Consider the following 144,179-nt stretch of genomic DNA (forward strand, 5'->3'; position numbering starts at 1 on the left):
ATTAATGACGTAACGTTACATCTCAAAGGCCTAGAAAAAGAAGAACAAATCAACACCAAAAGCAGTAGAAGACAGGAAATAATTAAAATCAGAGCTGAAATCAAATAAAATTGGTTCTTTGAATAAATAAATAAAATTGATAGACCCTTAGCCATGCTAGTGAAGAGAAGGAGAGCGAAAACTCAAATCACTAACATATGTGATGAAAAAGGAAATATCACAACAGACACTACAGAAATACAGAAGATAATTAGAAATTATTTTGAAAACTTGTACTCCAATAAAATAGAAGATATCAAAGGTATTGACAAATTTCTAGAGTCTTATAATTTGGCCAAATTAAATTAGGATGATATACACAATTTAAACAGATCAATTTCAAGTAACGAAATAGAAGACACCATAAAAAGTCTACCAACCAAGAAAAGCCCAGGACTGGATGGATACACAGCCAAGTTCTATCAGACATTTAAAAAAGAACTAATACCAATACTCCAGTTTATTTCAGGAAATAGAAAAAGAGGGAGCACTTTCAAACACATTCTATGAGGCCAATATCACCCTGATTCCAAAACCAGGCAAAGACACATCAAAAAAGGAAAACTCCAGACCAATATCTCTAATGAACATAGATGCAAAATTCTCAATAAAATTTTGGCAAATTGAATACAAAAACATCAAAAAGATGGCACCACAATCAAGTGGGATTCATCCCAGGGATGCAAGGTTGGTTCAACATATGGAAATCAATAAATGTAATTTATCACATCAATAGACTTAAAGATAAGAATCATATGTTCATCTCAATAAATGCAAAATACAAGTTTTGACAAAATACAGCATCTCTTTATGTTCAAAACACTAGAAAAATTAGGGATAATAGGAACATATTTCAACATCATAAAGGCTATCTATGCTAAGCCCCAGGCCAACATCATTCTAAATGGAGAAAAATTGAAGGCATTCCCTCTAAAATCTGGAACAAGACAGGGATGCCCTCTTTCACCACTTCTATTTAACATAGCTCTTGAAACACTGGCCAGAGCAATTAGACAGATGAAAGAAATTAAAGGGATATACATAGGAAAAGAAGAACTCATTGGCACTATTTGCTGATTATATGATTCTATATCTAGAAGACTCTAAAAGTTCCACCAGAAAACTTCTGGAACTAGTAAATTAATTCAGCAAAGTAGCAGAATATAAAATCAACACCCATAAATCAAAGGAATTTCTGTATATCAGTGGCAAATCCTCAGAAAGGGAAATGAGGAAAACTACCCCATTTACAATAGCCTCAAAAAAAAAAAACCCTTGGGTATCAACTTCACAAAAGAGGTGAAAGATCTATATAATGAAAATTACAGAACTCTAAAGAAAGAAGACCTTAGAAGATGGAAAGATCTACCTTGTTCTTGGATAGGCAGAATTAATATTATCAAAATAAGCATATTCCAAAAGCACTCTACAGATTTAATGTAATTCTGATTAAAATTCCAATGGCATTCCTCATAGAAATAGAAAAAACAGTCATGAAATTCATCTGGAAAAATAAGAGACCCAGGCTAGCCAAAGCAATTCTTAGCAAGAAGAGAGAAGCAGGTGGCATCATTATACCAGAACTTAAACTATACTACAGAGCAATAGTAACAAAACCAGCATGGTATTGGCACCAAAACAGACTGGTAGACTAATGGTACAGAATAGAGGACACAGACACTAACCCACAAAATTATAATTATCTTATATTAGACAAAGGCACCAAAACTGTGCATTGGAGAAAAGATAGCCTCTTCAACAAATGGTGCTGAGAAAACTGGAAATCCATATGCAACAAAATGAAATTAAACCCATATCTGTCACCATGCACAAAACTCAAATCAAAATGGATCAAAGACTTAGGAATAAAACAGAGATCCTGTGTCTAATAGAAGAAAAAGTAGGCCCTAATCTCCGTCAGGTGGGATAGGCCCCAACTTCCTTAATAAGACTCCTGTGGTGCAAGAATTAAAATCAAGAATCAATAAATGAAATGGATTCAAACTAAAGTTTCTTCTCAGCAAAAGAAACAATCTGCGAGGTGAATAGAGAGCCTACATCTTGGGAGCAAATCTTTACCCCTCACACATCTAGGGTATATAAAGAACTCAAAAAGTTAAATACTAAAAACAAATAACCCAATCAATAAATGGGCCAAGGACATGAACAGATACTTCTCAGAAGAGGATATACAATCAATCAACAAATACATGAAAAAATGCTCATCGTCACTAGCAATCAGAGCAATACAACTCAAAATCACTCTAAGATTTCATGTCACTCCAGTCAGAATGGCAGCTATTATGAAGACAAACAACAATAAGTGTAGGCAAGGATGTGGGTGAAAAGGTACACTGATATATTGCTGGTGGGACTGCAAATTGGTACAGCCAATATGGAAAGCAGTATGGAGATTTCTTGGAAAATTGGGAATGGAACCACCATTTGACCCAGCTATTCCTCTCCTTGGTCTATACCCAAAGGACTTTAAAACAGCATACTACAGGGACACAGCCACATCAATGTTTATAGCAGCACAATTCACAGTAGCTAAACTGTGGAACCAACTTAGATGCCCTTCAATAGTTGAATGGATACAGAAACTGTGGCATAGATACATAATGGAATATTACTCAGCAATAAAAGAGAATAAAATCATGGCATTTGCAGGTAAATGGGTGGAGTTATAGAAGATAATGCTAAGTGAAGTTAGCCAATCCCCCAAAAGCAAATGCCAAATTTTTTTGTGATATAAGAAGAAGGCTGATTCATAGTGGGTTAGGGAGAGGGAGCATGGGAGGAATAGATGAACTGTTGATAGGGCAGAGGGGTGGGAGGGACAGGGAGAGGGCATAGGGTTAGAAATGATGGTGGAATGTGATGGACATCTTTATCCAAAGTACATGTATGAAGACATAAATTGGTGTGAATATACTCTGTATACAACCAGAGATATGAAAAATTGTATTCTATATGTATAATAAGAATTGTAATGCATTCTGCTGTCATATATATAATCAATTAAAAAATACAAAGAACTAAAAAAACTTAACATCAAAAAAGCAAATAACCCCAATCATTAAATGGGCAAGAGAACTAAACAGAAACTTCTCAAAAGAAGAAACAAAAAAGACCAACAAATATAAGAAGTGTTCAATATCCATAGCAACCAGGGAAATGCAAAGCAAAATTATGCCAGATTTCATCTAACTCCAGTCAGAATGGCAATGATCAAGAGAACAAATAACAATAAATTCTCGCAAGGTTGTGGGGGAAAGGTACATTTTTACTTTGTTGGTAGAACTGCAGGGTAGTACAACCACTCTGGAAAGCAGTATGGAGATTCCTCAAAAACTAAAAATGGAACCACCCTAGGACACAGCTCTTCTGCTCCTTGCTATTTTCTCCGAAGATCTATAATTGCCATACTACAGCAATATAGCCACTTCAGTGTTTACAGTAGCACGATTAACAATAGCTAAATTATGTAATCAACCCAGATGCTTGTCAACAGGTGAATGAATTAAGAAATTGTAAGATACACACACACACACACACACACACACACACACACAGTGGAGTTCTACTTGGTCATTAAAAAAGATGAGCAAAAGGAAGTCTAGTATATTTGAGAAAGGAGAAGGAGAGAGGGGAGGGAGGACAGAGGGAAAAGGAGTAGGGAAAAGGAGAGGGATCATGAACTGAGGTCAATTTCCATGCATGTATAAACTTTTCAGGATGAATCAAACTAATATGTATAACCATAAAGCTTTAAAAAAAAGGTTTAAGAGAGTGAAGAGCCTATCAAATGGGAAAAAATCTTTGCCAGCTCCTCCCCTGACAGGGTATTAATATCCAGAATATATAAATAACTCAAAAAAGTTAACACCAAAAATAAAAAAGGAAAATAACCCAATCAATAAATGGGCAAGTGAACTAAACACACATTTCTCAAAAGAGTAAACACAAATGGCCAACAAATATAAGAAAAAGTTTCCAACATCCCTAGCAATTAGGGAAATGAAGATCAAAACTATATTGAGATTTCATCTCATTCCAGGCAGAATGGCAATTATAAAGAATGCAAATAATAATAAATGCTTGCGAAGATGTGGGGGAATATGTACAATTACATACTGTTGTTGGGATGTGAATTAGTACAATCAGTCTGGAAAGCATTATGGAGATTCATCAAAAAACTCAAAATGGAACCACCATTTGACACACCATATGGAATTTGCCAGTAAATGAATAGAACTGGAGGACATCATGCTAAGTGAAAGAAGCCAGGCTCAGAAAATCAAGGGCCTAATGTTTTCTCCCATATGTGGAAACTGGAACAAAATAACGGGGGAACATGGGGGCATTGGATATCATAAAGATATGGGGAAGATCAGTGGAGGAGAAGGAGATTGAGAGGGAAGGAGGAGGGACAAAAAAGGGGAGGAAATGCTGAATGAATTTAACAAAGTCACAGGATGTTCATATAAAAATATACTACAGTGTATTCATAATTGAAATGGCAAATGTATGCAAATATTTTTGATTACTTCTTTTTGTCTTGTTTATGAAAAAAGCTTCAATGTTTTGTACACATTTAGCTTTTTTATTTGTTTTTTAAAACATACTTGGCAGGGCTGGGGATGTGGCTCAAGCAGTAGCGTGCTCGCCTGGCATGCGTGCGGCCTGGGTTCAATCCTCAGCACCACATACAAAGATGTTGTGTCTGCCGAAAACTAAGAAATAAATATTAAAAAATTCTCTCTCTCTCTCTCTCTCTCTCTCTCTCTCTCTCTCTCTCTCTCTCTTTAAAAAAAACATACATGGCAGTAGAGTGTATTTTGACACATTATACATACATGGAGTATAACTTATTGTAATTAGTATACCAGTCTTTGGCTGTACATGATGTGGAGTTTCACTGGTCATGTATTTATATCACATTCAGTTTTATAATCCACCAATGTTTGTATAAATGTGTAAGATAGGAATCCAGGTTTTTAACCTCTTTGGAGCAGCCAAATCTCATATGGGCATTGGTCTTTTATTATCTCTCCCTAGCTCTGATCAAGGGCCTCACCCAAGCATCTTGCTCTTCTCTCTCCTCCTGAATTATTGTTAAATCAACTTAATTCAGAGCTTGACTTTCAGTTGGCATGGAGATTTTTTTCTGCCTCACCAAATGATCCTTATAACAATACCATCACTCACCTATTCCTAAAATTCAGAATTTGTTGTATTATCCCTTTTTCCATTTGTACCTATGGTTCCCATGATCTTAAAGATAGAATTTTAGCACACCAATTTTAACTCTTGACGACCTGTGTTCCTTCCACATTTCTTGCCTTATCTTCTCCTCCATCCCCTTGCAAATCTTGTGTTCTGACCTTTCTATTTAGTGCAATAGTGTTGACCTTCTTTCTGTCATATTAATCTTTGTATTCCTGGTGCTTACATTCAGTAGGTACTCAACAAATATCTGTTAAGATAAAATTAAATCCAACCCACACAAAACACAAGTTCTGATTAGTAGCACATCATAAATGCGTGTTGAATGAATGAATGACATCTGCATTCAGTATTTATACCATTTGTTTTGGTATCTAACATGCCAAAGTCAAGTGTCCTTTAGTATAACTTATATGCATCATGTATATATTGGATCCAGTCCTCAGAGGAATGAAGCAGTAAGTTATTGACACTCATATGACACAGCAAAATGTTTTGAAGAGACAGTGAATAAGATCATGAACATAGGGCTTCTTGTATAATCTGGATAATAAATATAAAAGTGCTTAACAAGAGACTATTGTGGGGGCTGGGGTTGTGGCTCAGTGATACAACACTTGCCTAGCATGCATGAAGCACTGGGTTCCATTCCAAGCACCACATAAAAAACTAGACAAAATAAATGTATTGTGTCCATCTACAACTATATATATATTAAAAAGACACTATTGTGGGCAAACATCAACAGTAAAGGCCCTTAGAAGATAGGTTTCAGTTGGATTTAGAAGAACTCATAGGTCTAGAAAATTCCAACAAGGGAAAGTGGAAAGTGGGCTTGATCATGGGGTCTGGAGGGACATTCAAGTTAGTGGCCACTGTCCCTGCAATCTCATCTTGTGACTAGACACATAAGGATTTTCTTGGGTTGTTCTGAGCTGGGGATGGGACAAGAGAATGGACAAAGGTGCTGATACCATTAAAGTGCATAGTTTGGTGGGTACATGCACGAACTCTAGAGTCAGACATAGGCTCAAATCTCAGGTCCACTATTTATTAGCTATGTGTCAACAGGCAAGTTACTGCTATGGACCAAATTATGCACACCCAAATTCATATATTGAAACCCTAATACTAATGTGATGGTATTTGGAGATGGGACCTTTGGAAATAATTACATTTAGATTAAATCATGAGGGTAGAGCACCCATAAATGGGATTAGTGCCTCTATACGAAGAGAGAGAGAGATTGCTTATTCTCTTTCTCTACCCTGTGAAAACAGAATAAGAAGGTGGTCCTCTACAAGCCAGAAAGAGGGTCCTCACTAGAACCCAACCATGCTGGCATCCTGATCTTTGACATTCAGCCTCTAACACTGTCAGAAAATAAATTTCTGTTGTATAAACCAGTCTATGGTGTATTGTTATTGTAGCCCGATCTAAAACACTTCTCTAAGTGTTAACTTCCTCACTACAAAAAGAATATAATATTTGCTTTCAAGGGCTTATGTGCTGAGTAAATGGAGGCAAAAGAGAAAATAATCAAATGCCAGAACAGTTCCTGGTGGTGCTCAATAAATCTGTTAGGGGAGGTGAGGAAGAGTTCCAAGGACTAGAAATGAAAAGGCAGGGCAAATACCCAGGCACCACTATGACTGAAGGTACCCTCTTCAGCAACACAGATTCTGCAAAGTAGATCATTGCTCTCCTTAGTTTCCATGGTATAGGGAGTAATCCGTTGTCCTTACTCCATACCCATCACAAAGACCCCACCTCAGGGCAGCTGAGAGATGAATGGATAAGGCAAAGTCATCCATGAAGGGGTTGGTTCAAATCCCACAGATGAAGTCCAAGTCATTCACACTAGACTTGTCAAGTGAGGGCCTGAACAATTTAAGGCAAAAACAAAGTTTTTAAAATAAAACTTAAACCCAATTGAAGCTCCCATTATCATTGAATTTCACTGCCATCTAATTTCATTGTGGGGGGTGGTGCTGGGGTTGTGGCTCAGTGGCAGAGCACTTGCCTAGCACATGTGAGACCGTGGGTTCAATCCTTACCACCACATAACAATAAACAAATAAAATAAAGCTATTGTGTCCAACTACAATGAAAAAAATAGATATTTAAAACAAAATTTCCTTGTCATTGGACACAGCTACCTCTGGACTGTTAAAAGTATTGGATAGCTTACTTTATTGGGGCAAAGCAAAGCAGCTTCTATCTATGAGCTGGGCCTCTGGAGATAAGGCCATTTCCCCAAAGTCCTGGTGCTCTTGAGGAAAGTCTTAGACTCAAAATTAACTGCCTCAGTCTCCCCCAGGAGAAATGGAGTTTTCAGTAAAATAAGGTGTGCTTATTTCACACCAAGACCTGTACAAGAGCATTTGTAACAGCTTTATTCATTATAGTTCCAAACTGACAACAACCCAAAAGTCCCTCAGTGGATGACTGGATAGATGATCTCTCCATACATCGGAATTTTACTCAGCAATAGAAATGAAGTACAGATACACACAACTGGGATAAACCTAAAAAACATGCTAAATGAAAGAAGCAAGATCCCAAAGAGTAAACAATGTATGATGCCATTTTATGTGAAGTCAAGAACAGGCAAAACTAATCTGTGGTAGGACAATCCAGAATTACAGGTTACAGGTTGTTGCAGGTGGGACGAGGCATGACATTCACTAGGAAGTTGCACAGAGAGCACTCCTTGAGGAATAAAATGTTCTATATCATGATGGTGCCCATGTGTATACATACATACATGTATTATATATACATACACATATATCTTTGAAAAATTCATCAGACGGTACACTGAGGATGTGTGCCTTGTATGCTAAATTATATGACAATTAAAGAAGAATAAAAGAAAGAACAGGAGTAAGAAGTGGGGAATGAAGTCATCAACGAACCCAACAAAGCACAAAATGAGGCCAGCAGGATCTGCCATGCAGGCATGTCCTTTGCAGAGGGGAGGTGGGCAGCTGCAGCATGGTACCCCTGTGAATGAAGCCAGTGTTCTGGCCCAGAGGCCCTGCCTGGCTGCAGTCTGCTGATGCAAGCTATGGAGTTCGTCCAATGTTGGGGGAGGGAGGTTTGACTTGATCTTAGGGCGGTGATTGGCTCTACCCAGCCACAGGCTCCTCATCCTCCAGAAATGCTTATTACACAGCCTTTCTGGGAAGACAGATAATTTTGTGAAAATGACATGAGCTTTTGCCAACTCCATTTCAGCCTCTTAACCTCTTGGCAGCTGCTTCAGGAGCATCACAGAGTTGGCTGAAACAGTTTCCAGAGCATAAGAGAGTGGGCATTGATCCCACAAATTGGCTGCCAAACAGGAAAGAAAATGGCAGCTTCAATAAAGGCAAAGACATAGTAGGTGGAGGCTGAGACTGCTTTAATGATAGGCCAAAGTGTCTTCCAAAGCTGGGGCTGAGTTCCATGTTGGGTACAGTGTCCTCCTATCTCCAGAGGACTGGTTTCTTCTGGCATTCTAAACCACAGAGTGAAGAAAAACTGATTGTGAACACAGTTCCTGCTCTTTCTCCACTCACCCATCCCTCCACATTCCTAACTCTCACCAACTATGGCTTTACTTGGTTGTTCTGTCTACACTGAGCTGCATTTGCAATAAGCACAGGTCATTAGTTCTCTTTCCCTCAGCTTAGAATTATCCCAGTTTCTTTTGACTCATTCTGTTGGTCCTAACAGAGTCATGGCAAGCTGGATTTCTCTTTCCCTCTTCCTCTTTCTTTCCCTCCCCTCCCATTTCATGCTTTCAATATGTTTTTCTATCCATGAAATCTATTTTGGGCATCTGGACAGACAATTACTCTTAATATAACAGTAAATCAATATTAAGCATGTGTAACCTAGACAAAAATTATCTTTAAAAATTTTTTTAGATTGTCACAATATCTTTGTGTATTTATTTTTATGTGGTGCTGAGGATTGAACCCAGTGCCTCACATGTGCGAGGCAAGTGCTCTTCTACTGAGCCACAATCCCAGCCCCTAGATAAAAATTATTTCTGAAGAAGTATTGTCAGTCTTTCCCACCCCCCCCATTTAAAAAAAATAATTTTTAGTTGTCAATGGACCTTTATTTATCTATATGTTGTGCTGAGAATCGAACTCAGTGCTCCACACGTGCTAGGTAAGGGCTTACCACTGAGCCACAACCCCAGCCCTCCCCCTCCCTATTTTTATATGTGTACATGAAGGCAATATAAGTTGTGGTTCCCCAAACAAATTATGAGCCTGAGAAGCCATATACTATCAAATAGAAACCCAAGCAAAACAGGCTGCAGATTTAGAACTGAAGCAAAAATAAAAAGAAATAATAAATGTGCAAATCATTATTTCCAACATTCAGTGTTTAGCCACCCAGCTTCTGAAATTTTGTGTTGGTTTTCTTAGTTCCTACCACTTAACTTGAATATAAATGATGACACCGGTGCATATTTTTAAAAACATATGTAGCCATCATGAAGGCATGCAAAACCATTCTATTGAGTTTTATTAGTTGAAAAAAATGATGCAGACTGTCTCAAACTCAAAACTAGGGATCAGGAGTCTTGGCCAAGGTTCCAGTTGGCCACACTATCACAGTGATGCTCACTCCCAGGCTGCTGGGCATGCATAAGAGAGACATTCCCACATGTGGAAAATGCCTGCATTTTTTTCGTAATAAAATCAATACATCCATATGACTTTTATTTTCTTCTTAGTTCATGTTAAAAGATTCAATTTTTCTATAATGAACACAATATTATAAAAATATTTTTATTTTTATTATTTATTGGTACTGGGGATTTGAACCCAGAGGTGCTTTACCACTGAGCTACATAATCAGTCTTTTTATTTTTTATTTTGAGACAGGGTCTCTCTAAGTTGCTGAGGTTGGCCTTGAACTTGTGATCCTCCTGCCTCAGCCTCCTGAGTCACTGGTATTACAGGCATTCATCACCTCACTGGGCTCAAAAATATTTTTAAAGTTCCAAAAGAATACTTATTAAATATAGAAAAGTAAAAACTTAAATTTTTTTTAAATTTATATATGACAGCAGAATGCATTACAATTCTTATTACACATATAGAGCACAATTTTTCATATGTCTGGTTGTATACAAAGTATATTCACACCAATTTGTGTCTTCATACATGTACTTTGGATAATAATGTCCATCTCATTCCACCATCATTAATAACCCCATGCTCCCTCCCTTCCCCTCCAACCCTCTGCCCTATCTAGAGTTTGTCTATTCCTCCCTTGCTCCTTCTCCCCATCCCACTATGAATCAGCCTCTTTATATCAAAGAAAACATTCAGCATTTGGTTTTGGGGGATTGGCTAATTTCACTTTGCATTATCTTCTCCAACTCCATCCATTTACCTGCAAATGCCATGATTTAATTCTCTTTTATATAATATTCCATTATGTATATATGCCACAGTTTCTGTATCCATTCAACTATTGAAGGGCATCTAAGTTGGTTCCACAGTTTAGCTATTGTGAATTGTGCTGCTATAAACATTGATGTGGCTGTGTCCCTGTAGTATGCTGTTTGTAAGTCCTTTGGGTATACACCGAGGAGAGGGATAGCTAGGTCAAATGGTGGCTCCATTCCCAATTTTCCAAGAAATCTCCATACTGCTTTCCATATTGGCTGTACCAGTTTGCAGTCCCACCAGCAGTGTATGAGTGTACCTTTTCCTCCACATCCTCACCAACACTTATTGTTGTTTGTCTTCATAATAGCTGCCATTCTGACTGGAGTGAGATGATATCTTAGAGTAGTTTTGATTTGCATTTCTCTAATTGTTAGCGATGATGAGCATTTTTTCATGTATTTGTTGATTGATTGTATATCCTCTTCTGAGAAGTATCTGTTCATGTCCTTGGCCCATTTATTGATTGGGTTATTTGTTTTTTTAGTATTTAACTTTTTAAGTTCTTTATATACCCTAGGTGTGTGAGGGATAAAGATTTGCTCCCAGGATGTAGGATCTCTGTTCACCTCACAGATTGTTTCTTTTGCTGAGAAGAAACTTTTTAGTTTGAGTCCATCCCATTTATTGATTCTTGATTTTAATTCTTGTACCACGGGAATCTTATTAAGGAAATTGGCACCTAATGCCACATGATGGAGATTAAGGCCTACTTTAGAAAGGTAAAGATATTTTTAAAGAATCTGAATCTGCTCTTTCTGACATCTTTCAGTGTCGCCAGGATGGTGCACGTGAATATCCTGGCTGATGTTCTCAAGAGCATCAACAATGCTGAAAATAGGCAAACACCAGGTCCTTATTAGACCATGCTCCAAAATTATTGACCAGTTTCTAACTGTGATGATGAAGCATAGTTACATTGGCAAATTTTAAATCATTGATGATCACAGAGCTGGATAAATAGTTGTGAACCTCACAGGCAGGTTAAAAAGTGTGGAGTGATCAACCCCAGATTGGATGTGCAGCTCAAAGACCTAGGAAAATGGCAGAATACTCTGCTCCCATCCCAGGGTCAGTTTGGTTTCATTGTATTGACAATCTCAGCTGGCATCATGGACCATGAAGAAGCAAGTCGAAAACATATGGGGGGTGGGGGGGGGGCAGAATCCTGCGATTCTTTTTCTAGGAATGTAAAACATACATACAAAGAATACCTCAATGGGGGAAAACAATCTGAAACTGCATGATCTTAATCTGACTGTTAATATTTTATTCTTTACAGTTTTATTTCTATGCAAAACTTTATTAAAAAAGAAAAATAGCCAAACACAAGAAACAAAACAAAGTTCAACAAATATAGAATCTTTTGTGACCTGTTAGTTTCCCTTAGCATTGGATCATGTTTTCTTATTGCCTTATAACTTCTAAACAGAATTTTGATTTTAGTTGCATATATAATCATGTGGGTATGAACCAAATTACTTAGCCATTTCTCTTGTGTATTTAAACAATTCTGTGCTATTTAGAAGAATGTTGTGATTATCATTTCAATGAATAAACCTTATGTTTCTTTCAGTTAAATTTTTAGCATTGCATTTTTAGAAACAAAATTATAGAATATATGTATATACATATATGTAAATATACATGAATATGCATATATGCAAATATATGTATATGCATATTTGCAAATATATATGTATATACATATATACAAATATATGTGTAATTGTTTTTTTTTTAATCACTCTTTTTTTTATTGGTTGTTCACAACATTACAAAGCTCTTGACATATCATATTTCATACATTAGAATCAAGTGGGTTATGAACTCCCATTTTTACCCCAAATACAGATTGCAGAATCACATCGGTTGCACATCACATTTTTACATACTGCCATATTAGTGACTGTTGTATTCTGCTACCTTTCCTAACCTCTACTATCCCCCTTCCCCTCCCCTCCCATCTTCTCTCTCTACCCCAGCTACTGTAATTCATTACCCTCCATGTTTGTTATCCCATCCCCCCCATAACCTCTTATATGTAATTTTGTATAACAATGAGGGGCTCCCTCCATTTCCATGTGATTTCCCTTTTTTTCTCCCTTTCCCTCCCACCTCATGACTCTGTTTAATGTTAATCTTTTCTTCCTGCTCTTCCTCCCTGTTCTGTTCTTAGTTGCTCTCATTATATCAAAGAAGACATTTGGTATTTGTTTTTTAGGGATTGGCTAGCTTCACTAAGCATAATCTGCTCTAGTGCCATCCATTTCCCTGCAAATTCCGTGATTTTGTCATTTTTTAGTGCTGCGTAATACTCCATGGTGTATAAATGCCACATTTTTTTATCCATTCATCTATTGAAGGGCATCTGGGTTGATTTCACAGTCTAGCAATTGTGAATTGTGCTGCTATGAACATCGATGTGGCAGTATCCCTGTAGTGTGCTCTTTTAAGGTCTTCAGGAAATAGTCCGAGAAGGGCAATAGCTGGGTCAAATGGTGGTTCCATTTCCAGCTTTCCCAGGAATCTCCAAACTGCTTTCCAAATTGGCCGCACCCGTTTGCAGTCCCACCAGCAGCGTACAAGAGTACCCTTTTCTCCACATCCTCGCCAGCACTTGTTGTTGTTTGACTTCATAGTGGCTGCCAATCTTACTGGAGTGGTTTATCTTAGGGTGGTTTTGATTTGCATTTCCCTGACTGCTAGAGATGGTGAGCATTTTTTCATGTACTTGTTGACTGATTGTATATCCTCCTCTGAGAAGTGTCTGTTCAGGTCCTTGGCCCATTTGTTGATTGGGTTATTTGTTATCTTATTGTCTAATTTTTTGAGTTCTTTGTATACTCTGGATATTGGGGCTCTATCTGAAGTGTGAGGAGTAAAATTTGTTCCCAGGATGTAGGCTCCCTATTTACCTCTCTTATTGTTTCTTTTGCTGAGAAAAAACTTTTTAGTTTAAGTAAGTCCCATTTGTTGATTCTTGTTATTAACTCTTGTGCTATGGGTGTCCTATTAAGCCAAACACAAGAAACAAAACAAAGTTCAACAAATATAGAATCTTTTGTGACCTGTTAGTTTCCCTTAGCATTGGATCATGTTTTCTTATTGCCTTATAACTTCTAAACAGAATTTTGATTTTAGTTGCATATATAATCATGTGTGTATGAACCAAATTACTTAGCCATTTCTCTTGTGTATTTAAACAATTCTGTGCTATTTAGAAGAATGTTGTGATTATCATTTCAATGAATAAACCTTATGTTTCTTTCAGTTAAATTTTTAGCATTGCATTTTTAAAAACAAAATTATAGAATATATGTATATACATATATGTAAATATACATGAATATGCATATATGCAAATATATGTATATGCATATTTGCAAATATATGTATATGCATATATGTAAATATATATGTATATACATATATACAAATATATGTGTAATTGTATATGAATATACATATATGTAACTATATATGTAATTGTATATGTATATACATATATGTAACTATAATGTATATACATGTATGTATATGTACATATAATCTGGAAAGTCTTATAGCTCTTCAGGGTTTGTTATAAGAATCAGCCTCCTCCCTCTCTTTCCCTCCATTTGCTTTGCTACACAGGCAATGACATCATTTAACTAATTCTTTTGCCTACTTACTGCCACTTCTTTAAACAACACGTTCAAATGGAAACTTGTTGATTTTCTTTGTTTAGGCATTACGTATTGAATCTTCACCAAAATGATGATTCATTTTGCTATTCTTCTCCCCAGCTCACTCTTCCCAATAAAGATATATAGTTATTTTGGTTAAATCAATATTTTGTGTTTCAATTATGATGGCTTTGTAATTGCCATTCAAAGTCATGAGGTATACAATGCCCACTTTTCTTCCTCTGCATAACTTTTTGTTTTCTCTGAAGTGAATTGTGTTAATGCCTTTGCTTGGTTTTCTATGTATTTATATTTAATTCAAATCCAAATTATTCACCAGTTTTCTAAATCTTCTCCCAAAACATTCAGACACATCAGGTTTGTGTTTCATATTCTGAAGGAATAGCTTCTGAAACCTTCTGACTTGTCCTCCTGTAGACTGGGTGAGTCTATTGGTGCCACTTGGAACCACTTCTACTAGCATCTTGGGATTTCTTTCCCCTTCCTGTTGTGCCCTTAAGAAGAAGATATCCTCCAAGAACTTTCTACCACAGGGTGCTTGGAAAAAAAATGAGAACTTGAATAGCTGAAGTTATTTTGCTTGGTTTGAATAGAAACAAAATTGACTGATTATTTGGGTAATGAATTCAAGGTTGGAAGTAATTTCCCTTCAGAATTTGGAAGTCACCACCACCTCTGAAAAATTGTGAGCTTTTCCCCTTTATCCCTAGGATTCTGAACTTTCATCTATTTGCAATGAGCACTGCAAAAGTCCTAATTGAAACATGGATGGACTTTAATTCTTGGAATGTTAATCTTTGTGTTGATGATTGCCTCCTGTGTGCAAGCATATGTTTATTTGCATGTTTGTGTCTCTGTCTGGCTATGTGTCTTTGAACAGCATATGTCTTTGTGTGTGCTCCTATGTTACTATATGGTGCCTGCATTTATGTACCTTATCTGGGTCTCTGTGTGTCTGTCAACCTGTGTGTATGTACTCTTTGGAACTCTTATTTTTGGGTATTGGAGCTGCTGGACTAATTCTGTAATTCACTTTTTATTTCATAGTTTTTAATCTGACTTTTTGCTCTACTTCCTGGGAGTTTTCCCACTGGCCAAACATGGGAAAATTCAAAGCATCAAAATAAATATTAAATTATAACCCATTGAATGAGATAAGACTAACTCATACTTACACAAACATATTAATAAAACAGTAATTGGGGGAAAGAAAAAGTTCTTTTTTATAATAGGCTGGCAACTAATAAATGTAGAAGGAACAACAGAATTAGAAAATCATCATTTAGCAACCATCAGAGTAAAAGTTGATTCAGGCAAGAACCATCAATTGAAGTTAAATCGAGTAGGTAGAAGCTCGATGAATAGAGAATATTTACGTTGTCTAAAAGTATTTCCTCTTCAATTTTGTCTTAACTTTTAAATTGGAGGTTTATTAATAGACCCTATCTTAACCAAATGAATATCACTAGTAAGGGAACAAACTGACCTCATATGTCTTCAGATAGTCTATAGTGAAGAAGGTACAGCATCACCCAAAGTGAAAAGCCTAAATCACATCATAAGGAAACATCAGACAAACCCAGATTGAAGAACATTCTACAGAATAACTGGCTGTTCCACTTTGAAGACATCAAATTGATAAAATACATGCACATACACATATACATGCAAGGACTGAGAAACTATTCCAAATTGAAAAAGACCAGAGAGATACAACAGTTCAATGCAATATGTAGTCTTGGATTGGGTCCTGAGATGGGTAAAAAAAAGTTTCTTTGAAGGATATTTTTGGAGAAATTGACAAAATTTGAATAAGGGCTATAGTTAGACAATAGTGCTGTATCAATATTAGTCTCCTGGTTTTGAGCATCATACTGTGGTTATGTAAGCCTTTATTTGTTTTTAGGATATAAATTCAAGTATTTAGAGGCACATCTGTAACTTTTTAAAAATGGCTCAGAAAAAAAGGGGGATGGAGAAGTGGGGAGAACAAGAGGCATTGGAGCAATAGAAGGAGGGAGGGAAAAAATGATATAGCAAATGTGAGAAAAAAGGCAAACAAGTGGGAATACAGATGCAGGGCATATGGAAATTATTTGTACTTTTCTTTCAGCTTTTCTGAAGGCCTGAAATAATTTCAAAATAATGTAATGGGGAAAAATGAAAATAAAATGAGTAGGGAACTCAAACAGATGGATGAGTTCTCTGGAGAGCCAGTGGGGTTGGCCCAATGTGACCTTCACTCTGAACATGGCTGGGTTGGGGTGGCTGAGGAGCTTCTGATGTCAAGTCTTTTGGTCTTTTCCCATGGGGGTTCCCTCATCATTCTTCTGCCTGGAGGTGAAGGCCAGACTGCCAGTGCAGCAAAGGGTGGGGAGCTCACAACTACGGTGACCTTGATCCTTTGGTTTTCAGTGTGACCTACCACCCTAGTCTCTGCATGCTGCCCCTGAAGAACCTTTAATGGATTTTTCAGGGAAGGGGCCTCTGATATTTGTTGGTCTTGGAGGGCCATTATTTGGCTGTACAGAGTGGGGGAGACCAGAGATCCGACTGCTTCTGAAAATAATCCTTCAAACCTTATCCATGTTTTAGCCACCTTGTCCCGCCTCACTTCCTGAACAATCTAAGGCCTCCAATTCCTCAACCTTTTGAGGGAGTTTATGGTATAAATTGGGTTGGTTCTCAGCATTCTCTGCTGCCAGTTTAGGATTCAGTTCTTTTGGTCCTAAGTTATTTGCTTTCCAGCTTTCAAAACTGTTTCTATTTTTCTCCTCTCTCATTTCCCCCTGTCTTGTAGTTTATGCCTATTAAAAATTCCACTTACTCTTGTTCAGTGGGGGGTTACAAATGTTCAATCCATGATTTTTAACAACCAGTCTGTGCATAAATCTCTCTGCATTCTTGATTACTTCCTTTGGATACTGTCCCAGAAGTGGAATTACTGGGTAGAGTGTGCCATCCTTTCAGAGGCTCTTGATGAACTTTGCCAAATTGCTTTGCAATAGGATTATATTCTCACCAAGTTTCCATGACTTGTCTCTTTTCCTGAAATTTTTCCTGCTTTGGGTAGGATCATTAAAAAGATAAAATATTAAAATATTTGCTATTTTGACAAGTGAAATATGAACTCACTTTTGGCACGATTCCCTTAAAGAGTGATTTTTCGCAAGGAAGCTTCAGATATGAGCAGGAGGCAGAAAGATTAATTTGGCTCAATGGTGGCAGGTGGGGATAGCAAGGTAGGGAGGTGGGGAGTGGTGGGTTTCCACTGGTGCTCCATGCCCCCTCTGTAAGAGGCACCATGGTTTGTGTGAGGAAGGAGGAAATCACAGGTAAGTATGAGGAAACTCTGGGTCTCTGCTGCTTTCCTGTGTAGATAAGGGCAGCCTTGGTCCAAGCATGGGCACATTCACCTAAGCAAATTAAATAAAAGAAAGGGAGAGAAAACATGGGAATAATGGAAATGGTACTGTGATGCTTCTACTCAATGAACAGGACCCTAAAGTGCACCTCAAATGGGAGACCTGGATCTTCCTTTGAACCCAACTTAGTTTCCTTGTGTTTTTAGTTGGGACTGTCTTGTCACATAGGCAATATTTTGGTGTTTTGAGATACTTATTTTGTTTTATACAATATATTCCCAATATGCAGGCCAACCCCTGCAAATTAGTGCTGAACTAATTTTTGAGTTTTTTTCTTTGTTTTAAAACTTTTTATTTTGGAATAATTTTATACTTACCAAAAAGTTCCAAAATTGTATACAGATTTCCTCTATACCCTCCACCCAACTTCCTCTCATGTTAACACTGTACATAACCATAACACAATTATTGACACTAAGGAATTAACATTGATAAAATGCTATTTGCTAATCTATAGACCTTACTTGAATTTTACCCACAGAGTTGCCCAACTGAGAAAGAGAACAGCACCTACAATATCTGGAAACTGGCATGGCATTATCAGTTAGGACTTGTCCCCAGTGTTGCTCATAGCTGACCTGGCCCTCACAGCTCAGCCTTCATGTTCTCTTATAAACAATTTCTGAGATTTCCAGCATCAAACAAGGCCACTCTGTGACCAAGAAGGATCAAGATTAAATAAGAGCACTCATATCTGAACACAAACAAAAACATGAACATCAAACAAAAATGACCGAACATTTCAAAATATGGGATGTTCGCTGTCTTGCGAATTGTAGCTTTAGCCATGCCTCATTCCTTCTGAAATACCTTTAAGATTTCTTGAGATATGCAATCATAAAATTATCCCCACTTCCTGAAAGCATCTAATTCAGAACATCAGAAGTGAACAGGAAAATAAATGTGTTTTTTTTTTAATCCCTTTCTTTCCTACATGAAAGGCAACATCCTGGAAATACTGTTTTGTTCTTTGCTTCTTTCCTATTTAGCACTGTATCCTGTGAATAACTCCATATCAGTTCATAGAGTGCTTCTTCATTCATTTGTACAGCTGCATCACACTCCATAGTGTGCATGGACTAGTTCACTCAAACCTATATCCTATGTACAGAGATTTAGATTTTTCCAATTTTTTAATTACAATGAATAACTTTGCATATCCATTGCAAATTATTTGCTTATTCATTACTCAACTGCAGTGAACACCATTGCTGCAATGAATAACTTGGATGCACTGACTTTTTTTTTTTGAATTTTTTTTTAAAGAGAGAGTGAAAGAGGAGAGAGAGAGAGATAGAGAGAGAGAGAGAATTTTTCAATATTTATTATTTTTTTTAGTTCTTGGCGGACACAACATCTTTGTTGGTATGTGGTGCTGAGGATCGAACCCGGGCCGCACGCATGTCAGGCGAGCGCGCTACCGCTTGAGCCACATCCCCAGCCCTGGATGCACTGACTTTTGCCAGAGGGGCTGGTGCAGTATCCAAAGATGGACACATCTCCCTCTGTGATGCCACACTGGCCCTAGGGTCAAAGTCTAGGTTTGAGGCAATTCTCTGGTCACTCAAGTAGGTCAGGAGTGCTCTAGTCTCCTTGTCTGTCTCTCTAAAGAGCTCTAGTTGGTGGGGGGCATACACAGGTTGCCTAGGTCACCTTTGCTGGCTAGTTTCTCTGAGCTGCTTTCTTGGAGGGCCATTATATCTGCAAATACAAGGGTTCTTGCCTAGGTGTTGGCCCTCCCACATGGCCTAAAACTAATCTTAATATGCTGAAGAGCTGCAGACAGATCAGTGAGTATCCTTGTGTACATGCAAGCTCATACATGCCAATATATGTGATGACAGGCTCAAAGTGGGGAAAAAAACCATATCACCATGAACCAGCAGTGAGGCCAGAGCTTTCAATGGGCCAAGATGTGTTCCTCATTTCTCTTCCTACAGTAAGCATGGATAGACTTCTTCAGGCTCCCATTATTATCTGATGGAGGAGAATTCCCTTCTGAGCCTGGTGGAGGGCCAGGTTGGGGAGGTATGTATAATGGCTACCCACCTGCCTTTGATGATTGATGTGGGAAATGAGAAAATGCAGTCTGATTATTGAGCATCCTGAGGCATCCTGGGGGCTTCTGGGGGCTGGAGTAAAGGGTTGGGGCAGGGTTCAGGGTCCTTTTCTTTTGCTTCTGTGTTTGTGTTGGCTGCATAAGGAACCCTTCTGCTGGGAGACCCTTGGCTTTTGAGCTACATTTGCCTTCAAATATAGGGTCTTGAGAGACATCACACTATTTAAACAGGGCAATGTCCCTGGAGTAAATATTTTTCTCCTCATTTTATAGATGTAGAAAGTAAGGCTCAGAAAGGTTCAGTAACCTTCCAAAGGTTACACAGTAACTAGCATAGTCATGGGTTGATACCAGGTCTGTCTGATTCCAGAGCTCTAGATCTTCCCCAAAAGAACACAAATCCAACAAAATATTTATTTTAATTCTAGAGGAAATGTTCAGGTTTGTGAAATTGTTTATAGGCAGAAGTCAGATGCTATAGGAGAGGACTGGGAAAGCAAGAGACCTAAAAATTGTCACTTTTAGCAAATCACTGAAACTAGTTTCCTCCTGTGGAAAGAAGGACTTGCCCCTGGGCCTGTAGTTAAACCTTCCTGATGGTGGCAGCCAGTAGAGTCTGTTCTCATAGGTCTTTGCCATGGCAGTTGTTACATATTTATACATCATCCCTAGTCCCACCCCTGCTCCCCTTGGGTGTAGAAATCAAATGAGCTCCCAGAAAATGCCAAGAGCATTCAATGCCAAGTGTAATCCTGCAAACTGTACAGTTGTAGAGGGTCTGAGTTTAACTTCATGCTCTATTGTCTCATTTTGCAATTCTTATTTTTGAATAGGAGACCTTGCATTTTCATTTTCCTCTGGGTCCAACAAATCATGTAACCCATTCTGTAGGCTAAAAGGTATTGACTGATCTAACTCAAAAATATACACTAATGCCTCCAGTAAAATTCCAGGGGACTGAGAATACATGATGATATTTTTGTTCTGGCTGAAGTCACTTGAGTGTTGACTCACCTGTCTCCTAGCTGTTGAGGGGAAGGCACTGTTCCTGGGGAAGGGGCTCTGTCCTATATATAGCCAGTATGATGTATGAACACCACCAAGAAAATAGGGCAGAAGAACACATTCATTGTCCTCAGTAGGAACATTTTCCCAGCATCTGCTGTGTCTAGCCTTGTGTTGCTATGGGGAATATGAAGTGCCCCACATTACCACCATGCTCAGGAAGTTTCCAGGTGGATGGGAGGGTAAGACACGGATCTTTCTTGTATACTCTTGGGATTAGTCCCAAGTGGGACACAGAACTGTGGTCTAGGAGTTGAGATAAGGTTCAGAAAGTGACCTATCAGGGCTGGTATGTAAGAGAAAGATTTGGGTCAAGATAGCACCCACACAGGGTCTTCAGTGAACATCAGAACTTTGTAAGTTGGAGAAGGTCACCATCAACCCTGAGTATGAAGGCATCACATACTTCTCCAGAATTTCCTTATGCTTGACATTGAGTGTTCCTGGCTTGCTTTTGAATCAATTACACTAGATTGGAGTTGATGTGTGTCATAAGATGGGTTCTCTAGGAGCAGATACTAAGATGGATTTAGGGGTTTATGTTGGTTTCCTGTGGGTGCTATAACAAATTACTGCAAAATGGGTAGCTCAAAAAAATTTATTCTCTCACAATTCTAGAGGCCAGAAATCTGAAGTCAGTTTCACTGATCTGAAATCAAGATGTCAGCAGGACCTCACTCTCTCTGGAGACTCTGAAGGTGAATCTATTCCTTGCCTTTTCTAGCTTCTGGTGGCTGCCAGAGTTCCTTGGCTTGTGGTCACATTGCCCTAGACTTGGCCTCAATTTTCACATTGCCCCTCTTCTTCTGTCTCAAAATTCTCTTTGCCTTTCTCTTATAAGGTTACATGGGATGGTGTTTAGGGTCTAACTGGATAATCCTAGATAATCCCCTACATTCAAGATCCTTTACTTAATCATGTCTTTTCCATGTAGTCACCATCACAGGTTCTCAGGATTAGGAACGTGGACATATTTTTCTGGGGCCACCATTCAGCCCACTACAGGGTGCAAGATGTTTAAGAGGGACAGATATCTGTAAAAAGAATACAGGAGAAGCAGGATGGGTAGAGGGAAGATAGACTGTGATATAGGCCCAGTAGAGTCCTGACCAGCTCAGTGGGGAGTTCTGGAATGAGAATTGCTTGTCAGAGTTGTTACTCAGTGAACCAATATGGCTGGGCTATCACACCTCACCAAACCCAGTCACTGGATATGACTATGCCCTAGGAAGGGTGTAACTCTGAAGCTGCAGGGTAGCTGAGGCAGAGTCAAAAGGGGTCAACAGCTAGGCAGACAGTTGTTCCTTAAAGTAGGGAGGGGATCCAGACAACTCTGCTCTGTTTCTGCCACAGGAAGGGAGTGGCAGAGATGGTCTGTAGATTGTATGGGGTGTGGGTGGGACACATCTCCTGAAGGCAATGCCTGAGTGGGGCCTGTGATTTTTAGGCCTGTTGACAAGAGCGACACATCTGCTCTGTCCTGAAAGGATATGAGAAAAGGGACTCTGTGACTTCCTGAACCTGCAAAAATTCACTTGTTGGAGAATCATTTCTAGGCCATTCCAAAGCATACATAGCTTCTGCCTAACATCTATCTGTCCTGCCTTCATTAGCTCTTGGCCTGTACTGCGGATGTGAGCACAGCTGTACAAATACAGAATTTGATTATAATTTGCACTAAAAACAATCTCTCAATAGCCCCCTGAGGGTGCTTGGGCAGTTTGGTTCTTTGCTCTCTCCTGGGACTCAGTCAAGTAGGGCACCAAGATCTCTTTCTCCTAATTCAGGAGGGATCTGAGTCTGTATTTCCTGCCTAACACTCAGCAGCTCCAGGGGTTATGTGATGGTTTTGAAGGAACATTCCTCAGAGTCTCAAGAGACTGGTCTGAAGGAAGGGTCTGGAGGTCTGTGCAGGTGGGCAGAATTGTGATAGAGGGGTTAGAGGAAGGTTTCTTCATCCCCCATGAAAGGGTCCATTTCTGTACTCCCTGGGGACCTCACTCAAAGTCACTCATCATATGGAACAATTTTGCAATGGAAAAACACCTGCAACAAGAGAGATGGGCTGAGTGTTGGAGGGTCTCTGTGATTACCCTTATTCTTCAGTGGAATTCTGGAAAGTCTAGAGGCTGTGACTCTTCTCTGGACTCTGGACAGGATAATGTCCAGGCTAGGAGGACACAGTGCATTCAGATCAGCAGGGAGAAGGGTGGCTGTGCAGGTGGGAAGGGTGGTCAGACTTCACCTTCCAGAACAAGCTGGAAGGCAGTTTCAGATTCTCAAGCAACTGAAGCTTGCTGTTCCACAAGCTTGGCCTGTCATCCTCACTATCATGGTTGCCATGTGGCTGTGTCTGGAGCAGTCAAAAGCAAACCCAAAGGGCAACATAGCACATGATAAAAAATAAGACTTTTGGGGCCCCATCTTTAAATGTAAGTGAAAGGACTAGATTTGAATAGCACAGGGCGAGAGTCAGAAGCTGATGGGGAAGACAAGAGGAGCATGGGTTGGTAGCATGGGTTCTGGAACTATCCCAGCAAATCATTCTTCATCCCTGGGCCTCAATTTCTCCATTTTCATAGTGAGTCATGTTAAGCCAAGTGTTCTGACCTTAAAGGTGCTGATTTAGAGGTAGAAAAGAGGAGGTAGACTGAAAGGTCCCTGGGGAAAGAGGGTTGGCAGGAGACTGGGAGAAGGTCTAGAAGAACCCCACTACTGTTGCATACATGGAAGTCCACATCTCATGTGGCTAAATGTTTGATTTAAAAGGTATAAAGCAGACTGACTATTAACTAAACTGTGTTCTAATGGCTGACTTTGAAAAAAATGATTTTGTAATGGCCTGTGAAGCCAAGTTTGAATGAAAACTCTGACTCCTTAGAGTTGTACTCTGGAGCACATGGTATGGAAAGAGCCCACCCTGGTTCCCAGTTGTGGCTACATTAAAAATGTTCTAGAAAGTAGTAGCTACTTGGTACCCCAGCTACTGTGCTGTGAAGTCCATCTTTGTGATTGGACTGAGGTTACACTTTCATAGCCTGCTTTTGCCAATGACTGAGTACAGCAGAGATAATAAGAGAGGTCCATCGTGGGAGACATGGGATTTGTCTGGTGGCTGGCTTTATTTTTGCTCTCAGCTCTTTGCTTCCTCCTTTTTGCCCTTCCCACAGGCACTTTCCCTAAGAAAATTCTCACCCATAGAATCCTGTCCCGACACCCACTTCTTAGAGGAATGAAACTAACACACTGGCTCTGGCTGTCCCCTTCTCTTCTTAGATCTAGTTTCTCCCCACACTATGAGGTGCCTCCTATGTAGAAGTAGGGAGTTCCAGGTACCTGAAGTGTGGCTCAGGAGCAGACAATGGTGGGTATGTCCCCTTGGCCTGCAGTCTGCTCCCCCACAGTGGTGTGAGAAGCATGGCAGGAAGAACAGGGAACAGGAAGTTGGTCTCTTTGTCTGAATCTAAAATTCCAGTAGTCCAGAGACTCACCTTCACCCTGCCTTCCCTCTACACCACCCTTGTGACCTGCATGGCTCTTTCTCAGCCCACCTGTGTGTGCTTCTGGAACATGCTTTGTCACCACCTGGACTGGGGGTAGTGAGCATGTGTCCCAGATCTCTTACATCTCTGTCTTCTTTCACCTTTATGAAACTCTAGTGGAGAAGAGAAGAAACCAAGGCTCAAACACATTGAGTGAGTGTCCATACCTAGGTTCGCTGATGCCCATCCCTGGGCTCTGCCATGACATCTCAGTTCTGCAATGACATTGCCAGGAGGGGCAATCACATGATTTTTCACAACTGTCCTCCTTAGTTTGAGTGTTCTTTAGCCCCTGGGAAGTGAATATGCATTTCTATTAATGTTTGACATAGAGATGCTTTGTTTGACCTGGCAGCCAGGTGTGTCGTCCCCTCTAGATCTGCCTGGGATCCAGCTCCTCAGAACTTATCATTGTACTTGCAGTCTGGGTAGCGGTAGGCAAATCTGGGGTCACAGGTTCTCAGGGGCCTCAAGATGTCCTTCAGCCGGGTGGCAGCCCCAAGGACTTCTGGATCTGGGCTGGCCTCCTCGCCACACTGAGCAAGAGCAGTGTCTATCTCCTCCTGTACTGGGGAGGGGAACCTCCCCTGGAGAAGTCGAGGCAGCAACTGCTGACAGACCAGTACAAGGCTCTGCTTCTCAGGAACCATATTGCAGGAGGGCAGCTGGGCCTGGCAGCCAGAAACCAGGCAGCTAAAAATGTCTTGATCTTCTCCTGCCCTGGTGGCTACTTGGCTACCTAGAAAAGAGAAGGAGAAGATCACACACTCTACAACCTGTTCTCCTTGATGGAGGACACCACTAATTATAATTTCTGGGTGAAGTGGTTTACTCTCCCAGCATTTCCCTGTCACCAGGAATTTAAAGCTCAGGGACACAATGGCCTCTTCTGAAAACAACATTGGAGGAACTCTCTCAGTTACAATAGGTTGAGACCTGAACATGGAAAACCCACTTATCCCTACCAGAAGTTGGGATAAGCTCTATTTCTGGTAGGGATAAGGGGTCACATCCATATTGTTATTTTTCCATTACTACTGAACTAGGGAACTCAAGAAATTATTAGGACTGCTTTCACTTGCCTTTTTAAGATACAAAGTTAGGATAAAAAACAGGTAATCCAAAATATGCATTCAACAGGTTGTAATGGGGTGGATACCAGTCCAGTGATTTATGTATCTTGAATATTCTAGAATCAGCCTTGTTTCGATTTTTACTAATAAAGGCACATCAGAAAATGAGTAAGTGCTGTTTAAATTTTTCTATCTTTGTAGACTTCCTGATATAAACAAAATCAGAAGTGGGAAAAGAAAATTTTTGTTCTATTATTGGATTCAAAAAATGTGCTCACCATGGGAAATTGGGATGTTTAAAGGGCTCTAGACTGCTGGATGAGCCTTTGCACATAGTGAAGAACATGAGTCACTCATACACCTCATTCAGTTCCATGCTTTTTAATTTGAAAACTTTATAAAAAGCAGATGTGCCAATATAGATTGCCAAATGCGCCAGTGAACCAGCCAGATATTTAAGTTTTAGATAAAGGCTAAAAGCATCTGCTAAAAAAAGGCTTTGAGAGGAAGATGAGCCCTGGAAGTCTATGTGTGAGGAGGGCCAGGGCAGGTTGCTGGGCTTCATAAACCCAACTGGACAATAGCACTGCCCTTGGAAGGGTGCAGTTGGGGCTGAGCTACTGTGGACAATGCCCCTTGTGGACAAGGTCAAATTCGTTTCCGCTTTGGAGCTGGAACTAGAGGCAAAATCTGAACGGGGTTAAGGGACATTTTACACAACATCTAATATGCCCCAAATTTGGCTTGCTCTCACTGTGACACATGGACACTGGAAAGGCCCAATTGTGTGACCCCAGGTCACCCCTCCTTAGCTTCTGTCACCCTGACATCCCCCTTGACAGCTGCTCAGCCAGGCCCATGCTGGGTACCTTCCTGCTTGTCGATGACGCCCAGTGCTCTGGCATCCCGGATGAACAGATGCCCGTTGTTAAAGATGCCAAACATGCCTGCATCAACATGGGTGAAGTAGAAGAAATAGTTCAAATCATTGCTTCTCAGGGACTCCAGGACACCAAGGAGCTGGTAGGCGAGGTCAGCTGCCTGGTCTGGGGGTGCACCATAGAATTCCTGCAGTGGCCTGGTGCTGGTGCTGACAAGGAATCTGCCACAGGAGCCCAGGTACTTGGGCAGCGGCCATCCCTCCACCCCAGGGAAGATCTGCCAAGCCGGAAGGAACAGACATTAGAGAATGAGAGAAAAATCTCATGGAGACAGCTCTCTCTCTACCTCTCACTGAGAGAACACAGAAAAATCAGCCTCACACAGGCATCCCTGGTCTCAAAATACACCAGCAAAGTGTTTCTTCATCATTTCTATACTTCTTGGAACATGGCAATACCCCTACACTCCCCCACCCCACCGGCCACCCCTTTTACATTCTGTCATTGAAGGGAAGACTTTAGAAGGAGGCTCTTCTCATTTCTGTGCAGTGGATTGTATTTTAACTGTTTCTTCCGAGCAGGGTATGAGAATGCTAATGGACCTGCAAAATTTTTTGATGGTATCCAGGATTCAGAGAAATATGTCTAACAGTTGTATTGTTGGAAAAATATAAGTAGGACTTGAGATTTCACAAGGACTTGAGATATCACTACTTACGAAGAGACTGTGGGAAAAACAATGGAGGGTCAACTTAAAGCTGATTCAAAGAAAAATATTTTTAAAAATAACAGTGCAAGCTGGATGTGACAACAGTTTAGAACCTGTCATCCCAGCTACTTGGGAGGCTGAGGCAGGAGGATCACGTGAGCTTAAGAGTTTGAGGCCAGCCTGGCAAGAGTGAGATATCTAAAAAATAAATAAAAATAACAGTGCAGGACAAAAATCATGATTGTAGCCCTTGGGAAACTCAGATTTGGGGAATCCCTGCACTGACCTTAACTTTCTTTCCAGACAGCCCTGGGTGAATCTGCCTAGCTGAAGTAATTACATACTCACAGATGCTTCTCAACTAAATGGACCCTTCTAGATATCCTAACACTGGCCTAAGGAAGCATAGCATAGCCTGACTCCTGTTAAGAACTCCCAACTTGCACATTTGTAAGGTGAAAAAGCGGGAGGGAGTCCTAGCTGGTTTTTTTCTTGACAGTTTATTAAAGCAGCTATATCTAAAAGGGTGTTTCTTTAAACTATGGAATAAATAACAAAAAACCCTTTTCCTTCTTAAAAAAAAAAACAAAGTTGGGCTGGGGGTGCAGCTCAGTTGGTAGAGTGCTTGCCTAGCATGCACAAGGCCCTGGGTTTGATCCCCAGCTCTAAACAAAACAAAACAAAAAACCCAAACAACAGTCATCCCCAATGTCATAATTTTATGTCCCTTTTGCTCATTTTATTTCATGTTATGAAAATCCCATGCCCATTTACTCTTTGAGTTTCACCTGACTGGAGGGGACCTTTCTCACTATGTGCTTTTTTTAAAGAATTTTTTTTTTTAGTGGTGCTGAGAATCAAACCCAGTGCCTCACACATGCCTGGCAAGTGTTCTACGCTGAGCCACAACCCCAGCCTTCACTATGTGCTTTTGTAGGAGGTCCTGGGCCTACTGTCATTGTTTAAAAGTGCAGCCACAAATGCACTATTAGTTCCATGCTCTGCTCTTTCTTGGAGGAGCTCAGGGTTGAGTGGAAAGTCCTAGCCCCCATGGTCATAGCCAGGCCTCTCAGAAGCCAAACCCAGGTATAGACAGGGTCTACTGCTATCACCAACCAAAGTTAGAACAATGGGATAAAAGAGTGCAGGAAAACCAGCAATTCCTTCTCTGCCCCTAATATTTCAAATGCCAATGTTACCAGGCAGGTTTTAGCAGAAAAGGCATGGCCTCTGACATCAGAGAGTTCTGGTTTTGGATTCCATTGATGACACTGTCTAAGTGACTTTGCCAAATCACTTCATATCTCTGGGACTCACTTAACCTCATCTAGAAAAGGAGACAATAATGAAATTCTTGGAAGGTTGGTGTGAGCATCAACTGACATAATTATTTCAAACATTCAACATGATGCCTGGCAAAGTTGGGCTGGGGGTGCAGCTCAGTGATAGAGTAGTGATCAGTAAAGCAGGTGCTTAATAAAGGAGAGTCATTATTAGGTATTCAGATATCCATCATTCCTCTAGCCAATATTTATGAACTGTCTTTGCTGTAGTGCCTTTCTCCTCTACCTGTACTTTCTCCCCCTCCTCTTCCTTCCTGTCTTCTCTCTCTTCCTTTCTTCTTTCTCTGTCTTTTATTCTTCTTCCTTCTTCTCCTACTCCTTATCCTTCCTAGTTTCCTCTCTGTTCATTATGCAACTTCCATATCCTGACTTTTGGGGTCAGGGAGATTGGGCTCCACATGTTCTGTGGGTGTTTGTTTACAGTTAAGTGTCTGTCTCTGCCATTAGATTAGAAGTTCCCAAAGGCAAGAGCCACCATATCTGTCTCTTTAACCAGTGTATCCTCAAACCGTAATGCATCCTTATTTATTTGAGTATCCTCCTAATTGATGGACAGTTAGGTTACTTTCATTTATCTCTCCTTTCTAAGCTTTCCCGACCCTCTGTGTTTGCTCAAATTTTACTGATATTTGAGGCACAGGTCAAAGTTGCTCTCTTTCACAAAACCCTTCATGGCTGCCTCAAGCAGCAAAGATGCCTACAATCACCTCCTCCTCACAATGCCAGGCTTGCACTCCCACACCTCTTTCCTCTACAGCAGCTGCAGCACTTTTACACTGCAGAAGCCAAACAGTAATTACCAAATGTCACAAAAGGACTAACATGGGATGGTGGCCCCAGAGCAGGCTATAAAGGGGGTTGAACATTCAACCTAGCATACCTGTAGGAGGATGGGGTGAGCATTGACAGAGAGTGTGTAGAGCAGACGCAGCTTGTCACGGTCGGTAAAGTGGTCCATGAAGATGCTGCCAGCATCAGCTACCTCAGCATAGCGCCGGACCACACGGTCTAGGAGTCTCTGTGAAGGGCAGCGCAGGAAGGGGCTGGGTAGTCCCTGCAGGTATGTGGGAGAGAGAAGTGAAAGGATTCTGAATGCTTCTAGGGCACAGGCAGGTTCTGCTGGTCCAGGAGACCTTGGGGTTGATGGGCTGGGCTGATGGTGGGGTAGAGATCCCTAGGACATAGGAGAGGGTGCTGAGCAGAAGGAGGACAGGGTGACCTCTGGGATGGGGGTTAAGGTACAGGGGAAAGAGTACTCCTGGGGGAGCTGGTGGGAGAGGGATGAGCAGGCTACACAGGATTGTGGAGGCTTGGAGTCCAGGAGTAAAAGATGGCATATATAGAAGCCAGAATGTGACAGAAAAAGTCCAGACTTTGGAGTTGACCACTTGTTGTTGCAGCATATTGTACAAAGGTTTCTCACTGCCAGTAGTCCTGTATGTTGGTGAGTCTGTAGAGTAGTATTGGAACTGTGTGTAGAGGGCTGGTGCAGAAGCTTCTTATTATGGTTTGGATCTGAAAATGCCCTCCAAAGAGATCAATACAGGAAAGTTCAGAATGTTCAGATTAGATTATGAGAAACTGTAACCTCATCAGTGGCTTAATCCATTTGATGGATTAATAATTTGAATGGACTATTGGGTGGTAACTGTAGGCATGTGGGGTGGGGCATGGCTAGAGGAAGAAGATCACTGGGCGTGTGGCAGAGTGACCTGACTATATCTGTCCATGGCCCCTTTCTCTCTCTCTCTCTTTCTCTCTCTCTCTCTCCCTTCCTCCCTCCCTCCCTCCCTCCCTCCCTCCCTCCTGGATGCTACAAGCTGAGCAGTGTTCCTCTGCCATGATGTTCTGCCTCATCTTGGGCCCACAGCAATGGATCTGGCCTTCTATGGACTGAACCTCCAAAACTGTGAACTCAAGTAAATTTTTTCTTCTCTAAGTTATTCTTGTCAGGTATTTTGGTCACAGGGATGCGTAGAAGAATAGCACAACTCTGTAGGGATTGCCATTTGAAAACATGGTTGGCATGACACAGTTGGGAGAAGAATGTTAATACTTTCTGGAAGTTCTCAGTATTAGGCCCTGTGCTAGGCCTCTTCACAGGTGTTATCTCAGTAAACACAAGAACTCAAGAGCCTTTTGTGCTCTCTTGCCCTGGTGACTCTCCTGGAAGTTTACAGTGGTTGACTGGAAAAAGGCTTCAAAAAAGGTGTTGAAAACATTGTGACATTAATTTTCATAGTGCATACTGACAAATGCAAATGGTAGACTCCATTATCAAGTGATCTAGTAGAACACTCCCATTTTCCAGATGAGAATAAAGACCAGGAAAGGGACGTGGCTTAGTAAAGATTATGCTCCTTATTGGTGCCCAGGCTTCCTTTCATACCCAAACCCTGGTAGGCAAAGAGAGGGAAAAAAAATCAGTGATTTTGGAATGGGCAGTATATCCCAAAGCTAACCAATGGTTGAAGCCTTCAGAGTATATAAAAAACAAAGATTGTGGGGCTGGGGAAGTGGCTCAGTGGTAGAGCATTTGTCTAGCAAATTTGAGGCCCTGGATTCAATCTGTAGCACGATATAAAACAATAAATAAATAAAATAAAGATAAAAATACACATCACTAGGCCCTTGTGTAAAAATTTTGGATAAATAGGTCTGGCAGGGGTGTAGGACTCTATATTTTGACAGGTGTCCTGGGTTTTGCTATTAGGCAAGTCTTAGGAACACAAACAGGGAGCATAGAGATAAAGAATTAAATGTGATTCAGCCTGCCTGTCTTAGGAACCTTGGAAGAAGTCTCTGGGCAGACCTCTCCCATTACCTTGGATGCAAATACAAATGGTTGTGCAATCTTGATAGTAGAGTAAGGATACTTGGTGATAGCTTCCTCATCATTCCTCAAACAGCTGTCATCTTTCCCTGGAAGGGTTTGGCTAACAAAACTCAACGAGTTATCTTTTAAAAGGGGATATGCACACTACAATAATGTTGATCTAGAAACCTAGGTAACCTTCAAAATCTAGGAACAGCTGGCATGGTAGGGCACACATGTAGTCCCAGCTACTTGGGAGGCTGTGGCAGGAAGATCACTTGAGGCCAGGAGTTCCAAGGACAGCCTGGGAAACACAGTGAGATACCATTTAAAATAATAAAATAAAATCTCAGGGCAGGGAGGGGAAGGGAGGGGACATGGGGGGTAGGAAAGATGATGGAATGAGATGGACATTGTTACCCTAAGTACATGTATGAAGACACAAATGCTGTGACTCTACTTTGTGGACAATCAGGGATATGAAAAATTGTGCTGTATATGTATAATATGAATTATAATGCATCCTTCTGTAATATATAACAAATTAGAATAATAATTTTAAAAATTTTTAAAAATAAGACAAAATCTCTCAGGAGGGAATCATAGATGCTTAGAGGAGAGATGGAATTACTGACACTCAAATCACACCAAGGAGCCAACTCTGCCTTCTCAGAAGGTTTGAAGCTCTATTCCAGACAGCAATGATGCCTTCAAGAAGAATCAGTGCCAGGTTGCCTCTGGACAGGCATTGACCACCCAAGGCTTATCTATATATTGAATCAATTTAACCATTATCCCAATACTGCATCTCAGGGTGGCAAGAACAAAAGAGAGCTGGAATCCTATATGACTCCCTTTCAGACTTCATATGTTGGGAAGGGATGGGGAAAGATATTAGGATTATCCTTTTGGTGATTTTGGCTAGGAAAAGATGTGAGAAGTTACACTAATGAATAGTTCACTTTAACATGTGGAAGGACAGAAGTTGTTAGAATTCTCTACTACTGCCTATCTTGCTATCTCTTTGAGACTTGAACACAGACTCAGTTTTTAAGCCTTATGTGTACAGAAAGCTTGGCATGGTGAGAGGCATGTGCTCTGCACTCAATATATGGCACATATCATTGTCACCATCATGGTCATCAGCATGAGCACCATCACTGCCATGTTATAGATGAATCATCCATAACCAGTTATGCTACTCTCCATGCCCTTCTAGCTGAAGCTCCCCTCCCATAACCACCTGCTTGGGTGAGGTCATTTTTGATGAATAGGAAGTACCTGATATGAAAGGCTCTACCTAATGGTCTATTGGTAAAGAGTTAAGTCAATTATTTTGACTCCTTTTTGGAATTTAGATTTGAGATCCATCTGGGAAAAGATAGAGATATGGAAAGAAGTAGAGATGCCATGAGCCAGGTGACTGTGGTCCATGAAAGAGGGGCTGAAGCAACAGATACTCGGTTGCTGATGCCAAAGCTCAGGAAGCTGGCATGCCTGGAAGCTTCTGTGCCAGATTTTCGGCTAGGGATGGTGCTAGGGTTTGGATATATGCCTCAAAAGTTTGTAGTTAAAAAACTTAACCCTCAAATTCATTTGGAGGTGGGCCTTTGGAAGGGATTAGGATTTGATAATGTCATGAGATTGGGACCCTATGATGGCATTATTCTTATAAAGAGGAAGAGAGACCTGATCTATCTATCACACTTGCTCTGTCTCACCAAGTGATGTCTCCCACCATGTCATGTTGAGGCATGGAGGCCCTCACCAGATGCTAGTACCATGCTCTTGGATTTTCCAACTTCCATAACTGTGAACTAAATAAATCTCCATTCTTTATAAATTGGTCTATGATATTCAGGTATAACAACAGAAAACAGGCTAGGATAGATGGTATTATCACAGATTCCTTTTCCAGATAGTAGGCTCTCTGAATCTTTGCTTCTTGTTTCTCAAGAAGCCACCAGCCCAGAGAAATGTGATTTTATCAAGTCACGGAGAAGGGCAGTGGGTTAGGATTACAAGTCCTGAACCAACTGAAATTCAACTTCTGTCTCTGTAAAAGGGTAATGATGGTGCTTTCCCCCCCGCTACTTCACAGGAATAGTAAGGAAGATAATGTGTGTAATGTGTGTGTGAACCTTCTTTTAAAGCATTCAATATTCTGGGCCTCTGTATAGTCACATTATGCTCAAGCTCATTTCCCAAATTAATCATTTGAACTTGGTTGCTTTCAAAAGCAGATATTCAAAAAAGAGAGATTCATCACCATTGAACATATTTGAATATTTGCTCCTTTGGAAATAAATGTGTGGAAGGAAAGAATAAAACTGCTATTAGGAAATCAAAAATTAGAAGGATAGTTTTGCCTTCTACGATAGGAAGTCAGTTCTTCTCTGTAGGAAGGTCACCTTCACTGGCTAGATTTGGAAAGCCAAGGGAAATCTCAAACAAAGTTTTACTTTGAGTGAGCTGAACTGTTCTCAAGCTCTCCTAGTAACCAGGGAGAAGAAGAGAAAGTTCTAGTGCTAATAAAACTACTTTCCGATTACATGCCTGAACACTTTTTTGCATGATTTAGTTGTTAAATATGCTGTGAGACAGAGCTGAGGTTAATCATGTATCATAATTAATCATCGTGCCATAATTAAAACAATGACAGTTCAATAACTGTCTCAGTTGTTATGGATAATTAAACCAAAAGTTACTGAACATTTCTACAAGCTGTGTTGTATTCAAAATTGCAAAAACTCCCATTTTGTGTGATATTAAGGGGAAAATCTTATAGTTCTTTTTCCTATTCCAATAGAAGATATTTTTCCCTTTTATGAAAGTACTTTTTGATTATTTTTTCCTCTGAAACTCAGACACAACACGAGGTGTTTTGGTGTGTTAAATTCCATTCTACAAGTGTCTGCCACCACAGTGATTATTTTGGAGAAACCACATGGATGATTTCGATAGTTTAGACATCCAAAAATGTCTTTGCAACTCTCAGTCATGTTATTTTGCAAGCAGAGCTCACTTATTAAGCCCACTGTTTCAGGTACTCAAGGAGGGAGGGGAAGCTGTAAAGTAGACAGTTCCTAAATCATTTCAATTTTGCTTGGAAGTCTTTAAGATCTGGCAAGTTTATGATAGGTCCTCGCCAAGGAAGTTTTTCAGTGCTACCATTTACCTGGGTTGATCAATTTGGGTTCCCTGATACTCAGGTATTCAGTCAACAATGGAAAGTCAAGTGCAAAGAAAGAGTAGAAGCAGAGAGAGGGGGAATGAGCCAGGAGTGAATGTAGAATTTGGAATTTGCCTCAGATCATGTCAGAGTGCATAGCATACTCAGGAGTGTTGAATAGATGTCAAAACCACTTAACATTAAAAACTAAACATCTCTTGTGGGGTGAGAGATATGGAAAGTTTCCCTTGCACTGGAAGTTTCATTTCTCACAGAGTTCATTTCTGTGTATGAAAGATTCTCTAACTTTGGGTGACATCCTTTCCTTGAGCAGAGTTTCTATTTGTATAGATTCTGGGTACTCTGCCCAGGTTCTGGGTGAGCCCTGATGGAATGGTCTCTCAGGAGTAGAGGTGTTGAGAGAAGTTTTTTTTTGTAATAGCTGGGGAGGGTTCCCAGGAGAGGAGTAATGAAGAGCCACCCTGAATGTGTGGAGTTCCATATGTGGCCTTATCCATTCTCCTGCGACTAAGAGTACCTTCTGGCACAGCTCTGTGTTTTACTTCTCCAAGAGGACTACCTGCTTCCATTCATTCTGCCTTGTATTGTGTTGGCCTGGATGGGTGGATAGCCCTCACCCAAGATTTCAAAGGCAAAACATTGGTTTTCACACCAGCTTCAGGAGGCAGTATGATGAAGTAGTTACAAACACGTCCTTTACCAATCAAGCTGCCTGGGTTCAAATCCTATCCCTGTCACTTGACAACTGAATGTCTGGGGGTAAGTTTAATTTTTCTGTGCCTCAGTTTCCTTAGGTGCATTTGAAGGATAATAATTAAGGGGACCCTACGGCTCATCTTCTGAACCAGGATATTTTTGAAAGGGAAACAGGTGGTTTTTAAAAAACATTTATTTTTTAGTTGTAGTTGGACATAATACCTTTTTTCTGTTTATTTATTTTTATGTGGTGCTGAGGATCAAACCCAGGGCCTCGCACATGCTAGGCAAGTGCTCTATTGCTGAGCCACAACCCCAGCCCCTGAAACAGGTGATTTTTAATAATTAAATCAGCACAGCAGGCCTACACTGGGCCCACATTAGGCAAACCTGAACAGATGGTCACCTTAATAACTGTGATCCCTACTCAGGAGAGTGTTGAGAGGGTCAAATGTGTGAAGAGATGACTTTTGACATGATGATAATAAAACAATAGCTAATATTACTGCATGCTTGCTCTGGGCATGGTGCTCTGTGCCTGGCATATGTTGCCATGTTAATTTTCACTTTCATGGGGGGAGACACTGTGACAGCCCACAGTGAGGATTCTGATTGCCAAGGAGTGGAGGAACACATTCAGGGTTGTTTATATAGTGGTGGAGCCAGCATTCAAACTCAGGCCCTACTACCTCCTTACCTTGAACATGCAACATCTTTATTGGGCTTTCTCTCTCCAATACTGACAGGTAGTCCATGCCTCAAGCGCAGGAATCGGATCCTATGGACCCTACTCTTATATCTCCAGGAAACCTAAGCAGTGTCTGGATTATGGCAGATGCCATATCTCTTGGATGAGTCCTCCTCAATCTGTTTTCTCCATCAGCCTGTGTGGATGTGGCCCTGCCCTACTTTTGCCACCAAACCTCCCTGATCCCTCTCTGGATCTTTGTTTGTCCACTTTTAAGCCCACATGTAGAAAGATCCACTCTCCTCAAGTCACTTTTTTTTTTTTTTAGAAATACAAATTCTCAGACCCTGTCCCAAACCTGTTGAATGAGAACTTCTGGGGCTGGGGTCCAGTGATGTGTGGGTTAAGAAGCTCCCCAGGGGATTCTGATACATGCTCAAGCTTGAGAACCACTGTTTTATAGAATGAAGTTTGTATCCCCATTCCCAGCCCCAGTCCTGCCATTACAACTTTTACCCAGTGTTCTCTGACACTATAATGAATGGTCATGACATTCACTACTTCCCATAATCATACCATGTTCTCACTTCTGCATCTTTGTCCTGCCTATGGAAAATCTGCCATTGACACTTTCCCAATCCTATCCTCTTCAGGTTCAGGCCTCACCTCCTCCAAGCAGCTTTCCTGGCCCTCCCATTCCTTATTTTCTTCCCTTTCCTACAATCTGTGATATACAGGCCTCATGCTGTATGCACATCAGATCTCTCCTTAGCTGTTCAGTGCCTTGTGGACAGGAACTTTGAGTAATTACATTTTAACCTCCACAGCAATTAGTAGGTAATGGCATCTAAGAGGTGTCTAAGAAGCAAACTGTTAAACACAGACTGATTGATATGTTGCAGCATTCTTAATTGGGGTGTCTGTCCCAACCCCCAATTCCTGAGAAGCTGAGTGAGGGAGCTGCTGTTTGGTCCAGGAACCTGTAACTTTAGGTAATGTTGGAATAGCAAGGAGCATGACTAACAGAGAGATCCAGTCTTCCCAGAGGTAATGGAGCAGATTTCCAGATAGGAGCAGAGCTGGGAAGCAATGTGATTCTGGAGATGGAGGTGGACTGACAAGGTGCCTTGCAATTTCCTAGTCCCCAGGAGGCCTGGATGAATGTACTTCCAGCACGATAACCTTTAATTGATCTGAGGAGGTTTCTGATCCTTGTAACTACTGAGCCCTGATTATTAGAAAATGGTTGCTTTGGAAACATGTCTTGCCATGGTTAAGTAGGGGGCCCCTCAGAGTTATACATGGTGTCTGTGTAGCAGTAGCTCTGGTCAGGGCTATTTTCCCTTGCTTTTCTGTACCCCTGCTTGTCAAACCTTTGAAATCCAGAGGCTCACATGGTAGTGATCATGGCCACCTCTTCCATGGAATAATTGACATCTGGGATGCCCTGCTGGTGGAAGTGGTAGTTGTCTTTCCCCTCCCATTGGAGGCTCTGTATCTTTCCTCCCACCTCCAACTTTAACCTGTGTCTTCTTCCATTCCTGGGCCCCTGGGGCTTTGCCACTGAAGCATTTGTGGGATGCTCAAATATTTTCACCCTGGTAGATGAAATAATCATTGTGGCAGGCAATTCAGCTGACAGTTGGGGTAGGCAGGGCAGTTGATGCAGAGTAAAACAAATTATTTCATGGCCTGTCATTTTGATTCAGGTATGCTAAAGCTGGTCATAATTCTCCAATGGGCTAGTTCTTTCTATGGGCTGCTGGTTTTCCCTTTTGTTTTTCTAATCAAAAGCTAAGAAACCAAGTGCTTCTGACAACATATCTGTGCATCCAAGCTTGCAAAACCATCCATCCATAGGAGCTCAGCGACTTCTGCTGTGCAAAGGTCCTGGAGTCCAGGAGGCTCAGAGAGAATTTTGATTGTCAGGAAAACCCTCCTGCTGGCCTGGGAGAGAAGCTTCTAGGCTTCTTCATTCCTCTACTCTTTTGTTGAGGTAGTACCACCTGTATTAGTCAGATTTCAATCAGAGAAGTAGAATCACCAGATCTTTTTTTGTGTGTGGTGCTGGAGGTAGAATCCAGGGCCTCACTTATGCTAAGCACATACTCTGCCACTGAACTACACCTCCAGCCCCCAACAACATCATCATTATAATTATCATCATTATTTTTCAGTGCTGGGGATTAAACCTAGGTTTTCACACATGCTAATCATATGTTCTACCACTGAGTTACACCCCCAGCCCAGCATATTTAAAAATTTTGTACAGGGTTTTGACTTTATGTCAGCCTTGGGAACTAGTTAAGCAGTCTCTATAAGGCTGCTCTCCTCCTGATGCTGGAGGCTTGAAGTTCACAGGGCAGACAGCAGGAAAAGGAATGTGGAAACAAACTAGGGGAAGATCAAGGACAAGATTGAATCCATAAACAAAAACCAGAGTGTATAAGAACCCATGTCAGTTCTTATTGCTCCTGACCTTAATGGTGCAGTGTCCTGCTCAACATGGGCTTCTCCAGTATGGAGCTAACCCTGGCCCAGGAGTCAAAAAAGTTGAAGGAGGAGCCAGGGAAAGGTAGAGTAGCTATAAACTCAGATGCTGTTTCCCATTAGCAAGGGGAGCTGGCAGTTAAGCCACAATGTGTGGGAATTATCAAAGGACCTATTGTTCCATTTCTGCCCTCCCCAATTCCCAACAGAATCTCTCTGTGGCCCACCCAGACAGAAAGCACAGAAGAGAATTTGGGGAAATGAAGTTCAACCTGACCACACCTTTGGCTTTCTTTACATCTTTCATTTCTTTTCTTTGACCTGACTGAGATATCTCACTGGGGTAAAACCTCTCTGAGAGTATATTTGGGGCCTGGAATTTCACTGTCTTGAGAAAAGCTTGGACCAAAGAACAGACTTGGGTAGGTGGCTTCTGTGTTAGAATTGTAGGTGCAGAGATCTTTAGCAGGGAGACAGTGTAGATGAAACTCAGAGAGGAGCCAGTAATGCATTCTCTGGATAACCTGAGAGGAGTTCCTGGTGGGCTAACTTTCTCTTCCTCCATCTCCCCTCCTCCCTCTCTTCTTTCTGTGCTGGGAATTGAACCCAGGACCTTGTGCACGTTCTGTGGGCACTCTACCACTGAGCTACATCCCCAGCCCCTGTAACTTCTTTCCATTTGCCGCTCCAAAATCTGTTCTGCCCTGCTTTACTTCCTTTATTCCCCTGAACCCTGGGTGGCTTCACAGGTTGCTATCTACCAGGTCCTTTCTGTGGTGACAATAAGGGTCAACAGAGACAGAAAAGCAGGCAATTTCTTGGGTGGGAGAAAGTAGCACCAGAGGCACTGGAGAGAGAGAGAGGTCACAAAGCCCTGAATGGCATAAGCTGGATTTTTTCCCTGAGGAGGAAGTGCTAGCAGTTGGAATTCAGGTCTGCCATTCGGCTCAATAGCCCTTTTGGACGTCTTTGCAGGGAAAACCAAAAAGAATTTGAGAACTCTTTCCCCAACCCAAATATACTTCTGCAAATGTGAACCTGAACTGGGAAACTTGTAGAAGCTCCCCCTTGAGGTTGTTGCAAGTCATTTATTCAACAAAAGTTAGTCAAAATTTATATCAAGTGTCTTATATAAAGTTAATGTCACAAAGATAGATAAGAGAGGGGCCCTACTTCCAAGGAACTGGCCCTCTTGTGAGCCAGAGTGACATAATATATGTCATCACATAGTATTTACACAGAACCTACACACATTCTCTTTTAAATTTTAATAATCTCTAGATGATGTATAATACCTAATTAAATATAACTGCTACTTGCATGGTTGTTATGCTATATTGCTCAGGCAATAATGACAAGAAAAGATACTGTTTTAGGGAAGGGTAGCAGGTGGCCAAGTAGAGAATGTGTTTGATAAAGGAAAGGTGAGAGGCAAGGAGACAGGTCACAAGGCTCTTTGAAGTAGGCTAATAATGGTGGCTTTCTACCTTGCAATGAATGAGGCAATACTGTGTAGGAGGAGCGTTTGGTTAGGAGAATTCCTCATGCACAGTCAGGAGGTCCAATCAGAGGGAAATAGGTCTGTAATGGGGACTGAGAGAAGATATATATAATATATATATCTGAGAAGAACTTCGTTATGGTTTGGATGTGAGGTGTCCCCCCAAAAGCTCACATGTGAGATAATGCAAGAAGGTTTGGAGGAGAAATGATTGGGTTATAGCCTTAACCTAGTCAGTGAAATAATCCCTGATGGGATTAACTGAGTGGTAGCTGGAGGCAGGTGGGGTGTGGCTGGAGGAAGTGGCTCATTGGGGGCGTGGCTATAGGGTAATATATTTTGTATCTGAAGAGTGGAGTCTCTCTCTGCTTTCTAATCATCATGTGAGCTACTTCCCTTTGCCACATTCTTCCACCATGATGTCCTGCCTCACCTTGAGCCCCGAGGAATGAAGCCTGCTGTCAATGGATTGAGACCTATGAAACTGTGAGCCCCCAAATAAATTTTTCCTTCTCTATAATTGTTCTGTTTTGGTCTTTTAGACACAGCAGCAAAATAGCTAACTAAAACAAACTTATATCCAGAAGATGAGCATAACTTGTACAAATCAATAATACAGAAGGCAACCCAATAAAAAATGGACAAATGAAAGCCAGCACTTTACCAAAGATGAGATAAAAGAAACTAATATACATGAAAAGGAACCTGTAACAAAGATTTCAGAAAAATGAGAATGAGACCACACAAGATACTGCTAGACACCCACGAAAATAACAAAATTTATAACTAACAATGGTAATCATTGAAGAAGATAGGAAACAACAGAATTTTCTCTTTCATTGCATATAGGAGAAAATTAGTACAAAAACTTTAAAAACTATTTGGTAGTACTTACTAAATCTGTCAATTTGTACATGCTATGACCCAGAATTTCCACTTCTGTGAGCTTATGTTCAACAATAGACATATACAATAATGTTGGTAGTAATTTAAATTCATAATAATTCAAACTAAATGCAATCTAAATATAAAAAACAATAGGGCACATAAATTATGGTATCATCATATACTAGAATATTATATTGTGATGAAAACGAAAACAAACTACAGATTCATGCAACAGCAAGGATAGATAGCATGACTTGTTGATAATATGGTATGATTCTACTTACATGAAATTCAAAACTAGGTAAAACTAATCCATGGTGATTTATCCTAGAATAGTTGTTACCATCAGGAGGGTATAGGGTGACTTACTGCTTTGGTTGGCCTTGGACTGAGAGGTTTCCTTGGATGGGATTTTCAGTGATAAAATCAGGATATTCCCAATTAAACTGGGATGGTTGTTCCCCTAGGAGGGGGATGAACCCCCTTTTTAGGAAGGGACATAAAAAACCTTCTGAAGAGCCAGAATAGTCCAGCATCTTGCTATCTATAGATGGTGACTATAAATGAACACATATGTGAAATTTTATCTGCCCCTACACTTAAGATTTATGTATATAATTTATAATTTTATAAATCCTTAAAAATAGCTGTATTTCACAAAGCAGAGAGCACAAAGAAAGCAGACTTGTTGAATAGGGTCATGGGGAGAACTTTGATGGGTAACAAAATGAAGGCCCAATTTTCATTTCTAATATTTGCTTTTCTTCTTTGTCAGGTGTTGGAGTTTGATCTGAAAAAAGTGAGGTAAAATGTGGCAAACAGGAATGAAAAGCAAGATAGAAAAAGGAAGACGTTATTGTTCTGAGTTCTTCAGCCTGAAGGATTCACAGAGACCTTGCAAACAATGTTGGTGAACCACAGGCAGTGAATGCAGAGGACAGAAAAGACATGAAACCCATTTCAGAAATTTGAAAGGGGCAAGGGGGCAGATTTGACAAATTGGTGATTCGTGGGTTGATCCTGGATCATAACAAATAGTCTGAAACAGGTTATTAGCAGAATGATTTGTAAGCCTCTAGAAGGAGAAGTGATGATCCTATGGAGCCACTGAGGATTCTTTTTTTTTTTTTTAAGAGAGAGTGAGAGAGGAGAGAGAGAGAGAATTTTTTTTTTATTGGTTGTTCACAACATTACAAAGCTCTTGACAAATCATATTTCATACATTAGAATTAAGTGGGTTATGAACTCCCATTTTTACCCCAAATACAGATTGCAGAATCACATCGGTTACACATCACATTTTTACATACTGCCATATTAGTGACTATTGTATTCTGCTACCTTTCCTATCCTCTACTATCCCCCCTCCCCTCCCCTCCCATCGTCTCTCTCTACCCCATCTATTGTAATTCATTTCTCTCCTTGTTTATTTTCCCATTCCCCTCATAACCTCTTATATATAATTTTGTATAACAATGAGGGTCTCCCTCCATTTCCATGTGATTTCCCTTTTTTTCTCCCTTTCCCTCCCGAGAGAGAGAATTTTTAATATTTATTTTTTAGTTCTCGGCGGACACAACATCTTTGTTGGTATGTGGGGCTGAGGATCGAACCCGGGCCGCACGCATGCCAGGCGAGCGCGCTACCGCTTGAGCCACATCCCCAGCCCCTGAGGATTCTTTTAATCAAATCATCCCATACTAACTGCATTTTTCTTTGACCTGGTAATTTGATTTTTAAATCAGAGAAATGAAATAGACTGAGAATATATGGACTTCAGTGAGGCATTCAACAGTGATTCTCATAATAACACTGTAAAGGAGACTAGGGAAGAAAGACTTTGGTTGCTAGGAAATTAAAGTGTTTAAAAATTGATGAACTGAGTTTACTTAACAATTAATGTATTACTAAGGCTTTTTCTTTGGTCCTATTCATTTACATATATATATATTTAATTTTAATTTTTATTTATTTATTTTTCTTGCACCAGGGATTGAACTCAGGGGCACTCGACCACTCAGCCACATTCCCAGCCCTATGTTTTATTTTATTTAGAGACAGGGTTTCACTGAGTTGCTTAGCACCTGGCTTTTGCTGGGTCTGGCTTTGAACTTGCAATCCTCCTGCCTCAGCCTCTTGAGCTGCTGGGATTACAGTACAGGCATGTGCCACTGAGCCTGGCTCCATTGAGTATTTTTATTAACAACAAAGGGAAGAGATTAAATTTGAGTTCATTTAAACTGAAGATGATACATACTTGGGGTTATAGAGGTTATGAAAAGTATCAGCATAGCATTAAGCTAACAGGCTCAAGTAAGATTTAATCTAAGGCCATATTTTTTTTCCTTTTTAATTTTTTATTTGTTTTAATTAATTACACATGACATTATAATGACCTTGACATATAATACATTTGAATCAGATGGGATATTATATCTCATTTTTCTGAGTATTTAATGGGATAAATAAAATATTCTGTTTTTATAAACTAAAATCTAGCCACATATGGGGTTTTAATTGGCATAGTGTTTAATATGCTTAAATATGAGGGGAATGACCATATGGGAAAGAAAATTGGGGATGTTTAGACTGAGGAGGACAGGATTTAGGAGGCAAAGGTATGAGAGGCAGAAATGTCATGTGTAATCTGTACAACTTCAAGGGGTAAAAATAATTTACAGGAATGAAAGTTACAAGAAGACAGATTTTAAGCCAGAGGTGATGGTTCACACCAATAATCCCAACTACTCTGGAGCCTGAGACAGGAGAATTGTGAGTTTGAGAACTGACTGGGCAGCAAAGAGCCCACTTCTAAACAAACAAACAAACAAACAAATAAATAAATAAATTGATAAAAATTAAAAAAGACAGATTTGAGATGAATTTTCTAAAGAGCTCATCTGTCCAAAGAAGGAAACAGCTCTTTCTGAAGGTAGTGAGTTTCTGGTCACTATATGGTCATATAGATGATTCTTTATTTTATAGAAATGATGCAAATATTTTGAAAGTTTGAGCTGGCAAGATTTCAAGTTTATTTCAGAAATCTATGAAGTATATGGTTCAGTGAGTAGAAATTTATTTTTAAATGTTTTTATTACTGCATTATAGTTATACATTTAGTGGGGTAGAAATCTATTTTGATCTTTAACAAATTGGTATATTGCTCTATGTTCTGCTCTCATATATAAAGCAGGAATAAATATTCTTATTAATCCACAGAAAAGGTTTACAAATCATGCTTTCCATAGAACTCTTGATAATCCTTAGAGAGAAGAGCCAACACAATTGGAAAAATTATGACTGCTTTAAGTGGCCCTGAGTTAGAACCAAATTAACATAAATTTTTATATATATATTTTATTATTTCTCCACATTAATGACCAATCTTGTATTGACAGCTGCCCAACAAAACACTAGATTGATTTCTAATTTCCTCTAAGCAATGCTTTGGCAAAGACTAAATCATCGATTGGGGGAATATAGAGTTTTCTTCATTTTGATTTTCTTGATATTATTACAACTTATTTGTTCTGTGATTCAAAAGATAATCTTTTAAAATTCCTGATTTAGTAAGTTTTTTCTTTGTCTTTTTGTTATTGATAATATCTAATGTTATTGCCTTTCATTAGACTGTTCTTTACAGTTTCTACTTTAAAAAACTATTGAGGGGTTTTGTGGTCTAATATTTTTGGAACTTAACATTTTCTCATTAATTCTTCCAAGTGAATTTTTTATAGATACATTTTATATAATTATATAGTTTAATTTCTGCTTACTTCATCTTATGTGGACATACATGGAGGCATAGCCAATTTCAGAGGTCTCTGAACCAAGTCCCATTTACAGCAAAAGTATTTGTTTTAGAGTCCAGTAGTCCTCCTTTATCTGCAAGAGGTACATTCCAAGACATTCCTTGGATGCCTGAAACCATAGATAGTATCAAATTCTATATGTTTTTTTTTCTTTTCTTTTATCTTTTAGTACTGGGGATTGAACTCAGGAGTATTCTACCTCTGAGCTACACCCTGGTCTATTTTTTTTTTGGGGGGGGATGTACCAGAGATTGAACTCAGGGACACTCTACCAATAAGCCACATCCCAGCCCTATTTTGTATTTTTATTTAGAGACAGGATCTCACTTAGTTGCTTAGTGCCTTGCAAAGTTGCTGAGGTTGGCTTTGAACTCGTGATCTTCCTGCCTCAGCTTCCGGAGCTGCTGGGATTACAGGTGTGTACCACCATGCCCGGCCCCCCAGTCCTTTTAAAACAAATTTTACATTGAAACAGGGTCTCCCTAAGTTGCTGAGTCTGGCCTTTAACTTGGGATCCTCCTGCTGCAGCCTCCTGAGTTACTAGGATTACAGGCATATGCTACTGTGCCCAGCTCTATGTTTTTTTTCTTATACATATACAACTATGATAAATTTTAATTTATAAATAAGGTACAATAAAAGGTTAATAGAATAAATAACAATAAATAGATCAATTATTACAATGTAGTATAATAAAAGTTATTTAAAACTTATGAATTGCTTATTTCTGGAATTTTCCATTTAGTATGTTTAGACTATGGTTGACTGTGGGTAACTGAAACTGAAACTGTGGTAAGTGAAACTGCAAATAAAGGGAGACTGCTATCCATCGGAACAGGAATAGTTAGATATCAAAGGAAAAATTTCATAGTGAGTTTTTAAAAAGAGGCCTGGTTCACTAACATCTAAGTTCAGGGAAAGCTGAGAGTCTATAAAGATGAAGCCTGCCTTGAATGGTTTGTCTTGATGATTGTTCAGGCTTCAGTTATGTTTTTGCCAGGGGACTGCTTTTACTCTGTATTTAAGCATCATCTGGAAGGGGCCCCCTGGTGACCTGTCTCCTGTCGACATTTCCCCTATTATTCTCTTGTCTTGTTTTTTTCTTTCTCTACTTTTTTTTTTTTTTTATGTCAAGACAGGGGAAGCTTTTCACTGTCTCCTTTTCCTTCATGAGATCCATCAAGAATGATTTAGAAGTTTTTTTTAGTGGACAGACTGGGTGATCTATTAGTCCCTTTTCTATGAGTCCAAGACAATGGAGGCCTGGAATGAATATGTTAAGTTCCAAATAACTCCTTTGCCACAAATGAGAGGTGATAAGTCTCAATGATTTTAACCCTAAACAAATTCCATTCAAAATATTAGTTGTTTCAACTCTCAGCAATTCCACTATTGGAGGGAGTAAGTGGGCTGTGGGGATACTTGCAACCATCCCATAATAGCTCTCCAGGTCTATCTCAAAACTTCTATGGGCAACAAACACAGCACAGTGACTGTGTTACAAGAGTCACTGGGAGTGAGGTCTCATGATTTCATAGTCACCATGTACCTCTGATGGGGCTCCAATCCTGAAGGCCATTCACTAGATGATGTGCTGGGAATATTGCCCCACGTGGTCCTGGGGATGCACTTTTGGTCTCTTAGATTTCCTTTGCCTCAATAGTCATTTCATCTTTGATTCAACATTAGACGGGTGTGAAAATGATACAGCCACCAGTGACCTGTTTTTCTTTGTCAGCATCATTACAGTCATGCTGTTGTTTTAAAAAAACAAATGCAATATTTCTGAAGGGTCCTGACTTGGTAGCCTGAGGGAAATTAAAATATATATAGTATGAAAAGTAGCTGTGAATCCAATATAACATTTTCATCTTCATTAAAACACTTTATCATAACCTGTTTTGTGCCAGAATGAGTCTAGTATGGTGTTATCTTCAGAGTGCAAAGACCTTGCCTTGTCACCCTTATTATGCCTTTCTAGTGCCTAGTATAGGTTCTATAAATGCCCCTGAAGTGTGTTTGAGTTAAATTTAAGCAAAAATTAATATCCTTTGTTTTGTAATTACATATAAGCCTATATTTTGATTGAATTACTAAAGTGCATTTTAGTTAATTTGTTTATTTCCCCGATTCTATTTAAAGAAATAATGGAGACATTGGAAATAAAATTGCCAACGGTCCTTGTTTAAACAAAGCTGTTGAACGCTCTACACTGCCATCTAGTGGGAGGAAAGGCTCCGGCGCCAAGAAGTCCATTCCCGCAGGAGGGAGTAACAGGGTCTGTGTTTAACACAAGGTCAAAAGCGGATCAGATCGTACTGGAGGGGATGGAAGGCGGGCACGATGGAGGATATGTGTTTTCCCCTCATTAGCCACGGACTGCCTAGGGTGGTTACCCCTTTGCGATTGGCATAATAGCAGAGGAAGCCTTCTTTGTGGTTTTGCAAACAAGCACATCATGAAAAACTCTTGAGTGGTTTTCTTGGCTGTGGTTCTATTTGTGAACTAGTAATTTAGGCTGTGGGATATTCCCATCCGAACAATGCAGCTTTTAGAGGAGAAAAGTCCTGGTTTTATTAGCATAAGTGCTGCCCACATACGGACACATACCCTGCATTATTTCATCTCCTTCTTGATTCTTGGTCCTGCTGTCCTCCTTGGCAGTCCCTGCTGTAGCTTACCCTGTCTGCAGCTCAAGACAAAGTGCTCTTAAGACAAAGTTGCACTTGGAACCGCAGGAGGGGAGACCCAGACTCCCCGACTCAGCTGCTCATGAAAACTACTGGGCTTTTTTTTTTTTTTAAATCCTAGTTGACTTTATTCATAAACTGGACTGATAGTCAAAGTTCCAAGGCCCCTGAATCAGTCAGATGCTTCCTCTCTCTGATTTATTTTCATTTTTTTGATTTTTTTCTCTTCTTATCTCTGCCTTGTCAGTACTCTGAGAAAAGCTGGTTAGTTTCCTCCTCACAACAAACACCAAGACACACACACACACACACACACGCACACGCAGATACACACAATTGATGGCTTTGGCCTAGATCCCTGTTGGAAAGTGGCTCTTAAAGAAATCAGAGAAAACCCACTTAAGTCAAGTGCCAGCAAAATCCCAGGGGTTGTCCCAACTGGTTGGCTCAGCTGGCATTGGGCCATTTGGTGTAAGTTGAAGGGTGAGGCACATCTCCCTACCATCTATCCTATAATGGTTAGTGCCTGAAACTCCCATATAAGTATACTTATACTTATCTTCCAATATAAGTATAAAATGATCATGACTTCTATGACTTCCTAACCAGGAGTTAGGACTCATGTCTCATGGATTATCAGAAAAGTAAGGCAGAGCTGTTCAGAAAAATCTGGGATGAATGGTTATTCAGAGCTTTCTTTATATTCTAGATGAGATAAAAAAAACAGAGGCTGCTTACTTGGAATATCACAGAGAAGAATTCTGAGGCCACATTTGGGCTTAGTAGGGGCTCATTATCTGCAGGGACTTGAATCCAGGATGCTCTATGAATACCAAAATCCACAGGCTCTCAAATTCTTCATCAAAATGATGTAGTGTTTGCATAGAACCTATAAGTTCATCCACCTGTATACTTTAAATCATTTCTAGATATATATAAGTATATGAAAATGAAAATGCTATGCAAATAGTTGTACTATATTGTTTAAGGAATAATGATAATGAAAAAATGTGTTTAGAACAGGCATAATTTTTTTCGGAATATTTTTGTTCTGTGGTTGGTTGAATTTGCATGTATGGAGCTCAGGGATATAGAGTCAACAGTATTAGGAAGATTTGAAATAGTCGTGGATGGACTGGTAGAAATACTGCAATATTGGCTCTCAAATGGAGAGAAATGCTATCAGCTGTTAACATTTTGGCATTGATTGGATTATTTGGTTAGCTGTCTTCACATGGCTCTAAGAGAATATAGTCACAGGATAGGCTAGTATGTTAAATGATGTTTTTTCCTTTGCTTTTGAGCTAAAATAGACATAAAATTCATCAATTTAACCATTTTAAAATGTACAGTTCAGTGACTTTCAGTACATTCACAAGTTTGTGCAACTGTCACTACTGTATCCCAGAGCTTTTTAATCACTCTCTAAAGAAACCCTGTATCCATTAAACAGTCACTCTCAATTCTCTCCTCCTTTCAGGTACCAGTGATCACTAATCTGACTTTTTTTTATCACTATGGATTTACCTGTTCTGGACATTTCCTAGAAATGGAATTGTGTGTGGCCTTTTGTACCTGGATCATTTTACTGAGCATGTTTTCAAGGTTCACTATGTTGCAGTATGTGTCAGTACCCCTTTCCTTTTAATGGTGGGATAATATTCCATTGTATCAATAAAACATTTCATTTATCTATTCATCATTTGATGGACATTTGGATTGTTCCCACTTTTGGGTTATTATGGATAATATTATTATGAGTATTCAGTTATGAGTTTTTGTTTGATCACTTGCTTTTCAATTCTCTTGGGTAGATAGATGAAATTCCCCGCCAACACACACCTTTGGTGAAGACAGATCTATTCAAAACAGTCTAATGGGCGAATTTTGCTAAGAAGAAAAAAGCAAGAGTTTGGGTTTTGCCTGGATAAGAACTGGGAGTAGAAAAGACTGTAACAGAGCACTCTGGGAAGGCTGTGGAATCCTAAGGGTAAAAAGTCTGGGGAAAAAGGAGGGCAGGAGAAGGAAAAGATGGTGCCCCCCCCCAAAAAAAAACAGATGGGGAGGGCTGTGGCTGTGGCTCAGTGGCAGAGTGCTTGCTTGGCACGTGTGAGGCACTAGGTTCGATCCTCAGTACCCCCCCCACACACACACACAAAGCAAATAAAATAACGTCATGCTATCTATCTACCACTACAAAAAAAGTTTTTTAAAAAGATATGTTTTAAAAAAAAAACAGATGGGAAGGATCTTGAACTTGTTGGATAGATGAAGAAAGGAGTTTTTCAGAATTTATAAAATGGCTGCTGATTTTTTCTGTTTTTAATAAGGAAGGGGGAAATCTGATGGAGATAAAAAGATGCCTTAGGGGAGGGCCAAAGTAAACTAAAAATTGTTTTATAGTTTAGGTTGTCTTAACAGGGTGTTGTAAATGGATGATTTTGGGGAAGAAAGAAGGAAAACTTAAGATGGCAAAATAGGTAGAGCAAATTTTAATTAAAGAAAGGGGCTCACTTATTACAAGAATGCTGATGTGCATTTTTATAGTGATGGACTTTTTCTAAAGCATTTTCATATCATTATATTCATTAGGATGAATGAATGAGGCAGAGAAGGTACCATTTGTTGCCATTTGAGGAACAAAAAAAAAAAAAAATCCAAGTGTCTAGCACAGCATCTGGTGATGATAAGAATTCAGTCAGTATTTGTAAAATAAATGAAACAGAGTCATAGCAAGTCAAAGACTGTCAGAGATGCCAGAGTCTTTGAGACCATCCACAAGTCTTCCTCCTTCCTCATTTTTTCAGAGTAGGAATGTTAGAGCAGAATGAGAAAGTCCTGGGCTTAAATCCAAGGTCCTGTGGTCAGTGAATGAAGAACCCAAGTCAGTAGTCTTATCCTCTACCTCCATAACATCAACTACATTGTTTTGTGATGATTTGCACTCTTGTCTGTTTCCACCACTGAGCCATAAGCTCCTGGAGATAGAGTTTGTGTTTGATTCATCTTTGATTCCCCAAAATATAGCACAGTTGTTGAAACTTGTTGAATGGATGAACAGGAACCCAAAGCTCTCTGTTCTTTCTTGTCTCTGCTCCTTCTCAATTCTGCCACAGGTTTTAGTGGCAGATGCAGGACTCAACCATAGGATTCCCTCTTCCTTTCTTCGCTATGAAGTACCAACATCTCGAGGAATTGTGCTCTTCAGTGTGGGACTTGGTAATATGGAAGAAGAAGAAGTGATGGGATTTTCAAGAGGTTTTGAAATAATTCCTTGTCTACCTGTTTTGACCTTCCTGGGGACTTGCATTTGCTCCTAAGCCCATATTAGTTAAGGTGTCTCTGGTATTAATTGTGGCCAGTCTGTGAATGGCATAGGTTGGGTACCCAGGCCAGTCCATAGGGCCTGTCTGCAGTGTAGAAAGAGAGGCATGGAGGGATTATATCTAGATTATTGATCATGTTATAGGCTTTGGTATCTGACCTCTGTCCTTTGATTTTGCTTCATATTAAGTAGCCCTCATGAGGTTCTTCTACCTGAATTTCCAGTTCTTGTCTCCTATACCAACTCTATGCTGAATCCTATCACCATCCCCTTGGACTGGGGACAGCTTGACATCCTTTGGTTTGTTCTCTCCCACCCCAGTGCCAGTAAATTCATACAGTGCAGACTGCAAAAGGACCCCATTGGAAAGCTCAGTTTTATTTTTGTCAAATGATGGCCCTAATACCAGCAACCTGACTCCTCCTTATTTCAAAACAGTTTCCACAAGTATTAGTCAGGGTTCTCCAGAGAAACAGAACCAATGGTGTGTGTGTGTGTGTGTGTGTGTGTGTGTGTGTGTGTGTGTGTATGAAAGTGGCTCACATGATTATAGACACTGAAAAGTCCTAAGAGCTGAAGTTAACAAGCTAAGGACCCAGGAGAGCAGGTGGTGTAGTTTCAGTTCAAAGGCTAACAGGTTTGAGGCCCAGGAAGAGCCTATGTTTTAGTTCAAATCTGCAGGCAGGAGAAAAACAATGTCCCTTTTAAATGCAGTCAGTTAGGTAGTAGGGTTCCCACTTATTTGGGAGAGGGCCAGCCATTTTGTTCTATTTGGCTTTAGAAGAGGCCCACTCATATTAGGGAGGACAACCTATAGCCTGTTTTATCTAGTCTTCTGATTCCAATGCAGATCCCATCCCAAAACACCTTCACAGAAATGCTCAGAACACTGTTTGACTGAATATCTGGGCATCCCATATCCCAATCAAGTTAACATATAAAATTAACCATTATGCCACAAAACTTAAGAGCAAAGCCAGGTGGTTTCATTACATGGATGAAATATCCAGGAGCCAGTGAATATTCTTTGCTCCTTGTCCTTCATCTTGAAAAAGGCAAAGAAGGATCTGTTAGTTCTCAGAATTCACCCAGGTAGTCTTAGGTGCCCATGTAAAAAAGTTAGTGGCCCAGGGAGAGTGGGAAGCATTCTTAGCATTGCCACGAGAAGGTCAGTTCAAGTCCTCCAGCCTTGTGACCCATTTTAAATCCTCCAGCCTTGTGATGGCAGGGAAGTTGGAGTGAACCTCTTCTTTCCATCTTTGATGGAGGTAAGCCACTTCTCAATCCTTGGAGGTGGCATCTTCTGCCCAAAGGGGGCTCAGCTTGTTGTGTGTGAAGGTCCAAGAGTATGTCAGTTTGAACAAAGAAGGATGATACTTAAGGTGATAGTGCAGGAAGGAACCAATACAGGACATGATGGCACCAGCAACATGTTGAAGTTCGCAGGGCAGCATACTTGTGGGAATGGGTGGGGAGCTCTCAGAAGGGAAAAGGGTGTTGCATTATCAGAATTTGCTCCTGTGATGATAGAGGTTTGCTTCTTCTTTACAAGAAGAAATACAAGAGGAGGTTGATTTTCAAAATGCACTCTCTGTATTGTGAAAGAGAATACATACAGGAGCTTCTACAGGTGAATGCTCACCTAGTCTGGGGGTTGGTGGAGGTTCTCAGAGGATAGTTGCAGGTGAGTTAAACCCTGCTAGAGGGGGAGAGCTGGTGCTACAGTTTGGATTTGGAATGTCCAACAGGCTCATGTGTTGAATATTTGATCCCTAGTTGATAGTGTTATTGGAGGTGGACCTTAGGTAGAAGAGGTGGGTGATTTGGGGTGTGCTCTGGAAGGGAATGTCTTGTCCCTGTCCCATCCTTTTACCTCTCTCTTTTTCTCTCTCTACCTCCTGCCTTCCTGGCCACCATGAGGTGAGCCTGTCTGCTCTATCACATGCTCCTCAGCATGACATTTTGCCTCACCCTGGACCCATAGTGATGGGGTCAAGTAACTATGGACTGAAACCTCTGAAATTATGAACCCAAATAAATCTTTCATCATTTAAGCTGTTTTTCTCACGGTGATGGAAAGCTGATAAGAGTCATCCTGTCAGATGTTTAGATCAGAGATGGCAGCTAGGAACTGTTTCTCAAATAATCACTGAAGGCCATTTCAAAGAGAATGGTGCATGACAATGGGATAAGAGACTTACAAGTAAATCATGTTTTGTATCTGTCTTGTCACAAGCCAGGAACAAGGTTTTGTTGCACTTTACAAAGATCACAACTTTTCCTTTTTGTTTCAGGCTGAGATGTGAGATGGGAATGGATCTTGCTTTTTCTCTGCCTCAGTTTCCCCAACCCAATCCTGCCCATGGTCTATACACTCACCTGCACCAAGTCTGGTGTGAGGCGCTTGGCTTGCAGCCATTTCTGGAATCTCCCTGTTTTCCGCAAGACACGCTCAATGCTGCAGGTCTTTGGAGCTGATGCTGACACACAGATTCTCCTGTCTGAGATCTCATTTTGGTATTTGCTGGCCAGCCTCAAGATCTCCACAGGGCGCCAGGTTTTGGAATCATCTGAGTAATTTGCAGAGTAAGAAGGCAAGTCACCAGGAGGCAGTCCAAGGTGGGAAGCCCGCGTGTTGTCAAACCTGTCAGAAGAATAGTCTTTTTAGGATTGGCCTGTGAACTGGAGGCTAGTGGAACCGAAGACAGAGAGACTGGGGACAACAGCCTGTCTGATCCGTTTCTCTTCCTTAGATTAAGTGTTCCAAATTCTTTCAATGAGAAGACTACTTCTATTTCCTCAAACTTAGGGAAGTGTATATGTTATTGTCAGTAAAAGGTTAGGAAGGTATGGGTCAGACAGAATATCCTCCTCAATTCACTGGTACAATAACTAGCTATGGTCCTCTGAACATCTAATCCATGTAAAGATAGTAGTTTTACATGTGCTAACACTTTTGATTTTCTTCACATTCCATCCCCACTTTATAAATGCAGAAACTGAGAGTCATGGAGTTTAAGTATTTTGTTGAAGGTAGACAATATGTTGCCAAGCCGTGATGCAAACTCTGGGCTATTCATCAGCAAACTATCATGCTTAACCCCCCCCCCCCCATACTCATTGCTCAATACACCATTCTCTGACCAGTGCCTGGGTCTTGGAATGATAGTTCTTGAAGAGGTTCTTGGGCCTGTTCTAGGAAAACTGCTGATCCTCCATATCCAACTCCAAGGAGCTCATCAATTTTGCTTTTTTTCCCCATGAGTTTAAGTAATTAGCACCAACCAAGACTTGGGCAACCTTGGCTACTAAATATTAGGTCACCAAATTGGAAGCTATTAGGGCTCCAGGAGGTGTGAAATTATGCAATGGTCTGGTCATTCTTTAATCCTCCTCAGGGGAGAGGCACAGGCTTATTATCATCTACTGATTTCCTAGGCCCAACATTTACCCTTTTCTGCATAATCATTTCTCCAGCTGTGTGCTGACATTTCCATCAGGGAAGAATGTTAAATCTCCTTTTGATTTATGTATGAAAAATCACTCAGAAAAAGTTTACCTTCATTATTATTAATAACTGAGGGTCATATTTCAAGTGAAAAGCAGGTTATGTGTTATGTATTTAACTTAAATGAAAATCTTTAAATTCTTATTATTGGGCATTATTTGATATCCCTATGATAATGAGTTTTAGATAATGTATTTTGGAAGAATTGGCATTTCAGTGAACTCCGAACCCTAGATTATTTTATTTTCTCATTTATATGATGTAGCATTATCCTAAGAGACTACTGTTTTGATGGTGAAGAAAGCCAAACAAAAACTCCCAAAGGCAAGGAAGTCAGGGGATTTGTCCAGGGAACTGGAGAGCCCAGGACTCTGTGTCCCTGAGGACTACAGTTGAGCTGTAGGCCTCTCTCATTTGGAATGGTGCTCCAACAGAACGTGTCAGTAAGCAACTTCTGTAATGCAACAATGCAAATTGCAGTGGAAGTAGACATCAATAATTCTATTCAAGCTGAGCCCCAGTGGCTCAAGGGGCTGAGGCAAGTGGATTGCAAGTTCAAAGCCAACCTCAGCCAGGATATGTAAAGAACTCAAAAAACTTAACACCCAAAACCCAAACAACCCAATCAATAAATGGGCTAAGCAGCTGAACAGACACTTTTCAGAAGATATACAAATATATGAAAAATATATGAAAAATGTTCAATATCTCTAGTAATACAGAAGTGCAAATCAAAACTACTCTAAGATTTCATCTCACTCCAGTCACAATGGTAGTTATCAAGAATACAGACAACAATAAGTGTTGGCAAGGATGTGGGGGAAAAGGCACACTCATATACTGCTGGTGGGACTGCAATTTGGTGCAGCCAATCTGGAAAGCATATGGAGATTCCTTGGAAAACTGGGGATGAAACCACCATTTGACCCAGGTATCTCACTCTTTGGTCTATACCCAAAGGACTTAAAATCATCATACCACAGTGATGCAGCCACATTAATGTTTATAGTAGCTCAATTCACAATAGCCAAACTGTGGAACCAACCTAGATGCCCTTCAGTAGATGAATGAGGAAAGAAACTGTGGTATATATACACAATGGAATATTACTCAGCATTAACAGAGGATAAAATTATGGCATTTGCAGGTAAATGATGGGAATTAGAGAATATCATGCTAAGTGAAATAAGCCCATCCTCCAAAACCAAAGGCGGAATGTTTTCTCTGATAAGTGGATGCTAATCCATAATGGGGGGGGGCATGGGATGAGTAGTGGAACTTTGGATTGGCCAAAGGGGAGGGAACGGGCATGGGGATAGAAAAAAAGGTGGAATGAGATGGACATCATTACCCTAGGTACGTGTATGATTGCATGAATGGTGTGACCCTACTTTGTGTACAACCAGAGAAGTGAAAAACTGTGTTCCCTTTGTGTACAATGAATAAAAAAAAAAGCCAACCTCAGCAACTTAGTGAGGTCCTAAACTACTTAGTGAGATTCTGTCTCTAAATAACAAATAAATAAATAAAAATAAAAGGAGTTGGGGATATGGCTCAGTGTTTAGGCACACCTGGGTTCAATTTCTAGTACCAAAAAATCTATTCAAGAGCATTACCACAAAGATATTTTGAAAAGACAAAACATTGTAAACTTGTAATGAGTTGATTTTACTGGAAGGTTCAGGACAACCTTGGGAAATGATCATCCCCTCCGGGAGAATCAGGGCCCAGAGGCAGGGCTATTGGCCTGTTTCCTGCTGCTTTTCTTGTTTGAAACTTGTAAAAGTCCTGGGACTAAGGATTTACAATTCAGTGTCTCTTTTAGATAATGTTGACATATCTGAGGAAAAACCTAAATAAGCCCTCTATTTTCACTTGCTTAGTTGACTTAAAAATCACTGGTTTTGGAGGTCACACAGCTGGGCAATGCATTCTTAGTATCTCACTAGCTTTGTTGTAGATAACATCTCTGACATGTGGCTTATGATGATAACAGTTACCTAGGTTACTTTTCAGGGATATGAAGGCCATTTCTGCTGAAAACATTGACTCTTCACTTGGCCCTGCAGACATCAAATGGGTAACTGGAATGGGAGAAAAAGGCCTGGCAACTCTGCCTTCATATTGTGTTCATCTTCTTTGCTGCCTTAACCTTGGGTCGGATTCTACTCAGATGTGTTGATGACTTGAGAAATATTTTGTCCAGAACTATAATCCATGGTTAACCTAGCCTGGACTTGCTTAGTCTCCCTTCAAGGATAAAGATACCTAACAATCTCCATGACTAGAAACACCAGATCATGAAAGGAATGAAAAAAGGAGGCAGTACAGTTTCTGGAAGATTTCTGCCTATTCCCAGAAAGAACATGAATATTTCTCCCCTTTATTAATCTCTCTCCCTCCCTCATTATTCTCATTCTATATTTATAACCCTTCAATTCCCTGGAGTTGAGAAGATGTTTTGTGAGCAGAGCTCCCTCTTCTCCATCTTTTGACCAGCAAATAAGGCTCTTTCTTCTCTTGACACTCTTGTCTCTTGAGTCATTGACTTTATTAAGCAGCAACAGAATTGGACTATTTCAGTCACAATAATAGTAACACACCCTTATGAGACACAAGCACCCCAGTGGTAGAGGGAGGCAGATCTCAGGGCTCCTATTCATCCAGTTGGGTGATTTCCTGCCTGCCCTGTGGGACTAGATCATTGTCCTATTTTTCTGCCTTATCTCTGAGTAGGCTCTGCTTAGATGACAGCATGGCTGACAGGTAACCTTCAATGAATGCCTGTGCAAGGTCAGCAATGGCTCAGGTCACTCCGTGAGGATGAATTGAGACAAACTAACAGGTTCCCAGGCCTCACTTCTCCCTTATTCAAAATAGTAATACATTTATTGCATTAAGTGAGAAAAATGTATATTCTTATAATATTGATCACCTACTTTATTGAATAGAAGAATTCAAATGAGAAAACAGATCTTTCTTTTCGGTCACTACAATATTAATATCCTGGAATTTGGAAAACCTCAGAACTGTGACAGCTTTCCAATCTTCCCTCTGCAATGAGATCATGGGCATGATTGAGGTGGCTTGCCAGGTTCCTCATTGTGTTAAAAGTTTGACAAGCAGGATCATAGCTTCTCAGAGCTGGAAGGAAGCAGAAAGGTCAATCTCTCAAGCTTCTCAACATGGAGAAGAGGATGGGTGTGTAGGGGAGGGAGATGGCATTAGAATTAGAATGAGATGCCCTCTTCCTTCATATGTAGACATGCCTTTCTAAACATTTCTTGCCTCTTTTCTCTCTTCTTCACCCTACAGCTTTTCACCACACATTTAAACCATCCAGCATCTTCCCAAAACTCTCAGGATAGTCATAGCATAGTTGATAATTCTCTTTCTAGTCCTATTATCTATTGTTTCCTTTACAGGCTTGCTTTGATCTTATCAAACAACTGGCAACCCTTGGGAAAACCACATTCTTTTTAAAAAATATATATTTTAGCTTTAGATGAACACAATAATTTTATTTAATTAACTAATGTATTTATATGTGGTGCTGAGAATGGAACCCAGTGCCTCATACATGATAGGCAAGTGCTCTACCACTGAGCCACAACACCAGTCCAAGCACATTCTTTTGGGCCTCCCAAATCTTTCTAAACTACTGCCACTAAAAGTACCCACCCTCATACACAGTACTGATCAACTTGATCCCGGTAGATCCTCCTTGTTGATGGAATCACTCAGGGGTTCACATAGTCGTATTTTCAGTAGGAAATGTATGCCAACTAGGCTTACTCAATTTCCTAGCTTTCCTCAACTTTTAAGTCAGGAGGTAAAAGTCAACATGGAATGCATGAGAAAATGGGTATAGGAAACATTCAAACTTTCAAAGATTGATGGTTCAGTATATGAATCCTCTCATTTGTCACTAGAATTTTTGCCAAATATAAAGGAAACAAGGAAAGGTGTTATTCAACTACCAATTATAGGTCTTCAGCATACCTAGCTGAATTTGGAAGCCCATCTATCATTTGATCATCTTCCAGTCCTTTGTGAGGAGCAGGGCTACAATGCTCATGCTGGTCTGGCTAGAACATTGCAGCCAAATATCTGAGAGTTTGGGATGGATTTTCTCTTGAGGTTATGGTAATCATTTTTTAAAATGGAGAAATGTTTGGAGATCAACAAGATTAAAACGAACAAACATACCATTAGAAAGAAAGGCAAAGAGGGGGCTGAGAATGTAGTTCAGTGGTAGAGCTTGTGCTTAGTATGTGCAAAGCCCTGGCTTTGATTCCCAGTGTGAAAGAATGAAAGAGAGAGAGATTGCAAGAGACAGGAAAAGGATATGAATTTATAGATAATTTAGCAAATAAGAAACACAAATGTTCAATAAACCTGAAGAAAAAACTCAATTCAGAAGAAATGAAAACAAAAATAGTGCTGGCCACAGTGGTATATGTCTGTAATCCCAGCAGCCCAGGAGCCTGAGGCGAGTTCAAAGCCAGCCTCAGCAACTTAGCAAGGCCCTAAGCAACTCAGAAAGACCCTGTCTCTAAATAAAATACAAAATAGGGCTGGGGATATGGCTTAGTGGTTAAGTGGCCCTGGGTTCAATCTTTGGTACAAAAAAAATGTAATAGTAAATACTTGTGAGTGTGTAAGAAATGGGCTCTTTATGTGGAAGTCTCCATTTATGTATATACACACACAAATACATATGCCATTTGTATAATACAAAAATAATATATTAAATAATCTATAGTATATTAATATACTATATTTTATATCACATATTATACATAATATATATCTCCTAAAAATTTACCAAATTTTTTGATCCAGAAATCCTACTTTTAAGAGTTTTTCACATGGAATGAATTGAGAATGCACACAAAATTTCACCACAGGAATGTTCAATGTAACAATGCATAAAATACTGAAAATTTAAAAAAATCCTAGTTGTCTCATGGTAGTGAATTAGCTAAGTAAATTATAGTTAGTTGATGTAATTAACTATTGTAAAACCATTAGAAGTCAAAATTGTGAAGGAAAATATTTAATCATGTAGAAAGGTGTTTCTCATACATGGTTAAATAAAAGTTCCCTCAAAGAGTTATACATAACATGATCATAGTTTTGTTGCAAACATTTCATAATTCATACTTAGAAAAAGGGTAGTAGTGATAGACAAAAAAAAATGTTTGCTCTAAGGGGTCATCTCTTGAGAGAGGAATTATATGTGATTTTTATTTTGTATTTTCCTTAATCAACAGTTACAATAAATATTCTAAAGTAAACAGATGCTACTTTTACAACCAGAAAAAATTACAATGTAGAGAGGAGGACTATAAACAAATTCACATTCTCAGATCCACTCACTTCTTTTTTTCTGCCTCACTGAGGTTGAAGTATGGAGAACTGTAACCCCAAACCTGTCCTGTCTGATGTTTTCCTGCATGTATCTGCATACTTCCCTTTTAGAAGCACATGGAAAATGAATTCTAAGGGAGGTGAAGTAATATCCTGAACTCTATGAACACAAACTCATTTAGGAACATGCCTTCTGAATTAGGCTAGTACTTGCCTGGTGAGAAAATCTCATTTATTGCCACTTTGTGAATAAGGAGGATGGAAACCTAGAGCTCATCTTCAGTTGAATCCCTTAATTTTACTCTCTTCTATCTTAGAATATATCCATATTCTCATTGCCTTTTTTTCTCGAAAGAATCAGCACCACTTCACCTGAATTCTTGTTCTTTTTCATCCCATTTCTTACATAGAAAAACCTTGAGCTCATGTTCAGTATCTCCATCTTTATTTCACATGGAGTTGTTTAAAATATGACTCTAGCTGAATTGACTTGTATTTCTCAAACTGCCCTCATATGTCTTGATGACTTCTCTTCTGGAGTATGAGAACTTGTTTCAGAGCTCCTGCCAGTAACCCCAGTCTATCCTACATGCTGCTTTCCATGAGATATTCCCAAAACACAAATCTCATTTTCCCTTCACTAGTGCCAGCTACAGAGTTGTGCCAGTTGTGGCTCTTTCAATTTTCAATATTTGAAAATGTCTTTAAAAAGGTTTAATAGGAAACCTTCACATGAACTTCCTAAAATATCTGTGGTCTCTCAAAAGAAGTCAAATATTTTTGATCAGTAGTTTTTCATTATATCTGTTTAGTGATTTAATTGATCAATCAAATATGTTTTTGGTTAATACAGGTTGGTAATAAAATTATTGTTTATGCTTTTAGTTTGGTCACTGATCTTATGAGTATAAAGTAGGGCCTTGGGGGAGGGTAGAGGAAAAGGGGTATATTTCAAGGGTCTTTGGTACTGAAAAGGTTGGGAACCACTAACCCCCAGGTTAAAGTTTCAGTTCCTTGGCATGGCATTCAAGTCCCGTGCCCCATCCAACCTCCTGTCTGCCACACCTCCATATAGGTTTTGTGCTCCAGTCCTTAAGAACCTCTAACCCCTTCTCACCTTCTGGTCCTCTTCTTGATCTGCTTCTTCTGCCTTCTGTCTTTCCCCTCCCAGGAAATTTCAGCTCAGTTTTAAAGATGTTGCTCAAAATCCCCCACCCCCAGAACTACTTTCACAGTCTCCATTTTGAATTAATGTCCCCTCCCTGGACCTCCTGGAGGACTCCTGAAAGTCCTCTATACTGGCCTGCATCACACCACATCTTATAATTATCTGTAACATGGCTCCCTTTTCCTGACCCAGTAGAGTGCAGGGACCAGTTATAGTGGCAGTTACCATAGCACCTGCTAGATCTTGCCTTGGTACCTGGGCATTGACTGTGTTAATAGGCTCAAATTCCAGATACCATTCTTTGGTGAGAGCCAAAAATGTATCACAAAAAAATCCAATTTTACTCTCATCAAGACAACACCTCAAAAGAGGAAACTGGCTCTAAAACTTTGGAACAAATTGTCCAGGCTTGAATCCCAGATCTGCCACTTATTAGATGGTGCCCTTGAGCAAGTCACTTAATCTTGCTGTCTCAGTTCACTATCTAAATAATGGGTGCAAATCACTAACACACTATGTCTGCCACATAGTAGGTTTGCTATAAATTTTATTCCCCCCACTATGAGAAATGAATTTGGCAAACTCAATAGCTCCAGGCTACTCCATTCATAGAAAAGGGAACCTTAAGCTTTTATTTTAAAAGGAACTTTTGGAATGAGCATTCCTGGCTGCTATTTGGCTTCGAACAATCACCACTATCATTAAATGGCTTCATTTTAGCTCCCACCCATAAATCACATCCCAGTTCATATTCAACAAAGTCCTGGCCATCTTTACATGAAGGGAACAGAATTTTTCCCCTTAGAGTTATTTGATTGAGATTCTGACCTTATTTCTTCTTTAAAGAACTTCTTGCAAATAGATGTCCCGATGCAGGCATTGCATTTATCAAGACCGAGGAATGTCCTTCCCAAATTGTAGCTGGTTCGGACTCGGGGCACTGGAGAAGGAGGGAGAGAAGCTGGAGAGGAGAAAGAATAGCTCAGGGCTGAGATCCACAACAGCAGCAGGGCCAGCCAGCCCAGACGGAGAGCGGCAGCCTCGGGCCTGGGCCGGGGTTCCATCCTGGGCTCTGGGCTGTGCCTGCAGCCTCAGCTGCCTACTCTGGGCTGTACAGAGGCAAGGCTTGGCCAGAGAGGAAGCTGTCAGAGGCAGCTGGTTTCAGGGTGCTGACCCCATCCTGGCCTCCCAGGTTTCTGTTTGAGGATGCTGAGGAGCATGGGGCTAATGAGGCTGGGGAGAGGGTGAGGAAGTCCATGGAGGATGCTGATAACATGTTTCCAGAGCTACTCTTCCTCTGCCTGCGGTGGCTGCCTCAGCCTAGGGAGGGGCTCACTGGCAGATTTCGGGAAGGACAATGGTCACAGTTTCCCCATGTGGTCCTTTCGACAAACACAGGATATCCCAGCTGGGCAGGAAAGGTTAATGCAGGATGTCTGTCCGACCTAGGTTCCACCTGGGAGTTTCAAAGAATCCTGATGGTCCCCGCCCTCTACTGCTTTAAATCTGGTTACATCTGCCCCTAAGGATTACACACACACACACACACACACACACACACACACACACACACACACATCAATTTTTGTTCTCTTCTGTACAGGACAATCTGTCCTTTCCTTTAACCAGTCATATTTTCCCTACCTTTACTATATTTAGCTGTGAAATAACTAGAGGTTAATTTGCTGGCCATAAAGTGGCACTTTTAAACTGATAGGAAAGGTCAAGGCTTTTTGCTGCATAGGAAATGGAAAAACCTTAGCTTAGTCCATTTTCTCTTGCTGACGTAAGAATAATAGTGGAGAATAGAATCTCGTGGCCTCTATAGGCTGATGAGGGAAGTGCCAGAAAGAGCCCCCTGCCTACACCCACCTGTGTTGGTCCCTCTTCCCAAGGCCTGAAAGCCCCTCTTTACTTTGCCACCCTGCCTCACTTCTCAGCACCTGGCCTGACTTGGGAAGATTGAACTGCCCTGGGATTGCCTTCCTCTGGATACCAAGATAAGGTTCACAGCATGGAGTAGATGAGGGAGCTAATTTGGAACCAGAGTGAGCCTACAAGCACTAAATTAGGGAAGGTAGGTTGCCTGACCTCCTGCTAGGGGTTGCAGCTTGATTACCTGGTCAGTTTAAGAATATAAGAGAGTGTACAGAAAGATGGGGCTGGGAAAGGTGAAAAGGGAGGTGACAGGGGACAAGAATGGCCTCAAGAGAAGTGATGAGATTTGCTAAATGTCAGTGGGAAGAAAGGATAAAAGCAGTTCTCTGTGATTAAAAATGTGCTAGGCAAGTGCTCCTCTCCTGAGCCACAGCCTCAGTTCACATTTTGTTTTTTATTGTTGATTTTTGAGATTTTAATATATATTCTAGATCTTATTTTGTTGGATACATGGTGCTATAGTTTGGATCTGAAAGTCCCATGTGTTAAAAGCTTGATCCCCAGTCTTTGGCACTATTGGATAATGATGGAAAACTTAAGAGGTAAGGCTTTAGAGGGAGATTTTAGGTCATTGGAGTTGAGCCCTTGAAGGAGATTGTGGGATGGTGAGTTTCTTCCTCTTCCTCTCTCTTTTGCTTCCCCACTCTGAGGTTTTGATCCACCATGTGCTCCTTGCCATGATGTGCTGCCTCGTCACAGGCCCCAAAGCATGGGGTCAATTGACCATGGGCTAAAACCTCCAAAACTTTAAGCCCAAAGAAACCTTTTCTCTTTATAAAATTATTTTCTCAGGTATTTGCTACAGCAACAAAAAGTTCACACACATATGTAGCTTGCACATATTTTCTCCTAGGCAGTAACTAGTCTCGTTCTCTTGAATTTTTAGCAGAGAAAAAGTTATGAATTGCATTCAGCAATTCATTGATCAATGTAGAACCAGATCTCAGATGTCTAGGACTTTTCCAGGAAGGACCAAAAGGAACTTTGATAAAGTGTTTGCAAGAGAAAGGAAAAAAAAAAAAAACAATTTTGCTTAGTTACAGTGGCAAGTTGCTTGTTATAGGTTAGTTTGTGGTTTCTGATTAATACAGATTCTAATTTCAATTTACTGTTTATGTTAAGCTTCGGTTTGTTCATGTAGAAAGTTAAAGTGCCAGAGCTACCACAGTCTAATGTCCTCCCAATTATATTTTTTTAAACAAGTATAAGAACTAGGGATAGTTCTATGCCTTGAGGATTTTTCTTCAATAGTTTCTTATAAAAGCTTAATGATTTTATATTTTACATTTAAATCTATGATGATTTGGAGTTAATTTTTGTATGAGGTTAGGTCAAAGTTCATTTCTTGCTTCAGCACCATTTTTTAAAAATCCCTATTCTTCCTCCATTGATATTGCTTCTGTACCTCTGTCAAAAATCAGTTGTCTGTATTTGAGTGTGGCTATGTCTGGGTTCTGATTGATCTATGTATCTATTCCTCTGTCAACACCATAGTCTTAATTATCATACCTATTTTTTTTTCTTTTTTTATTTGTTCTTTTCAGATATATACAACATTAGAGTGTATTTTCACATATTATACATACATGGAATATAAGTTTTCCTAATTAGGATCCCATTCTTTAGGTAGTACATGATGTGGAGTTTCACTGGTCATGTATTCATATATGAACATAAGAAAGTACTGTCCAGTTCATTCTATTGTCTTTCCTATTCCCATCCCCCTCCCTTACCTTCATTCCCCTTTGTCTAATCCAATGATCTTCTATTATTCCCTCCCCCACTTATTATATGTTAGCATCCACATATCAGAGGAAATATTCAGCCTTTGGTTTTTTGGGATTGGCTTATTTCATTTAGCATGACAGTCTCTAGTTCCATCCATTCACCAGCAAATGCCATAATTTCACTCTTCTTTATGGCCGAGTAACATTCCATTGTGTGTATATACCACATCTTCTTTATCCCTTAATTTGTTGAAGGACACCTCGGGTGGTTCCATAACTTAGCTATTGGGAATTGAGCTTCAATAAACATTGATGTGGCTGCATCACTATAGTATGCTGATTTTAAGAACTTTGGGTATAAACAAGGTGTGGGATAACTGGGTCATATGGTGGTTCCATTCCAAGTTTTTTGAGGAATCTCCATACTGCTTTCCAAATCAGCTGCTCCAATTTGCAGTCGCACTAGCAATGTATGAGTGTGTCTTTTCCCCCCACACCCTTGCCAACATTTACTGTTGCTTGTATTCTTGATAATTGCCATTCTGACTGGAGTAAGATGGAATCTCAGTATAGTTTTAATTTGCATTTCTCTAATTGCTAAAGATGTTGTACATTTTTTTCATATACTTGTTGACTGATTGTATTTCTTCTTCTGTGAAGTGTCTGTTCTGTTCCTTAGCCCATTTATTGATTAGGTTACTTCAATTTTTGGTGTTAAGCATTTTGAGCTCTTTATATACCCTGAAGATTAATGCTCTATCTGAGGTGCAGTTGGCAAAGATTTTCTCCCATTCTGTAGGCTCTCTCTTTACATTCTTGATTGTTTCCTTTGCTGCTATGAAGAACCTTTTTAGTTTGATACCATCCCATTTATTAATTCTTTTTAAATTTTTTTAACTTTTTAGTTGTTGATGGACCTTTATTTTTTTAAAAAAATTATTTATATGTGGTGCTAATAATAAAACCCAGTACCTCACACATGCTAGGCAAGTGCTGTACCACTGAGCCACAACCCCAGGCCAGGCTTCATTTATTGATTCTTGATTTAACTTCTTACACTTTTGGAATCTTGTTTAAGAATTTGGTTCCTAAGCTGACATGATGGAGATTTGGGCCTTTTTTTTTTCTTCAAGTTGTCACAGGGTCTCTAGTCTAATGACTAAATCTTTGATCCACTTTGAATTGAGTTTTCTGCTGAGTGAGAGATAGGGGTTAAATTTCATTCTACTACGTATGGATTTCCAGTTTTCCCAGCACCATTTGTTGAAGAGACTATCTTTTCTCCAATGTATGTTTATGGTGCTTTTGTCTAGTATGAGGTAACTGTATTTATGTAGGTTTGTCTCCATGTCTTCTATTCTGTACTGTTGGTCTTCATTTCTGTTTTTGTACCAATACCATGCTGCTTTGGATACTATGGCTCTGTAGTATAATTTAAGGTCTGGTATTGTGATGCCTCCTGTTTCTCTTTTCTTGCTAAGGGTTGCTTTGGCTATTCTGGGCCTTTTATTTTTCGAAATTCATTTTATGACTGCTTTTTCTATTTTTATGAAGAACGTCATTGGAATTTTAATAGGAATTGCATTAAATCTGTATAATCTGTATAGCATTTTTGGTAGTATAGTATACCTATATTAATAAATCTTGAAACTAAATAGAGTAATTGTTCCCATTTTCTTTTTCAAAATTGTTAGATTTTTTTAGTTCATTTGAATTTCTATATACATTTTAGAATAATCTTGTCTACATCTACAAAAAAACTTCCATACATTTTGATAGGAATTGTATATTGTATATCAATTTTGAGGAGAATTTACCTCTGTTGTGGTTTTAATGTGAGGCATCCCTCAAAAGCTCATGTGTGAGAAAATGCAAGAAGGTTTAGAGGAGAAATGATTGGGTTATGAGAGCTTTAACACAATCAGTGAATTAATCACCTGATGGGATTGAGTGGTAATTTAAGGTAGGTGGGATGTGGCTATAAGAGGTAGGGGCACTGGGGGTGTGGCTTTGGGGGCATATATTTTGTATCTGGTGAGTAGAGTCTCTCTCTCTGCTTCCTGATCATCTTGTGAGCTGCTTCCCTCTGCCTTACTCTTCTATCATGATGTCCTGCCTCACCTGGAGCCTCAAGGAATGGAGCCAGCTATCTGTGGATTGAGACCTCTGAAATTATGAGCACCCAAATAAACTTTTCCTCATCTACAATTTTTCTGCTCAGGTCTTTTAGTCACAGTGGCAAAAAAAGCCTCTTTAGTAGGCCTCTTTAGTTGTTTAGTCAAAACAACCTCTTTAGTATGTTGAGTCTTGAAATTCATAAAATGTCTCTCCACTTAGGTTGTCTTTGATTTTTTTTTAAGTGGGGGGACCAGGTGCTTAACAACTGAGCCACATCCTAAGCCCTTTAAATTTTTTTTTTATTTTGAGATAGGTCTTGCCAAGTTGTTTATGGCCTGGCTGCTGAGGCTGGTCTTGAACTTCCAATCCTGCTGCCTCAGCCTTGCTGCCACCAATTTTTTAAAATAAGTGTTTTGTGGATTTCAGCATTCTAGTCTTATAAATGATATTGTATTTGCAAAGATGCATTTAAATTGAGAAATAAAAATTGAATATATTTATTGAGTACCACACAATGATTTGAAATATGTATACATTGTGAAATGGCTAAATTAAGCTGATTAATATGTGAATACTTATGTTTTGGGGATGAAAACACTTCAAGTCTAGTCTCTTAGCTATTTTTCAAGAGTACAATACATTGTTATTAACTATAATCATTATGCTGTACAATAGATCTCTTGAACTCATTCCTGCTAACTAACTGAAAATCTGTATTGTTTGACCAATATCTCTCCAACCCCCTACACCTCTGGTAACTGCCATTCTACTTTCTGCTTAAATAAGTTAAACTTTTTTAGATTCCACATATAAGTGAGGTTTTTTTAACCTTCATTTAATTAATTAATTAATTAATTTATTTATTTTTACATGGTGCTGAGGATCAAACCCAGTGCCTCACACATGCTAGACAAGCACTCTACCACTGAGCCACAATCCTAGCCCCCATAAGTGAGATCTTGCAGTATTTGTATTTCTGTGCCTGGTTTACTTAACTTAGCAAAATATCCATATTGTCACAAATGTTGTCAGCCTTTTAATGGTTGAGTAGTATTCTATTGTATGTGTGAATGTCTCTGTCTATCTGACATCTATCTATCTCACATTTTCTTTATCTAATATTCAGTTGACCTATACTTGTTTTCATATCTTGGCTATAGTGAATACTGCTGCAATAAACATGGGGATGCAGATGCCTCTTTGATGTATTGAAACCCTTACCTTTAGACATTTACCCACAAGTGGGTTTGCTGGATCATATGGTAGTTATTTTTCATTTTTTTTTAGCTTGAGGAACCCCATGCTGTTTTTTAATTTTTTATTTATATATGACAGCAGAATGCACTGCAATTCTTTTTTTTTTTTTTTAAGAGAGAGTGGGAGAGGAGAGAGAGAGAGAGAGAGAGAAATTTTTAATATTTATTTTCTAGTTCTCGGCGGACACAACATCTTTGTTGGTATGTGGTGCTGAGGATCGAACCCGGGCCACACGCATGCCAGGCGAGCGCGCTACCGCTTGAGCCACATCCCCAGCCCCTGCAATTCTTATTACATATATAGAGCACAATTTTTGTATCTCTGGTTGTATATGTAATATATTAATTTTTTTGAGTTCTTTATATATCCTGGAGATTAATGCTCTATCTGATGTGTATATGGTAAAGATTTTTTTCCCATTCTGTAGGCTCTCTCTTCACATTATTGATTGTTTCCTTTGCTGAGAAGAGGCTATTTAGTTTGAAACCATCCCATTTATTGATTATTGATTTTACATCTTGTACTTTAGGAGTCTTGTTAAGGAAGTCAGGTCCTAAGCCAACACAGTGAAGATTTTTGCCCTACTTTTTCTTCTATTAGGTGCAGGGTCTCTGTTCTAGTGCCTAAGTCTTTGATCCACTTTGAGTTGAGGTTTGTGCATGGTGAGAGATAGAGGTTTAATTTCATTTTGGAACAGATGAATTTCCAGTTTTCCAAGAACCATTTGTTAAAGAGGCTATCTTTTCTCCAGTAAATGCTTTTGGTGCCTTTTAAAAAAATATTTATTTTTTTTTAGTTTTAAGTGGACACAATATCTTTATTTCATTTTTATGTGGTGCTGAGAATCGAACCCAGTGCCTCTCGCATGCTAGATGAGTGCACTAACACTTGAGCCACATCCCCAGCCCGTGGTGCCTTTGTCTAGCATGAGATAACCATTTTCATGTGGATTTGTCTCTGTGTCTTCTATTCTATATCATTGGTCTCTATGTCTATTTTGTTGCCAATACCACACCAGTTTTGTTACTATAGCTCTGTAATATACTTTAAGGTCTGGTATTGTGATGCCCCCTGTTTGATTTTTCTCACTGAAGATTGATTTGGCTATTCTGGGTCTCTTATTTTTTCCAGATGAATTTCATGATTGCCTTTTCTATTTCTCTGCAGAATGTCATTGGGATTTTAATAGGAATTGCTTTAAATATGCATAATGCTTTTGGTAGTAGGCATTTTGACAATATTAATTCTGCCTATTCAAAAACATGAGAGATCTTTCCACCTTCTAAGTTCTTCTTTAATTTCTTTATTTAGTGTTCTTTTGTTTTCACTGTAGAGGTCTCTCACCTCTTTTGTTTGGTTGATTCCCAAGTATTTTATTTTTTTAAGCTAATGTGAATGGATTAGTTTTCCCAGTTTTTCTTTCAAAGGATTTATCACTGATGTATAGAAATTCATTTAATTTATAAGCATTGATTTTATATCCTGCTACTTTGCTGAATTCATTTATAGTTCTAGAAGTTTTCTGGTGGATTTTTTTGGATCCTCTAAGTATAGAATCATGTCATTGGCAAATAGTTATAGTTTGAGTTATTCTTTTCCTATTTGTATCCCTTTAATTTCTTTCATCTGTCTATGTGCTCTGGCTAGAGTTTCAAGGACTATGTTGAATAGAAGTGGTGAAAGAGGGAATCCCTGCCTTGTTCCAGTTTTTAGAGGGAATGCCTTCAGTTTTTCTCTGTTTAGAATCATGTCAACCTTGGACTTAGCATATATAGCTTTTACAATGTTAAGATATGTTCCTATTATACCTAGTTTTTCTTGTGTTTTGAACATGAAGGGATGCTGTATTTTGTTAAATGATTTTTATGCATCTATTGAGATGATAATATGATTCTTTAGGTCTATTGAGGTGATTAATTAAGTTTATTGATTTCCATACATTGAACCAACCTTGCATCCCTGGGATTATCCCCACTTGATTGTGATGTACTATCTTTTAAATATGTTTTTGGATGTAATTTGCCAGAATTTTATTTATTTATTTGCATTTATCTTCATCAGAGATATTGGTCTGAAATTTTCTTTCCTTGTGTTTTTGTCTGGTTTTGGTGTCAGGGCTATACTAGTCCTCATAGAATGAGTTTGGAAGGATTCCCTTGCTTTCCATTTCATGGAATAATTTGGGAAGTATTGATATTAGATCTACTTTGAAGGTCTTGTAGAACTTGGCTGAGAATCCGGCTGGTCCTGGGCTTTTCTTTGTTGGTAGGCTGTTGATGGGCATCTTCTATTTCATTGCTTGAAATTCATCTGATTAAATTGTGGTTTGTCCTCCTGATTCATTTTGGGTAGATCTTGTGTCTATAGAAATTTGTCAATGTCTTTGAGACATTCTATTTTGTTGAAGTATGAATTTTCAAAATAGTTTTTAATTTTCTTCTGTATTTTAATAGTGTCCATTGTGATATTTTCTTTTTCATCACATTTTTTTATTATTGTTCAAAACATTACAAATCTCTAGACATATCATATTTCATACATTTGATTCAAGTGGATTGTGAACTCCCATTTTTACCCCGTATAGAGATTGCAGAATCACATCAGTTACACATCCACGTTTTTACATACTGCCATACTAGTGTATGTTATATTCTGCTGCCCTTCCTATCCTCTACTATCCACCTCCACTCCCCTCCCCTCCCATCTTCTCTCTCTACCCCCATCTACTATAATTCATTTCTCTCTCTTGTTTTTCTCCCGTTTCCCCTCACTTCCTCTTATATGTAATTTTGTATAACAACGAGGGTCTCCTTCCATTACCATGCAATTTCCCTTCTTTCTCCCTTTCCCTCCCCCTCTCGTCCGTTTAATGGTGATCTTCTTCTCATGCTCTTCCTTGCTGTTCTGTTCTTAGTTACTCTCCTTATATCAAAGAAGACATTTGGCATTTGTTTTTTAGGGATTGTCTTGCCTCACTTAGCATAAACTGCTCTAATGCCATCCATTTCCCTGAAAATGCCATGATTTTGTCACTTTTTAGTGCAGAGTAATACTCCATTGTGTATAAATGCCACATTTTTTAATCCATTCATCTATTGAAGGGCATCTAGGTTGGTTCCACAGTCTAGCTATTGTGAATTGTGCTGCTATGAACATCGATGTAGCAGTATCCCTATAGTATGCTCTTTTAAGGTCTTTAGGGAATAGTCCGAGAAGGGGAATAGCTGGGTCAAATGGTGGTTCCATTCCCAGCTTTCCAAGAAATCTCCAAACTGCTTTCCAAATTGGCCGCACCAATCTGCAGTCCCACCAGCAATGAACAAGTGTACCCTTTTCCCCACATCCTCACCAGCACTTGTTGTTATTTGACTTCATAATGGCTGCCAATCTTACTGGACTGAGATGGTATCTTAGGGTGGTTTTGATTTGCATTTCTCTGACTGATACAGATGGTGAGCATTTTTTCATGTACTTGTTGATTGATTGTATGTCCTCCTCTGAGAAGTGTCTGTTCAGGTCCTTGGCCCATTTGTTGATTGGGTTATTTGTTTTCTTATTGTTTAATTTTTTGAGTTCTTTGTATACTCTGGATATTAGGGCTCTATCTGAAGTGTGAGGAGTAAAAATTTGTTCCCAGGATGTAGGCTCCCTATTTACCTCTCTTATTGTTTCTCTTGCTGAGAAAAAACTTTTTAGTTTGAGAAAGTCCCATTTGTTGATTCTTGTTTTTAACTCTTGTGCTATGGGTGTCCTATTAAGGAATTTGGAGCCCGACCCCACAATATGTAGATTGGAGCCAACTTTTTCTTCTATCATATGCAGAGTCTCTGTTTTGATATCAAGCTTCTTGATCCATTTTGAGTTAACTTTTGTGCATGGCAAGAGAAAGGGATTCAGATTCATTTTGTTGCATATGGATTTCCAGTTTTACCAGCACCATTTGTTGAAGATGCTATCCTTCCTCCATTGCATGCTTTTAGCGCCTTTATCAAATATAAGAAAGTTGTAATTTTGTGGATTGGTCTCTGTGTCCTCTATTCTGTACCATTGGTCCACCCACCTGTTTTGGTACCAGTACCATGCTGTTTTTGTTACTATTGCTCTGTAGTATAGTTTGAAGTCTATACCGCCTGATTCACTCTTCCTGCTTAGAATTGCTTTTGCTATTCTGGGTCTTTTATTTTTTCATATGAATTTCATGATTGCTTTATCTATTTCTACAAGAAATGCTGTTGGGATTTTGATTGACATTGCATTAAACCTATAGAGAACTTTTGGTAATGTCGCCATTTTGATGATGTTAGTTCTGCCTATCCATAAACAGGGTATATTTTTCCATCTTCTAAGATCTTCTTCTATTTCTCTCCTTAGGCTTCTGTAGTTTTCATTGTATAAATATTTCACCTCTTTTGTTAGGTTGTTAGGTTGATTCCTTAACATGTATTTTATTTTTTTTTTGAGGATATTGTGAATGGGGTGGTTTTCCTCATTTCCATTTCAGAAGATTTGTTGCTGATATACAGGAATGCCTTTGATTTATGCGTGTTGATTTTATATCCTGCCACTTTGCTGAATTCATTTATTAGCTCTAGTAGTTTCTTTGTAGACCCTTTTGGGTCTGCTAGGTATAAGATCATGTCATCCGCAAATAGTGATAATTTAAGTTCTTCTTTTCCTATATTTATGCCTTTAATTTCTTTCGTCTGTCTAATTGCTCTGGCCAGTGTTTCGAGAACTATGTTGAACAGAAGTGGAGATAGAGGGCATCCCTGTCTTGTTCCAGATTTTAGAGGGAATGCCTTCAATTTTTCTCCATTCAGAATGATGCTAGCCTGAGGCTTAGCATAGATAGCTTTTACAATGTCGAGGTAAGTTCCTGTTATCCCTAGTTTTTCTAGTGTTTTGAACATAAAGGGATGCTGTGCTTTGTTGAATGCTTTTTCTGCGTCTATTGAGATGATCATATGGTTCTTATCTTTAAGTCTATTGATGTGGTGAATAATACTTATTGATTTCTGTATATTGAACCAGCCTTGAATCCCAGGGATGAATCCTACTTGATCATGGTGCACAATTTTTTTTGATATGTTTTTGTATCCAATTTGCCAGAATTTTATTGAGGATTTTTGCATCTAGGTTCATTAGAGATATTGGTCTGTAGTTTTCATTCTTTGAGGTGTCTTTGTCTGGTTTCAGAATCAGGGTGATGTTGGCCTCATAGAATGAATTTGGAAGTTCTCCCTCTTTTTCTATTTCCTGAAATAACTTGAAAAGTATTGGTATTAGTTCTTCTTTAAAGGTTTTATAAAACTCCGCTGTATACCCATCCGGTCCTGGGCTTTTCTTGGTTAGTAGTCTTTTGATGGCTTCTTCAATTTCATCCATCGATATTGGTCTGTTCAAATTGTGTGTATCCTCCTGACTCAGTCTGGGCAAATCATATGACTTAAGAAATTTATCGATGTCTTCACTGTCTTCTATTTTATTGGAATATAGGTTTTCAAAATAATTTCTAATTGTCTTCTGTATTTCTGTAGCATCTGTTGTGATATTGCCTTTTTCATCCCGTATGTTAGTAATTTGAGTTCTCTCTCTTCTTCTCTTTGTTAGCATGGCTAAAGGTCTGTCGATCTTATTTATTTTTTCGAAGAACCAACTTTTAGTTTTGTCAATTTTTTCAATAGTTTCTTTTTTTCCAATTTTGTTGATTTCCACTCTGATTTTAATTATTTCTTGCCTTCTGCTACATTTGCTGTTGTTTTGCTCTTCCTTTTCTAGGGCTTTGAGATGAAGTGTGAGCTCATTTATTTGTTGTTTTTTCTTTTTTTGAAGAATGACCTCCAGGCGATGAATTTCCCTCTTAAAACTGCTTTCATTGTGTCCCATAGATTCTAATATGTTGTGTCTGTATTTTCATTTAACTCTAAGAATTTTTTGATTTCCTCCTTTATGTCTTCTGTAACCCATTGATCATTTAGTAACACATTGTTCATTTTCCAAATGATGTAGGATTTTTCCTTCCTTCTTTTATAATTGATTTCCAGTTTCATTCCATTATGATCAGATAAAATGCATGGTATTATCTCCACACTTTTGTATTTACTAAGGGTTGCCCTATGGCATAATATATGGTCTATCTTTGAGAAGGATCCATGTGCTGCTGAGAAGAATGTGTATCCACTTGATGATGGTTGATATATTCTATATATGTTGGTTAAGTCTAGGTTATTGATTGTGTTATTGAGTTCTATAGTTTCTTTATTCAACTTTTGTTTGGAGGATCTGTCCAATGGTGAGAGAGGTGTGTTGAAGTCACCCATAATTATTGTGTTGTGGTCTATTTGACTCTTGAACTTGAGGAGAGTTTGTTTTATGAACTTCGCAGCACCATTATTTGGTGCATAAATATTGATAATTGTTATGTCTTGTTGGTGAATGGTTCTTCTTAACAGTATATAATGTCCTTCCTTATCCCTTTTGATTAACTTAGTCTTGAATTTAATTTTATTCGATATGAGGATGGCCACCCCTGCTTGCTTCCGAGGACCATGTGTGTGGTATGATTTTTCCCAATCTTTTACCTTCAGCCTGTGTATGTCTTTTCCAATCAGATGTGTCTCCTGAAGGCAGCATATTGTTGGATTTGTTTTTTTAATCCATGTTACCAGCCTATGTCACTTTATTGGTGTTTTTAAGCCATTAACGTTTAGGGTTACTATTGATATATGGTTTGTACTTCCAGCCATGTTTGATTATTTATCTGTTTTTTGTAATTTGGTTTGTTTCTCCATGACTAGCTTTTTTTTCCCCCTCCAGCCTCGCTTTACTGAGGTACTTCCCTCTCTTGGTTTTGGTTATTGTTTTTCATTTCTTCCTCGTGTAGTGTTTTGCTCAAGATGCTTTGCAATGCTGGTTTTCTGGCTGCAAATGCTTTTAACTTTTGTTTATCATGAAAGATTTTTATTTTGTTGTCATACCTGAAGCTTAATTTTGCTGAATACAAAATTCTTGGTTGGCATCCATTGTCTTTCAGTGTTTGAAATACGTTGTTCCAGGATCTTCTCGCTTTCAGCGTCTGTGATGAAAAATCCGTTGTTAACCTTATTGGTTTACCCTTGAATGTAATCTGCCTCCTTTCTCTTGTAGCTTTTAATATTTTCTCTTTGTTCTTTATATTGGATATCTTCATAACAATGTGTCTTGGCGTTAGTCTACTGTGATTTTGTATGCTCAGTGTTCTGTATGCATCTAAAATTTGTACATCCGTTTCCTTTTTTATATCTGGAAAGTTTTCAAAAATTATTTCATTCAATAGATTGCTCATTCCCTTGGTTTGGACCTCTATACCTTCCTCTATCCTGATGACTCTTAAGTTTGTTTTTTTTTTTATGTTATCCCATATCTCTTGAATGTTTTCCTCGTGGTTTCTTACCAGCCTTTCTGAGTTGGCTAGACTCTTTTCAAGATGACATATTTTGTCTTCATTGACTGACGTTCTGGCTTCTACTTGCTCCACTCTGTTAGTGATACTCTCAATTGAGTTTTTAATTTGGTTTATAGTTTCCTTCATTTCTAGGATTATTGTTTCATTTTTTTAATAATCTCTATCTCCTGGTAAAGTTGCTTATTTGCTTCCTTTATCTGTTTATGTAATTCATTTTCAATGTGTTCTTTCATTGTTTGAATTTGCTGTCTCATGTCCTCTTTAAGATTCCATTCCATCTGTATAAGTTATTCCTTGACTTCTTTATTTGACCATTTTTCTGATGCCTCTAGGTTCTCCTGTATATTTAGGCTGTCCTGCATTGTTTGTACTCCTTTTCTTCCTTACTTTCTCATGCTGCTCATGTTACTTCTTGTTCTGTTTGACTGCTGAGTTACTGTTTACTCCTATAAATTTATTTGGTTTTGTGTATCTCTGAAGTCTCTCTTTTCTGATGGGAGACTATGACTAGAGATGATGAATTTTGTTGCACTTTAATGCAGATTCATTTGTTTCCTAAACTGTGTATGGATTCTGATGGCATATAGTGGTCTGCGGTTTGGTCTTGGGACTTATGTTTAGGTCGAGTGATGTGATGGTATTGAGGTTGGTATATCTTGGAAACCTTGAAAGATTGCTCAACTGACGAGGAATATTAACAGGACAATGGTTTGGAGTATTTGGGGGTAGCTAGGGAATTGGTAGCTCTATATAATGCCTCGGAACATTTACCTATACACATTTAGTAAATTATACATAAACAGTGTCGTGATGCTTGGGAGGAAATGTATTAGAAGGGGAGGGAAGAAGTCGCTAAAGAGAATGAGAGTAAATAGGTAGAATTGAAGAAAAGGGGAATAAAGAAATTGAAAAGAAATGAAAAGACAAAAAAATTTAAAAAAATAATAATAAAAAATTAAAAAATATATAAAAATAATTTTAAAAATGCAGTCTTAGAGTTCGATTAACTTCTCTTCCAGTAGGTGGAGCTGTGCCCACTGGGCCAAGCTTCTCCTCTCAATATGCAGAAAGCAATCACTGTGAAGTGGCTCCTCCTCCCCCACTGGGCAGGTCTCCAATCCTGAGTGCCTAGGGCCTTTTCTGGTATCCAGTCACTTCCCTACTTTTCCTCCAGCCAGGCCCCACTCACTGGTGACGCTCACCACAATACTGGCTACACGCCAGGTCTGCTGCTCCCAGGAGCCCTATTTTCTTGAACGACTGGGCACACTCTCCCTGCTTGCCCTTCCCTCAGACCCTAAGGTTGTGGAGCGTGGGGCTGGGAACCTTCAGCGTATTTTGCCTGCCCTCCGGTAGCTACACCCCTGGGAGCTGGTGCAAGAGACCTCGGTTGTCAGCGCTGGTGGGAACGGTAGTCGGGGGTCCTGCGCCGTGGGTCCTGCGCTGTGCGTGGGTCCTGTGCCACTCCTGACTCCATCGGTCTGACTATCTTACTCACGGGAGAGCTGGGAGGGGCCCTTGACGTTTCCCCACTGTGTAGAGAGGAAGGGCCAGGGGTTTACACACCTGGAGCCGCTGGTTTCAATGAAGCTATTCCCTCTGCCGCATTCTGGTGACATCAGTTCTCTGCCATGGAGATGTCCCATGAGAATGGCGGTCGCTCGTTCCCTTTGCTGGGTGTCGGATGCAACAGGTGGGTCCGGACCGGCTCTCCCAAGCCCCATCTCAACCCTGTGGCCACTGCCTATGAAGGCTCGGTTGGTATTACCTCAAAAGGCTCACGGAGGAGCCGACGGGTTGTTTCTTTATTCAGAGGGAGCGTTTGTAGCGCTGAGTCACAGTGGTTTGGCTTCGAGATACAGTCGGTCAGCCAGAAATTGCGTGCAGGAGCCTGAATTCGGCCACTCAGGGCTCGGTGTATGTTCTGAGGGGAGCACACTCTTCGCCCCAGGTCCACGTCAGCCCAGCATTGCCTAGTGATCCTGAGCAAACAACATTCAAATGGTTTAAGACTCCCTTTGCCGGCGCAGCTGAAGAGGCCAGAGAATTGATCTCTCCGCGCCGCTGCCATGTTGGATCTCCATCACAAATTTTAGTAATTTGATTTTTCTTTCTCCTTCTCTTCAGTACCGTGGCTAAGGGTTTATCAATTTTATTTATTTTTTCAAAGAACCAACTTTTCATTTTGTCAATTTTTCAATTATTTCTTTTCAATTGATTTCAGCCCTCATTTTAATTATTTCATGTATTCTACTTCTTTTGGTATTTTGATTTTTTCTTTTTCTAGGGCGTTGGGATACAATATTAGGTCATTTATTTGTTGACATTTTATGCTTTTAATGAATGAGCTCAATATAATGAACTTTCCTCTTAGCACTGCCTTCATAGTGTTCCAGAGATTTTGATATGTTGTATCAGTGTTCTTATTTACCTGTTAATATTTTTTATTTCCTCTCTGATTTCTTCTGTTATCCATTCATTATTCAATAGCATATTCTTTAGACCAGGTGTTGGAGCAGCTTCTATTTCTTATTTTATTGTTAATTTATAATTTTATTCCTTATAATCTGATGGAATGCAGGGTATTATACCTATTTTTTGTATTTGCTAAGAGTTGCTTTGTAGCATAATATATAGTCTGTTTTAGAGAAAGATCCATGTGCTCCTGAGGAAAAAAAAGTGCATTTGCTTGTTGATGGATCAAGATAGGGAATGTGATGGATCAAGATAGGGAATGTAATGTCTCAAGATAGCAATGGTGGTGGTGGAGGTGCCCCAAGATGGAGGCAGCCATGTTTGGAAAGGGGAAGCAACAGCAGATGGCATGGTGGTTGTGGGCAGCCACATTTGGAGATGTTGTTCCATGGTGGGTGATGCTGCAGTGGGTGGCTGCCTCTAGGCCCTGTGGTATTCCAAGATGGAGGCTGCCGCATAAAGATGGCTATGGTGGCGGTTGCAGTGTCTCTCATAGACCATTATCTTAAGGGATAAATGTGGCTTGGATTTCACTCCTCATTCAAGGATTATATTTTTGTTGACATATTACATTTTCTTTTTTGATAGCTGCATCTCATCCTCTTGTCTCATAAGACTTTCATCCAACTAAAATTTCCAGTTATTATTTTTTCAGATGAATGGTTTCATCAGGTGTTATCAATCTATACATGTATTAGGACTTTAAAAATGTCTTAACTTGGGATCTCAATATTCCCTACCCCTCATTTAACTACATCTTAAGTTTGGCTTTAGCTTTAACCTTGGTAGATATTTCATGTCTACTTATTGATAAATATTACAAAATTACTCTATAGTATACAGGAACAATCATAGCATCCTGGAAAAAAATGCTAGATATGCCATTCCAGGTTTAATGTAATGTAACAAAATATTTTTTAATACTTATTATGCCTTCAAGGCCTTATTCTAGACCTTGCATGTGGGCTCAGTAGCAGGTGAGCCAAAAACCCTGGGATGGAGTTGGTGGCCAACATAGCAGCAGGTGACTGCAGCAAGGACTGACTCAGTGCTGAGATATTGGAAAGGGGTCTGGTGGGGGTGATTGTCTTAGTCTACTTTCTGTCACTATGACAAATACCTGAGACCAGGCAATTTATAAGAAATAGAAGTGTATTTGGCTCATGGTTCTAGAAGCTACAAAGTTCATAGGCATGCTGTGGGCACCAGTTAGGCATCTGGTGAGGGCCTTCTAGCTGCATTCTAACATGGCAGAGGGTAGTGAGACAGAGCAAGAGTGCTAGTTGGGGTTATCCCTTCTTTTTTTTATAAAGCCATTAATGCCATCATGGAAGCCCCATACTCATGACCTGATTTCATGCTCATTACACCCAAAGTTCCCATCTCTAAATATCAGTAACATGTGAGACAATGCAAGAAGTTTTGGAGGAGAAATGATTGTGTTGTAGCTTTAGCCTAATCAGTGAGTTAATCCCTGATGGGATTAACTGAAGTGGTAGGATGTGGCTGGAGGAGGTGGGAATTAGGGCATGGTTTTGGTGTATATATTTGTATCTGGCAAGTAGAGTCTCTGCTTCCTGATCACAATGATGTGAGCTGTTTTCCTCTCCTCTGCCACCCTCTTCTGCCATGATGTTCAGCCTCACCTTAAGCCCTAAGGAATGGAGCTGGCCTTCTATGGACTAAGACCTTTGAAACCATGAGCCCTCAAATAAACTTTTCTACTCTATAATTGTGTTGGTTGTGTCCATTAGTCACAGCAGTGAAAAACTGACTAAAACAGATATGAATCTGGGTATTAAGTTTTCAACACATGATTTTTGGAGATACACATTCAAACCACAGCAGTGATCAATTGTTCTAATTTGCCCAGGACTGCCCTTGTTTTCGTCCTGCATCACAGCAAGGCCTTCAGTTCCAGGAAAGTCTTGAATGGTTATCACTTTAGCACTGGTAGATCTCCCATTTGAGGGTTATGTGATGGCACTGCAGGTGAGTCATTTGGTTATTATATTAAAGAATAAACTTTGAAGTTAAAGGTTTTGGGGTACACCTTGGAGGTAGGTCTGTAGATTACACACACACACACACACACACACACACACACACACACACACAGAGGCACGGACACACACACGTGGTTTATTTTTAACTTAGTTAACTTCAGCATTTTCTCATATCATTAAATATCCTTCTATGAGACTTCTTATAACTGCTGCATTCCATTAGGTAGGTATAGTACAGTTTATTTAACAAATCCATTATTGTTGAATATTTTGGTTGCTATGGATAAGATTTTGACAGTTGAAAATTCTGGAAATGAAGAGCAGCACTATTCCTGACTTCCAAAATGCCATCAGTTGTAAGATGTACTATGAATTTAGATAAAATGTTTTGAGAAAAAAATATGATAGACTGTATCAAGTATATATTTAAAAATATAGCATAAATTTGTCCTTATGATTTTTTTCCATGCTGGCCTGCCTATGATTTTTCATATAGAATCAAGACCAAATTTAAATTTTGTTTCACAGGGTCTTAAGATTTTCCTGTTTTTCTCTTTGAGCTTTATGCTGTTTTTCACAATATGCTCATTACTCTTGACCTCTCTGGCACCTTTAATTTCATAACATGATAAATATGTCAGGTAAGATTTTCAGTCTGTAAGTTTAGATATGTAGAACATATAACTTTATGACTCCATTTAAAGCTTTTCATTCTGAATTGGTGGGAAATACCAGCATGGGTTCTGTTGAATTTTCTTCATTCTTTTTTAGAATTTACTAAACATGAAGCCAGGGGATGTTAAATATCAGAGTCCCTGTCACCTAAATGTACTAGGGAGGAGACCCCACTATGTCCCTTTCACATGGCCTGACATGTTCAGTTCCAGTTATGTCTCAATCCTTTCAAGTTTCACTTGGGACTTATGCTTTGGCCCACCATGTTTTCAGGTGTACTTAAGTGCCATTTCCTTTCTGGACCTTGTCAATTCTTTCCCCATATGTTTCTAGTATAGTCATCCCTCCATGTCCATAGGGGATTGGTTCCAGTATTCCCTGCAAATACCAAAATCCAAGGATATGCAAGTTACTTATATAAAATGGCATTGCATTCTCATATAACCTACATACATTCTCCAGTATACATTAAATCATCACTAGATTACTTATGATACCAAACACAAAGTAAATGCTATGTAAAAAGTTGTTACACTATTGCTTAGGGGATAATGATAAGAAAAAACATGCAGATAAATTTTAAAAAAATTATTTGTGCATTATAGTTGTACATAATGATGGAATTTGTTGTTACATATTTATGCATGCACACGATGTAATTTGGTCAATATCACTCCCCAGTACTTCCCCTCCCTCCCCTCCTTGGTCCCTATCCTCTACTGATCTCCCTTTGATATTCATGAAATCCCTGCCCCCACCCTTCTTTTCCTTTTTCCTCTCTAATTTCCACATGTGAGAGAAAACAATATGACCCTTAACCTTCTGAGTTCAACTTATTTTGCTAAGCATGGTGGTCTATCCTTCCATCTATTTTTCTGCAAATAAAATAATTCCATTTCTTTTTATGGCTGAATAAAACTCCATTATGTATGTATACCACATTTTCTTTATCCATTCATCTGTTGATGGACACCTAGGCTGGTTCCATAATTTGGCTATTGTGAATTGTGCTGCTGTGAAGATAGAGTTTTCAAATTTTTTTTCCAATCTTCAGTTGGTTTTGATTAAATCCTCAGATGTAGAAACCTTGGTTATGGAGGGCTGATTGAACTGAGAAGAAGTGGGGCTTAGATCTCCTCTCTCATAGGCCATGTCTAATTTCTGACTTGCTGAATTCTTCCCCTGAGAAAGTGAGAAAGGGGACAACTCTGCTTAAATTAGTGGGGATAAGGAGACAGAGCAAGAAAGCATATGAATAACAAAAGCATAGCTTACTGTCTCAATATATTTTTCTGCCACACAAAATATAACAGGTTTTGTCTACACATACTATTTAGTTGGAACCATAATTTCATCCCCCCCCCCCGAGTTGTGACTAGAAGTTAAAAAACTTCTCTTAAAAGTCAACCAGACCCTGTGACACTGTGACAGATTTTATAAAACCTGGTAACAGTTCTTCATGATGTATTTCCCATTGGAGTGGGGGTTCTTGTCTCTTTTGCTTTAAGCATCCAGAGCAGTTCCTAACACATGTGCCACATTTTCAGTAAAAATTAAAGATCCAAAGTTAATATACAGATGTAACAACAATTAGATGAACTGATCTCTTCCACATATTACAAAATTTTCCTACTCACAGGTGGCAAAGACCCTTTCATAACTCCTTCAGTCCTGAGACTGAAATTTTTCTTCTGACCTTGATTATAAAGTGCTTATTAATTTGAGAAATGTTAGAAGATTAAGAAAACATGCGACTCAGCATTGAAAAAATCTGCAAGGTGGCCAATAGCCTAGAAGAGGCACAACAGCAGCAGTACTTTGATTCGTCTGATCCGAGGGGTGGAACACATGGGAAGGTTGTAGGAGGGGGCAAAGATAAAGGGCCCCATTGTGGGGGCCATGGCTAGCAGGTCAATGATTTGTAAGGGAAGGTTAATATGTATAGTGTGTGGGATGTATTAATGTGAAAAAGAACACTTAGAATACCATGGCATGGGATCAGTTTTAAGGAATAGTGCCCAGGGTCAGAGACGTGGCAATGAGAATGAAAGTGAAGGGATAAAAATGTAAGAGGTAAGAAGTCTAGTCTGCCTGACTTGAAAACTGAGTCAATGAAAGGAATGAGGCAGAAGCAAGAATTTATTAGAGCTTTCAAATCTGGACATTCAGGAAAATATAGCACTATTGACTGAAGCAGGAGATGAGGAAGAAGACAATAATCTTAATTGTCCTTTTGAACTTAAAACATTAACTATTAAAAATAGAAGGAAGATCAGTAGATTAAAGAAAGGGGATAGAGAGTTAGGGAGGAGGGAATAGCATGGGGGAAGCACAGGGAAATGAAATCTACCAAATTTTGCTATGTCCATGTATGACTATACCACAATGAATCCCATATATAGCTACAAAATTATAATGCACTAATTAAAATAACAATAATAATAATAGGAGAGAGAACAGTAAAGCAAGCAGATCGGGAGGGGAGGGAAGGGAAGCACTGGGGAATTAAGTTGATCAAATTATATTATGTGTGGGGCTGGGGATGTGGCTCAAGTGGTAGTGCACTCACCTGGCATGCATGCCGCCCAGGTTCGATCCTCAGCACCACATACAAAAACAAAGATGTTGTGTCCGCTGGGGGGAAAAAAAACTAAAAAAAAAAAAAGAATTATGTTATGTGCATATACTAATATGGCATTATAAATCCCACTATTATGTATAATTATAACGCAACAATAAATTTTTTAAAGTCTAAAAATATGAAAAAATTAACCATTGATGTGGGTTTTATTAATTGATCTCCATGGATATGATTGCTTAAGTATATAAGAATTTGTCCAACTTAACTATATCCCAGATTCTATTTTTCCATCTTGATGATAATAATTTTGATAAATGTCTTACTGAGATCCAGTTATACTGTATCATTCACATTTTCCTGGCATGCCAGATTGGTAAAACTAAAAACAGGAAGTAAGATGTATCATCATGGCATTTCTCTTGGTGAATCCCTACTACTCCCTAGTGATCTTCAGTGCTGGTTGTAGGAGTTTACAAGCAGTCTATCCATCAGTCCAGTCTAGACTTTCTGGAGGCCACTTTTAAAACCCACAATATATTTGAGCATCTTTAGTCTCCTGGCACCTCATTTTGCAACACTGCGGCAGTCACAAAGGTGCACTGCTCTGATCTCTTGTTTTTAAAAATATTTTTATTAGTTGTTGATGGATTTTTAAAATTTATTTGTATGTGGTGCTGAGAATTGAACCCAGGGCGTCACATATGCTACGCAAGCACTCTACCACTGAGCCACAACCCCAGCCCCTCTGATCTTTCAAGAAAGAAAGTGAAGGTCAACCTCAAGGATTGCCATTAGCTGATGGTCTCTGTTAGCACTTTGGAATCCACCTCAGCTTTTGATCTGAGGCCATGCTCTTTCAGAGTAGTCCCTGCCAAAGATGGAGTGTAGTGGAAGTCTTAGGTTTTGGCCACCTCTGTTCAATATGGGTTCTTCAGTGAGTCATCTTTGCTCCAGAACTCTCTGTTGAGTTGGCTGAGGATTTGTCATATGTTCATGTGGTGGGAAGCTCTCCCTGTCCCAAATTGCTTCCTTCCCCTTTAGCTTTTGTGCCATGACCAGCATGGCCAATCTAGCATGTTCCATTGAGGGGCGAAGGGGAATAAGAAAAATAGACTCACAGATACAGATTTTGAAGATAATGGCTGGGGTCAGGTGGAGAACTGCTTTCTGATGGAGAATCAGGTCTAAAGAATTACACTAGCAACCTTTATTTATATATGTCTTATTATCAAACTAGAGACTATGCAAGTATTGTTCTTTGTATTCATGAAAGTTACAGAGTTAGCAACATTATGCAGCTTATTCTGCAGTTTCACTTTACAGTTGCAATGTGCAATGTTAGGAGCTTTGTGTAGCTCTCAAGAAAGTCCAATGTTTAAAGCTACTGTTATGTAGGCAGTTTCAGGAGTAGCAGAGCTGGTAAAATATTGTGGTTTTCTAGGAAGGAAGTTTCTCTATTCCCAGGAGCCACGTGCCTGAGATCAAGATGGAGGCTGATAGGACTCTAGCACAGAGCCTCCTCATTACCACAGAAGCTAGGCATCCTGCACCTTTACACAGAAACATTACCAGGTACCAGGCATGCCACAGCCATGAGGTCATCAGAGACCCCAATTTCAGATACTGCTCTCCCATTCTCTGTCACTGCTCTCCACTCTTTTGCAATCATCTCCTGCCAATGAACCTCTTGCCCTCTTCTCAGTGTCTGCATCCTATAGGATCCAGCTGACATTAAATTAGTCTACTAGTTCTCTACTTTTTAATTTTCCTGATCAGGACTTCAAAAATAACTAATAATAGCTTACATTGTGGAGACTTCTATAGTTTGCCAAGCACTTTCACATTTATTCTTGGATTAAGAATAGATTCTAAGAATCTAACAACTTTATGAAGGAGCTGTGAGTTGGTAAAAAAAAAAATATGTGTATATTACATGCCAGATCTGAGGATTGGACCCAGCTTTTCTGAACCATAACAGTGTGAACCATCTACCCTTTAGCCTCCCAAGAGGTGGTTGGAGTTTGTTCTGGTGGTTTCAGTGAGTTTCATTTGAATCCCCAGATATGCAGAAATGACATTGGATTCTCGAAAAAACTTTCCATGTGTTTTGGAAATACATCCAAGGAAGATGGATAATTCTGAATCAGCCATGTGAGATTGAGCTGTACCCTCTCCTCTCTACCTAGTAGGAGCCATTGCATGACTTGCTGTTGCCTATAAAAACCCCTATATCACTATAAAGTGTCAGCAGCTTCAGATGTCCAGACTCATGCTTGAAGAAGCAGCCAGTGATCAGGCTTCTTGTTATTGATTCTTGTCTTTCTTTTTAATCCCATGTAATTTTTCTCCATTTACCACCACTCTGATGATGCTGATTTAAATTTCTCTCTGCTGTCTAGTTCTGTCTTTCCTTCAGGATATTTTTTTCTTCCATCTTACAAAGAAACCCTACTTCCTTTATGGTAAGTTAGCTTATAGAAGAGTCTCTGACTCGTGCCCTCTCTCCTGAAACTAGGGGATCAGCTGCTACCAATAGCATCCCCAATAGTGAGAGTATAGAACAGGAAGGCAGATATATATTTGCCTGTTGCACTGTTGGAAGCCTTCTCACATTGCCCATAACCCTTGAAAAGCAAGATAAATGATTATCTTGACAATTCTGCTGTCAAACAGCTCATGAAGCTGACCTTTTGAAACTTGATTTGTTACAAAGTTCTGACTACTTTCTGCCCTTACATGTGCTCTTTGCTGTTGGACACTTGGTCCTTTTCCCAAGAGAAGGAGGAAAGAGAAGACAGAGTTAAAGGGCTATAGATTAATTTTTCAAGCACCATTTTTATAAGTAAAAAGCAATGCATCTTCTTAAGAGAAAACTTGGAAAATAGAAAAGGAAAGAATAATGTAATTGTTTACAGTTCTGGGTATTAACATTAACAGTTTTAAGTACATCAATACTACATCTGATTTTTCACTTAAAATGCACATATCATTAAACATTTTTTCCAAAAATGATTTTCACGGACATATAGTATGTACCATGATTTATTGAGTCAGTTTCTATTATTAGGTATCGGCTAAATATTACGTAGGATTCAGTTTCCCAAGTGGAAGAGTTTCACAACAGACTATTTTGATTTGCTTCTTAAAATCTTTGGGAAAGTATATCAGATAGGATGTCCTTAACTGCAAGTTTAACAGACCAATCCCAATGGAATTGGTCTAAATGCAACAAAATCTATTATTTCATGTAAGCAGTCCAGAGATTCATTTGCTTCAGTGGCTCAAATATGTTACCAAGGAAGTACAATCTTGTCACCTCTCCATTTTGTATATTAGTAAGTCTGTTTTCCTTTAGGTTGATTCCCATGATCATAAGTTAGTAGCTGCAATTCTGGGAATCCTATTGAGACATGTAAATTTCCAGTGGAAGAATAAGAAGCATCTTTATTTTTGTATCTTTTTTTTTCAAAAACAAAACCCTATTTCCCAGAATTCTTCCTTCAGGTCTCATTGGCTAGAGTTGGATCAAATCCTACTGCATCACTAGGAAGTAGAGTGAGATTACTGTGGTAGATTTGGCCTTAATATTAGAGGAAGGGATAGGATTGATTACTCTTTCTTGCAGGGTGATTAACCAAATCAAAACAAGGTATGGTTATGAAGGAAGAAAGTAGGGGGAATGAAGGAATGGCTAGTGTCATGGTTGTAGTTTCCCAGAAACAAACTCTGAAACAAGGATTTGAGTAAAAGTAGATTATTTGGAAGGTTATCCAGGAAATACAAGAAAAGGGGGAGCGGAGATGGGCAATGGAAGAAGCCAATAAATGGTAAATTGTTGAATCCAGCCTCTACTGTGGACAATTGGGGTCCAATCATGCTAGAGAATTCTGGGAGACAATGTAGAGCACAAACGTCAGAGTCATCCTGACCTAGGGTCAGAGAGGTGAGTATTTATATAGGTTAACTCTCACCAGTCATTAGTTGAGGGCTGCTCTGGGGGATATTAACCCCATGGCAGTTTTAGCCTACTTCTCATAGGCTGAGAAAGCTCTGATGGTCAGAGGAAGAGCTCAGGCAAAGTGCTGTCATGTATGTATCAGTTATGACAAGTTATGGGAATAAAGGATCAAGTCAGTGGGCATCCACAGTGCCTGCTTAGGTGAGAAGCCAACAGTATACACTACAATAGATATCTGAAAAATCCTCCAGTGTCAGGCCAAAAATAAAGGACTAGTTAATACAACAGGAGAAGTCAAAGAACTTTAGAGCTATAAATAATCTTAGCAAGTATATAGGTTATTTTAATCTACCATTCTATTTTAATTGAGGTAAAAAAACTGAGTTGATGGACTTGGAATCAATGAATGGCAAATTCTGGGATATAAATACTTGTAAGACTAGTAGCAAGAAACAGACTAGTAACCCTGAACAGACTAAACATCTGCTTATGGCACCAGTGAAGTAGGTGTGTTAACTTTGGGGGCAGAATTTGATATTTAATATTTAAAATGTTGATCTTGTCAATGTGGAATAATTTAGAATTTTGTTATCCTTCCTTATTTATGTTTACTTTACAATTTAGAGTTGGATATATTTATTTTTTTAAAAAAATATTTATTTTTCAGTTATTGGCGGACACAACATCTTTGTTTGTATGTGGTGCTGAGGATCGAACCCGGGCCGTTCGCATGCCAGGCGAGCGCGCTACCGCTTGAGCCACATCCCCAGCCCTGGATTTATTTTTTAATTCCAGTACATAGGGGGTGGAACATTTAATGTTTATAGGGCTTTGAGTTCCTTCTGAAGTTCCTGACCTGCACTTGAACTGCGGCTCTGGGTTCAACTTCTAGTAAAATCTCACAGCACCAGGCTGCTTCTCACTAGGGAAAAAGTTTAATATTTTGCTCATGCCTGGAAAAGGTTTTCTGTAGTCTACATGAGATGGATCAATTAGTGCTTTCTTTTTAAAAAAATATTTATGTTTTAGTTTTAGGTAGACACAATATCTTTATTTTACATTTATGTGGTGCTTAGGATTGAAATCAGTGCCTCATGTATGCTAGGCAAGTGCTCTACCACTTAGCCATAACCCCAGCCCTCAATTAGTGCTTTTTATTTGCAAGGTCCTTCACTGGGCAAAAAACATGAGAACCAACAGGCACACTCCCCTGCAAAATTATCAAAGATGGTTGGAATGTAGTTCTCAGGGGCAGGCCATCAGCTTAGATGGGTGCCCTCAGTGCTTTCTTCAAAAGTCTTCCTATGCCCAAAGCAATTTTTTTGCAGGGCTGGGGATTAAACCCAGGGATTTGCTCATGCAAGACAAATGCTCTAGCACTGAACCACATCTGTGGCCCTTTAAAAATGTTATTTTGAGATGGGGTCTTGTTAAGTTGCCCAGGCTGGCCTTGAACTTGCAAATAGCTGTATTATAGGTGGGCACTAGAGCACCTATATCCAAAGTATTTTAAAACTGCAGTTTCCTTTCCTTGCTTGTGAGATCTTCAAGAGAGACAGCTTTTTTTTTTTTTTCCTGAGGATGAGCAAATCTGAGTTCTCGATCTTCATCCTTTGCTGCAAATTGGGCTGACAAGCCAGCTTCTTATAGGTCCAAACTATCAGATACACAAACAACATAGTGCTCCCCTGGTTAATGGTCACAAGTACATGTTACCAATGTGGCTTATTATCATTTGTAGATATAGCCAATACTATAATTTAAAAAAAAACTTTTGCACTCCATGGCATTTTTATTAGTCATGGACCATGAACTTGAAGAAGAATGAGTAGGCTCTTAAACTGTATCCCAAAGCAGTTGTGATCAAAGAGGGGGAATATATGCCTTTAAGTAGAAAGATGTTCCTCACATATTCTCAAACCCCAATCATGGTGAAATGCAGGTAGGTTTTGCCAGGAGTTGTGATTTTTCAGTTACAATTATGGAGATACTTCACCAACTTGATCAATGAGATTTGGACGGTAAACAGCAGTGATATTGATAACACCCAGAAAAGGTCTGTTTTCTCTCCCTCTGACTGCTCTACCTACCCTCTAGGTGTTTGTAAAACAGAATGAGTCCCAGAGAACCTCCAGTAGTCCTTTGAAAATGAAATTTTTTTCTAAGTGCATTAAATGCAAATGTTGATGTCATCTGTGCTGATGAGATCCTAATAAAAAAGCATACCACCTATAGTGTAGTGTGGAGATGGCAGCAAACAGAACAACACAAGTAAAATTCCCTTCCAGTTTGTCCTCTAAATCACTGGGGCTTTTAACTAAGGTCTTCCAAACTCAGCTGGTGGGTTTTAAGCTGATTTGTTGGTTGATGGAAGGGAAGCCTTTCGAGGTCCCATGCCCACAGTTACTAGTACTTTCTTTTAGTGGGTAATATATTTCCATTAGCCCCTACATTCTTCTCCACCCTTGCTATAGTTTGGATTTTGAATTTCCCCCAAAGGCCCATTTGTTAAAGGTTTGGCCCCCAGGGTGGTGTTATTGGGAAGTGGCACAACCTTTAATAGGTAGGGCCTAGTGGAAGGTGCTTAGGTCACTGGGGATATGCCCTCAAAGGGGATTGTGGGATGCCAGTCCCTTCCTCTCTTTTGTTTCCTGGTCATGAGATGAGCAGTTTTGCTCCACCATGTGTCCTGCCATGATTTGCTGCCTCACCACAGGTCTAAAACAAAGTGACCAATCATGGACTGGAAACTTCAAAACTATGAGCTAAAATAAACATTTTCTCTTCATGAGTTAATTGTATCAGGTATTTCATTATAGTAACACAAAACTGATTAACATCCCTCAAGTCAATCAACTTAGATTCTCTCTGAAGAGTTTATTTTTTTTTTGTACCAAGAATTCAACTCAGGGGCACTCGACCACTGAGCAACATCCCCAGCCCTATTTTATATTTTATTTAGAGACAGTTGCTTAGCATCTCTCTGTTGCTGAGGCTGGCTTTGAACTTGCAATCCTCTTGCCTTAGCCTCCCCAGCCACTGGGATTCAGGCATACACCACTGTACCTAGCTCTGCAGAGGTTTTATTTCTCCTCTTAGGGGTCCTCTTGAGCAAGATTTAATGGTTTGGGGTCAGCTGTGTCTCCAATGCCATCCTCTGCCCCATAGACTCTGGGAGAGTGAGCTGCATCCACCATAGCAAATTTTTACAACCTATTTTCTGTGAGAATTCTTTGGCATGAATTGGACACCAGGCCATTGTTCCTTCTCCAAGTTCTTGGGAATAAATATTTCAAGTGGTCCCTGCAAAAACATTTCATAGATTTGAGGTGAGGTACAGTCATCCCTACCTTCTGCTCTTTGAAGAGTAGGGTTGGGTAGGGGGAACAAAGCTATCTCTGGAGCAATTCTAAAATCCTTCTGAATCTCTAACATCCCAACTCTTTTTTTTTTGTGGTGCTTGGGATTGAACCCAGGGCTTTGTGCATGCCAGACAAGCACTCTGCCAACTGAGCTCTATCCCCAGCCCAACTCTTTTACACCCTCAATGGACATGAACCAGCCAACAAATTTTTGGAATTTATCTTGAAATTTTACAATTGACTTTGAGTATGATTTCCATAACTTATTGTTTCAGAAGAACTTTCCATTTAACACCCTGCTCTTTTAGATTCCTTGGAACTTGGGGAAAATGTTTTTTTGTTCTTTAAAATAGTCACAGTTTGCTGTTCTTGGTAAGCAGATGCTGAAACAGTTAAGAATACAGGAGTTCCATCGAGGAATTGCAGCTGTGTAAGGAAAAGTGAGGAAGGACTGGGCAGAGGAAGCCATCAGACTGTGACCAGATGTTGACCAGTCTAGTGGAGTGCTCAGAGGCAGAGATGGTTCACCCAAGGAAACTTGCATTGGGTGTTCTCTCACTACCTTTAATTATACTATACATCAATTTCATCATTGGCTTTCTCCTCCAAAATAGGGCAGGGACCTTATCTGTTTTGTTCCTTAAATATTACCAGAACCAAGTACACTGTCTTACAAATTATATATGTTCGATAAATGTTTTTGAAAGAATAAAGAAATGAATCTGGATTATTTGAACCCCCTCTTCTCTGGTCTCCTTGCTCTCGAATATGGAGAGGGGGCCTTGGATCACCTGGCAGAGTTGTTCACATTGGTCTGGCTGTCGTGTCTCTGCCAACTACTATCTGCTCTTCTGATGGAGTCCCCTGAACCCCCTCATGGTTTTCTTCATAACCTATTGCTTTCCTGCCTCTTAGAGTTAGCTCACAAAGGGATGAATGTGGGGAAGATCACACTTGCTTTTGTTCTTCTCAACACTACCAAACAATATGGATGAGTCTTTTATGAAGGCCCAAGGGTTAAAAAAACATAAGAACTGAAATATTTCCAATATCTGTCCCTATGGTTCAAAGGAAAATATGTCTTTTGTTTTGGGTTAAATTGTGTTCCTTCAAAATTTGTATATTGAACTCTGAACTCACAGCAGCTCAGAACATGACTACATTTGAAAATAGGGTCTTTAAAGAGGTAATTAAGTAAGAGGAGTTGTTAGGGTGGGCCTTAATTCAATATGACTGGTGACTTGTAAGAAGAGGTAGTGAGGGTCTTCCCCACACAGGGAAGACCAAGTGAAGACAGTGAGAATACTACCATATACAAGCTGAGGAAAGAAGCTTTAGAAGAAACCAACCCTGTTGACACCTTGATCTTGGCCTTCCAGCTTCCAGAACTGTGAGAAAATGCGTTTCTGTTGTTTAAGTCACTTGCTCTGTGGTACTTTGTATGGAAGCCCTAGCAGACTAATATGCCGTTCAAATAGGTGAGGCTCTTGTACCCTAAGGGGCATATTACAGTTCCTGGCCATGCTTCTCTGATCTTAGGTCTACCCTTCTGAAAGAAAAGCTTCTTCAGTGCTGCACTCTGTGACTTTCTATTCCCTCTATGGATGCCCTACCAGGGTTTAGTCTTGCTTTTGAATTCTTCCCTTACCAGCTGCCATGTATTCTCTGCGATATGGTAGCAGACAGTAGTGCATTTCTTTAACTCAAGGACTATTCTTGATACAAAGATTTAGAAGGTTGCAGGAGGTTTTGGGCACTCCAAATCCCATACTCACTGAAACCCTTGAGAACTCCTAGTCTGTGTGAGGCATATGCATATTCTTCCAGGTCATCCAGCAGGATACTATGGAGTCATTCACATTTTCCCATACTGTAGCAAAAGGAGCATCAAATGCAAAGTCCCTGTAATAATTTCTCTAGGGCAGATGCTGAGAAGTGGAATTATTGGGGGATGGGATATGAGCATCTTTGATTTTAAAAGCATTATGAGATTGCTTTCCAAAGTGGTTGCACCAATTTACCCTACCACCAGTATTGTGTTCCCCTTCCCTGACATCCTCTCAACCCCTGGTGTTCGACATTTTTTTTTTCAACTTGATGAGTGTGAAATGCTGTGTCTTTATTCTTTTTAATTTTCACTGTCCTCAAAACTAGCATATTGAAAAGTCTTCTTATGTGTTCTTTTGACCATTTTTATGTTTGGGATATGAACCCTTTTTTAGATATGTGGGCTGCAAATATCTTTTACTGGGATTTATATTTTCACTATGTTTATTGTGACTTTTATAATTTTCTGATTTTTTTTGTTTCTCTTTTTATGTCATTATCAAGAATGCATTACTTGCCCTAAAGTCATAAGTATGTTCTCCTATGTTTTCTTTTAAAAATTGAAAGTTTCACTTTTCACACTTAGGTATTTAATCCATACAGAATAAATTTTTGCGTTGAGAGCTATTACTATTTTTGTATAAAAATAGTGGATTATCCCAGTATCATTTATTGAATTCTTGCTTCATACATCTGTATAACCCAAACCTCTCCTAAGATATAGTATATTGGGGCTGCGGTGTTGTTCCACTGGTGGACCACATGTTTAGCATATGCGAAGCCCTGGGTACAATCCCCAGCACCAAACGACACCAAGAAAAACTTACAGAATATTATCATAAGCCAGAAAACTCCCTTATGCCTCTTCTTAGTACCCACTTGGCAAAACCACTCATCACTTTTTTGATCATAAAAAAACTTTATTTACATGGAATCAAGTACTATACATTCTTTCATTCAGTGTGATGTTCCTGAGATTTATGTTGTTGTATATATCAATTTATTCCATTGTATTATTAAGTAGTATTTTCGGGGATAGATTTATTTGAATCTATTGGTTTATGAATTAACCAATGTTTATTTATTGGTTTCTTTGTTTTAGAACTTCTTTTTTAACTTTTGAATTAGTTCTAGATTCACTTGAAGCTGCATAGATGGAACAGAGAAGCCTTGTGAAACCTTCACCCAGTGAAATATCAAAACCAGGAGATTGGCATTAGCACAAGGCATGTGTGTTTATATATATGTGACAGTTTATCTCATGTATAGATTTGTGTAACTACCATAATAATCAACAGACAAAACTATTCTATCACCACAAGAATCTCCCTTCTCCTCTCCTTTTAGAAATACATTGTCCCTAAACCTTGACACTACTTGTCAGTTTATAGTTTTATCATTTTGAGAGTGTTATATAAATGAAATCATACAGTATGAGGTGTTTGTCATGGGATTTTTTTCTACTCAGCATAATACTCTGGGGTCCATCCAAATTGTGTAAATCAATAGTTTGTTCCTTTATATTGCTGAATAATATTCCATGGCATAGATATACCACAGTTTGTCTAACCACTCACTGTTGAAAGAATTTGGATTGTTTCCAGTTTTGGCTTCATGTATAAAACTGTGGTAAACATTTTTGTGCAGGGTTTTTGTGCGAATATAAATTTCTATTTCTCTAGGATAAATGCCCAGGAGTATATTTCCTGCATTATGCAAAATTGCTTGCTTTGGGTTTTTTTTGTTATTGTTCTTTTAAGAAAATGCCAAACTGTTTTCCAGAACAACTATATCATTCTACATTTCTATCAGCAGTATATGAGACATCCAGTTTCTCTCAATGCTTTCTAGCATTTGACATTTTCACTATTTTTATTTTAGATGTTTAATTGGTGAGTAGTGATATCTCATTATAGTCTTAATTTGAATTTCCTGAAGTTCTGGTGATGTTGAACATCTTTTCATGTGCCTACTTGCCATCTGTATATCCTCTTTGATGAAATATCCCTTCATGTCTTCTGCTCATTTTAAATAATATGTTTTTTTGGAGAACTTTGAGAGTTCACTATATATTCTAGATGTGAGTTCTATGTGAGATATGTGATTCTCACATATCTCACATATATTTTCTCCCAATCCATATCTTGCCTCTTCATCTTCTTTTTTAAAAAATATTTATTTATTTATTTTAGTTCTCAGCGGGCGAACACAACATCTTTGTTTGTATGTGGTGCTGAGGTTCGAACCCGGGCCGCACGCATGCCAGGCCAGCGCGCTACCACTTGAGCCACATCCCCAGCCCGCCTCTTCATCTTCTTAACAAGACCTTTCACAAAGCAAACACTTTTAATTTTGATGAAGTCCAAGTTATCCTTTTTTTTTCCTTTATGGGTGCTGTTCTTCATATCATGTACAAAAATTCTCACTAAGTACTAGGTTTTGAAGGTTTTCTCTTCTGTTATTTTCTAAAAATTTTATAGTTTTATTCTTTCCCTCCCCCTTATTATAGTTTGCATTTTTTGGCGGGGGGTGCTGGGGGTTGAACCCAGGAGTGCTCTATAACTGACCTATACTCCTAGCCCTTTTAATTTTTATTTTAAGATATGGTCTTGCTAAATTGCCCAGGCTGGCCTGGAATTTGCCATTCTCCTGCTTCAGCCTCCTAAGTCCCTGAGATTACAGGTCTGCACCACCACAGCTTGGTTTGGGTTTGTATTTAAATGTGTTAAATTTTGTATAAAACATGAGGTTTAGGTTTAGGTTCATATTTTTTCCCACAGATACCCAATTGTTCCATAATTATTTGTTAAAAATGATGATCTTCCATTGAATTGCTTTTATGTCTTTGTTAAAAATCAATTGTCTAGACTTACAGGAGTCTGGTTCCCTTTTTTGTTCCATTGATCTATGTTCTAGATATCTATCCTTCTGCCAACCACACAGTCTTGACTACTGTAGCTATATAATGTCTTGAAATTAGAGAGCATTCTTCTTTTCCAAGTTTGTTTTTTGCTATTCTAGATCTTTTGTGTTTCCACATAATTTAGGTTATTTTTGTCTGTAACTATAACATAATCTTGTTGGGATTGTGATAGAAATTACATTAGATCTACCTATGCATTAAATTGAAGATAATTGGCCTTTTCACTATGTAGACTCTTCTAATTCATGAACACAGCATGCCCTTCCATTTATTTGATCTTTGATTTCTTTCATTATTATTTGACAGTTTTCAGCATGCAACTCTATACATTTTGTTAGATTTACACCTAGGTATTTTCACTCTTTTTGAGTAAATGGCACTATGTTTTTAATTTTGGTGTTCATGGGTGCATTGATAATATATAAAAATACAATTGAGTTTTGTATGTTGATCTTGTATTCTGTGACCTTGTTGAACTGACTAATTTGTTCTAAGTGATTTTTAAAAATAGATTCCTTGGGGTTTTCTGTGCAGGCTATTATATCACTGGTAATTAGGGAGTATTATTTTTTCTTTTACACTCTGTATGCCTTTTGTTTCCTTTTCTTGCCTTACTATGCTGCTTGGGTTCCCAGTAATATGTTGAACAAAAGTGATATATGAGCAGACATCTTGCCATGTGTATTTCCTATGGAGACTGTGAAAAATTACCACAAATTTGTTTGCTTAGAACAACAGAAATCTATTCTTGGATGCAGTGGTGTGTGCCTATAGTCCCAGCTACTTGAGACACTAAGGCAGAATGATCACTTGAACCCAGGGGTTCAAACAGTCTGGATAATTTAGACCTTGCCTCAAAACGCAAGCAAGCAAACAAACAAAATAACAAAGAAAGAGGAGGAGAAATCAATTCTCTTATTGTTTTGGAGACCAGAACTATGAAATGAGTTTCATTAAATCAAAATTAAAACCTGTCAGCAAGGCTGTGCTGCCTCTGGAGATCCCAGGGACTATCTTTTCCTTGCTTCTTCTAGTTTATGGTGACTACTGGCCTTCTTTGGTTTATGTCCACAACACTAGAATCTTTAAGGTCTAAATCTTTTTAATTTCTCTCTGCTAGATCTTCATTTCACCTTCTCTTCTGTGTGTCTTATTGAATCTCTGCTTCCCTCTTATAAGGATGCACACAATTGACTTTAGGGAATACTGGATAATCCAGGATAATCTCCCCATCCCGAGATCCTTAATCACATCTTCAAAGTCTTTGTCATATAAAATAACATTTATAAATTCTGAAGATTAGAACTTGACATCTTTGGGAGCTACCACTCAACCCAGAGTCTTTGCTCTGGGCCTCAAATGTTCATTCATGTCCATTCTACAGGCAAAATACATTTACCCACCTCAATGTCCTTAATGCTTTAACCTATAACATCATTAAATGAAAATCTAAAATTTCATCCAATTATTATCACCTCAAAAGAACCAAATCTCATCATCTAAATATCTAAATTAGGTATGGGTGAGATTCTGGGTATGATCTATCCTGGGGCAATTTTTTTTCTATCTGTGGACCTGTGAAGTTAAAGAACAAATGATCTGATTCCCAAATACAATGATAGGAGAAGCATAGTATAACAGTTACAGATATTCTCATTTCAAAAGGGAAGGGGTCAATGAAGGAAGAAAGAGGCTGCTTGTCCTAAGTAGTTTCAAAATTAAGTAAGGTACATTGCTTTAAATTTTCAAGCCTAGGAATAACACTCTGTGGTATGATCCTGTACTCCTTCAGAAGGAAATGGGGATGGTTTATCTTCTTTCTAAATTTCAAGTCTTCTTAATTTTATGTGTGTGTAGACATTTAATTTTATATACACATACACAGATATTAACATATATATGCGTGTATGTGTATGTGTGTGTATGTATATATATATATATATATATATATATATATATATATATATATATATATATATATGATTTTCAAGGTTTTCAGAGAGAATAAGAAAAAAGGTGTTTATCTCCCTGAAAATGGAATCATGTTTATTGTTTTTTGTTAAAGCATCGTAACCTTGCCCATCAGTGTTTTTTAAAAGAAATTTTTTTAGTTGTAGATGGACACAATATCTTTATTTTTATTTATTTATTTTTATGTGGTGCTGAGGTTTGACCCCAAGGCCTCACACATGCAAGGCAAGTACTCTACCACTGAGCTACAACCCAAGGCCATCTTTATTGTTGTAAAAGAAAATAAAAGTCTTTAAGGCATATGAAATGTATTTGGCTTTGTATTATAGTCAAGTCAGCCTGGATTTGAAACTTTGCTTTACCATTAACCAGAGGTATAACTCAGTCTAATATTTTAACTTCCATGGGACTCAGTTTCGTCAACTATAAAATGAGAATAACAATATATATTTGATAAGAAGTTTTTGAGAATGTCAGAAATATATGTACTTATAATGTCTATAATACTGTAAGTATTCAATAAATGGGAACAAATATTGTTATTATTTCAAAATAACTAGCTAATTTGTCAGACTCTTCAATGATAGTCATTTATCAATATGTAATTCTACTTTCATCATGGATCTTATACTAGAAAGTTTCAGAATCACTGACAAATTTTTGGTAATAAGTGTACCTATATTTGCATTGGATCACACTGTTCTAATTATTGTAGTCTTAAAATATACTTTAATATATGGAAAGATAAATAATCTAACACTACTCTTCTGTTTAATTAGCTTTATAATGTCAGTATTTTTCTTTCTCCCTTTGGTTTTTGTATTGTTTTCTACTTATTTTGTTAGATGATCTTTAAATATTGTTTTGAAAAATTCAAAGCTAAATCCCCTTGAGGTTTCAGTTGGAGTTTTTTTAAACTTTGAATTGTAATTACTTAATTGGGGAGAAGAGTTGACATATATATTATAGGAAAATGATAACTTTTCCTTGCCATCAAAATACTATTTGTCTGGATGCTGGGTGTGGTGGAATGCCTCTAGTTGCAGCTACTCAGGAAGTATGTTACCTATATACTATCAGCTCTTCAGGTAGTATATAGGTAACATATATATGTTATATATAACATATATAACATATATATGTTAGGAGGTGGGAGGTGGGAGGATCAGCAGAGCTGAGGACTTCTAGGACAGCCTGGGCAAAACAGTGAGATCCCATCTCAAAACACAAAAACAAGGCCAATTAACGATAAAGGTATCCAGGGCTAAGAATGTGGCTCAGCAGTAGAGAATTTACCTAGCATGTGACAGGCACTGGAAAAAAAAAAGGAAAGCAACTGAGAAAAGACAATGACTCCCTTTCCATTGTAAAATTGTAAACTATTATCCATACAGTTTTTGGAATTTTTATGGAATTGCTTAGATTTCTATTAAGTTTATTCCTGCTTATTTTACATTTTAATGATTATCATGTTTTTGGAATTTTCCCATTCTATCAACAAATTTATCACTGTAGAGTTTCTTTGTAATGGATCACCCTGCACAATTTGTTTATTAGTTTGAACAGTATTTTTCAAATTGATTTTATAGAGTTTCCAGATATATCAGCATATATTGACAAATTGGTCCCTTCCTTTCCAGTAATTACAGCTCTTGTTTTCTGTATTATTGATTGTGTCACAGTTCCTCAAGTCATGTTGAAATTATCAATAGCTGAACACAGTGATATGTGCCTGTAACCCCAGCCACTTGGGAGGTTGAGGCAGGAAGATAGCTTGAGCCCAGGAGTTCAAGTCCACCTTGGATACCATAGCAACACACTATCTCAAAACAAACAAACAAACAAAAAACAAATAAGCAAAATTAACAATGGATAGTGAACATTATTGTTTTGTTTCTCCTATTTTGTAGGAATACCTCCTATTTTTGTTGAGGATAAAGTTAATTAATTTTAGTTTTAGAAAAGTATTTATGCTATATAATGGTTGTCAGGGTTTTTTCAGATCATACACTTCCTTGAGAACCTGATGATAGTGTTACAATTTTTATTACTAGAAAATACTTGTGGACATACATGCTCAATTTTGTATACAGTTTCATCAGATCACAGCCCCGATGAACTATTTTTATTATCCATGGACCCCTAGAACCCTACATTATATATAAATAACAGAAAGGCTGATAGAGTAGAAGGAAGGAAATATAGGGAGGGAGGAGAGGATGGAAAGTACTGGGGACTGAATTATAGCAAATTGTTTTCCAGAATTTTATAATTATGTCAAAATGAATTCTAATGTTATAAAAAAGAAATAAAAACTTCTGATATCAAGAAATATTTTTATTCTTAGTTTTTCAGGATAGTGATATTTCAAACCATGAATTGGATTGAAATTAATTAAAACACTTTTAAAACATTCTTAGTAGTGATGTTTTCTGATTTAACCTATTGATGTGACACATGCTATTTATAAATTTCCTACTATCAATTAAATCTTGTGGACTTGGAATAAACTCTAATTAGGTATGGGTGCAGTAAATTATTATTTTAATATTCTGTCACATTTGGGTTTATGTTATTTATGCTTTTTAGCTCTCTTTTTAAGTGCTAATGTCCTATGTCTATAGAATTTTAGCTATTCATGTCTAGTGTCAAATTTATTTTAGTTACATAATACAAACTGTGTAGGTTTCTGATTTTTGTTTTTTTTTACTGCAACAATTTAAGAAGCATTAGAAATTAGCTTACTGAAAGAACTCAGTGGTAAGACTATTTGGTCCTCCATTCTTCCTTTGGAGGTATTTCCTTGAGAACTCTTTTCTTTATTGTTGGTCTGTTAGGGTTTTCTCTTCCTTCTTTAAATTTTTAAAAAAATTCTCCATGTCAGCAAGATTGTCAAACCCACATATCTGCTACTTCTATTTGTGTTATCTTAAAAAAATTTTAACAACAATGTTTTGCTTATTTTTCAAGAACAATTCTATTGTCCTTACTTTTATTTAATTTATTTATGATTTTCTATTATTTTTATACTCCTGATTTCCCTCAGGTTGTTTTGTTATCTTCTGATAAACTTTTCAAATTAATCTTTTTTTATGGTGTTGCTGATGGAACCCAGGACCTCACATGTGTGAGGCAGATACTTTTCCACTAAGCTATACCCCAGCCTCAACTGAATCTTTAATTAGTATTTTAAAAATGTTTTTAAAGTAATAAAACATGTTAAGGCTATCAATTTACATTTGAGGGTAATTTTAACCCTATTCTATAAAGTCCAAGATGCAACATTGTCATTTTCACTCTTTTCAAATATGCATATAATTGTTCTTATTTTTTTCTTTAGCCCAGTGACTACATAGAAAGGGGTACAAGCTATTAGTTGATACAGATTGAATAATTATATCTATTTCTTTCCACTTTGGAATTTTTCAGAGACATAATACAGTAATTGTACCTTGTGAATTTCCAGGCAGGTAATGCATATGTAGCATTTCCTACAATTATTGCCCATCTAACTCCTTTTCTGTGGAACATTTAATCACATTTTGTATAATATTAGGGTCAGAGATCTGAAAGCATTGCTCCAGAATAATGTTTTCAAATAGTAGAAAGTGACCCATTAATTATGCATTGTAAAATCAGTTTAGGTAGTGGTTAGCTTAAAAGAAAAAAACTACGTGGCAGAGTCTGTAGTCTATAGTCACTCTACTGTATAGAATAATGCCAAAACTTATTTTTCCTATCTATTAGTGACTTTGTACCCATTGACCAATCTCTCTCTCTCTCTCTCTTTCCTCCCTGCTCCCTTCCCAGCCTCTGATAACTACCTCTCTACTTCCATGAGATCAACTTTTGTTAGATTCCATAAATGAGTGAGAATATTTGGTATTTTTCTTTCATTGCCTGGCTGATTTCACTTAACATAATGGCCTTTAAACTTGTCCATGTTGCTGAAAAATGACAGGTTTTTCTTTTTTATGACTGAGTAGTAATCCATTATGTATACATGCCATATTTTCTTTTTACATTCATCTGTTGATGGACACTTAAGTTCTTTTTCTTCTTGGCTATTTTAAATAGTGCTACAATGAACAAAGGAATGCAGATGTCTCTTTGACATACTGATTCCATTTGCTTTGGATATATAATGTATTGTATGTTTCAAGATAATTAGAAGAAAGGATTTTGAGTGTTACCACAAAGAAATGGTAAATTTTTGAGGTGATGAGTTAATAACAAGAATCAACAAATGGGACTTACTTAAACTAAAAAGTTTTTTCTCAGCAAGAGAAACAATAAGAGAGGTAAATAGGGAGCCTACATCATGGGAACAAATTTTTACTCCTCACACTTCAGATAGAGCCCTAATATTCAGAGTATACAAAGAACTCCAAAAATTAAACAATAGGATATGTTAAATTACTGTTGTTTGATCATTACGCAGTGTATACATAGATCAAAAAAATCACAATTTACCCCATAAAGATGTACAATTATTATATGTCAATTAAAATAAAATCTAACAAAAGAGAAAAAGTTAGTCCCCTTATGTTCTGGGCAAAAATCTTTCATCAGACACATTGTTCCTTAATTTTGTCTTGTCCATTATTTATTTGGGGGTGTTTAATATTATATTTCATAAAATCATGTGGCATTAACTTGATATGTCTTAGCAGTATTATCTACTGAAACATTTGTATGCATGGGTCATAATGTAAAATGTATTTGTTACTCAAAGATTTGGTTTAAAAAGTTGAAAAACACAGTTCTAGGATATTAGCCTAAAAGCATTGCAGATAGTTGTGAGGATGAAATGACATGATTCAGGGAAAGTGCCAAGAGATGAATAATATTTAACTGTTGTTAAGGTTGATCATAGATTATTCCAAGCTCAGTGCACACTGAAAAGTCAGGCCCTTCAAAACGCAGGAGAAAAGTACCAAAATGTAAAGCTGCTTCTTTCCTTCCGTGGTATGTCTCCACCTGTCCTGTTACTTTTCTTTGCTATTTAATGCTGGTTCTCGGTTGGGCACGTATCCTGTGGTGAATTGATCAGCTTCCACCAGCTGCTAGACTGACCTGCAGTGTGGTAGGGATGGGCAAATGCATACAGGAACCTCCTTTTCCAATGGGCCCACTGATGCACCCACCTCTCAGTGGATAAAAAAGAGAATCCCTTAATGGACCTCTATACCTACCTGCTGGGTATGTGGATGGGGGTGAGTGAGAGGCACGGGCCCCCACAGAGTCATTCACTAATGTGCAATGGAGCTGTCACCCTTGGCAAGGGCAGCAGTTGTCATGCCCCATCAGAGATACCCCAGGGTACACACACCTGCCTCTGCACCTGCAATGAGGCCTCTACTGTTGGCAGAGTACAGGAAGGAGTGATCCTGGGAAGGGCATGGGAGGCAGCCAGAAACTATGGGGAGAGGCAATAACAAGAGGCTCCAAGTCTCAGGATCATGTTTTATTGTTATATCCTAGAAACACCAATTCAAAGATAAAATGAAGAATGTCAAGTTGATGACTAGAGAGTATTAAAAGCTCATGGTTCCATAAGACCACTCCTAGGTTTGATGATTCACTAAAAGGCCTCACAGTACTTTGCATATAGTCATACCCATGATTTATTATAGTGAGAATACAGAGCAAAATCATCAAAGGTAATAAGCAAATGGGACGAAGTCCAGGGGAGACCAGGTGCAGTTTTCCAAGAATCCTCTCCCAGTAGAGTCACAATGAGTTGTGACAACACACATGAAATGTTACCAACCATGAAAGCTTGATAGTGATTAATCACCTAGGATTTTTATTGGGGATGGTCACGTAGGAACCTCCTGTCTGGCATATGTCCAAATTCCAGACTCTCAGAAGAAAAGCAGGTGTTTATCATGAAGCACATTGCTCATATAAACTGTCTAGCCACAGTGAACATTCTTATCAGTGAGGGAAGGGTGGGAACCATCCCCAAATCCAAGTTTCAAGATACAAGCCAAGGGCCAACCTTGAAGGCAGAATTTTCCAAGGCTGAGCAGTCGGGCTTGTAGTGCTTTTCCACACAGGGCCTTTCAAAATGGAAGGCCCTGTGCACCTGCAGTAGATACATGCCTGTGGAGTTGGCCCTGGTTGTTGTTGCTGTAATGAAGTCCTGTTATGGGAAGAGGCTCAAAAGAGCAGGGAGTGCATTATGTGGACACACAAAGGAGCCTTGAAGCCTTCAGGATCAGTGGCTGTGAGGCCAGGGAGCTTTGGTTTCATGTTCTGCCCCTTACCTGTCAGTCATACCCTTCTTAGCTTTACCCCTGCCAACTCCCACTGTTGTCATGGGAAGAGGCAAGATAAATTACATTTTAAAAATCAAAATGATGGGAATTTCATGTATCTTGCGATTAAGTAGACATCAGTTTTATTTGGTGTATGTGTCCTTTGTTAGCTCTTTCTAAGAAATTCATCTTCTAAGTTTTAAAGGAAATAAATAGCTGAGAGAGTTATATGTGTGTTAGTTAACCATTGCTGGATAACAAACCATTCCAAAACAGTGGCTGAGCACACTCACACTCATGAGTCTATGGGTCTATAATTTGGGCAGAGTTCAGCAGGGAAGTTCTGTTAGCCTCAACCATATGAATATAGACTCACTTATACATGTACAGTTGACTTCCCATCAGCTAGTGGCTCTGCTTCTGGGATTGACTGGCAGCAGCTGCAGTCTCAGGGATGATTGGGTTGTGTATCTCTCAGACCTCAGCTTGTCCACAGAGATGCAGGCAAGTTTTCAAGAGAAGTTCCAATATGAAAATGGCTTTCAAGCCAGGCATAGTAGCACATACCTGTAATCCCAGCAGCTTGGGAGGCTGAAACAGGAGGAACACAAGTTCCAAACCAGCCTTAGCAACTTAGCAAGGACCTAACAACTTAGCAAGACCCTGTCTCAAAATAAAAAAAAATATAAATGGCTGGGGATGTGGCTCAGTGGTTAAGTGCCCTGGGTTCAATCCCCAGTACCAAATAAAATAAAATAAAATAAAATAAACAAGAAAAGAACATGCTTTTCAAGTCTCTCCTGTGTTGTACATAGTAGTGTCCCATTGGCAAAACCAAGTCACATGACCAATCCATATTCAACAGATAAGAAAGTAGACTCCATCTCTGAAGTTCAGGATAGTACCTTTAGGGCTATGGATGCTGGGAGGGAAAACATTGGTTGTTTTCTTTCCAATCTGTACATGGTGCTGTTGACTCACTACAATCCTATTTATAGGAAAGAGGAATCAAATAGCAAATTGGATTCCATCCATTGTAGGATTGAGTTCCTAGAGAGTATTAAAAATGACTAGAGAGTATTAGAAGCTAAGTTTTGCAAAAACAGTCATTTTAAGGAAGTATGGATCAAACATAAGAAAAGCAAATACTCATTTTTAGAGCTAAAACAGATAATCTGATAATAGCAACAATATCATCAAAATGCATATCCACAACCATTGACTTACTTTTGAGTATAGGAAAAAAATGTGAGACTACAAGTTTGATTTCAAAATTGTCAGGCAGATGTACCAGCAAACCATACTGGAACTCTGTGGAAACCATTAACGAGCCTATTTGTCAGTTCCCTGTCCCTTCCTTTCAGTTGCTATAATTAAACCATATTGTAGATTGTTATCTCTTCTCACTACTCAGGCATTATATAGAGAGCAAAAAAAATAGCTTTCTTCTTTAAAAAAAACAGCTTTAACAAAAGAATCAAAGTCACACAGGGTGTGTGCTTTCCCTTGAGTATTTAAGTTTTTAAAGAGGCTGAACTTCTTATCTCTAAATTTCCCTAGAGAACCTCAATATGGCCTTGAAAACCCCTACACAGTGAGATTTTGATGCTTTTATGGTCAATGAACTTTACAAATATTTTTTCCAATTTTGTACCTAAGGCCTCTGATTGTTTTTCCTTCTTCCTGCATATTATGTTTATATAGCAACATTAGAAGTCAGGCAAAGACTAGACATTTGCAGAGAAGGAAGAGAGCACTCTGAGGAGAAAGGGTCCGTAACCACTGTCCCCTCCAAAGCAGAAAGCATCCTAGAAGGGAACTCTTCACTAGGGTCCTGAGCACCCAGACCTGCAGTTCCTGTGGCCAACTGGAAGTTATGGAGTATTTCCTAGGAGTTGGTGGCCACATTGAACTGAAGGTCAGAAAAAGGATACCATTTTTAATACACCCACTGTTGAATCCTAGGTGAGGGTATTCACAGGTGCTTTACTTCATTCTTTTGAGTATCAGCTTTGTGGAAGATGTTGTCTTAATCTGCTTGAACTGACATAACGAAATACCCCAAACTTGGTGGATTAAACAATAGACATTTATTTTCTCACACTTTAAAATTTTTTTAAATTTGTTCTTTTTAGTTATACATGACAATAGAATATATTTTGACATATCATACATACATGAAGTATATTTCCCATTTTTGTGGTTGTACCTGATGTGGAGTTATACTGGCCAAGATTCATATATGAATACACAAAAGTTATGTTCAATTCATTTTACTGTCTTTCCTATTCCCATTCTCCCCTTCCCTTCATTTTCCTTTGTCTAATACAGTGGGAGGCCATCCTCGCATGTGATTTGAGTTACCTCCCTGGCTGGGTGAGAGGGCTTAGATACAGCTGTGTAAGAGCTTTCCCCACCCTTCTCCAGGTCTGAGGGCTTGTCTGTGCAGAGGAGTGTCTGGCCACTGCCCCGAAGACCCAATCATCACCCTGACCTTGGGATGCTGCCCCCCCTTAATCATCATTGGATGGAATTTTCCCTGGAATTTTTTGTTCCCCAATAAAAGTCCACTCCCTGGTGTGTTCTCTCTCTCTCTCTCTCTCTCTCTCTCTCTCTCTCTCTCTCTCCTCTTAGTAAACCTCGCTACCGCATTAGGTGGCTGGAGGCTAGAGCTAGGAGAAGCTGTCCTGGAGCTGGTTTTAAAGGTAATTAGAGTCTTGTCACTTTAATTTAAAACTCCCTAGTGTTTGCTCACGGTTCGAACCTTCTTTCATAAAGCCAGCGCAGGTCGCAGGCTAGATTGTGTGTTAGCATCTATATATCAGAGAGAACATTTGGCTTTTGGTTTCTTGGGATTGATTTATTCCACTTAGCATGATAGTCTCCAGTTCCATCCATTTACTGGCAAATGCCATAATATCATTCTTATTTATGGCCGAGTAGCATTCCCTTGTGTATATATACCATATCGTCTTTATCCATTTATCTGTTGAAGGGCACCTAGATTGGTTCCATAATTTAGCTATTGTGAATTGAGTTGCTGTAAACATTGATATGGCCACATCACTACAGTATGCTGATTTTCAGTCCTTTGGGTATATACCAAGGAATGGAATAACTGGGTCAAATGATGGTTCCATTCCAAGTTTTCTGAGGAATCTCCATACTGCTTTCCAGGAGTGGTTGCATGAATATGCAGTCCCACCAGCAATGTATGAGTGTGTCTCCCTCCCCCACATCCTGCCAACTTTTACTGTTGCTTACATTCTTGATAATTGCCATTCTGACTGGAGTGAGATGAAATCTCAGTGTAGTTTTAAGTTGCATTTCTCTAATTGCTAAAGATGTTGAACATTTTTTCATATATTTATTGATCAATTGTATTTTTTCTTCTGTGAAGTGTTTGTTCATTTCCTTAGCCCATTTATTGGTTGGGTTATTTGGTTCTTTGTTGTTAAGTTTTTTGAATTCTTTATATATCCTGGAGATTGATGCTCTATCTGAGGTGTAGGTGGGAAAGATTTTTTCCCATTCTATAGGTTCTCTCTCCATTCTTGATCATTTCTTTTCTGTGAAGAAGCTATTTAGTTTGAATCCACCCCATTTATTTATTCTTGATTTTACTTCTTGGGTATTTGGAGTTTGTTGAGGAATTTGGTTGCTAAGCCAGTATGATGGAAATTTTGACCTATTTTTGTTCTACTAGAGACAGGGTCTCTAGTCTAATGCTTAGGTCCTTGACCCACTTTGAGTTCAGTTTTGTGCAGGATGAGAGATAGAGGTTTAATTTCATTTTGCTACATATGGATTTTCAGTTTTCCTACTACCATTTGTTAAAAAGGCTATCTTTTCTCCAATGTATGTTTTTGGCACCCATGTCTAGTATGAGATAACCATTTTCATGTGGGTTTGTCTCTGTGTATTCTGTATTATTGGTCTCTATGTGTATTTTGGTGCCAGTACCATACTATTTTTGTTACTATAGCTTTGTAGTATAATTTAAGGTCTGGTATTGTGATGCCTCCTGTTTGATTTTTCTCATTGAGGATTGCTTTGGCTATTCTGGGCCTTTATTTTTCCAAATGAATTTCATAACTGCTTTTTTCTATTTTTGTAAGGAATGATATTAGTATTTTAATAGGAATTGCATTACCATTTGACAATATCAATTCTGCCTATCCAAGAACATGGGAAATCTTTCCATCTTCTAAGTCTTCTTTAATTTCTTTCTTTAGTGTTCTGTAGTTTTCATTGTAGAGGTCTTTCACCTCTTTTGTCAGCTTGAGGCTATTGTGAATGAGATGTTTTTTCTAATTTATCTTTCAGTTGATTCATCACTGATGTATAGGAATGCAATTTATTTATGAGTGTTAATTTTATATCCTGATACTTTGCTGAGTTTGTTTATGAGTTCTAGAAGTTTTCAGGTGAAGTTTTTGGGTCTTCTAAATGTAGAATTATGTCATTGGCAAATAGAGATAGGTTGAGTTCTTATTGTTTATTAATATCCATTTAATTTCTTTCTTCTGTCTAATTGCTCTGGCTAGACTTTCAAGGATTATGTTGATAGAAGTAGTGATAGAGGGCATGTCTGTCTTGTTCCAGCTTTTAGATGGAATGCTTTCAAGTTTTCCTCCATTTAGAATGCTGTTGGCCTTGAGTTTAGCGTATATAGCTTTTACAATGTTAATGTATGTTCCTACTATCCTTAGTTTTTCTAGTATTTTGAATGTGAGTGGATGCTGTATTTTGTGAAATGCTTTAACTGCATCTATTGAGATAATCATGTGATTCTTGTCTTTAAATCTATTGATGTGATGAATTATGTTTATTGATTTCCATACATTGAACTAACCCTGCATCCCTGGAATGAACCCTACTTGATCATGCTGCACTATCTTATAAATATGTTTTGTATGCAATGTGCTAGCATTTTAATAAGATTTTTTTGCATTTATGTTCATCAGGGATATTGGTCTGGAATTTTCTTTCCTTGATGCATCTTTGTCTGTTTTTGGTATCAGGAGTCTGGAAGAGTTCCCTTGTTTTCTATTTCACAGAATAAGTTAAGAAGGATTGGTGTTAGTTCTTCTTTGAAGGTCTGGCAGAACTAAGTTGAGGATCCATCTATTATTGGGTTTTCTTTGATGGTATCTTTGATTTCATTGCTTGAAATTGATCTGCTTAAATTTTCTATGCTCTCCTGATTCAATCTGTGTAGATCATATGTCTCTAAATTTGTTGACATCTTCAAGATTTTTTATTTTGTTAGAGTACAAATTTTCAAAATTGTTTATGATTTTCACCTGTATTTCAGTAGTTTCCATTTTGATATTTTCCTTTTCATCAAGAATTTTAAATATGAGTTTTCTCTCTCTCTTCATTAGCATGGCTAAGGGTTTATAAATATCATTTATTTTTTCAAAGAACAAGCTTTTTGTTTTATAAATTTTTGGGATTTTTTTTGTTTCAATTTCCTTGATTTCTGCTCTGATTTTAATTATTTCCTATCTTTACTGCTTTTGGTGTTCATTTTTTTTCTTTAGGGCTTTGAGATATAATGTTAGGTTATTCATTTGTTGACTTTTTATTCTTTTACTGAATGAACTTAATGCAATGACTTCTTAGCACTGACTTCATAGTGTCCCAGTGATTTTGTTATGTTGTATCACTGTTATCATTTACCTCTAAGTATTTTTTATTTCATCCCTGATTTCTTTTGTTAGCCATTGGTCATTCAATAGTGTATTATTTAGTCTCTAGGTCTATTTTTTAATTTTATTATTGATTTCTAATTTTATTTCATTATGATCTGATAGGATACAAGGTATTTTCTCTGTTTTTTTGTATTTGCTGAGAGTTGTTTTGTGGCCTAAGATATGGTCTATTTTAGAGAAGCATCTGTGTGCTGCTGAGAAGAAAGTGCATTCAGTCCTTGATGAATGAAATATTCTATATATGTCTGTTAAGTCTAAATTATTAATTGTACTTTTAGTTCTATGGCTTCTTTATTTAGTTTTTGTTTGGAGGATCTATCCAGTGGGTGAGAGAGGTATGTTAAAGTCACTCAATATTATTGTGTTGTGGTTTATTTGATTCTTGTAATTGAGAATGTTTTTTAAAAATGTATGTAGATGCTCCATTTTTTGCAGCATAAATATTTATGATTGTTATGTATTGTTGATGTATAATTCCCTTAAGCAGTATGAAGTGTCTTTCTTTGTCCCTTCTGATTAATTTTGGCTTGAAGTCCACTTTATGTGATATGAGGATAGATACCCCTGTTTGTTTATGAGATCTATGTGAATGATATGTCTTCTCCCATTCTTTTACTTTTAGTACTTTCAGTCTGTGGATGTGTTTGCCTATGAGGTGAATCTCTTACAGACAGAAAATTGTTGGGTCTTGTTTTTAATCCAATCTGCTAATCTGTGCCTTTTTATTGAGGAGTTTAGGCCATTTATGTTCAATGTTATTATCGAGAAATGATTTTCAGTCCCTGTCATTTTGGCTTATTTCAGCTTTTAAAATTTGAATTAATTTCTACTTTGATCGACTATTCTTCTAGTGTAGTTCCTCCCTTTGCTGGTTTTCAATTGTATTTTTCATTTCTTCTTCATCAAATAACTTGTTGAGTATGTTTTGTAGTGCATGCTTTCTAGTTGTGAATTCTTTTATCTTTTGTTTGCAGTGGAAGGTTTTTATTTCATTGTCAATTATTTTTTCTTTTAGAGAAAAAAAGAGAAATATATTTCGAATTTATTGAATATTTCATCATCAATTCTGAAGCTTAATTTTGAAAGACATAGTATTCTTGACTGGCATCCATTTTCTTTTAGAGCTTGAAATATGTTTTATATATATATACATATACATACACACACACACACACACACACACACACACACACACACACTCCTTGGTTTGAGTGTCTGGGTTGAGAAATCAGCTAAGATCTGGATTGGTTTCCCTCTAAATATTACCTATTGTTTTTCTCGGGCAGCCTTTAAAATTCTATCCTTATTTTGTATATTAGGCATTTTCATAATAATGTACCTTGATGTGGGTCTTCTAATTTTGTATGTTTGGGGATCCTGTAAGCCTCCTGTATTTGATTCTCCATTTCATTAATTAGGTTTGGGAAATTTTCTGATATTATTTCATTGAAGAGGTTGTGCATTCATTTGGTTTGTATCTGCAAGCCTTCATCTCTCCCAATAAATCTTAAATTTGGTCTTTTCAAGTTATACTTTATTTCTTGGAGGTTCTGTTTGTTATCTCTTAACATCTTTTCTCTGCTGTCAACTTTATTTTCAAGATTATACATTTGTCTTCATTGCTTGAAACTCGGTCTCCCAAGTGATCTAGTCTATTAGTCATGCTTTCCAATGAATTTTAATTTGTTTTATTGATGCCTTCAGTTCAAGTATTTTTGCTTGATTTTTTTCAGAATCTCTCTTTATTGAATTGATATTTCACTTCTTGTATTTTCTCTATGATTTCACTCCTTACATTGTCCTTTATCTCACAGATCATTTTAACCATGTACATTCTAAATTCCTTCTCTGACATGTCTTCCACTGTGTTGTCAATGGATTCTATTATTGAAGTATCTTGGTTTGTTTAGGATGATTTGTTCCCTTGCTTTTTCATGTTATTTCTGTGTCTACCCACCTACTAGTATGGATCTGAGGATGTAGAGTTTCTACCCTGTAGACTTATAGTGTCCCTGAAGGTTTCCAATATTTCACCATTTATGGAGAGACAAATAATAACTACAACAAAGGCAAACAATATACACCATTAAACCAAATATTTCCTGCTATAACATCTACAATGTTAATTGTCACAATAAAAAGAAATGTTGTGATAAGTTATTGCTGTCAATAAAAACAGTAAGTTTGCAAAGGGTTTATAATTTTGAATGGTGGACATGGAAAGAATAGAAATGATATAGGATGTGATGATTGTGAGGGAGGATGAGAGAAGATAGAAGTAAAAAGTTAAAAGATGAATGACAGAGACAACAATAAAGATTGTCAGTGGAAGAAAAGAGAGAAAGAGAATCAAAGGGAACAGATAAGTGAGAGAAAAATATATACAAAATATAAAATTTAAAAAGTAAAAAACAAAAATAACAGAATATAAAAGAAAATTTAAATATACTAAGCAAATACTGTAGTCCTCAAAAAACTGATCCATGAAAAATAACTGGCTTTGAAAATGTTAGAAGAGAAAAAATACAAATATGAATATGTATAGATATCCATGAACAATTAAGGTCACAATTAAACAGAGAAAAGCAAAAAGAGAAAAAAAATCTCAATGAAAAGTTGTTTAAGTTGGAGTTCAAAAGATTCTCAGCTTCTCTTCTCACAGTAATAAGTGAAGTCATCTGGAGCATGATGTTCTACCTTCAAATGGAATTGATGGGGTGAGGGAGGTAATCCTGTAGGCAGAAGTCTTGGAGGTGGAGTTTAGGCTTAGGTGGGCTCCAAGGTCTTTGCTTAATGCCAATTGGTCTGGATATTTTAAGTCAGCACACCTCAATTTCCAGTCCATGCTGGAAGACTGCACCCCTAGGGATCTTGTTTGGGTTCCACTCCTTTGGTGGAAGAGCCAATTCTTTGTCCACTATGTCACCTACAGACCCCACATTTCCTTAGTCTCAAGTTCAGTTTCTAAACTCAATCTCTTCCATCCCCAGGAATTCTAAAATATTTCTGGCCAGGCCAGGTACATCTCTCCCAACAGGTCCTGTAAGCAGGTGGATTGGAGGGGAAGAGGGAGAACCAGGTGGGGTTTGATGACCAATATTCCACTGTGTCAACCTCTCTCCATGTTTGATTTTCTCCTGGTCATGTAGGCACACTCTATGTCATGTGGTACATGTTTGCCAGGCCTATATATCACCAATTTGGGTTTGTCAGGAAAAAGCTCCCCTAGCTGCTGTTATTATGGGCCAGGCTATATGGGCAATGACCAAACAGACTCCATTTAACCTGAGATTCAATGTCATGTTAGAAGTGCTTCTCCCATGGAAACACCCTACCTCTGTACCCATCAAGAAAGAGTTGCTTAGCATAGAATGTTTGGCAACACAAAATGGCAATTCTTATACAATGTAAAATTGTTCTCTTTTTGGTTCCCATTTTTCTTGGACAATGTATCCTGTCAGAGAATGATTGCCTTGACATTAGTAACCATTCTTTAGCTTGTACTCAACTAGAGTTGTTTTGACCCATTTCCCCTTCTGCTTATGACTTAGATCTCATGATGTTTGTTATGGTCTTAAATCTTAGAAACAGCCACTTATAATTAATGTACTGACAGGCTTTACTTTTGGTATAAAAGGTGTACTCAAACCCCTGAAGGGGGTTGAAGGGTGAAAACTTGCAGCCTGCCCCTTGGTCTACCAGCTGGTGAATCCAGACCACAATCTGGTGAATAAAGATGGTCCGTCTCCTCCTTTAAGATGGACTTGGTGACTTATTGCAATCTCGCCATAACACTGGCCCCACAACACAGCTGCAAAATGGTTTCTTCCTCTGTCTTCCACATGCAGTTGGGAGAGATTTGGTTTATTTCCTACACAAGGATATTGTATAGCATGCCTTTCTGTTTAGTCAGGCAGTGTCTTGATCTCTAAACTCTCCATACCCAGATACACCTGATGCCTTTTAAAAATGTGGGTTCCTTTAATTACCTTATCCCTCCACTTTGCTCATGGAGGGACCACTCTTGTTGGTACCTCCAGCTAAGGCAGCGGCTGTAGGACTGGAGGTTTATTCCTTATTTTATCATATCCAACTTCCTGAGTCCATGATCTGCTTTGAGCGTCCAGTATTAAATCCCAGTAAGGTTCCCCCCACCCCCATTTTTTTTGTTTTTGTTCACCCACCTTGCTGAGAAGCTGCCTGTCTGCTTTTTTGGTTTCATGCCACAGAGCAGTCAGCATGAACTTCTCTATCTTCCATCTTGATCCCCCCCCCTTGAAGTTTTGAATGCTGGAAGTTCAAGATCATGAGGTCAGCATGATTGGTATCTGAGGATTACACTCCCCAGGAATGGCTTGTACACAGCCACCTTCTCATTGTGTCCCCACTTATAAGGGTGCTATGTATAGGCGCATTACTGCCATCATGAGAGCCCTAACTTCATGACCTCATCTATATCTAATATCTCCCAAGGGCCCCATTCTCCAAATATCATACTATGGGGTGTTAGAGCTTCAATGTATGCATTTTTTTTGGGGGGTGGCACATAAATGTTCAGACTATTACAGAAGTTTTGATCTGGGGAAAGGGAAAGGGAGATATCAGAGATCCTGGAGACTGAGAGTACTCCATAAAACAACAATTGGGTCTCAGTTCCCACCTTCCCATCAGGAGCTGAGAATCATCTTAAGGAACCTTAGGACTGTGGCTCTCTCCTTCTGTCCAGAACTTGTATCCCTGGGCTTATTCATAACACCTGCAGATCAGCCACTCAGGAGCCTCAGAGAGGTTGGAGATCATACTGAATGTGGGAAGCTCCAGATATTCCTTCTCGCTTCCTCTGGATATAGCCTGTTTCTTGAATGACTATGGAGACTGCATTTAAAAGATGCCTGAAACAATACAGGTTGAATATATCCCACTCAAAATGCTTGGAAGTACTTCCATTTTCAGATTTTTAAAATATTTTAGAATATTTGCATATACATAATGAGATCCTAGAGATGGTCCCCAAATTTATTTATGTTTCATATACACCTTGTACTCATAGTCTGAAGATAATTTTAGGCAATAATTTTAGTGTGCCTATGTTTTGACTGTGACCTGCCACATGATATTGTTCCATATCACCATGTTAAGGAGGTTTGCTGTTCAGCAAAGAGGCTGGAACAGAGATTCTCCTCTGGGGTCCAGAACCTGGAGAAAAGGTGCAGTCCTTTTCTAGAGAAGCAGCTCTATAAGTAGGTTGACCAACTATCCTTGTTGGCTGGGACTGAGAGGTTTCCTAGGACCTGCAGCCTTCAGAGCTAAAACCAGGAAAATCCTGGGCCCACTGGAATGAATTGATCATCTCCACTGAGGATTAAGTCTTTCCAGGAAGGCCTGATCAGTGGATTTTCCAAGGAACTGTAATATTTTAAGATGCACAAAAGTATATTTATTTGTTTAATGGGAAACATTAAGAATCAGGATTGGAGATCAGGAAAGGGGAGTAATTTAAGGATGTATCTGTATGCTGATTAAGAGGGGTGGGTGTCACAGGACAGGACCCCTTGCATGCTTCCCACTTCTCAGGTTAGGGTTAGGGGTTTCAGGTACAAAATTTAAGGGGGCATCAAAAACTTCAGCAACCAAGACACATAACATTGTATTGCAATATTTAAAAAAAGCAAATTGATACACTCTTACCCATAGACCAGCCTCCTGTTTTTATTAATAAGAAATCAGGAAGGGCCAGAATTAGGATAAGACAAGTGAAACAGAAGTGGGTCCTGTCTTTATTTAAAATATTGATGCATTTTCCATTAAGGAATTTTTGCACTAATTCTGATTTTTAAAAATACTGTATAAAGATGTTATTTATCTTTATTGCTGAGACTTTTGGTGTATCCTTAAATTTCGTGTCTGATGTAAGTGCTTTTCTTGCTTAAGCCTGGTCCCTGCTCTGCTACCAGAGAAAGATCTTAAGGAAATTGATTTCTTTAAGATGGGAAGCTAAGGAGCTGTTTTCCTGTTGTTTTCACAAGTAACTTGGCTGCATTTTATTTTGCTATCCTTGTAGCTTATTGTGTTTTTAGTGAAAATATGGGCTTCTTAAGAATAACATTTCTTTAAGTTTCTACAATAGTTATTTTTTGTTTATAAGCAAAAATGAATAGAGGCTATTACAGTATAGTAGAAGACTGTACTTGGAGGCAGAAAATCCTGGCATAAGTACCCAAACAATCACTTCAACTCTTTGAATCTTGACTTCCTCAATGTTTATAGCAGCTCAATTTGCAATAGCCAAGTTATGGAACCAGGTGTCCATCAACAGACAGATGAATAAAGAAAATATGGTGTATCTATGCAATGGAGTTTTACTCAGTCCCAAAGAAGAGTAAAATTGTGGCATTTGTTGGTAAATGGATAAAACTGGAGAGCATCATGCTAAGTGAAATAAGTTAGACTCAGAAAATCAAGGGTTAGATGTTTTCTCTCATATAGGGAAGCTAGAGGGGAACAAAAAAGGGATCTCACAAAAATAGTAGGGAGAGTGGAGGAAGGGGACAGAGGGGGAGGGAGGAGAGAAGGAAAAGGGGAAGCATACTGGGGAATTAAATAGACCAAATTATGCTATTTTCATACTCAAATATATCACAGGGAATCCCACTTTTATGTGTAATTATAATGCACCAATTTAAAAACATAGAAAGGACACCAGTAGAGGCTTGACTGTATTGGGAGGAGGTATTAGGAATTGAACACAGGGACACTCTACACTGAGCCACAACCCCAGGTTTTTTAATTTTTTATTTTGAGACAGGGTCTTTTGAAGTTGCTGAGACTGATATTGAACTTAAAATCCTCCTGCCTCTGCCTCCAGAGTCATTGTGATCACAGATATGTACCACTGAGCCTGGCTTGGCTATATTTTTAAAACCTTGCTTCCTCAGCATAGTGGATGCCATTGGTACTCCTCCTAAAGCCATTTGGACTTCTGTTTTTAATGCAGTGTTTCTCTTCCTACCTTTTGCAGCTTTGCCTGAAGATTTGCATCCCTTAGATGACCCTTAGGTAATGGTGGACAGGTGCAGAATTATAAAAGTGCAGCTCTCTTGCCTCCAGGCCTACCAAACTCTGAAGAGCAAATTTGGGTTCATAGCTCCTGCAAGATCAGCTAAGACAGGCATATCACCTAATCTCACACCCTGCATTGCTTCTTCCCTGCTCTCTTAACATTTTCTCCAGGGAGCACTTCCTTTGCAAATCATTTATATCTAAGTCCTTAACTCAGAGGCTGCTTCTGGAATAAACCCACCATCCAGCAAAACTTAAGGACCTAAACTTAAGAGCCCTATTTTTTTTTTTCAGGCTCTGCCTGTAAAATCAGGTTTCCTTAGCAACTGTACTCATCACTATGGTAACTGAGTTTGGTTACCAAGGCAAACTAAACTTTCTGAAAAGAGAGAACTGCACTCATTGCTTATCTTGGTGTCTTTTTCCTTCAATTTCCTACTTTTTGTCTCCATGGCAGTTGTGCGTGGGCTTTTAGGCTCTTCACTTCTCTTAAAATGGTTGCTTTCTATGAAACTTGCACAGAGTGAATCAGCCATGCCTTGAATTGCCCAGGAGGCTGAGCTGCATGTGCCCAGACTAGATGCCAGGAGGCAGAGTGTCCATAGATGCTGTTGACCTCTGGATTAAGGTCAAGATGTAAAATAGAACCCTGTGCCTCATGAGACAGTATCTCTGATCATCTCAACCTCATGGTACCAAAGAAAAGGGGAAGTGGTGGACTGGAGCAATTATAGCCCCTCAACTTATGAAGCTTTACCATAATTTTGAAATGATGATTCAATGAGGGATGTGGCTGTTTTTCTAAGGCACATATATAATTTTTTTCAAGTCAAAAGGATACATAGAAAGCAGTTAGCTCTTTGCATACGGTTTTGTTCCCTTTGGTGATAACTGTTTTTGCTTTCTTCTGTATGTCTCTCCCTCTTCAGGGCTGACATTGTATGATCTCCTGCCAGCTCAGCAGCCTTGACTGATGGAGAGGCCTGGTGGGTGGGGAGGTGCCCTCTTGCCATTCTGTCCCGCAGCCCACTGGTTTCTCTAGAGAGCAATGTGGGGGTCAGGGCTGAGAGAATGGAGGCACCTTGCTGGTTATATTTTAAAAAAAGCAACTCACAACACAAACCCCCCTATTATTCTAAAAAGCCTTTCTTTTTACTGTTCTGCTCTCTGTTTCCATGGAAATGGAGCTAGTCACCAGCTAGTAAGTCAATGGCTGCAATGGTTGGATATTGTTCTTTGTTCTCTTCTCCATGGAAGAAAAACACCTTGGTTTCTGTTTGTCTTTGTGAACAACAATGTGCTGTCATTGTGAAGTCTCCCGTCAGACACTGTGTCATGAATGGGGCCAAACCAAGGGGAAGGCATATACTTTCAGAAGAAAGACCTTCTTCTTCCTCATTGCAACTGAACATGAATTAATGCATCTGGGGAGCAGATAGGGGTGGGAGCAGAATGGATCCAGTCTTCCTAACCTTCAAGGTTAGCCTGGAGACTCAGTAATGGAAGGGCTTCCTAGGTTGACATTAAGCCTTGGTTGTTTGGTTGGTTGTTCCCTCAGGGAAGAAATAATTTAGAATTCTGAGTTCATATTTAAACAGAGTAGATTTGTGCTGATGTCCTGTTCACAACTGGCATCTCACTCAGATGCCTTCCATTTCTTATCCCATTGTTGTATTTCCACCCTCCAATTTCTTCAGGCTTTGTTGCTACATGGAAGATTCTTGTGACTTCCAGAGGCTTATCTCTTGGCACGGACATCACCTTAGCTGTACACAAAAGACCCACATTCTAGAAGGTAGGTGTCCTGCCCCATATCTGGAAGGAAGAAATGCTAAACAGAGAAGCTAAGATGAATCTATTACTATTAGATCATACCCTTTTGGCCTGATCATATTTCTACATGACTGTCCATGCATTATGCAACTTGAACAGTTCACCTTGGGTCTTTGGATCTTCAGTTTGAAGCCTCCCATGTCACATAAGACTGATTACATGAATTTGCTAAACCTTTCTCTTGTTAACCTGTCTTTTGTTATAGGCGTGCTAGTCATGCCCTTTTTATAATGAGCAGAAAAGAGATCACCCCCACTTTCCACTCATACAATAGCAATTGTGTGCTGACAAAAGCCCAACAGTAGGCTCTTTAAAATCTCTGATGTCCTGGTTTGTAATATTAAACATTTTCTATGATATAAATTCATCTACCAGGGCTGATTTTAAGCTACCAATGTGACTTTACGGAATAATCACCTCAGGAGAGCCAGCACAAACTGATTCCAATATATAGCTGTATAGAAGCACCTGGGATTTACATCCCCACTCCATCATGACAGGGTAGATAGCCAGTGACAGACAGGTGTGGTAATAAAAAAACCAACTTCCCTGTCCCAAGATGGCACAAATTCTGCCATGTCATTTGTACTCTAGACTTCCTTTGGGGGATCAGGCTGACTTTGGAACATCACATGAAATTATTCACAACCTTCCCTGGTTGCCTCCCTTTATCTCATCCTGCTTCCTTCACTCCCTTACTGGCTTCTTCTGGGAGCACTTATTAATAAGTCACTTGTATACAAATTTTCATCTCAGGATCTGCTTCTGGAAAAAATTGACCTAAGATAGCTTGTTCTATGTTATACTGTCAAGGTCAGAGAGAGAAACTTCTCTGAATGGAACTAGTCTTCCTAACCTTCAAGGTTAGCCTGGAGGCTCAGTAATGAAGGTGCTTCCCAGGATTAAAGTTTTACTTAAAAGATGGACACTGATTCAGAGGAATTTTCTGGTTACTGTTGAGACTTATATTAAATGGAATTTCAGGGTTCTGTGTATTAGGAATTATAGGATATAGAGTAAAAAGAGATGATTGTAATCTTTCCTTAATAGTTCTCTAACACTGCTGTCTTTTACAAAATTTATTTTTCCAGCTTTATTGAGCTATAATTGAAAAATCATATATATATTTAAGTTATATAATATGATGTTTTGATACATATACATTCTGAAATGGTTACCACTATCAAGCTAATTAACACAAAACAATCTCACAGTTACCATTTTTTGTGTGTGTGATGAGAACATTTGAGATCAACTCTCCTAATAACTTTCAAGTATACAGTACAGTATTAACTACAGTCACCATGCTGTACCTTAGATAACCAGAACATATTTGTCTTGCATAACTGAAACTTTGTACCCTTTGACCAACATCTCCCTCACCCCGCAAGTCTTGGCAGCATCATTCTACTCTCTGCTTCTATGACTTTGACTTTTTTAGATTCTACATAGAAGTGAGATCATGTGATATTTACCTTTCTATGCCTGGCTTATTTCACTTACCATAATGCCCTCCAGTTTCATCCATGTTATTGCAAATGACAGGATTTCCTTCTTTTATAAGCTGAATAATTTTTCATTCAGCACACACACACACACACACACACACACACACACACACCACAGTTTCATATTTTTCTTTATCCAATGATTTCTTGCTGGACATTACTCAAGTTGATTCCATATCTTGGCTATTGTGAATAATGCTGTAATGAACATGGGAATACAGTCTCTTTGCATACTGATTTCATTTGCTTTTGATATATACCCAGAAGCTGGATCATATTGTAATACTACTTTTAATTTTAGGGGGGAACCACCTTACTATTTTCAATAATGGCTGTACTGACTGACATTTCCACCAACAATTGGCAAAAGTTCTTTTTTTTGTTATCTTTTGCCTTTTGGATGACAGTCATTCTAACAGGTATGAGGTGATATCTCATTGTGGTTATTATTTGAATTTCCCTTATTATTAGTGATGTTGAGTGTTTTTCAGCATTTTTCATATACCCATTGGCTATCCATATACTTTCTTTTGAGAAATGTCTATTTTACTTTTTTAAATTCAGGGTTTTTTTTATACTGAGTTGTTTAAGTTCCTTATATATTTTGGATATTTACCAAATGTATGGTTTGCAAATATTTTCACCCAAACCACAAGTTATCTCTTCACTCTATTATTTGTTTCTTTGGCTGTGCAAAATCTTTTCAGTTTGCTACAATCCCATTGATCTATTTTTTTCTTTTATTGTTTGTACTTTGGGAAGCATCCAGAATATCATTGCAAAGATCAATATCAAGAATATTTCTCAGGCTGGGGTTGTGGCTCAGTGGTAGAGTGCTTGCTTAGCATGTGCAAGGCCTTGGGTTCGATCCTCAGCACCACATAAAAAGAAATAAGTAAAATAAAGATTTTTTTAAAAAAAAATCTTTCTCATGGGACTGGGGTTATGGCTCAGCAGTAGAGTGCTCACCTAGCATGTGCAAGGCCCCGGGTTCGTTCATCAGCACCATGTAAAAATAAATAAATAAGTAAAATAAAGTCACTGTGTCGAACTACAACTACAAAAAAACCTATAAATATATAAAAAAGAATATTTGTCCCTGTTTTTTTCTAGAAGCTTTATAGTGACAGGTTTTACACTTAAGTATTTATTTTGAGTTGCTTTTTTGTATATGGTGTGACAAAAGAGTCTAATTTGGTTCTTCCACATGTGGATGCACACTTTACTCAACAACATTTATTAAGGAGAGTATTGTGGATTTATTTCTTGACTCTCTATATTGTTTCATTGACTATGTGTCTGTTTTTATGCCATCACCATACTGTTTGGATAGCTGTAAGTTTGTAATATATTTTGAAATCAGGAAATGTGATTATTCTAGCTTTGTTTTTCTCAATCAATATTGCTTTGACTATTTGGGGTCTTTTGTGGTTTCACATGAAAAATGACTTTGAAATTATGATAGGATTTAATTGAATCTGTAGAATGTTTTAGTTGAATTCTGCCAAGTTGAGGAAGCTGTACTTGAGAAAACCAAAGAGTAAGTACCTGGTATGTTAAGAAGCTATATGTGAAAAATATTTATCTGAGTAAAGGGGCTTAGTGAGAATGATAAAAGTAATAATAATAATAATGATTATTATTATTATTATTATCATTTACTGAGAGTTCACTATATTCTAAGTACATGCTTAGTACTCTATTGTTATTATTCAGTGCTATGTTTTCTTAATAAGTATTCATTGTGTACTTAGTATGTACCAGGTACTATTCTAAGCATGAGTAACAGTAGCAGTAAACAAAACAAAGTCTCTGCTTTCCTGGAATACACATTGTGGCTTGGGATAAATACATGAATGTGTTTATAATACATTAAACAATATAAAGAAAACAAAACAGGGTTGGGGCTGTAGCTCATTGTTTGAGCACCTGCCTCTTACGTGTGAGGCACTGGGTTCGATCCTCAGCACCACATAAAAATAAATAAAGATATTGTGTCCAAGTACAATTAAAAATATTTTAAAAGGAAAACAAAACAGAGAAGCAGTAAGTAGGGTTAGGGGTGTATTAGTTTCTTGGGGCTACATAATAGATTACCACAAACTGGTTAGCTTAAAACAACAGGAATTTGTTCTCTCCAAGTTCTGGAAGCTAGATATCTAAAATTAAAGTATTGACTGGGCCATGATTTCATTGAAAACTTTAGAATAAAATCTATTTCATGCCTTTGTCTTAGTTTCTTGTGTTGTCAACAATTCTTGGTATTCATTGGCTTGTAGATGTATCACTCTAAACTCTGCCTTTGTTGTCTCATGGCATGCTTCCCTGTATGTTTCTGAATCTCTTTTCTTCTTCTTAGCCATATTGAATTATGACTCATTGTGACGAATATGACTTCATCTTCTCTTGATTACATCTGCAAAACCTCATTCCAAATAAGGTCATATTCACAGGTACTAAGGGTTAGGATTTCGACAAATCATTCTAGAGGGTACAACTCAACCCAAAACAGGGTGTAATCTTTTTGTAAATTTTTTTTAATTTTTATTTTAATTTTTTAGTTGAGGATAGAACTTTATTTATTTTTTACTTATATGCAGTGCTGAGATTTGAACCCAGTGCCTCACACATGCTAGGAAAGGGCTCTACCACTGAGCCATAACCCCAGCCCCAGCCCCAGCCGCAGCCCCAAGGTGTAATCTTTATATTGGTAGATATCTTCTCTGAAAAGGTGATACCTGTATAGAGACCTAGATAGGGAGAAGGAGTAAGCTAAAGTGAGCCATGTGGCTATCAAGAGAAATGGTAAGTACAAAGGGCCTGAGGTAGAAGAAGGCATGATAGAGTCCAAGAATATCAAGGAAGCTGGTATTTCTAGGATAAAATGAGCAATGAGAGAGTGTTATAAGACAATGTCAGAAAGGTAGCAGAAGACAATCGTGTAGAACCTGATACAGACCACGGGAAGTCTTTGGCTTTAATTCCAGGTGAGAGTAGAACCATTGGAGAGCTGTGAGCAGAGCCCGGGTGTGATCTGACCTACATTTTTTAAAAGATACCCCTGACTATTTTGTGAAAGGAAGGGAAAGAGTGTAAGCAGGCAGGCCAGTGAAGAGGCTGTGGGAAAAATCTGCAAGAGAGGTGATGCTAGCTGGACCAGTGTGGTAACTTGGAAAATGATAAGTAGCTGAACTCAAAGTACTTCATATAAAGATACACAATTATCTTTTGTCATTTGAAAATAAATTTTAAAAACAGAAAAAAAAGATCCAACATGGCTGCTGGCGAGGAAGCAGCGATTCCAATGTCTCCACATTAACGGGATCAGAAAGACCCATTGGAACAGCTGCAGTCTACCTACTGAGGAACTTCGAGCAAAATTCCGTTAAGAGGGGACCTGCTGGGAATTGGTAGGTTTATTAGAAGTGTCAGTTTGTCCCAGACAAGTGGATCTTGGCCGGCCAAGCGGGCGCAGAGGTCCAGTCCTGCAGCCACCGGCCGCTTCTGCAAGCGGCCGGCGGCCCAGAGCGGCATGGCCCGCCCGAACCCGCAGATGGCACCCGCCATCCCGCCGTCCCGGCTCTCCCGGGAGGCCCTGCTCTCGCTCTGCGAACGGCCACCCCGCCTGCCAGGCTCTTAGCCACATGGCCGTAGCTGCCAAGCTCTACAGGCGGCCCCCCGGCGGGTACAGAGGTCCAATCCCGCGGCCACCAGCCACTTCTGCAAGCGGCCGGAGGCCCAGAGCGGCGTGGCCCGCCCGAACCGGCAGACAGCACACGCCATCCTGGCCCTCCCGGGAGGCCCCACTCTCGCTCAGTGAACGGCCACCCCGCCCGCCCAGATCTTAGCCACGCGGCCGCAGCTGCCCGGCTCTACAGACGCTCCCCGGTGGCCTGGCTCAGCAAAAGGGGTCCCCGCCTGGCCGGCAGACGGCCCCTGCCATCCCGGCTCTCCTGGCGGCCCTGCCCACTCTGCGAATGGCCACCCCGCCCACCCGGCTCTTGGCCACGCCGCTGCAGCTACCCAGCTCTACAGGCAGCCCCCAGCGGCCCGGCGCAGCGAGAAGTGTCCCCGCCTGGCCCAGCAGACAGCCCGTGCCCTCCCGGCTCTACTAACAGCCCCGCCCACCCGGCGAACGGCTCCCCCCCGAGACAGCGTGAAGGGAATCTAACCAACCCTTTACGAAATAGCGAACTGGGAACTAAAACCAGAGATTGTGTCAGACCAGAGACAAGCCAGTTCCACCCCTCCCTTCGGACACTCCAGCAAGGAGCCAGGGGCCCGCCATAGCAGAGAGGGGAAGTCACCAAAGTTCGGCCAAAGAGATTCCTTCCCAGCGGAATCTACTTTAGCAGGTGTGTGACTCCCACCCACATCAGATACAAACAACCGGGAAACTTCAAAATCTCTCCGTGGGCGTGACCGTAAGGGCCAAAGGACTCTTGACCCCCAACTCTCCCTACTGCCAGTGACGTGGGCGTGACTGTAGGGGCAGAGGGAAGCAGAGAAGACTCCCCACCCCCAACTCCCCCAACCACGAACTGAGAGGGTGTGACGGTAGGGGCGGAGGGAAACAGAGGAGACTCCAGACCCCCAACTCCTCCTACTGCCAGCAGAGTGGTTGTGACTGTAGGGGCTGAGGGAAGTAGAGGGGATCCTCGACCCCCAACTCCTATTACCACCAGCAGCGACACCAATGGTCTTAGCTGCCAGATTCCGAAGGTGTGCCCACCAAAGGGGTCCGGAAAAATTAAACAATTGACTCCCAGACCATAGCTCCACAGCACTGGGGCTTAGATGAATGACAGAGAGAGTGCTCAGTAGTTAGGGAAATAGAGCACTCGGTGGGGCTGAAAGTGTAACCAACTCCTTGGGGAACTGCCTCCGGTGAGCAGGACCTGGCTGACTGGCAAGAGGAAGGGGAGGAGGGGCCATAGAAGTGAAACGGCTCTGGACCAACAGGATTGAGAGACTCCCAGGAACCGCCTTACAGGGATTGCTGTTGACACATTGAGGGCAAAACTCAGCCCGGAAGGCACAGCTTTGCCTACGGGAAGAGAAGAAAATGGATCTCTAAGACCTAATTTTATTTTCTATTTCATTTTATTTTTTTCTCTCCCTTTTCCCTCTCTCTCTTCCCTTCTAAGTTTTACTGCTCTTTCCATTCTCCTCTATGCTATCTATCTCCCTCTCCTTCTTTCTTTTCAAGAGCACCTACCTTCCCCTTCCCCCCAACTTTCATTCCAAGCATTACGTCCTCCATTTCGCGTAACTGTCTAAATGCAAATAGGTGTGCGCCCTCCCCCCGCGCCTGCAAGATAGGCGGACCTGCAACCCACCAGCAGGTCAGGCCCAGCAACCTGGGAGTGGCAGAGCCGCCCCACGCGCCTGCAAGGTAGGCGGAACTGTGACCACCAACAGAACAGACTCAGTGGCCTGCGGAGGGGCAGAGCTGCCAACCACGCCTGTAAAGTAGGCGGACCTGTGACCCACCAGCAGAATAGGCCCAGCAACCCGCGGGGGGGGGGCAGAGTAGCCCCACGTGCCTGCAAGGTAGGCGGGCCTGCGACCCACCAGCAGATCAGGCCCAGCGGCCTGCTGAGGGGCAGAGCCGCGCCCTCCACCCGCGCCTGCAAGGTAGGTGGACTTGCGACCCACCGGCAGGTCAGGCCCAGCAACCTGCGGAGTGGCAGAGCCGCCCCACGCGCCTGCAAGGTAGGCAGACCTGCGACCCACCAGCAGACCAGGCCCAGTGGCCTGCTGAGGGGCAGAGCTACCCCCTCCCCCGCGCCAGCAAGGTAGGCGGAACTGTGACCACCAACAGAACAGGCTCAGTGGCCTGTGGAGGGGCAGAGCTGCCAACAACGCCTGCAAAGTAGGCGGACCTGCGACCCACCAGCAGAGTACACCCAGCAACCCGCAGAGGGACAGAGCCGCCCCACGTGCCTGCAAGGTAGGTGGACCTGCGACCCACCAGCAGATCAGGCCCAGCGGTCTGCTGAGGGGCAGAACCGCGCCCTCCCCCCACGCCTGCAAGGTAGGCGGATCTGCAACCCACCAGCAGAGCAGGCCCCGCGGCCTGCTGAGGGGCAGAGCTGCCCCCTCCCCCCGTGCCAGCAAGGTAAGCGGAACTGTGACCATCAACAGAACAGGCCCAGTGGCCCACGGAGGGGCAGAGCTGCCAACCATGCCTGCAAGGTAGGCGGACCTGCGACCCACCGGCAGAATAGGCCCAGGAACCCGCAGAGGGGCAGAGCCACCCCACTTGCCTGCAAGGTAGGCAGACCTGCGACCCACCAACAGAACAGTCCCAGTGGCCTTCAGAAGGGCAGAGCCGCCTCCCGCGCCTGCAAGGTAGGCAGACCTGTGACCCACCAGCAGAACAGGCCCAGTGGCGTGCGGAGGGGCAGAGCTGCCCCCCCCCCCCGTGCCTGCAAGGTAGGCGGAACTGTGACCACTGACAGAACAGGCCCAGCGACCCGCAGAGGGGCAGAGCTGCCGCCCGCGCCTGCAAGGTAGGTGGACCTGCGACCCACCGGCAGAACAGGCCCAGTGGCCTTCAGAGGGGCAGAGCCGCTGCCCGTGACTGCAAAGGAGGCAGAACTGCGACCACCGCAGGACAGGCCTAGCGGCCCGCAGAGGGGCAGAGCCGCCACCCACGCCTGCAAGGTAGGCGCACCTGCTACCAACCAGCAGAACAGGCCCAGAGGCCTGTCGATGTGGTAGGCACATTGCCCCAATTGGAGGAGGAGCAGAGCCCCTGCCCGCGCCTGCGCGGGAGACTTTGCAACTATACAAGAGTAATAGAAATATATAGGGGGAAAATTCAATAACACAACAGTCTCAGTAAGCAGAAAGAAACATGAACAGTATGAAGAGACAAGGAAAGAAAGGACCACAAGCAATGCAGGTCAACTCAATGTTAGAAGAGGAAATATCTGCAGCAGATGGAATGTCAGATAAAGAATTCAGGAGATACATGCTTCAGATGATCTGGAGTCTCAAGGAAGACATTAGACAGCAAAATCAGACAATGAAAGATCTCTTCAACAATGAATTACATAAACAAATCCAGGAAGCAAAAGATCAACTATACAGGGAGATAGAGGTTATAAAAAACAAACAAACAGAAATCCTAGAAATGCAGGAAGCAATAAACCAACTTAAAAACTCAATTGAGAATACTACCAGCAGAGTAGAACACTTAGAAGATAGAACATCAGACAATGAAGACAAAGTATTTCAACTTGAAAAGAACATAGACAGCTCAGCAAGACTGTTAAGAAACCATGAGCAGAACATCCAAGAAATATGGGATAACATAAAGAGACCAAACTTAAGAGTCATTGGGATACAAGAATGTATAGAGGTCCAAACCAAAGGAATGAGCAATCTATTCAATGAAATAATTTGAGAAAACTTCCCAGACTTGAAGAACGAGACAGAATCCCAAATCCTAGAAGCCGACAGGTCGCCAAATGTGCAAAATCATAAAAGATCCACACCTAGACACATTATAATGAAGATGCCCAACATACAGAATAAGGAGAGAATTTTAAAAGCTACAAGAGAAAGGAAGCAGATTACATTTAGGGGTAAACCAATCAGGATAACAGCTGATCTCTCAACACAGACTTTGAAAGCTAGAAGATCCTGGAATAACATATTTCAAACACTGAAAGAAAATGGGTTCCAACCAAGAATTGTGTATCCAGCAAAATTAAGCTTCAAGATGGAAGATGAAATTAAAACCTTCCACGATAAACAAAAGTTAAAAGAATTTGCAGCTAGAAAACCATCTCTCCAAAAAATCCTTGGCAAAACATTACAGGAAGAGGAAATGGAAAATAACAATGAAAACCAACAGTGGGAGGTAGGACAGTAAAGGGGGGACAATAATCAAAGAGGAAAACAAACCATATTCAGTAACATAAATAAACAAATATGGCTGGAAGGATAACCCATATCTCAATAATAACCCTAAATGTTAATGGCTTAAACTCACCAATTAAGAGACACAGGCTAGTAGAATGGATCACAAAACATGACCCAACAATATGCTGCCTACAGGAGACGCATTTGATAGGAAAAGACATACATAGACTGAAGGTGAAAGGTTGGGAAAAATCATATCACTCATATGGACTTCGGAAACAAGCAGGAGTGTCCATACTCATATCAAATAAAATAGATTTCAAGCCAAAGTTAATCAAAAGGGATAAAGAGGGACACTGCATACTGCTCAAGGGAACCATACACCAACAAGACATAACAATCATAAATATATATGCCCCCAAAAATGGTGCAGCTATGTTCATCAAACAAACTCTTCTCAAGTTCAAGAGTCTAATAGACCACCATACAATAATCATGGGAGACTTCAACACACCTCTCTCACCACTGGACAGATCTTCCAAACAAAAGTTGAATAAGGAAACTATAGAACTCAATAACACAATTAATAACCTAGACTTAATTGACATATATAGAATATACCACCCAACATCAAGCAGTTACACTTTTTTCTCAGCAGCACATGGATCCTTCTCAAAAATAGATCATATATTATGTCACAGGGCAACTCTTAGACAATATAAAGGAGTAGAGATAGTACCATGCATCTTATCTGACCATGATGGAATGAAACTGAAAATCAACAATAAAAGAAGGAAGGAAAAATCATGCATCACTTGGAGAATGAACAATAGGTTACTGAATGATCAATGGGTTATAGAAGACATCAAGGAGGAAATTAAAAAATTCTTAGAGATAAATGAAAACACAGACACAACATATCGGAATCTATGGGACACACTGAAAGCAGTTCTAAGAGGAAAATTCATTGCATGGAGTTCATTCCTTAAAAAAAGAAAAAACCAACAAATAAATGATCTCATACTTCATCTCAAAATCCTAGAAAAAGAAGAGCAAAACCACAGCAAAAGAAGTAGAAGGCAAGAAATAATTAAAATCAGAGCTGAAATTAATGAAATTGAAACAAAAGAAACAATTGAAAAAATTGATAAAACTAAAAGTTGGTTCTTTGAAAAAATAAATAAGATCGACAGACCCTTAGCCATGCTAACGAAGAGAAGAAGAGAGAGAACTCAAATTACTAGCATACAGGATGAAAAAGGCAATATCACAACAGACACTTCAGAAATACAGAAGATAATCAGAAATTATTTTGAATCCTTATACTCCAATAAAATAGAAGATAGTGAAGGCATTGATAAATTTCTTAAGTCATATGATCTGCCCAGATTGAGACAGGAGGATATAGACAACCTAAACAGACCAATATCAATTGAGGAAATATAAGAAACCATCAAAAGATTACCAACTAAGAAAAGCCCAGGACCGGATGGGTATACAGCAGAGTTTTACAAAACCTTTAAAGAGGAACTAATACCAATACTTTTCAAGCTATTTCAGGAAATAGAAAAAGAGGGAGAACTTCCAAATTCATTCTATGAGGCCAACATCACCCTGATTCCTAAACCAGACAAAGACACTTCAAAGAAAGAAAACTACAGACCAATATCTCTAATGAACCTAGACACAAAAATCCTCAATAAAATTCTGGTGAATCGGATACAAAATCATATCAAAAAAATTGTACACCATGATCAAGTAGGATTCATCCCTGGGATGCAAGGCTGGTTCAATATACGGAAATCAATAAATGTTATTCACCACATCAATAGACTTAAAAATAAGAACCATATGATCATCTCGATAGATGCGGAAAAAGCATTCGACAAAGTACAGCATCCCTTTATGTTCAAAACTCTCGAAAAAATAGGGAAAACAGGAACATACCTCAACATTGTAAAAGCAATCTATGCTAAGCCTCAGGCTAGCATCATTCTGAATGGAGAAAAATTGAAGGCATTCCCTCTAAAATCTGGAACAAGACAGGGATGCCCTCTCTCACCACTTCTGTTCAACATAGTTCTCGAAACACTGGCCAGAGCAATTAGACAGACAAAAGAAATTAAAGGCATAAAAATAGGAAAAGAAGAACTTAAATTATCACTATTTGCAGATGACATGATTCTATACCTAGCAGACCCAAAAGGGTCTACAAAGAAACTATTAGAGCTAATAAATGAATTCAGCAAAGTGGCAGGATATAAAATCAACATGCATAAATCAAAGGCATTTCTGTATATCAGCGACAAATCCTCTGAAATGGAAATGAGGACAACCACTCCATTCACAATATCCTCAAAAATAATAAAATACTTGGGAATCAACCTAACAAAAGAGGTAAAAGACTTATACAATGAAAACTACAGAACCCTAAAGAGAGAAATTGAAGAAGATCTTAGAAGATGGAAAAATATACCCTGTTCATGGATAGGCAGAACTAACATCATCAAAATGGCGATATTACCAAAAGTTCTCTATAGGTTTAATGCAATGCCAATCAAAATCCCAACGGCATTTCTTGTAGAAATAGAGAGAGCAATCATGAAATTCATATGGAAAAATAAAAGACACAGAATAGCAAAAACAATGCTAAGCAGGAAGTGTGAATCAGGTTGTATAGCGATACCAGACTTCAAACTATACTACAGAGCAATAGTAACAAAAACAGCATGGTATTGGTACCAAAACAGGCGGGTGGACCAATGGTACAGAATAAAGGACACAGAAACCAACCCACAAAACTACAACTTTCTTATATTTGATAAAGGGGCTAAAAGCATGCAATGGAGAAAGGATAGCATCTTCAACAAATGGTTCTGGGAAAACTGGAAATCCACATGCAACAAAATGAAACTGAATCCCTTTCTCTCGCCATGCACAAAAGTTAACTTAAAATGGATCAAGGAGCTTGATATCAAATCAGAGACAAGGTATCTGTTAGAAGAAAAAGTTGGCTACGACCTACATACTGTGGGGTCAGGCTCCAAATTCCTCAATAGGACACCCATAGCACAAGAATTAATATCTAGAATCAACAAATGGGACTTGCTCAAACTAAAAATTTTTTCTCAGCAAAAGAAACAATAAGAGAGGTAAATAGGGAGCCTACATCCTGGGAACAAATTTTTACTCCTCACACTTCAGATAGAGCCCTAATATCCAGAGTATATAAAGAACTCAAAAAATTAGACAATAAGATAACAAATAACCCAATCAACAAATGGGCCAAGGACCTAAACAGACACTTCTCAGAGGAGGACATACAATCATTCAACAAGTACATGAAAAAATGCTCAGCATCGCTAGCAGTCAGAGAAATGCAAATCAAAACCACCCTAAGATATTATCTCACTCCAGTAAGATTGGCAGCCATTATGAAGTCAAACAACAACAAGTGCTGGCGAGGATGTGGGGAAAAGGGTACACTTGTACATTGTTGGTGGGACTGCAAATTGGTGCAGCCAATTTGGAAAGCAGTATGGAGATTTCTTGGAAAGCTGGGAATGGAACCACCATTTGACCCAGCTATTCCCCTTCTGGGTCTATTCCCTAAAGACCTAAAAAGAGCATGCTACAGGGGCACTGCTACATCGATGTTCATAGCAGCACAATTCACAATAGCAAGACTGTGGAAGCAACCTTAATGCCCTTCAATAGACGAATGGATAAAAAAAAATGTGGAATTTATACACAATGGAGTATTACTCTGCATTAAAAATGACAAAATTATAGAATTTGGAGGGAAATGGATGGCATTAGAACAGATTATGCTAAGTGAAGCTAGCCAATCCCTAAAAAACAAATGCCAAATGTCTTCTTTGATATAAGGAGAGTAACTAAGAACAGAGTAGGGAAGAAGAGCATGAGAAGATGACTAACATTAAACAGGGATGAGAGGTGGGAGGGAAAGGGAGAGAGAAGGGAAATTGCTTGGAAATGGAAGGAGACCCTCAGGGTTATACAAAATTACATACAAGAGGAAGTGAGGGGAAAGGGAAAAATAATACAAGGGGGAGAAATGAATTACAGTAGAGGGGGTAGAGAGAGAAGAGGGGAGGGGAGGGGAGGGGAGGGGGGATAGTAGAGGATAGGAAAGGCAGCAGAATACAACAGACATGAGTATGTCAATATGTAAATCAGTGGAAGTGTAACTGATGTGATTCTGCAATCTGTATACGGGGTAAAAATGGGAGTTCATAACCCACTTGAATCAAAGTGTGAAATATGATATATCAAGAACTATGTAATGTTTTGAACAACCAATAAAAAAAAGAAAAAAGAAGCAAGTTATTAAAATGATAAATGAATTAAAAAAAAGAAAAGAAAAAAAGAAGTAGCTAAATTCTAGGCATCATTTGAAGGTGGAGCCCAATGCAGCATCTGCTCATTTAAATCTCTAAGCATCACAATGAGGTAATTACTTATTATCCTCATCATATAAAAATTAAACTAAGGCTCAGGGAGGTAAACAAGCTCTTCTAGAGTCGTACAAATGCTGGTAGGAGGTAGAATGAGGCTTGGGACTAGGTCTGTCCCACATTGTTAGGTCTGTCCCACATTGTTACCAGTGATCTATGATAGAGATTTCACATCTCCTTTAATTCATCCTGTTGGCTATAGGCTAGTACCATGGCTAATGGTAGAAAAAAATTCTATAATCATGCCTTTGGGCAATCCCTCCAAAAAGGCATGTCCATGCTATAACCCCAAGAACATGTGAATGTGATCTTTTGGGTCTTAGCAAATGTAATTCAGTTTTTTGACTTGGGGAGATTATCCTGGACTCTATGGGTGAACCCTAAATTTAATGGTATGTGTCTTTATAAGAGGCAGAAAAGAAGATACAGAGGAGAGAAGAAGGCCACGTGAGACAGAGGCAGAGAATTGACTACCTGGAGCCATCAGAGGCTAAAGGAGGCCAGGAATGGAGTATCACTTAGAGCCTTTAGAGGAAGCATGGCCCTGAAGATACCTTATTTTCAGACTTCTGACCTCTAGTACTGTGGGACAATAAATTCTGTTGTTTCCATCACCAAGTTTGTGGTGACTAATGCAGAGACAGACAGAAGTTTCTTTTGCTTCTCAGCCAGTATAAACTGAGAGAAGCTGGGGACTATACTCTCTGAACCTCATTTTCCAGGAACTAACATTATGGGAGAATAATGAAATCATGTTTGAAGTTTTTGTTTGTAGGGCTGAAGAACAGTGTACCTGCTCTGTCAGGTCTATGCTAAGGATGGAATGGCCTCAGAAAGAAGCTAAAGTCGAATTGAAGCCAGGTGTGGTATCTCACACTGGTAATCTTACCTAATTGAGAGGCTGAGGCAAGAGAATAACAAATTTGAGCCAGCCTCAGGTAGCAAGACCCAGCCTCAAAATAAAATAAAGGGCTGAGTATGTAGCTCAGTGGTAGAGCCCTTGCCTACCTAGCACACACAATCTCTGTTAATACACACAAACATGCACAACAATAGAATTGAATTAATGTCAAATGAAATGATCTTAACAAAAGGGTTAGGTTTGCCATCATAGTATTTCAGATGATTGCAATTATAAAGCAGGGAGCACTCAATTAACAACCACATTGATACACAATTATGCATTTTGTTTTTTGACATATTTCTTTATAAATTTGGTTCTTCTGCTCATAACTGCTATTCCCATGTGATTATTGTTGGTATACCTTAATTCTTATGCTTGCAAAAGTATGTATTTGGCCTATTTTATTTATGGAAAGAATACTATATTTTGTCATATTTTTATGTTTCTTTAATTAATTTCCCCTTTAAATGTCTAAATAAATGTCTTTTAAAGAACAAAATAGAGGAGGTGTCTAATTTCCTTTCCTGGGAATACAGGCTGGCTTTATTGACTTGCTTCTAAGGAGTAGGATGCAGTGTTATTTTTCAGTCTAAGTTACAAAATTCATTACAGCTTCTACTTGGTTCTTTCTCCCTTGGGAAATGCAATGTATAATCTCTAAGGCATCATGTAAAAGTCTTGGCGATCCTAAAGCAAACATGTTGGATTGACCACATTGAAATAGAGATGTTTGAGGATCCCCATTATTTCAGGTACCAGCTCTATGAGTCTCTCCAATCCAGGTACAAACCTGTGAATGAAAAGGACTTTGGGACAATCTCACTTCCAACTACCATCTGATTATAACTACATGAGAGACCCTGAGTGAGAAACCACCAAGCTATGCTCAGTCAACCCACAGATCAGGAGGCATAGTAAATGATTGTTACTGTTCCACACCACTAACTTAGGGGCAGTTTATTGTGCAGCAACAGATAACTGCAGCAGGTGAGTGTATTTGGATGTTGTCTGGAGCAGTGGAAGGAAAGGAAAATGAATGGACTATATGAGGATAGTGGGAAGTTTTACAGCTGGAACACTTTGGTTGGTTAGTGAAATAAGCCTTGTATGTTATTCATTCATGCATTCATTTATGCTTATTAAGTCCCTGCTTTGTTAGACACTGAGGCTATAGAAAGAAACAAGACCCAGTTCCCCCATCTAAGAAGTTTCCAATCCCAGCATAACAAACACATTATTTCAAGATGTACATGATATCAAAGTGGCACAGGAAGTGAATAATCATCTTAATATAAAAGGGGGAAAGGGATATCAGGAAGTCAGAGAAGTTTTCTTTGAAGGTCACAGCTTTGAAATATGAATAGAAGTAGTGGTAGATTTACTATGAAGCTAATAAATCTTAAGCTTCAGTACTATATAGGTATTTCAGTTATCAGATCACATGTCACAGTATTGCAGTGCCCAAAGTGCAAGAGTAGTGATGCTTCACTTCCTCACAAGTTAAGTGGTGGTAGAGAGGATATTGAAATTTTGAGGACCCATGTAGGAAGAAGTTGACTTGAGGTTAGATTTAGTTTGGGTTTACTGGGAAATATAACTTGTTGAGTTGTATAAAGTCATTTCTTTGTATAGTTAAGGTATTGTTAGCCACCTTGAGGGAGGAATAGCTTCAATATTATCCAGTGTGTTAGATTCACTTGGCATTGTGGTATGGAAGTTCAGTCACTGAGCTGCATCATTATATGAACATATTCTGTTATCTTGTACCAAAATTATTTAGGTCATGTGGGAAATACATTGTGCTTCAATAGAAAACTATTCACTGTCTAGGAGATTCTAGGACATACTGCTCTGGATGATCAGTTTCTGATTCTATGGTATAAATTGTAGATAACTGATAGCAATGCAAAATAATTCTTGTCTAAAGATTTGCAAATTCCATCCTATCCAATAGAGGTTCAGCTGACTTCCCTAACCCTTGTAGAAAGACTTATTTGCCCTCATTTGCATATTTATTTCAGCATTCTTTTACTCCATAAATTTTTTTCCTTCACATCAGTTATAAGATGTGCTTTGTTGCCATATTGATTGAGTTAGCTAAAATATTTAACATGTATTTATTTTTCTATCTGTATGAGAATAATGATTTTACCTGTATTACTTTGAAAATTGCCTTTTAGCAGTTTTAGAGGTCTTCCACCAAGATACCCAAAGGCTTTTAATTTTTCTCTCTTCTAATTTTGTGCTTTGATTTTGTTTTGTTTAGAGCTGGTAAGTTATTCCTAATTGCTGATAGCAATGAATGGGAAGTTGGTTTAATGGTGTGACCATTTGGAGATCTTTGCACATGGGCTTAAAAGTTCATAAGAGATATAGTCTTTGTGGGATGAGAGAGACAACAGAGAGAATCTGCTATATCAGTCATTTCATTTGTTTGTCTATTTTGAGATGAAGTCAGTTAAAAATTTCAATCCACAGGGAAGAAGAAGAATTCTTTGACATTTGGATCAATGAGTTTTTGGGTTTCACTCTTGCCCCGTGGCTGAAGTGGTAGAATTGTAGCTTTTCTCTATATTCTTGTCTATATATTTGTAATTCAGAAAGGCCTTTATCTTTTTTTGTGTTTTCCTACCTCCAGATAGCATTAATAATATGAAATTAAAGGAACTCTATTCTTACTGACTTATAAAGATAAATAAGCACTCATATAGGCTGAATATTCCCTAAATTCCAAGAAAATAAAGAAATCAAATTTCTAATATTTTGAATGTGATCAATAGAATATTATTTTGTGTAGAATATAACTAAAAATTCTTAAAAATCCAGTTTATTAATTTAAGTTAAACTTTGGAATATAAGATTGGTTTACTATTGTTAGCTTAATGAAACATTTGCTAGGGCCTGGGGTTGTGGCTCAGTGGTAGAGCACTTGCCTAGCATGTGCGAGGCCACTGGGTTTAATCCTCAGCATCACATAAAAATAAATAAAATAAAGGTATAAAAAATAAAACATTTGCTAATTTATCAATGTTAAATATAATAGCACACACTTCATTCTACTTAGGCATGCCTTTCCTTACTAATAGTAACTGACCAAATAAGTTAGTGTTGCTTCTACTTAATGTTTAATATTATGAAAAATGTAAATTTTTTTTAACCAAATTGAATCATTATTCTGACAAATTTCATTGCAATAATAATTATGCTTTTTAATATGATCACGTGAAGATATCCCAAACTTAGACTATTAAATTGAACTAGTTAATAAATATTCACTCGATACCTAGATAATTTCTACAAAAATATTCTAAGGATTTTTTAAGTAAGTATTCTCAGAGGACATTTAAATCTTAGATTGTTACCTGGTCACTTTTAACAATTAAGTTATATCCCACTAAACCCAAACTAAATATAACCCAACTTAACTCCTTCCTACTTGGGTCCTCAAGATTCTAGCACCCACTGTGCCACCACCTAACATGGGGGGAGGTGAAGCATCACTACTCTTGCGTTTTGGGGCGATTATCAAGTAAAATAAGGGTTACTTGAGCAGAAGCACTGATAACTGAAATGGCTACTGATTGACTAGTGGGAAATTGATTATTAAGCAAAACGTTAAGTTTACATATTTTCACTGCTTATTTTCATATGCTACAGAGAAGCTTTATCTTTGGACCTATGAATGAATATGTTCATTTTTGCCATTTTGAGAGTTTATATAAGGAAATGTTTGACTATAGAAATTTGTGTTTTGTATTCATGAGCTCTGTAAGTCCATTAAAATGCTCCTGTGTAACAGACAGTCCTAATTATCCACTCCCATAGTTTTGTTTGTGAAATAAAGTAAATTATAGACAAGTGAAAGGAAGTCTAGTAGAGTGGAGGAAAAAGAACGAGGAGGGGAAGGTGGATATATGAGGGAAAAGGGGAGGAATCATGAACCAAAATCAGTTTCCATGTGTTATGGTTTAGATATGAGGTGTCCCCCAAAAGCTCATGTGTGAGACAATGCAAGAAGGTTCAGAGGAGAAATGATTGGGTTGTGAGAGCCTTCACCCAGTCAGTGAATTAATCCCTTGATAGGGATTAACTGAGTGGTAATTAAAGTGGTGGGGTGTGGCTGGAGGAGGTGGGAATTGGGGCATGGTGTTGGGCCATATATTTGTATCTGGTAAGTGGAGTCTCTCTCTGCTTTCTGATCATCATGTGAGCTGCTTCCCTCTGCTGCACTCTTCCTCCATCCATGATGTTTAGCCTCACCTGGAGTCCCTGGGGAAAGGAGCTGGCTGTATATGGATTGAGACCTCTGAAACTGTGAGCCCCTAAATAAACCTTTTTTCCTCTACAGTTGCACTGGTCAGATCATTTAATCACAGCAGCAAAAAAGCTCACTAAAACACCAAGCATGTCTGACTTTGTCGTAATTAACCCAATTACTATATATAACTATATATAAGCAACAATAAAGGTTGGTGAGGATGTGGGGGGAAAGGTACACTCATACATTGTTGGTAGGACCACGAAATGGTGCAACCCCTATAGAAAGCAGTATGAACATTCCTCAGAAAACTTGGAATGGAACCACTGTTTGACCCAGTTATCCCACTCCTCACTCTATACCCAAAGGACTTAAAATCAGCATGCAGCTACATCAATATTTATAGCAGCACAATTCACAATGGTAAACTATGGCACCAACCTAAATATCTTTCAACAGATGAATGGATAAAGAAAATTTACTATATATACACAATGGAATATTACTCAGCCTTAAATAAGAATGAAATTATGGCATTTGCAGGTAAATGGATGGAGTTGGAGAATATCATGCTAAGAGAAGTAAGCCAATGCCAAAGAAATCAAAGGCAAAATGTTTTCTTTGATATGTGGATGCTAATTCACAATAAGAGGGGAGGGGGAGAATAGGGAAGAATAGAGGAACTTTGGATTTGGCAGAGGGGAGGAAAAGGAGGGGAGGGGTATGGGGATAGGAAGGATAGTAGAATGAAGCATTATTACCCTATAATTATATATGGCTACAAACCAGTGTGATTCTACATCATATACAACCAGAAGAATGAGAAGTTATACTCCATTTATGTATGATGTGTCAAAATGCATTCTACTGTCATGTATAACTAATTAGATCAAATTTTTAAAGAGCTCTAATAAAAATAAAAAAGAAAGTGGGGCTGAGGTTGTGACTCAGTGGTAGAGTGCTCACCTAGCACATGTGAGGCACTGGGTTTGATCCTCAGCATCACATAAAAATAAAAAGAATAAAATAAAGGTATACATACATGGAATATAACTTATAAAAATAAGAAAGAAAGTAAACATGGACTATGATAATAAAAGCAACTTCTTAATGGTAAAAAAAGAAGCTACTTTGGTTAATAGTTATAACGAATATAATCTGTTGAGACCATACTTGAGAGAAATAGTTTCAGAGTAGCACACTTATGACTACTTCTGATTTTCAAGAAAGAGTAGTTTTTGTTATGAAAGCAATAGTTCTCATAGATTTTTGTTGTTGATGATGTTGTTTGCTTAGGTCTCCAAAACACTCCTCAAACTTATTTAAGAGTCTATTGAGGTTGTTGGATGTTGTTTCCTGGGTTATAATTACTGATATTTATCATGTTTGAAATTGCAAGTAAGAAATTATTTAAACGTGTAAATACTTTCTAATTCATTTCAAGGCAGCAATGATGAACACATTGGAAATTACCAGCCTCTTAATATTGTTATTAAATTAGTTCTGACCTTGCAGGAGATTTGTCAGTTTATTCCAGAATATAAACAAGCCTAACAAAGGACAAAACCTGGAAAGTGAATTTTAATTGCCTTGGTTTATAATACTTGAGTCTGAAAAGTTATGAAATATGTCAAAATCTTAGCAAAATTTGCTCAGTTTTGATGGCAATGAGTCTTTGGTTTACTGTTTGGCTTCACTTACAGTATAAATGACTCATTTGTTTCTTTACTTTGCTTAGAAAACAATTTTCTATGCTGGATGTCAACTTTATTATGCTTTTCAGCATTTAAGAAAATGAACAAAAGTTACTCACTTTAAAGAGTTAAAATTCCATTATAGTCATGTTAAAATCTGTATATTTAAATATACTTTGTTGTCACTTGGTTAAATAGATAATGAGGTATGGTTTCTAAGCCATGTATGATCCCACCCTAATTAAGTGTCCAAATCCCCTCTGTTAATTTTTTTTAAATACTTTTTTTTAGATATCAATGGACCTTGATTTTATTTATTTATATGTGGTGCTAAGAATTGAACCCAGTGCCTCACACATGCTAGGCAAGTGCTCTATCACTGAGCCACAACCCCAGCCCCTCTGATAACTTTTTGATTATTGCTTTTTCTAAACCAAATCCTAATATATAATGAAACAAAACTTTCATAATGTCTTTTTACATCTAAAACTATCTTTGAGATTTTTTAGAGGGATCCTGGAAAATGACAAAGGTTTATTCTTTTACCTTATTAAAAAAAAGACATGTTAGAAACAATCAGGTTTATTTGACAAGTTGCTATTGATGAAGTTCATGGGAAGAATTGTCAAGTCAGAAATGATGCTCAGGGCTGGGTGTGTAGCTCAATGGTAGAGCGCTTGCCTAACATATATGAGGACTTGAGTTCGATCCTGTGAACCACAGAAAAGATTACTAGCTTTCTCTATGTTCATTTTGTACTGGTAAAATGTTTTTAATGAAATATTTCTGGTCATGCACAATGGCACATACCTAATACCAGCAACTCAGGAGGCTGAGTTAGATGGATTGTAATTTCAAGGCCAATTCTAGCAACCTGTTTCAAAATAAAAAAATAAAAAGTACTGGGAATCTTTTTAAGGAAGCAGAGGCCTCATCTGACATAATGAAGATTTGGGCCTACTTTTTCCTCCAGTAGGTTCAGGGTCTCTGTTCTAATGTCTATGTCTTTGACCCACTTTGAGTTGAGTTTTGTGCATATTTAGAAAAACAACCCAATCAATAAATGGGCTAAGGAGCTGAACAGACACTTCTCAGAGGAAGATATACAATCGATCAACAAATATATGAAAAAAGTTCAACATCTCTAGTAATTAGAGAAATGCAAATCAAAACTCATCTCACACCAATCAGAATGACAGTTATCAAGAATACAAACAACAATAAGTGTTGGTAAGGATGTGAGGGGAAGGCATACTCATACATTGCTGGTGGGACTGCAAACTGCAAATTGGTGCAACCACTCTGGAAAGCAGTATGGAGATTCCTTGGAAAACTCTGGAAAACTTGGAATGGAACCACCTTTTGACCTAGAGATCCCACTCCTTGGTCTATACCTAAAGGACTTAAAACAGAACAATACAGGGACACAGCCACACCAATGTTTACAGCAGCTCAATTCACAATAGCCAAACTATGGAACCAACCTAGATGCCCTATAGTAGATGAATCGATAAAGAAACTGTGGTATATATATACACAATGGAATATTACTTAGCATTAAAAGAGAATAAAATCATGGCATTTTCAGGTAAATGGATGGAGTTGGAGAATATCATGGTAAATGAAGTAAGCCAATCTCAAAAAATCAAAGGCCAAATGCTTTCTCTGATAAGCGGATACTAATCTATAATGGGGGGGGGGTCATGGGATGAGTGGAGGAACTTTGGATTGGGCAAATAAGGGAGAGGGGAGAGTAAGGGGCATGGGCATAGAAAAGACAGTGGAATGAGATGAACATCATTACCCTAGGTACATGATTGCTTGAATGGTATGACTCTACTTGGTGTACAACCAGAGAAGTGAATAATTGTGCTCTATTTGTATACAATGAATCAAAGAGCATTCTGCTGTCATGTCTACCTGACTAGAACAAATAAATTAAAAAGTTGTAAAAAAAGGGACTGGGGATGTAGCTCAGTAGTAGAGTGCTCTTAGGTTCAATTCCTAGTACCCCCCACCAAAAAAATGAAATTGGATGCTGTTTATGAAGTTCCTAGAGATTTGTTAATGCCTTTTTGCTCTAGAATATGATTCCATTTCCCTGAGGCTGCTTTGTGTGATGATACTAAGCAACAATAGTGTAATGTTATCAACCACAATTGCAAGCTTAATTTGAATGTTTATTTGTTCATAGTTCTTCTTTTTAAATTTGAATCAAGATCAGCAGTTTTTAATTGACTTACCTGTAGAATTTAATAAAACTACAGATGTCTAGGATCTATTTCAGATCCACAGAATCTCTTTACTAGATATTTTTGGTATATTCTGGGTAATTTCTTGGTGTTGCCATAATGCATTGTGTCTCAGAATTACTATATTTTCATTGTATTACACATAACTGTATTATATTATTGTAGGTATGGAAAGTTGTGATACCTTTCCTCCTCATCATAAAGGTCATGGCTCACATTCCTACACAAAAGTCAGGTTAGAAATAAACAAGCATAACAAATTTAGCCAAAGTTTCATGGGATATGGAATCTTTCAGAAATGAGATGCAAAGACTCAGAAAACTATTTTTACATTTAGGTTTGATGAAGAATGAACAGCTGTGTAGAAATGTGACTGGACAAAAAGTATGATTAAAAAGTAATACACTGAGGGGGTAATTAAGCAAGGCCTGTCTGTTCAGATTCTTCTAGGTGTATCTGTGTAGTTTTTCTACCTTCTGAGAATAAGAGGTCACCTGTCACATGAAGATCTTCAAGGGAGAAGGGAGAAAAAGAGTGAACTTTCCAGGTTTTATGGCTCGCTTTAGGGAAACGGGGTTCTAGTTTTTGTGATTCATCTTGGGGAAGGAGAATTCTGGCTTCTATAACTTGTTTTGGGGGAGAAAAAGGAATAGGAGACAGGGTAACAGGAAAATGTTGGGGAGTCTTTGCTTCTGAGGCCTTCTAATCTCCTTCAGTTCAAAGCACTTGGTGTGCCAAGGCACTATTCTTTGTGATGTTGTGTTTTGAGCCCTGACTTATATCATATATTATGCCTCAAGATCTTTCCTCTGTTAATCCATTTTATAAATCAGATGTAATATTTATCTTCTTTGAAAATAGTCAATCATTATACTTACAAACATTTTGTCTAAAAATTTTGGATTGGATTTATTAGATTGATTTTTATGCCACAGAAATAAACAAATTTCCTTGTCAGTTGCATTATTGTGTTATGAACTCTTGTCAAATCTTTCACTTTTGAAATTTATCATTAGCAAGCTAAACCCAGCTATTTTAAGTCTGTTGTCTACAGATATTTTTGACGTTGTTTTATTCTGATGTTTCACTGAAGGCTCTGTAGTCAGCACAGGCCAAAGTCCTTGTCTTTAATGAAGAAAGAATATGTCAGAGCCCCATGGATAAGGATTGCACTGGGTATGTCAAAATATACTTTCAACAGAGAGTCTCTCCTTGACCAAACTTTAGTGAGGTTCGTCTGAACCCTTTTCCCAACTAGCTTGACCTTTCAATTTCTTTGTCTTTGCTTTGTGCAATTTTTGTAAGAATACACTGTCAGGTTGGTAATTATCTAAGTCCCCCTTGATATCTGATCAGATTCCTAATCCCCCTCCCCAAGGTAATGTATGATCACCTGGCTTGCCTTCAACAATAATCTCCTTTAAGTTGGTTTATCCAGAATCTCATGATATTTCCTTTTAGTAATTTTGCATCCACTGACAATGCCCCAACCCTTGCTCCTTTGCTATGAATTGACACTTGTCCATGTTGTTTTTGGAATTGAGCCCATTCTTTTTTTTTTTTTAAAGAGAGAGAGTGAGAGAGGAGAGAGAGAGAATTTTTAATATTTATTTTTTAGTTCTCGGCGGACACAACATCTTTGTTGGTATGTGGTGCTGAGGATCGAACCCGGGCTGCACGCATGCCAGGCGAGCGCGCTACCACTTGAGCCACATCCCCAGCCCAAGCCCATTCTTAAATTTGGTCTTTTTATGCTCTCCCATATTTCTTGAATGTTCTGCTCTTGTTTTCTTATCATTTTTGCTCGATGGTCTATATTCTTTTCAAGATGATTTATTTTAGCTTCATTGTCTGATGTCCTATCTTCTAAGTGGTCTACTCTGTTGGTGATACTTTCATTTGAGTTTTTTATTTGGTTTATTATTTCTTTCATTTCAAGGATTTCTGTTTGTTTGTTTTTTTAGAACCCCTATCTCCCTGTTGAGGTGATCTTTTGCTTCTTGGATTTGATTATGTAGCTCATCGTCAAAGAGATCTTTCTCTGCCTATATTTGTTCTCTTATGTCTTCTTTGAGATCCCAAAACATTTTAACCATGTATATCCTGAAATCTTTCCTCTGTCATTTTTCTGCTGTAGCTCCCAATGCTTCTAATGATGTGCTGTCTTGATTGTGGTACTTTCTTCCCTTGTCTTTTCATGTTGCTCTGTGGATCTGGTGTGTTTTTTTGTTTTTACCCTATAGATTTGTAGTGCTCTTGTAGGGTTCCAAGATCTCTCCTGCTCAGATGGCTATCCGATCTGATAGCCACACCCACAAAAATGGCGAGGAAGGTTTTCCAAGATGGAGTTGGTCTGCTTCCAGCGCCGGCATGTCTGGTGAGGTGGGGGGAGCTGGGTGATGGCCTTGTTCTGTGGATAGGTAGTGGCTGAGTGACCTGCATGGGAGTGGCACACAGTCTGGAGTTCTGCAGAGGTGCTGATAGGTGGTTCTACTAAGCCGCTCATGAACCATGTGTGAGCTAGAATTGCAGGCTTTGGGTCCAGAGTCTGGAGACTTACTCATGCACAGAGCGTGGGTTTCTTCCAGCACACAGAGATGGGATCCCACAGTCTTCCTAAGCTGGGTTTCTTCTGTGCCTCTCAAAGCCTAAGCCACCATGCAAAGAAGGAAAGTGCACTCGAGCCTATTCTTTACTGAAGTTTCTTTCTTATTTACTTTACTTTACTTTCTTATTTACTTTATTGAAGTTTCTTTTTTATTGCAATAATCCTGAATAAATTTTAAACCATTTTTTTTTCTAGTTTTCTTTGGTATTAAAGCCTCCTTAGGGCATCACTTAGAAAATTTTAAGATCATATCAGTTGGCTAAGTCAGTTGTCAGGTAGATGAAGTCTGCTAACCCAAGATCCAGAAAAACAAGAATGAATTGCATAGGACTGAATACACTGATAAAGGATGATGGTAGTTTTGTTTGGAATATTAATATTTCTATTTTAATGTTCTATTTTCTATTTATAAGAGACTCTTTTATGGTGCTAAGGATGAAACCCAGGGCTTTGTGCATGCTAGACAAGCACTGTACCACGGAGTGACACCCTCAAGTCCTCTTGCTCTTTCTTTAGCATACACTGCTTTTGTACATTGATATAAAACATTTATAAATGATGTTTTATTATCTCTGCATGATCCCCCTCAGAATGTAGAAACTCTTATTGAATCTTCTTACTTTTCATGGTAATATCATTATTTGCCTAAGTACAATAAAAACCTTCCTTTTTAAAACCAGGATATTGGAGAAAACTTGCTTATTCAACTAAGGGCTTCCTTGAGATGTCATATTTGAGAGTGATGCTCATTTAATCAGTTATGACTAGCTAATTATGAGGAACTAAAGTTGACTTTATGGAGCCAGTG

At 39.0% G+C, this 144,179-nt stretch overlaps 1 protein-coding gene and 1 pseudogene across 2 annotated transcripts; one reads left to right on the plus strand and one right to left on the minus strand.

Annotated features, from left to right (window-relative positions):
* Positions 1-5,664: 5,664 nt before the first annotated feature.
* Positions 5,665-12,454, plus strand: LOC308639305 (small ribosomal subunit protein uS8-like; annotated as a pseudogene). The gene has a single exon. The product of its transcript is annotated as a small ribosomal subunit protein uS8-like (transcript).
* Positions 12,455-19,733: 7,279 nt separating this feature from the next.
* On the minus strand, positions 19,734-61,887 carry DIPK2B (divergent protein kinase domain 2B). Its single transcript, XM_081276365.1, has 5 exons — positions 61,489-61,887; positions 52,991-53,255; positions 29,394-29,567; positions 26,450-26,738; positions 19,734-25,246 (listed from the first exon to the last, which is right to left on the minus strand). Exons 1-5 carry the CDS (start codon positions 61,722-61,724, stop codon positions 24,906-24,908), a joined length of 1,305 nt encoding a protein of 434 aa, XP_081132491.1. The 5' UTR covers positions 61,725-61,887; the 3' UTR covers positions 19,734-24,905.
* Between the last annotated feature and the right edge of the window lie 82,292 nt (positions 61,888-144,179).

Source organism: Spermophilus citellus, assembly GCF_964194105.1.
Source record: "Spermophilus citellus genome assembly, chromosome: X".
NCBI lineage: Eukaryota > Metazoa > Chordata > Mammalia > Rodentia > Sciuridae > Spermophilus > Spermophilus citellus.

Coding starts and splice junctions, on each gene's coding strand:
- DIPK2B (XM_081276365.1), bottom strand. CDS start 61,724: ATGGAACCCCGGCCCAGGCCCGAGGCTGCCGCTCTCCGTCTGGGCTGG. Junction 53,256..61,488: donor TTCTTTAAAGAAGAAATAAG/GTCAGAATCTCA, acceptor TTCTTCTGACAG/GTTTGACAACACGCGGGCTT. Junction 26,739..29,393: donor CTCACCCCATCCTCCTACAG/GTATGCTAGGTT, acceptor CCGGCTTGGCAG/ATCTTCCCTGGGGTGGAGGG.